General features: G+C 41.8%; 1 protein-coding gene across 1 annotated transcript; it reads left to right on the forward strand.

Annotated features, from left to right (window-relative positions):
* Positions 1-200: 200 nt before the first annotated feature.
* On the forward strand, positions 201-80,016 carry LOC143268199 (uncharacterized). The gene is made up of 25 exons (XM_076549345.1): positions 201-2,887; positions 5,092-5,162; positions 8,153-8,180; positions 11,718-11,834; positions 15,049-15,119; positions 20,861-20,885; positions 24,051-24,152; positions 30,203-30,270; positions 30,961-30,982; positions 38,965-39,026; positions 39,757-39,781; positions 43,018-43,125; positions 49,181-49,251; positions 49,984-50,008; positions 55,700-55,770; positions 56,505-56,529; positions 65,622-65,656; positions 66,464-66,488; positions 69,508-69,642; positions 72,384-72,451; positions 73,802-73,826; positions 75,829-75,869; positions 76,253-76,283; positions 77,716-77,775; positions 79,687-80,016. The coding sequence occupies exons 1-25, from the start codon at positions 2,866-2,868 to the stop codon at positions 79,986-79,988; spliced, it is 1,635 nt and encodes a 544-aa protein (XP_076405460.1). The 5' UTR covers positions 201-2,865; the 3' UTR covers positions 79,989-80,016.
* Positions 80,017-139,868: the final 59,852 nt, after the last annotated feature.

Genomic DNA, 139,868 nt, shown 5'->3' on the forward strand with positions numbered 1-139,868 from the left:
CACTTTATCTTTTCTATCCCAAGGGTATGCATATTTTAAAACATGCTGTTATCCATTTAGAAGTCTTCATCTGAATCTGTCTTTACTGTGTATCTGTAACCTTTTCTGTCTGCAAAAACCCTAAACCTGCCATGCAGTATGCTGCTGGGAGATACTTCTCTCTACTGTGCCCCATGTGATGGGAACCCACCGTGTGGCTTAGTTCATGGTGTGGTGGCCATTGCCAGGAGCTTTGTCACTGTACTGCAGCAGGTATGAGAGACACAAGACTAGGAAGTCATGTCTGGCTCCATTTCTGTGTGTTTAGAACCTTTTTTAAAGCTCGCTCAGGCTTTATGTGGAGGAACATGGCCCTGGAAGTTGGGTGCCATTTATAGGCAGAGTTTTCCTCTCCTGACCCCCGATCCCAGATAATCAACATGGAGACTTAAGATTACTTATAAATGTCAGCCAATAGCTCAGGCTTATTACTAACTAGCTCTTACATTTTAAGTTAACCCATGTACCTCAATTATGCTCTGCATGTGGCGGTACTTTTATTAGCATGTTACCTACATCTCCTGCTCCCTCTGCATTGGGCTGGCAACTCCTCTGACTCCACCCTTTCTCTTCCCAGCATTCTCAGTTTGGCTCTCCTACCTAAGCTTATCCTGTTCAGCTATTGGCCAGTCATCTTCTTTATTAAACCAATCACAGTGACAAATCTTCATAGTGTACAGAATGGTTACTCGACAGCAGGACTATCTCTGCAGACTGAAGGAAATACCAAAGACCTGATGTGTTGTGGATTATTAGCTTGGGATGTGTTACATTTGTTTATGCTGTGCAATATTTATTTAATGATGCAAAGATGTGTTGCATTCTTTTATGCTGTATTTGTTTAACTCTGTGAAGCTATGTTACTTTGTCTCCCTAAAACACCTTATTGGTATAATAAAGAGCTGAATGTCCAACAGCTAGGCAGGAGAAAGGATAGGCAGGGCTGGAAGGCAGAGAGAATGAATTGGAGAAGAAATCTGAGAAGAAATCAAGGAGCAAGAAAAGGAGAGGAGAACTCCAGGGGCCAGCCACTCAGCTACACAGTAAGCTGTGGAGTAAGAAGTAAAGAAAGGTATATAGAAACAGAGAAAGATAAAAGCTCAGTGGCAAAGGTAGATGGCATAATTTAAGTTAAAAAAGCTGGTTAGAAACAAGCCAAGCTAAGGCCGGGCATTCATAAGAAAGAATATGCCTCTATGTGATTTATTTAGGAGCTGGATGGTGGGCCCCCAAAAAGCAAGAGTAAAAAACAAAAGAAACTACAGAGATCTTTTCTGAAAAAATAAAAAAGAAAGCATAGCAATATAGAGAAGATAGGACTTTGGTGAGAAAGGCATGAACAGGTATAGTGCGTTCTCGATGCTCCTGTAGTCATTACCCCTATCTTAGCCAGAGTTAATAAAGGCTGTACAGATGATCAATGAGGATGCCACCTAGAAAATGATGTGTATAGGCACTGTTGTAGATGTAACAGTCTTATTAAATAAGAAACACAGAGCCAAATGCAGAGTCAAAAGCCCAAGAGGTCAGAGCAGTAGCTAAGAGCTGAGACTTAAAACCACCTTCTTAACCTTCTTGCCGCTGCTGTCCTTCCCCTCAGAAAGAGGCCTACTTCCTGTGTGTCTGTCTTTTTATTGACTTTCTGTTCTGCCTTCTTATTGGTTGTAAACCCAACCACATGACCCCCTCGTCACTGCCAGTCTATACAGACCTCTAGGTCTCTATGGTTGGTATTGAGATTAAAGGCATGTGTCTCCATGCTGGCTGTATTCCTGAACACACAGAGATCTGCCTGTCATGTGATCAGGATTAAAGGTGTGTGCCACCACCACCCAGCTTCTGCTATGGCTTGCTATTAGCTCTGACCCCCAGGCAACTTTATTTAAACATACAAATAAAATCACACTTCAGTACAAATAAAATATCACCATAGCTCCTGTAGTCATTACCCCTATCTTAGCCAGAATTAATAAAGACTGTACACATGGTCAATGAGGATGTCACCTAGAAAATGACGTGTACAGGCACTGTTTATTATATTACCAATGCACCTGGCTACTGTTCTTGTCAATTCGTAATGAGGACATATCCAGGCCTGGCTAGTGGAAGGGAAGTTCCTACTCATCCCAACCATCATGTGACAACTTGGCTCTGAGTGACTTTGAATCTGAGCATCTCTAGAAAATATGGAAGCCTTGTTCACCTCTCAGTGTGGTCCTCTAACCAGAGAATCACTAACTGATAGGCACTAGGCAGGTTGAAAATATTGGAGGAAGATCATATATTTCTGCTAAGCTAGGGCCCTTCTATAGTTTCTCATGTAAACAGTGAAGGTAAACAGTGAAAATAAATACATTCTCTACTGTTAGTTACATGAGTAACCAACACAAACCTCATGCTACCTGAGTTCACTCATGTTGCTCACTCTTCTGCCATTTAATAGACACCACAGAGAAATTCTGTAGTGCATCCATTTCCTTGAGGGCAAGTTGTGTGTGTGTTTGTGTGTGTGTGTGTGTGTGTGTGTGTGTGTGTGTGTGTGTGTGTAGGGAAAACATTTACTTTGTAGTTGGCCATCATGAAGTAAAGTACAGTGGCATTTAAAATAACCCAGGCTGTAGTCTTGGACTTATATGAGCTGACTTGCCTAGATAGCAGCTGTTGGGTGTCACAGTATGATGAGTTCACAATGAACGTTCTATGACATGCTGCTGACATGTACTTAGATATGTTCGCACCGCAGTGCAGAGTGCCAGTATATATTGCGACTTGCCTCCAATATACACGCTTATAGATACAGAGATATTGTTTTGGAATTAGAGTATAATGGGGAACTGCTGTAGTCGAGGTATGACATTACTAGCCATTGAATACTTCAATTAGACTGGTTAATGTTTCTCAAAATATCTTTAAATATTTATAACTTCTGTGTTGTTAGAATTATGTTTTATTATGTATTATGTATATTCTATTCTCTATGAAATACTTTGAAATACAGTCCAGAAGAGGCTAGCTCCCCAGAACTGCTCCAGGGTTGTGAATAGAAGACCTCTTTCAGAGCTATAGCTGTCTTCATGAATTGTTCAAAACCTAAATATAGAGATGTTCATATTTGTGAAGAGCTGTTAATTAAGATTGTATGTTTTCAATGATCTTATAATACTAGACATTTTAATATGTAATGTTAATCCATCAAGAATTCTGGGGTTCATTTCATTAAACAGGTATACACTGACCATGGTAAAGTAGCTAGAATATTCTAGAGAACAATGCTGGCTATTTTTAGGCATGGACATTTGATTGATTGTATACTTAGGTCAACATAGGAATCATTTAAAAATCTATACCTCTTTTCAATAGAGATTGGTAAATTTGAAATGTAGGTCTTTAGGACTATCAGTCATATGCCATTGAAGAACAGTGACCTGGGAATTTAAAATTCAGGACTTTGGATAGCAGGATATTTTACAATATCTAACCTTCCCAAGTGTTGACACTGCTTGGGTTATATTCATTAAATGACTCAGCAACAGCATAGACACATGTTCTTCATTGACTATGTGAATTCCCAGGGTGGAATAACACAACAGAGAGAGAGAGAGAGAGAGAGAGAGAGAGAGAGAGAGAGAGAGAGAGAGAGAGAAGAGGAGGGGAGGGGAGGGGAGGGGAGGGAGGGAGAGAGAGGAGAGAGGGAGAGAGAGGGAGAGGGAGGGAGGAGAGAGAGAGAGAGAGAGAGAGAGAGAGAGAGAGAGAGAGAATATGCTTAAGTAGAAGAGCCAAGATGTGAACCCAGACATATTGCCCACTATCCTGAGTCTCTAAACACATGTCAGGATATCTGCAAGTCTGTAGAAGTCCTAGGTACTATCTACTTTATGACATAGCCCAGGACAGGTATTGTTACATCAGTGTCACATTTCATCCTAGTCATTATAAGGAAGTACCAGTACTTCTCATCAGTTCACAGATACTTAGGGTTGGGACACTCACCTTCACCCCTGGCCTAAAGACAATTACAAATGGGGAGATCTTTGATTGGTGTCTAATGGCAATACAAATGTGGCCCTTAGAAGTACAGAGACCTTGTGAGCTATACACCCTGAAAGAGTGACACATAAGTACCCAGAATATCTACCCAGTTTTTAGAGTATGCATCACCCTTGAAGCAACTCTCATGTAGAACTGTGTTAAAGGACTTGAATGATCAACAGGATCCAGACAATCATTCTTCCCCATCACTGCTGGTTTTAAATTGGATGCCACAAAACACATGAATACAAAGGTTCATAGAATAGTAAGAAAAGACTAGAAGGAGAAACAAGACACAATATGCTTATTATTGGTTTCCACTCTTCAGTAAATTATTGTTGTATGTCAAAGGATGAAGGATCAATACAGTTACACCATATGCCTCATACTAAATTCACTTCCCCAGTAAAATGTATATGTTATCAAGGCTAAAATTCTATGTTCTTTGTGGTGAATGCAGAATCAGAATGTATCAATTGATGGAGGTTGAAATATGTTTGTGAGATATGCTGAAGGGATTGTTAGTTCTTCTGGGCTTCAAAATGATCTCAGGAATTGATGGTGATATGTTGTTTAATTGTGAGATTTATTTTAATGGAGAGAGTGAGATGGCTCAGTAAGTATCAGTGCTTGTCACCAGACCTGATGTTTTGATTCTGTCCCCAGAATTCACCTAATGGAAGGAGAGACTTGGCCACCAAAGGTTGTCTTCTGATGTGCTCCCTCCCACACTGAATAAATGTATAAAAGCTTTTTAAAACATGCATTCAGTAGTTACATATTGAAACACAGACTCTCACATTGCTTTAGATTCCTATTCTCTAGAAAGCAGGAAAAAAAACCCTGTTTATTATTATTTTTTTAATCTTTGCCTACATTTGCCATTAGGAAAAACAGTCCAGTAGTCGCTTAACTAAGTCTAATCACATGTACTGATGCCATGCACTTTTATCCATGTCAAGTAAAGATGCTTGGGTGGGTAAATGGTACCATGAACTGACAGTTATTTTTCTGTCCCTCTAGTTACACCTGAACATCAAGTTGCAACACCATCTTCAACTGATGTACAGAAGTCCCCCAGTTCTTTGACAAAGGTAAACAGTTTCTTTATGAAAGAGTGAAAAGCTGCTTTAATGATTCTTCCCTTAGGTTTTGGTGGCTCTCACACTTGAAAAATAAAGTTGGTTAGGTTATCATGGGTGTTAAATAGTATATTTAGGAAGAAGGGGAAACAGAATTTGACCAGATTAGTGATTGCATAGAACACCCACACATGCTTATGTCAGGTATTGATTTTGAGTCAAGGGGACAGGATGTCTTTGGGAGCATGGTGTTCCGCTTTTGACAAAAGTATGTAAATTTCACTTGGAAGTTGATAGGCATATCATCCATGTAGACTTGAATGTTCACGTAAGGGTCTCCCGCTTTTATGACTTCTAGAGCCTCTGGTTTAGGTTAAATTTGATTGTTCCCCAAAGATCAATGTTGTGGAAGCTTCATATGCCCCAGTATAGGGTGTCCAGTTGCTCAGAACTCTAAGTCATGGGATGCACGTACATTATTAGAGTGCCTCATAAAAGGGCATAGTAGTAATATAGTAATCATAATAATCAGTAGAATACAGGAACTTAGATATTTTTGTACCACTCTAGAAATCACAACAGAGATGGGGCTATTTTTTTCTCAACACAGAAACACCAACTCATCCTAAGCCTATGAGGTCTTAAATAAGGGCGATTACAATTCTGAATACCTTAAATATCCTAAAACTATGGCATGTAGGACTGGGTCTCATACAACCCAGACTTGCCTCACACTGCTGGTCTCCTGCATTTCTACCACCCAAGTGCGGGAGCTACAGGTGTAGACCAGTATGCCTGACTCAAACACATGGGCGTGCACGTTATCCTCGGGGACCACGAAACCCTCGGCCTCGACTGGGGTGCGTGCGTGCGTGCGTGCGTGCGTGCGTGCGTGTGTGTGTGTGTGTACGCGCGCGCGCGCGCGTGTGTAAGGGGGTCCTACCCAACTCATGGACACACCCTTCCCTAAGATCCTGGCCTCGAGAGGAGGCCGGACGGGGCCTGTTTGGGGCCCTCCTTGAAGAGAGGGGGGACATTTTCCAGTCAGAATTCACGTCCTCTTCCAACACCCCCGCCCCCGGCCAGCCCCGGGGCCACCTGGGGTCAACAAAACGGTATTTCCCCTTCCGGAAGCCCCTGCCAACACCATGTGCAGACCGGAGTCCTCAAGTTAACCTCGCCCCCGCTCAGCTGCCGCCAGGAGAGAGGAGAGGCACCATGCAGCCAGCCACGCTTCCAGCTTGTGAAAAACCGCAGGAAGCCTGGGCGCGGGTGGGCGCGGCCCTCCCGGGGCACCCGAGCTACGGTCTGCGCAAGCGCAGAGGGCAGCCATGCAGGGAGGCGCGGGAGAGTCACCGGGCCGCAGGGGTGTCTCTGCCCGGGGAAAGTCAAAGGCGGAGCCCGGGGCGTTTGCTCACGAGGCGCGCAGCCGGACGGACGCGGGCAGCGGAGAGAAACCTGTTGTGGCGGATGGGGAGACCCCAGCCCTGCCACGTCAGCCCCTGCTGTGTCAGAAAACCCCGGCCTCGCACTCCTCACGCCCTGCCCGGTTCCTGGACGCTAAGGTCTTTTTTCTAAGATGCCGCCGCTGGCATCCTGGACTGTGGGCCCGGGAGAGAGAGGGACTCCCGAGGCATCAGCACAAGGCGTGGCCTTGCGAATCGGACGCCCTGGACCAGGCAGGGAATATGCAGTCTCCGGGAGACCCGTGGGAAGCTGAGGCCGCCTTTGAACTAGCGCCCTCGAAAGCAAACCCCGGCGGCGGGCGTGGGAGAACCAGGCGGCGGCGGCGGCGGCGGCGACGGCGGCAGTTTTTGGGGAGAGCAAAAGAGCACGTGGTGTTGGCTTTTATGTGGCGGCACGATGTTATTCATTAAGCGGCACTGTTACCGAGCGAGAAAAGGTTCGAGGCACCACGAAACCCACTCTCAGAGTTTATTAGGGAAGGAGGGACAGAAGAGAATGTGCTTGGACCTATGGAAGATCTGTGGGGACAGGGGGAGGAGAAGAAGGGGACAGGAGGCTGTGACTAGCTTTCGTTTTTTTTTGGTTTTTTGTTTTTTTGGTTTTTCGAGACAGGGTTTCTCTGTGTAGCTTTGTACCTTTCCTGGAACTCACTTGGTAGTCCAGGCTGGCCTTGAACTCACAGAGATCCGCCTGCCTCTGCCTCCCGAGTGCTGGGAATAAAGGTGTGCACCACCACCACCACCACCACCACCACCACCCGGCCCCTGTGACTAGCTTTTTATGGATTCCCCTGCCCGAGGGCATATGTAGCTATGCCACGTATGCGCATAGATTGCCTGATGCAGTGCATGTATTACATAGGCCATAAAGCCTTGGAATGACTAATCATTTTGGCAGTACATGCTCGGTCATGTAGGGGGGGGAGTGGCCACTGACCAGGAATTCCAACCCATGGGCCACAGAGGGACTCTACAAAGGAAGCTGGTGGTATGACAACCTGAGCTCTGAGCTTCAAGCCTCCTGTCTGGAAAAACTGGGAGTTCTTGGCTCTGTGACTTTTGGCAAACTTATCCTTTCTGTGTCTACATTGCCTTCCTCAATAAAGTAGCAATAACAATATTTACTTAATTGCCTTAAAATATTAAAAGATATTAATCTGTCCTGGCACATAATAAGTGCTCAATAAAGGTTAATTCTTGTTTCAAACAAACAAACAAATCATACTAACCAGATATAGAGTTGCTCTGTCATGTCGTGATATACCTTAGCTGACCATCAGTGGAGGCTAAACACATAGGGATACCTGATGTGGCCTCTAGTCAGCAAAAGTGAAAAACAGACTAGTGTTTGTCACAAAAGAGACGTCCTGAGATATTCTGTCAGTATCATATGACATACTAATCCAGAATCTTCCACCCAAGGGCTTGGCAATCCTTGGTGTAATAATGCCCAGCAAACACGTGAGCCAAAGTGTTGTACAAACAGAACTCGCCATAATCTGAGTCTCAAAGTGTTTTCTTTACTGTGTTTTGCAGATGGAACCTGGGAAAGACAGATGGGGTGGTATGTATTCCAGTCACTGAAGACATGTTTTAGATGTGAATTGTGTGAATACTGGTTGTCTTTTGTCTAGTGTACCACAGTAAGCAAAAACACATTCATCAATTGACAGTTGGGAGTTTGATTTAGAAAAAAAAGTGATACCTCAAGTAAGAAATCATAGTCATGTGTCTACAGTTGCTACGTCTAGCTGTGACCTCCTTAGTTTGGGATTTTGTGCACCAGGCTGTTTAAACTTATTTTATCTAGACAGATGTCCATGTCATTGAACCCAATTTTCAGGAAAACTGTTGTGAAAAAGATATTAAGGACCTGAGCCCCCATGCCAGCTGGCCATAAGACAACTGTGGAAGGTCTAGCACAGGCTCCATTCTTGTTCTGGGAGACTTTTTTTAAAAACTGTATTTTGTTTACTCCATCTATGTTGATTGAGTAAACAAAATACATTTTTTAGGAGTGGGGGATGAGAACATAGGGAAATGGGAGGGTCAAGCTGGAACAGGGACAGAGTGGGAGGGCAGGGAGGAAGATACCATGATAGATGAGGACATCATGGAAACAGGAAGAGGCAGGGTGCTGGGGAGACTCTCAGGAGTCCACAAGGTTAACCCCCACCTTGTTCTGCTGGCAGTGGTCCAGAGGGTGCCTGGACCGGTCTACTCTAGTGACCAGCCTAGCAAATAACCTAGCTGTCATCATAGAGCCTCTGTCCAGTGGCTGATGGAGGCAGATACAGAGACCCACGGCCAGGCACCAGGCTGAGCTCCGGGAATCCAATTGATGAGAGAGAGGAGAGATACTGTAGGTGAGCGACATTGTGATCATGATGAGAGGACGTGCAGAGATAATGGACCACAGTAGTGGGAACACATGAACTGTGGATTGGTGGCTGTGGAGCTCCCATGGGACTGGACTAGTCCCTCTGGACATGGAAGACAGTTGTTTGGCTCAAACTGTTTGGGGGGCACCCAGGCAGTGGGATCGGGATCTGTCCCTGGTGCATGGGCAGGCTTCTGGGAATCCAGTGCCTGTGGTGTGACACCTTGCACAGCCTTGGTGCAGTGGGAAGGGGCTTGGACCTACCTAGGCTCAGTGTGCTGGGCTCTGCTGACTCCCCATGGGAGACCTTGATTTGGGGGATGCGGGGTGGCTTGGGAAAGAGGGTTGGGGATGGGAGGAGGGAGGAGGGGGGTCTGTGGATAGCATGAGGAGTGAGTAGAAAATTTCTTAATAAAGAAAAATAAAATTAAAAAAAAATGTAACTGGAAATGAGCCAGCTGGTTTATATTAAAATTGTAAATTCCTTGAGAAAAAAATAGTATTCATGATTTACCTATAACAATGTGTTTAAAGCTCACCACAGCCATATGTAGTGGGTTGATATGTGTTTTCCTAAGCAGATGAACACACCAATGCCCAGAATAAGTTATGAGGATCTTCACACATGCAGTGCAACGACTACATTTAATACCCTGCCTGCACACATTTAGCAAGTGTGGAAGAAAACAGCCCATGTTGTGGTGTAGATCACAGATTCTTTGCTTACCACTACGTTGAGATAGGATGGATGTGTGCTAGACTTCGTGGGCTCCTTCCAGTAAAACCTGAAAAACTTTAAGGTGTTTAACAATATCAGTATGGACACAAAAAGCAACACAATTTAGGCACAGTGTCCACTAAGAACTCTAGTCTCCACCTGGATGTTGATCTGTGATGTCGGACTTTTTGGACAACATAGTGTTTTGTTTTTGTTTTTTGTTTTTTGTTTTTGAGACAGGATCTCACTGTATCCATGGCTCTCCTGGAACTAGCTACATATATACCCTTCTGACTTGGATATCACACAGTTCTGCCTGCCTGTGACTTCAGAGAACTGTTATACAAGGAGTTCACTACCACACTCAGTGAGACTATATATTTAAAAATGGGGTGCACTCTATTATGCTCCAGGAGTTTTCTTCTCAGTGGTAATTGGTCCTCATGTTTTCAGTGTGACCACTCATATATGTGTGTATACACACACACACACACACACACACACACACACACACACACACACACATATATATTCAGCAGTGAACAGTATATGGCTCAGTAACATCATTTCAAAAGTATTTTATGCACAGTGTGTTTACATTTTCAGTACTTTGTTATATGGCAGTTTGTATTAAGAAAAGCTAGTATGCTAATATGGACTGGAGCTTGTGGCCCAGTTGCCTCAGTGCATGATTAGCATAACCACGCGCAGTTTGCTAATTAAACCCAGAGTTTGACTCCTAATTCTGCTCAAAATGTGCCCAGGATGTCTCAATCTTATTAGTCCTTGTCCTTGAGAAGTGGAAGAAAGAGAGACATAAGTTCATTCTTTGCTGTAGAAATTTCAGGCTAGACTAGAACACAGATCTGTTCTGGAAAAATTAAATGGCAATATAGAGAAGATAGGACTTGGGTGAGAAAGGCATGAACAGGTATAGTGCATTCTCGATGCTCCTGTAGTCATTACCCCTATCTTAGCCAGAATTAATAAAGGCTGTACACATGGTCAATGAGGATGTCACCTAGAAAATGACGTGTACAGGCACTGTTTATTATATTACCAATGCACCTGGCTACTGTTCTTGTCAATTCGTAATGAGGACATATCCAGGCCTGGCTAGTGGAAGGGAAGTTCCTACTCATCCCAACCATCATGTGACAACTTGGCTCTGAGTGACTTTGAATCTGAGCATCTCTAGAAAATATGGAAGCTTTGCTTACCTCTCAATGTGGTCCACTATCTAGAGAATCACTAACTGATAGGCACTAGGCAGGTTGAAAATATTGGAGGAAGATCATATATTTCTGCTAAGCTAGGGCCCTTCTATAGTTTCTCATGTAAACAGTGAAGGTAAACAGTGAAAATAAATACATTCTTTACCATTGGTTGCATGAGTAACCAACACAACCTCATGCTACCTGGATTCACTCAAATGTAGCTGGCTGTTCTGACAATAACAAATACCACAGAGTAATTCGGTAGTATATGTACATTTATTTGAGGTCAAGCTGTGTGTGTGTGTGTGTGTGTGTGTGTGTGTGTGTGTGTACATGCATGTATGCATGCATGTGTGTGTATGTGGATGGATATATATATATGTATGTATGTATGTTTATTCATATGTTTTGCACTGAGAAGTTTCACAGTATATAGCACCCTAATAAACACTACTCAGAAAGGAGGGAGTTTATAAAGTTTACCATATTTATGGAACTCCAAGAGAGACATGGACACTGTTTATCAGGTAAAAGCAAACTTAACACAGTCATGTTGCTCTTCTTTTAACAACACCACATTGACATGAATTTAGACTTGCCTACACCACCAATGCAGTGCATGCTGGAGTGTGCAGTGCACTCAGTGATCCTCCTGAAACACCACCGTGACTCTGATGATGGTGCCTGGAGAATGGGCATGCCATGGAGTGTACTAAAACAGACTGGTTTCCTCTATTTTCTGCCATGGAACTGACATAACTGTCTCTGCTGTTAATGCATTCCCAGAATACAATCTATTGGAAAAGAACCATCAAAAGCAGCACATGGTTGCTCCTGAGAAGACTGAAATACCGCAAGTCCAGGCAGACACTTCTGGCCATGTACCATCTACTGAAAGCGAAGGTACTGTTGAAATGCATTAATCTCATTGGATGACATATGGTAGTTGTGGATCATCATTGTATGATAGGAGGGAAAGGTGATGATATTACCATAGTTTCCTGTGTAGATAATGTTGACTTGCATAGTTCCTCAGCTGAAATTCAACCACACTATTTAAGAATGTAATGTAAATTCACCTTTTGCAAACATTGAGTAACAAGAAACAGAAGAAAGGTGAACTCAATCTTGTCTCTGTCACTGTCCCTTCACCTGGTGTAGGCAGGAACAGGTGAGGCAACCTCTCTGTTACTTTCTCCCACATACCGGTGATGTAGATGAACTGAATGTAAACAAGCTCAAGATTGGCATGGTCATTGTCAAAATTGTCAAGAGTGAACACAAAATTTGAAACAGATAACAGCATTTCTAGTCTGACCAAAGGGGAGTGGGTCTCTGGAGTAGTGTGTCACACCCTATGCTTATGGGAAAAACAGAGGCAAGGTCATGGAAGGAGGTTTCTGTGTTCTTCCTTTTCAAAGGCATCATGGTAGCCTTGTCAGGGGTAATATTCTTGGGTTCATCTCTGTCATTTGAAGGCAGTCTTTCAACACTTAGCGCTTATCCCCATTTACCACTACCAAGTGTCCAAGCCTGTCATTGTACTTAGTAGCTCTCCATGGAATTTGTGCATAAGGTTCTTTCCCAGTTTGTGTGATAAAATACTATGACCCAAACATGCCAAAGAAGGAGTGCTTGTTTTCCCATGATACCATGAGTATGGTGTGCATATTTGCTGAGCAACCATAGATACAGGAGCCTGAGGCAGAGGTCCAGTGCAACAGAAATAGAGAAAAGGAGTGTTTCTTTATGCTCAGCTCACCTTCTCCTTCTACAGTCATGGATCTCAGTCCAGGAGTAATGTACTAACAGCTGAACCATTTGCTACCTCAGTTAACCTTGTCAAGATAATGCCATAGAGGCATCACCAGAGCCCTGACCTATCAGTTGACTCCTGAGATTTGCCATCATAATGCCCACAAACAGTTTGGGGTTCCAGTCTATGATAAAGCCAGTCTCTCTGGTGAGAGACAACTTGCCCCTGTGCATTCAAATGTGTGTATAAATTTCTTACCAAGTGGTCCTGGTGATACTGAATGAGCAGATCCTGTCCCTGGGTCCCCTGGGACATTTGTAGTAGTGCTTTCTTGGTCTTCTGTTGATCATTTAGTCCATCTTCAAAGGACAACCAAAGATTAGACAGCTAAATAGCTAGCAGGCTTCTGTTGTACGGCCTCATTGCAACACTGGCAATGTCCTGACAAGTAAAGACCTCATATATGTCTTTAGCTTTTACCAGTCTATGTTCCTTGACTTTAAGTGCCATGCTAGGTGATTTCAGTCAAGGGAGATTTCAGGCTGATATCTATCATGGAACCTTTGACTTAATGGATGAGAAAGGGTCTGCCCTTTGGTTGATCTTTGGTGCTTTTAGAGACATCCTTGCTTCAGCCTCCAATATGCAGAGACTGTGTTTGTGAGTTTTCCTAAAATATTGCCCATGTTCCTCATAATACAGGTTATACACCCGAGGGGGTCAGCTCTCCAGACACCTGCAGGAGGTGCCTGTCCCCTGTGCTGTCACTACTCGAGTCTCTCACTCTTGGCATGTCTGACCTGTCTCTTCTTTCCTGGGGACATGAGTTTATGCTCTAAGGAGTCTCTCTTCTCTACGTGGCTTTACTTTTTCTACTTCAGTAGGCTCACAGCCCAGGCCCATCAGAACTATGTCTGCGTCCCTTGGATTCTCTCAGTCTGCAGTTTTTTTTTTTTAACTTCCTATTGTGCACTATATCTGTAGGTTCAATGCATACTGTCCTCTTCTGACCTGTGTGTGACAGAGAGACAAGATTCTCCTCTAGCCCCCCCGACTTTCATCTCCGTTCTTGTTACCTCTTGCCACCCTCTCCCTCGCTCCAGCCACTTCCCTTTCATTATTGCCATGTTTGTTGGTCTGGAAAACCTTGGAGGCCTATGTGGTCCATTTTTCCAGTTACTTTATTGGTTATTTTGTGTACTGGAACACGTTGTCCAGGCAATGTGGACTAATTCCCACACATGTTCTCATCTTGTCCTGGGTGTTCCAGGTCTTTCTGTAATCATTTATTGTCTCACAAAGCTCATGAGATTGAAAAGATCAGTGGAGAGAACAGAAAAGAACCTTTTTCAGAAAAATATGTCTGGAAAGTCAGTTGACTCTCTAGAAAGGGTGTGGATCAGACCTTTATTACATGTATATAGATAAAAGTCTCCTGATGGCCAGCTGAGGTTGATGAGAGTAGCAGCTATCCTGTGTTCAAATCATCTCAGAGACTGATTGAACTCTGTGATTTTTATCATAAGGTTACTTTTCTGTGGTTCTTGAGTGTGTAGCAGTAAAAGCACATGTGGTAAAGACTGAGATCAATAATTTGAGCCTGGAACCTTCATGGTTGACTGAGAGAACCAGGTGCAGAAGGGTCACTTCTGCTGGATGCACTGCCAGCTGTTGAGCATCCCAAATATAATAAATGTAAAAAATTTTTTGAAAGATTTATTTAATCCTTACATGATACAACTATTCTTTCACACTGCTTAAGATTCAGATTTCCTAGAAAGGAAAATATATCTGTTCCTCATTTCTCTCCAGACCTGTACGGGGCCTTAATTTGTCTTCCGGGAAGACAGTCCAGCGACAACCCAACCATATTTTCCATTAGATTTAGTTGCCATGGAAGAATCCTCTTGTACACTGTAAAGATTTGTCACTTGAATTGATTTAATAAAAGGCTAATTGGCCAGTAGCCAGGCAGGGCGACCAAACTGAGAATGCAGGGAAGAGGAAGGGCAGAGTCAGGAGTCCCCAGCGAGACCCAGAGGAAGCAAGATGAGAATACTGTAGGGATAAAAGGTACCACACCACGTGGCTAACTATAGATAAGATATGGGTTAATATAAGTGAAAGATCAAGTTATTAATAAGCCTAAGCTACCGGCCAAGCATTTGTAAATACTATAAAGCCTCGGACGCAATTATTTCAAAAACAACTGCTGAATGTTTAGGTGTTGCTGAGGGGACAGAAAAGTCTGATGATATTTAGACCCATGTACTAAATCCATGCAGTTTTATCCACATCAAGCAAAGATGCCCTGTAATAATACTAAGTCCTGTGAGCTGAGAGTCGCTTCCTTTCCCCTAGTGTCCCCTGAACCTACCACCAGTGCGGCCTCACCCCACTACAAGCAACACCGACCAGTGAAGACTGTGAGGGTAAGAGGGCCTTTCCTTTCTCTGAGGTAGAAAGGTTACTTCGGTGGTCCCCTTGTGCTTCAGTGGGTATCACATTTCATTCATTAAACTGATCTGAGTCATCACGGATATTAGAGAGCTTATTTAGGAAGAGGAGGGAATGGAACTGTACCAACTTGGTCCTGATCAAGACAGCATACATCACAATGTGGCACAACTTTGTGTCCTGCTGTATGAGTGATCCCACCAAGGTGGGGGCCTCTAGTTTACACCAGTCCTCATGGTTGAAAGATCCTCTGAACATCCTCAAGCTGGACACACTAAGCTTCCAACCATATACTCAAGTTATTTGTAAACCATAGTCTAGAAACAAAATATACCTTAGTGAAACATAAAAGTTTTTATAGATGGTATGTGATGTAAGTTTTGCAACCCTCTATAGGCCAGATAGGTTTACCTGATCTGCCATTGAATAAGAAAAAGTATGCCCAGTACTAGTTTGTATCACAAAGGACAGAGTCCCAGATCTCTGTGACATCATTGAATAATGTACCCATTAATATAGTCTCTTTGTTACTACTCTTCTCTGTCCTGATTTCAGTCACACGATGTTAGTGGGCAAAACAGCTTTGTAGACATTGCTCAGCATGATCATGACATTAAATATTTTCTTTCCTATTGATTGCAGGCGAAGACCAAAAAACATAGATGTGGTATGTATTGTGGGATCATTTTCCTAAGACACACCTGAGGTAGGAATTGTGAAAACACTGGTTGTATTTTGTGTGATACACCACTGTGATGTAACATATTAATGATTTGAGAATTGTTGTGTTAAATTTTTTTTCTTAGTTTCTTTTAAAGGCAAGGGCCACAGCAAGTAAGTAATCATGGATATTTCTATGGTTCTTGTGTTCAATAGTAATCCTTTGTTATTTGAGGGTATTGTACTTCGATTCTTGTTTAAATCTGTTTTCCCCCCAAAAGTAGGATGCCTTTTTCACAACCCAATTTCCAGTTACAGATGTGTACATTGAAAATCAGAATACAAGGTAACTACAAAAATGTATTCAAACCTCATCTCAGATATGCAGGGTCAGTTACATGCTTGTGTTCCTTCATAAATGAGTTAACTAGAACTCAAGAGGTAGTGATGAGGCTCCTTAGCTGTGCATCTTAAGAGCCACTTCTTACCTCATCAAGGGCACAGTAATCCCCGTGGAGAGCTCTGTACTCTTACATCTGTCTGCAGTAAGGCAGATCGATCGGGATCCCAAACACTGCAGTGACGGCTGTGGTGGTTGGAAGTCCTAGGAAATGTCACTCAGCATGCAACAGACAGTCACTGTTTTGAATGGTAGAGGAGCACAGTGCTCCTTTTAAGATGACAGAGTCTCACAATTAAATAAAATATACAGAGGAGTAGGATGGATATTTCTAAAATGGGTTTCTCTGGGATCTGGAGAATAGCATGAACAGAGTAGACAACAGAAGCATAGGCCCAAAGAGGAACACAATTTAAGTACATGTGCACTGAGAACTGCAGTCACCACCTGGAGGTTGATGTGTTCTACCTCATTCTCTGAGAATATATTGCTTTTGGGGGCGGGTTTCAGGGACTCACAGTTTGTCCTTATCTATACTGGAACTACCTACTTATGTACCATACTGGCCTAGAAATCACAGAGCTTCACCTCCTCTGCCTACAGAGAACTGTTATGAAAGCAGTGCACTCCATATCCAGTGGGAATACATCTTTAAAGGTTGGGTACACTCTGCTCCATGTGTTTTTCCTCTCAGGGTTGGTCAGTGCCTGTGATTTGAAGGTGAGCACTCATTAGGTACATGTATTCAGCAAGGAAACACACACACTGTCACACTGCCATGAATTTAGGACTTGCCTACACCACCAATGCGGTGCATGCTGGAGTGTGCAGTGCACTCAGTGATGCTCCTGAAACACCACTGTGACTCTGATGATGGTGCCTGGAGAATGGGCATGCCATGGAGTGTACTAAAACAGACTGGTTTCCTCTATTTTCTGCCATGAAACTGACATAACTGTCTCTACTGTTAATGCATGCCAGTTTCCAGAATTAAAAGAAGACTCTTTGGGAAAGGGAAGATTTCCCCCAAGGATGCTGAAGTACCGGAAGTCCAGGCAGACACTTCCGGCCATGTACCATCTACTGAAAGAGAAGGTACTGTTGAAATGCACTAATCTCATTGGGTGACATATGGTAGTTGTGGATCATCATTGTATGATAGGAGGGAAAGGTGATGATATTACCATAGTTTCCTGTGTAGATAATGTTGACTTGCATAGTTCCTCAGCTGAAATTCAACCACACGATTTAAGAATGTAATGTAAATTCACCTTTTGCAAACATTGAGTAACAAGAAACAGAGGAAAGGTGAACTCAATCTTGTCTCTGTCACTGTCCCTTCACCTGGTGTAGGCAGGAACAGGTGAGGCAACCTCTCTGTTACTTTCTCCCACATACCGGTGATGTAGATGAACTGAATGTAAACAAGCTCAAGATTGGCATGGTCATTGTCAAAATTGTCAAGAGTGAACACAAAATTTGAAACAGATAACAGCATTTCTAGTCTGACCAAAGGGGAGTGGGTCTCTGGAGTAGTGTGTCACACCCTATGCTTATGGGAAAGAACAGAGGCAAGGTCATGGAAGGAGGTTTCTGTGTTCTTCCTTTTCAAAGGCATCATGGTAGCCTTGTCAGGGGTAATATTCTTGGGTTCATCTCTGTCATTTGAAGGCAGTCTTTCAACACTTAGCGCTTATCCCCATTTACCACTACCAAGTGTCCAAGCCTGTCATTGTACTTAGTAGCTCTCCATGGAATTTGTGCATAAGGTTCTTTCCCAGTTTGTGTGATAAAATACTATGACCCAAACATGCCAAAGAAGGAGTGCTTGTTTTCCCATGATACCATGAGTATGGTGTGCATATTTGCTGAGCAACCATAGATACAGGAGCCTGAGGCAGAGGTCCAGTGCAACAGAAATAGAGAAAAGGAGTGTTTCTTTATGCTCAGCTCACCTTCTCCTTCTACAGTCATGGATCTCAGTCCAGGAGTAATGTACTAACAGCTGAACCATTTGCTACCTCAGTTAACCTTGTCAAGATAATGCCATAGAGGCATCACCAGAGCCCTGACCTATCAGTTGACTCCTGAGATTTGCCATCACCATGCCCATAAACAGTGGTGATCAGTTTGGGGTTTCAATCTATGATAAAGCCAGTCTCTGGTGAGGGACAACCTACTCCTGGGCATTCAAATATACATTTGAAGTACTTACAAAATGGTCCTGGTGGTAAAGAATGAGCAGATCCTTTTCCCGGCTCCCTGGAGACATTGGTAGTAGTGCCTACTAGGTCCTCTGTGGACCATTTAGTCCCTCCTTGTAGGACATTGCAGACTGCTACGTAGTTAGCAGGCTTCTCTAGCAACACTAGCCTCATTCTTACCTTAGGGATGTCCTGGTAAATAGAAGCCTCATGTGTGTCATGAGCTGTCTATGTTCCTTAACTTTAACTGGCATTCTGTGTAATTTGAGTCAAGGAGGGTTATAGGGTGATATCCTTCTTTGATCCTTTAAATTAATGGATGACATAGGGAGAAAGGATCTGCCCTCTGGATGATCTTTGGTGCTCTTAGAGGCATCCTTGCCTCAGCCTCCAATATGCAGAGACTGAGTTTGTGAGCTTCCCTAAAATACTGCCCATGTTTCTCAGAATAAATTGTATGGACAGGAGAGGATCAGTTCTCTATGCACCATAATGTGTGTCTGTTTCTTATGCTGTCAGTACTTGAGTCTCCCACTTTGGCGTGGTCTGACCTGTCTCTTCTTTCCTGGGGACATGAGATTATGCTCTAAGGAGTCTCTCTTCTCTAAGTGGCTTCCCTGTCACTTCTTCCGTAGACTCACAGCCCAGGCTAATCAGAACTATGTCTGCTCCTCTAGGATTCTCTCATTCTGCAGATTTTTTTTTTTTGCTCTCTATCATAGACTATAACTGTGGATTCAGTGTGTAGTGCCTGCTTCTGAGCTGTGTGTGACAGAGAAACAGGATTCCTCTTCTAGTCGCTCCCTTTCTGTCTCTCTTCTTATGATCTCCTGCCCCTCTCCTTCCCCAGCCACTTCTCTTTCATAATTGCCACAGAAGCTTATGTGGTTCCTTCTTTGTGTTACCTTATTGTGGGTCCTCCGTACTGCAACACATTGTCCATGCAATGGGTCCTAAATCCCAGACATGTCCTTATTCTCAGTCCCGGGTGTTCTAGGTCTTTCTGTAATCACTAAATGTCAGTTTCTCACAAAGCTCATGAGACTGAAAAGATCACTGGTAGAGAGCAGAAAAGACCCTTTTCAGAAAAACATGCCTGGAAAGGCAGTTGAGTCCCTAATAAAAGTGTGGATCAGACCTGTACTACAGGTACATAGGTAAAAACCTCACCTGAAGCTGAAGAGAGTAGCCATTGCCCTACCCTGAAAGTCATCTCAGGGACTGATTGTACTCTGTGGTTTTTATCATAAGATTTGTTATAGGGGACCAGTGAGTTCTTAGCAGTAAAGGCACTTGTTGTAAAGACTGAGATCAATACTTTGAGCCTGGAACCTACATGGTTGACTGAGAGAACCAGGTGCAGAAGGGTCACTTCTGCTGGATGCACTGCCAGCTGTTGAGCCTCTCAAACAGAATACGTATAAAAAGAAATTTTTGAATGATTCATTTCATCATTAAACCACATAATAGATGCTTTTACACTGATTGAGATTACCATTCCCTACAAACAAAAAAAATCTGCTCCTCATTTCTCTCCAGAGCTACTCTCTGCCTTTATTTCTCTTCCTTGAAGACAGTCCTGCAACAACCCAACCATATTGTTCATTAGGTTTAATAAGATGTTCCAAGTCCAGTTGCTTTTACTCACATCAAGCAAAGATGCCCTGTAATAATACTAAGTCCCGTGAGCTGAGAGTCGCTTCCTTTCCCCTAGTGTCCCCTGAACCTACCACCAGTGCGGCCTCACCCCACTACAAGCAACACCGACCAGTGACGACTGTGAGGGTAAGAGGGACTTTCATTTCTCTGAGGTAGAAAGGTTACCTCGGTGGTCCCCTTGTGCTTCAGTGGGTATCACATTTCATTCATTAAACTGATCTGAGTCATCACGGATATTAGAGAGCTTATTTAGGAAGAGGAGGGAATGGAACTGTACCAACTTGGTCCTGATCAAGACAGCATACATCACAATGTGGCACAACTTTGTGTCCTGCTGTATGAGTGATCCCACCAAGGTGGGGGCCTCTAGTTTACACCAGTCCTCATGGTTGAAAGATCCTCTGAACATCCTCAAGCTGGACACACTAAGCTTCCAACCATATACTCAAGTTATTTGTAAACCATAGTCTAGAAACAAAAAATACCTTAGTGAAACATAAAAGTTTTTATAGATGGTATGTGATATAAGTTTTGCAACCCTCTATAGGCCAGATAGGTTTACCTGATCTGCCACTGAATAAGAAAAAGTATGCCCAGTACTAGTTTGTATCACAAAGGACAGAGTCCCAGATCTCTGTGACATCATCGAATAATGTACCCATTAATATAGTCTCTTTGTTACTACTCTTCTATGTCCTGATTTCAGTCACACAATGTTAGTGGGCAAAACAGCTTTGTAGACATTGCTCAGCATGATCATGACATTAAATATTTTCTTTCCTATTGATTGCAGGTGATGACTATAAAACATAAATGTGGTATGTATTGTGGGATCATTTTCCTAAGACACAACTGAGGTAGGAATTGTGAAAACACTGGTTGTATTTTGTGTGATACACCACTGTGATGTAACATATTAATGATTTGAGAATTGTTGTGTTAAATTTTTTTTCTTAGTTTCTTTTAAAGGCAAGGGCCACAGCAAGTAAGTAATCATGGATATTTCTATGGTTCTTGTGTTCAATAGTAATCCTTTGTTATTTGAGGGTATTGTACTTCGATTCTTGTTTAAATCTGTTTTCCCCCCAAAAGTAGGATGCCTTTTTCACAACCCAATTTCCAGTTACAGATGTGTACATTGAAAATCAGAATACAAGGTAACTACAAAAATGTATTCAAACCTCATCTCAGATATGCAGGGTCAGTTACATGCTTGTGTTCCTTCATAAATGAGTTAACTAGAACTCAAGAGGTAGTGATGAGGCTCCTTAGCTGTGCATCTTAAGAGCCACTTCTTACCTCATCAAGGGCACAGTAATCCCTGTGGAGAGCTCTGTCTTCTTACATCTGCCTGCAGTAAGGCAGATCTACCGGGATCCCAAACACTGCAGTGACGGCTGTGGTGGTTGGAAGTCCTAGGAAGTGTCACTCGGCATGCAGCAGACAGTCACTGCTTTGAATGGTAGAGGAGCACAGTGCTCCTTTTAAGATGACAAAGCCCACAATTAAAGTACAGGGGAGAGTGGGATGAATAGTTCAAAGTCGATTTATCTTAGATCTGATGTATTCCTGTAAGTTTTGGAGAAAAGCATTAACAGATTAGACAATATTGGCATGGGCACAAAGAGCCACAAAATTTAAGGACAGTGTGCACTAAGATTTCCAGTCATCATTCATTTAATGATCTGTGCTGCATCATCAATCCAGCAATTCATTTAAATTTTATTTTTTTAATTATTATAATTTTATTAATTTTGATATATTTATGCACCGTATTTCATCTTATTCATCCCTTATAACTCTTACTGTTCATAGATCCTCTCCCTTTTTACATTTTTCCAAATTTTATCCTTAAAAAATAACTTGCTAGTCCATTTTATGTTAAACATATATGCAAACATGTAGGGGCATCCACTGAACCTGGGATAATGCTACAGGGACAACACCTTTAATTAATCTCTCCCTCCCTCACACAGAAGCCATAAATTACCAATAGCTTCTTAGTTAGGGGTGAGAAAGGTTTTTGAACCTCTCTTCCCTACAAACCACAGTGTTGACCTCTTTGATCTTATATGGGTCCTATGCGAGCAACCAACAATATACTTGTAAAGGAGAGCTGGACAGTGAGCAGTAAGGCTACTTCCTGTCATGGGTAGTTAGACTCCATGTTGCCTATTCCATTTTTGCTCTTGGTGCATTTACACAGGCAGCAGGGAAGAGTGCCACTGGGCATCATTCTATCCACATTGGTGGTATCTACATGCTCGGGCTCTCACCAGTGAGCTGATGTGTTAAGTGGCGCTCTTATGGTGATTGGCTTAGTACATGCCTATCGTGTCTAAAAACCCGAGTTTCATCCCAAGTACTCAATGTAATGTACCCAGGATTACACAGTCTGTAATCTTTGATTTAGAGTGGTAGATTCAAGAAAGTCATAAGTTCAAGACCAGCCTTTTCTAAATAGTGAATTTTAGGCCAGCCTGGGTTAGAGGCCTTTTTCATCAACAAAACATAACAAATAATCAATGAAAAAACAAAAATAATAAACTGAAATAGAAGATCTGTTGATGGAAGGAGAGTGTATAGAAGCTGACTCTGCCAGTAACAGGTTGACTGAATTGCAGAGGTTGGCCACATGCCCATATATATGTATGTGATTAGCACAAATTGAACTTGGTGAATTACTTAGGGAGACTAAAAGAGCACAGAGCTGGTAAGGAGTGGAGAGATATGAATGGAATCAAGAGAGTTAGGGTGATGAGTGGAGATGAATATGATCAAAATACATTTTATGGAATTCTCAAAGAATCACATATTTTATTAAAAACGATGAGGGAACAGTGAGCAGATAAGACGCACTGCCATGCCTTGTGCAGCCACTGCCTTCCTCTTATCTCTTGGCACCTCGAGAGTAGTTACACCATGAAGCACTAGACCCCTTTTCTTGTCGGTTCATGTTGAGGGTTTATACAGGGTTGGCCAATTTAAAGGAACTGTTTTTTTTTTTTTTGGTCTAACGTTCATGTGACAATTTCATTTAGAATAACTTAGACTCTGAGTCATCACAGAAGGCACAAGCATAAGTCACCTCTCAGTGTGGGTCCTTGATGATCAGAGTCACTTGCTGAGAGGTACCTGGTAGGATGAAGATGTTGGAGAAAGGCTGTGTTTACTAATTCAGAGACCTTCTACAACTTATTTTGGAAGAAATACATAATTGGAGTCAGGGATCAAAGGCACAGCATCTATCTCTTTGCTTATATCTGGCAGGGACTTTGATCAGAGCATCATGGATATGCCTAACATGGTACCCAAGGTTAAAAAGTTAGAGGAATACACAGCTGCTTACCTTCTGAACCTACTTAAAGTGATACCATATGTCCTGCATGAGCTGTGAAATATCCCGGATAAGAAAAGAATGAAATTAAACAACCACTGGTCACTGTTGTGTAGCACACTAAACACTTGCTCAGGATTCAGTCATTCTTGTCTAATTGAATTGTTTTTACATTTCACAAACATCATAGAACACTTGTACAATCCATGTGCTTTTCCTTAGGGTTTAACATATCTTTTACACCGATAAGACTCCTGGGGGTCCTTATGAATTTTTAGTTCACTGGTGCAAAGATGTGATCACAGCGGGATTGCATAGATTTCACTGTGTCATGATGCTCTAACTGGGATTTGAACGCTGCGTATCAGTCACCACACCAACGTAACATAGTCACGTTGCTCTTCCTTCTCTATTGTCACATCTGCACTAATTTAGACTTTACCTACATCATGTGACCATAATAGTCTTTATCTACATCATCATGTGATGCATAATTAATTGGACACTGACACAGTGATCTTCCTGAAGCACCATTCTAATTACAGTGACTTACCTGAAAATAAATAAGGAGATCAAGTGACAAACACTCAACTATGTGAAGCTGACATAACTTTCCCTGTTGTGACTGCATTCCCTGTTTCTGCAGTACTAAAGAAAAGGACCATCAAAACAACCGTGATCCCACTTGATACAGATGGACCAGAAATCATCTCCGGTACCTCCAAAGAAACATACATTAAAACAGAAGGTACTGAGGGAATTATGTTCAGTTATGTATAATAGATGCCCTTTATACTATGCACTATTTATAAATCTATAGAGACGTTTTGCTGTAGTTTTTAGTGTGTAGATACTGTTAATTTGTCTAGCTTATCTGTAGAAATACAACCACAGAATTTAAATAGGATAAATAGGTTTAAAGGTTAAAGGTAACCTTTGCCTTTCATTAAGTAGTGGTAAACCATAGGAAACCTGAGACTTTCCTATGAATGAGTATGGCTTCACCTGGGGTAGGCATGAATGACTGAGCCACCCTCTCAGTCACTTTGTCCCAGACATGGATGATGCAGATGTGGAAAGTCTCAAGAGTGATCTGTTTAATGTCCAGAATCTCAAGAATGAGGAAGAAATTTGAATTAGATAAAGGCATTTCTAGTCAGGTCCATTGGGAGAGAGCCCTAGGCATGGTCATCTTAGACCTTGTACTTGGGAGGCCAAGGGAGTGGGAAAGATCAGCAAGGACACAGAAACCTGTGTGCTTTTCCTCTTTCCAATGCATAATAGTTAACACTGGTAGGGTTAAGGGTGCTTTGCTCCTGGTTCTGTTATTTAAAGACTGTATTTCCAAGAACACATAGACTGTTCTTCCTCTGCCACTCCCAATGCACAAGCGTTGGAATGTTGTTATACCTCTCCTTGGAAATTTTGTTAGGATTACTTTCCCAGAGGCAGTGGGCAAAGAAAGGTTTAGTTTGCCATATAGTTTGAGTTTGGAGTCCATAATTGGGAAGCAGTAGAGGCAGAAACTTGAGGGAGAGTGACCTTGCAACCAGAGCCCAGAAGCAAAGAAAAATGAATGAATGTACTCTCCTGACTTTTCTTACTTTTATACTGCCCAGAATCCCATCGAAGGGAATGCTCGTACCCATAGGGAACAGCTCTTCTCATCTAACTTAATCTAATCAAGATAAACCCCAAGGGCATGCCCAGAGGACACAGACCTCATCAGTTTGACAGCTGGGTTTCAGCATCATGGAGCCTATGAAGTGTTGTTTTTCACTTTTGAGTATAACCTGTATCAGGGCCAATTTATCTATAGGGAACAACTTTCTCTCCTTACCAGAACCCATAGGTAAATGTCTTATAGTGTGATCCCAATGATGCCCGAGAAACAGGTTCTCTCTCTTTTTCTCCCAGGTCTTGTAGCAGCACTTCATGGACCCCACAGGGTGGAGTAGCTAAAGAGACCCAAGAATGGCTTTTTGTTCTGTCAAAACCCCAAGGCTACAATGTCCTGGGAGTAAGGGCTCAGTGTATGACTTTAGCTCTTTTATTTCTTTTTCTTTTTTTAGTTTCTCAAGATCTCTGTGTATTTGCCATGACTATCCTGGAACTTCTTTGTAGACCAGAATGGCCTTGAATTCATGGAGATCTGCCTGCCTCTGCCTCCTGAGAGCTGGGATTATAGGTGTGCACCTACCACCTGGTGACTTGAACTCTTTTGTAGGCAGTGTTCCTCACCTCAGACTGACATACAGGATGGCCGAGACAAGGGAGATTAGAGGTCTGACGTCCATCTTAGATCCTGAACTCTAGCACACACTTGGCCCCATTTCAGAAATTCTTGGTTTAGCCTTCAATATTGAGAACATTCAACATTCAGTTCCTAGGACTAAAGGACTATAGGCACTTGGGTATCGGCTATCTTGGCACCTATCTGGTCACAGGGCTGTGTCTGTCCTCTGTGCTGTCACCATTTGTATCTTTCACTTGTTATAGGCTTTCCTGACTTGTCTTCTTTAGGGGAAGGAGTTCATAATCTCAGAAATGAGTTTCCTGTGTCTTCCTTGGAGCCTCTTCATTAGGCTCGAGGCCCTTGATCCCCACAAGTGTGTTGGCTTCTCCTGCATTCTCTAATTCTTTAGCTGTGTTTGGCTCCACCATAACAGGCAGTGTTTGTAGAATTAATGCATTGTGTTACTCACTGTATACTCTGGGTCTCCTGCTTGTGAGTAGCGTGTCCTACAGAGCCCCATGACCCCACCTCTAGCCGCACACACTTCATATCCCTCGTTACAGTTTCTTGCCCTTTATCCTTCTCCAGAAATTTCCCTATTTCCTGGGTGCCATGTTCATTCTGCGTTCTGTGCCTGGCTATCCTTAGAGTCTTGGAGGTTCTTTTCCACTAATTATTTAGTGCCTGACACTGTATAGTAGAACACACTGTCCACAGAATATAGCCTATCCCTCTGGCATGCTCCCATACTCAGTCCAGATAGTTCTTTGCCTTTTGTATTATCTCTAATTATCTCTTCCTCACCAAACTCACCGGACAGGAAAGGCCATTGAGAGCAAAGATATCAAATCTTAGTAGTTTATCTGGTTCAGTCCTGGATCTGGTAGGCACAGCTAAAGGGCTCCTGATGCCTAGCTGTATGGCATGGATATGTGAAGAGAGAAGAAAAGGCTGGACTCAGTCAGCCAGAGGAAGTCCCATAAACAGGGCAAGACTGTATATTAGAAGAACAATAAACCCAGAAAAGGTTGTCCCAAACCTTAGGGATTGTAAGGAAGAAGGTGAAGGAGTGACTGGCATGTGGTCATCACATTGGCCCTCATGAAACTCTCAGTGCTATGACACAAATTAGGAAGGTATCTTGTCTGAAATTTGACCCAACACTCCACTCTCTCTCCACTAGTAACTGGGCTGGAGGCAGCCTGTCCTGTACAGAATGCCTCTTTTGCATGGGAGGACAGAAACCCCACTGAGTTATCTCTCTCCTTATAGCTTTCCCTAAATGAAGTAAAATGAAGGTGCGTATCCTTGACATTGACCTTGTGAAAAAAAGTCCCTACTTATTTTTGTTGTATTTGCAATTTCCTTAAAGACTTGTGCCAGCTGTACAAAGCTTACATGTATACTACATGGCCTAGAAATATTATGAAGTTAAGATTAAAACATACATGCATAATTTACAGGCCATTATCTGTTTTGGTTTATTTCCACAAAATATGTATGAAGTATGATAAAATCTTAAATTTGATCATTATTTACACACTTACAGGCCATATGGTGAGTTCTGTTTGAGAGATTTGCAACCAAGATCAACATACCATTTCAAATAGCTTTATAAGATTTATCATTGAGGTAATTAATGGCTCAATGAGAAGAATACTTACTGAAAAAGCAGTAGATCTGAGCTTGAATCTGCTCACACACATACAAAAAAATTGGACAGAACTGTTCATATTTGTAATCCCATGCTGTTGAGTGAATAGACCGTAGTATTTCTAGTGCTTGCTAGCTGTCATCCTATCTACGGCATCTGTGAGAGACCCTGTCTGAAAGAAAGGAGAAAGGGTGATACATCATGGTATGCCATGCACTCTTTTAGCTCTCATATTTTAATTGTCAGGCATTTACACACACACACACACACACACACACACACACACACACACACACACACACACACGATACAATTACCTGAAATACATTTTACGTTACTGCAACAGTCTCATAACCAACTTCTATTACTATTGCAATAAGGTCAAGTATTTCAAACATATCGTAAAATCCTTGAGATTCTAATCACAAAAGTTGTGATCGTCTGTGGCTTTCTCATATAGTTCCTTGCTTCTAATATACATAGCATTTCAGTTGTTGGCCTTAACCCTTAATTTCACCAATAAAGCTGCCAGACCACAAGGAGCTTAATATTAACAGAAAAGATTTTAGGAAGTAGAGTAGTCTATATGTGATTTTTACTTCATGAAAGGTCATATTCCTAGCATCTTGAATTTTCAGGTTACTTATACTTTGCTTAATTTGAATTCCCTTCCCCAAAAGGGAAGGGAGAAATGTTGTAACTGAATTATAGTTTCAAAAATTAAAACGGGGGTCAGAATCCCCTTCTCCCTGAAATCCAGGTGTGCTGTCTTTGTTTTTTGTTTTGTTTGGTTTTTTTTTTTAACTTGTCACAAACCAGAGTCATTTGGGAAGAGGAAACTTCCATTCAGAAAATGCTGCCACCAGATTCACCCATAGGCAAGCCTGTGGTGCATTTTCTTCATTGATGATTGATATGTGAGGGCCCACCTCACTGTAGGCAGTGCCACCCCTATGGTGGTGTCACTGAGTGCTGTAAGAAAGCAGGCTGAGCGAGCCTTGGTGAGTAAGCATCACTCCTTCATGGCCTTTCCATCCTCTCCTGACTCTGTTCTTACCCTGTTCAGTTCCTGTCCAGAGTTCCCCCAGAAACTGAGTGTGAAGAGAGAATTGTATGCTGAAATAAACTCTTTCCTCTACAAGTTGTTTATGATCATAGTGTTTGGTCACAGCAATAGAAACCCTAAGTAAGACACTGTGTAAACTATTAAGGAGCATGGGATTATGTCATTTGCAGAACATAGATGTAAGTGAATATACTTGCCATGTTAAATGTCTTATGTTCATTGAAAAAGGCAAGTCCCAGGTAATTTCTTTCATTTGAAGGACTAGGTTTTTATGTAAAAATAAAATTACATATGTGTATATGATGTGAACAAAGTAAAGGGAACTAACGAGATGGGAGGAGAAGGCGGTGGTGTGGGTGCAGTCTTACATGCAAGTGCTCTTCTGAGAGTGGTACACTATGTGATGGTACACTGTGACTATACTGTGCCAATTGAAAAGGATATATTTCTTATTCTGACTTCTGTCCAGTGTTACCTTTAAATTTGAGACATATGTTAATTTTGCTCTTTTTTTGTGTGGTAATTCCATAAATGTTGGTACTTGATAGTTGATAATATCATTGTTGTCAGCTATACCCAAATTGACTGTTTCCCAATTGCTCTACTAACTCAACATTGAACTTAAATTTCTGGAATTTTTGATTGATTCTTTCACATTGTACTTTGGATGAATTCTTAGATAATGTGAATTTGGAAGGTGGTTCCATGCTTCCTTTCCTTCTTTCGTCATGACTTGCAGAGTTGTGTTACTATGTACAGTTGTCTCAGTATTTCCTTAGAATTTTTTCCAGACTCCTTAGCACCAATATCTGAAACTAATCAAGCCCTTATATTACACTGTGTCTTATAGGGCTATAACACATACATGTTCTCCATGCTCCTTAGAACCCTGTAGAATACTGACAATACTCAGCACAGTATAACAAAATATAATACAGGATGTGCTATACTTTAGGGAATAATGTACACACAACATAGGCAAGAATATTTTCAGATATGTTCATCCTAGTAAAATTTCCCAAGTAAAATGGATACATTAGCATGGATCATAACTAGTGATAAATTCTGAGTCAACATATATGGATTGGTGGAGGTTGAAATAGATTTGAGACATGTGCCTCAGGAAGTATCAATTGTTCCCTGCTTTAAAACAGGAAGTGACAGTATTTTGTTGCTTAATCATAAAGCTTCTTTTATTAGAAAAGATAGGTTGGATCAGTGCATAATGACTTTTTCAGCCCAGCCTGCTGACCTAACTGCAGTTGAATCCCACAACTCACATGGTGAAAGGAGAAAACCAGACCCCTGAAGAGCTCCTCCTAACTCCACCTGCACACAGACACACATGCATGGTTTCCTCCAACCAGAATAAATGCAGTGTGTATTTTGAAAGACTTATTTACTTTCATGCAGTGAAAGATTCTTCCACATTGATTTAGATTCCCATTGTCTAGGAAGCCAAAAGTTCTGTTCCTCATTTCTCTTCAGTTCTTCTCTTTGCCTTAATTTGTGTGACAGTAATATAATCCACAGTTCTGGAATAAGCAGAAAGCAAACCATTCCTAACACTTTGGCTGGCTCTTAAGATTCTGTTCCTTATACTGGATCGCCTTGCCCAGCCTTATTGCAAGGGGGGTGCTTAGTCCCATGGCAACTTGTCGTGCCATGATTTGTTGACACCCACGGGAGGCCTACCCCTTTCTGAACAGAGAAGCAGAGGAGGAGTGGATTGGGGGGAACAATTAGATCAAGTCACATATGCTAGCCACATAGACTTCTATACATCCCTGGAGTAATTAAAAACAATACCATGTGTTGACAAGTTACTTTCTGTCTTTTTAGAGATACACGAAAACTCCACTACATTTTCTTCTAGAAAACAGGGAGAGCTACCCGTGATGATGGTGGAGGTAAGACTGCCTTTCCTCTCAAAGTAATATAAAAAGTTACTTTGTCCCTTACATTGTAGTGGATATGAAATTCAGTTAACAAAAGCCAGGTGCATCATGGGTTAGCTCAGGGAGAAAAGGAACTGGAATTGTGCCAGCCTGCTCCTGACTGAACTGAACATAAAAGTATGCAGTGCCATTTATCACAGTTTGTGTGAGAGGATAGTTTCTCCTGAAGAAAAGGGTTCCTCTTTAGATGCGTGTATAATTTTCACTCAGAAGTTGACAGCCACTTCTGGTTTCTAAAATCTTGATGCAGTTTATGTTCTACTTATGTTCCAAAGTTTCTGGGTTTCAGCATGGAGATGTTGAGTGGTAAGACTTCTACTGCATGAGGATTAGTGTAAATAATTGAGGCCCAGCTGGAGGAGGAATTATCTCACAGTCAGGTTATAAAGATGCAGCTTGGCTTAGGGAACATTCAGCAGAGACCAAACAAATTAATTTGGCCTTTGAACCAGCAAAAGTGGGAATGGCACAAACTATAGAGTCCTAGTTCTTCTGGGACATTGTCACATAATATACTAACACATAGGACTCTTGCCCATTTTGATTGGCATCATACTATGTCAACATGTGTTCTAAAGACCCATGTAAACAGAATTTAGTATGACCTGTGCCTCAAACTGTTTTCTTTCCTTTAAATTTCAGGTGGAGTCTAGAAAACATACCAGTATGTATTATAAAATCTCCTTGTTAAGACACATTTTAGAAAAGTATAATTACTGGGTATCCTCATGTCTAATGCACCACTGTGATCTAAGCCACCTATAGGGAAGAACTTGGATTTTGGTTTTTAAAAAAAAGTAGTACCTGAAGTTAAAAAAAAAAAAACTGGGGTTGTCTACTGTCACTGGATTCAGATCTGATCTCGTTAGATTGTTTGAGATGTTCTGTACCAGGCTGTGTCTAAATCTGTTTTTCCCCAAGATAGGTATCCTGATTACCCAGTCAAATCTCCTGTGACAAACTAATGAATTAACAAATTAGGATGAAAACTTTACCTACAGTATATATGTTCAAAGCCCATTACATGTGGTACATTTATTTGTTTGTGTGCTACTCTATGGCAGAATAAACCATGGCACAGAGGTAAGTGATGAGGCTGTTCAAGAATTGATCAAGAAACATTTCGTAGCCCAAGCACTTAGTAATCCCTAACTTCCAGCATCCCAGCATCTGCCTTCAATAGGTCAAAACTGCAGAGATCAGGACCCTGTAGTGACTACCACAGAGGGGAAATGCCCAGGGCATTACTTCTCATCTACATACAGACATTCCAAAGAATGAAAGGTTAGAAAGCCCACAAGCTTCTAGTCAGATCAGCGCTTCTGAGAATGGGAGACAGACACTGCATGGGGAGATGGGGCAGGGGTTTTTCACTTAGGCTTTTGCTATACATGGCTTTTTCCAGTATTCTCTATTGTCACGTTGCCATGAATTTAGACTTTACCTACACAGTCCATGTATTGCTTAACTGATTCAGTGATCCTCCTGAAGCTCCATTCTCACTCTGTTGACTGTACCCGGAAACAAGCCGTCAGATCAAATGGACAAACACACAGTTGTTAGGTTCCTCTGTTTTTCTGTCATGAGGCTGACATGACTCCCTGTTATAATGCATTCCCAGTTCCTGAATTCTTAAGGGAAATTTGTCAGGAGCAAGCTGTTGCCCCTCAGGATGTGGAAGGATCTCCCGTTCCTGAAGTAGCACACAAACAACACCAATAAAAATGGAAGGTGCTGTGGGAATTCCATAATTCTGTCCAATTGTGTATACTGTTGCAAATTATTTTCTTTCATATATAAATCTATAGAGAAGCTTAAGACTTTTTCCTATGTAGAATAATACTAATATATCTACGTCTTCAATGTATATACAACCACAGAATTTAAAATGCATTTGATGTCACCTTATTCAGTAGCATGAACTGGTGGAAACTGAGGCTCATCTTGTATGCATCAGGGTGGTTTCACCGGGTGTAGACAGGAATGGGTGAACCACCCTCTCTCATACTTTCTCTCACATGTGGGTGATGCAGATGGAGTAGGTCTGATGTTCCTCAAAGTGACCTGGTAAAGTTCCAGCGTCTCATGACTGAGGGTGAAATTCACCTTAGATAACAGTGTTCCTGGTTTGATCCAATGAGCAAGGATCCAGGGGTGGTCATGTTACACATTGTGTTAGAGGATCAGGGAGTGGGAAAGATATCAATAAGGACAAGGAAAATGAGAGGGGGGTGTCCTTTTCCTCTTTCAATGGCACAGTGGTAAGCAGAGTCTGGGGAAAGTGTACTTTGCCATTTGAAGACAGTATTTCCCAGGACATTACTCCTTTTTCAAGGGTTGCTTTTTAAAATTTAATGTTTTCCTTTTCTTTCTTGAAAACTTATACAATATATTCTGATCTTGGTTTCCCCTTCTCCATCTCTTCCCAGATTCTCCCCACCTTACCACCCATCCACTATCTTTATCTCTCACTGTAGAAAAGAAACAAGCAAATTAAAAAAGAAAACCAATATATAATCAGTGTAAAAGCACAACAAATACACACACACACACACACACACACACACACACACACACACACTCAACAAAGCAACATAAAAACACCAAATCAGAAACTATAATATACTTGTAAAAGACCAGTAAGATTTTAAAAATGCTCCCCCAAAAGCAATATGAGACCCAAAAAGTCTACAAAACCATTAAGTATGTTGTGTGTTGGCCATCTACAGCTTGCATGCTTGCATTGGGTCTACCCTTAAGCGTGGTTAATATACCTAATGAGACTCTATTGGAGAAAACTGATTTTTCCCTTGAGTTTGCCAATGAAGATAGCTTCTTGGTTAGGAATGGGAGCTCCTGTTCACTTCCCCCTTTGATGTAGGAAGACACATCTTTAATCTAGATCTTTTGAGCTGGGAAAAGACAAGCAATTGAGGCATGAAGACACATGCCTTTAACTGAGAACTTGAGGCAGGAAGCCACACTTTAATCCAGCCCACACCTCCTGCTGGAAGCCTATATAAGAACATGGAAGAAGGAAGCTTTTGCTCTTTGCCTGATTGTTCTGGTCTTGTTAACAAGTGCATTCCTTCACTGGCATTACAGCCTATTTCTTCCAAAGATCCAAATTAGAAGTGGGTCTTCCTACTTCAACTTAAGAAAAAAATTCCTCACAGATATGCCCTCCATTTTGGGGGGTTAGTTCATTCCAGATGCAAACAAGTTGGCAAGCAATAACCATCACACCTTCTTAAGCAATAATGCCAAGAAGAGTTCACTAGTCATCCCACCTCAGCTAACCTAATAGATATAATCTCACACTTCCATGCCCAGTATTGGGTATCATCCAATTGACTGTTTGACTGTTGAGATTCACCATGATTGTGCCCATGAAGTATTGAGTTCACTTTGTGTACTAACACGATAGAGCCATTCTGTCTGGTGAAGGACAACATTCTCTCTTATACTCACAGAAACCTGTAGATGATAGTCTATTGTAGGCAGAGTTTCTCTGGGTGCTAGCAGCAGCTTCATAAAAACCACATTGAGCTTTAACATAAATTATAAATGTTTACCCAATAGCTCAGGCTTATTACTAACTAGCTCTTACAACTCATTCCTATTAATGTATATTCTCCCATGAGGCTTAGCGCTTTTACGTCTATCCAATTAGGTATGTCTGACTCGTTCTGCATCTGGCTGGCAACTCCTCTGACACCACCCTTCCATATCCCATCATTCTCAATTTGGCTTTCCCACCTAACTTTTACCTGTTCAGCTATTGGCCATTTAGCTTGTTTATTAAACCAATCACACCAACATATATTCACAGTGTACAAAAGGATTATTCAAGAGCAGTCTAGCAGTCAGGGTCCAATGAAGCAGGCAGAACAGAGCCCTTCCCTTTCTTCCTTCAGGACTTGTAGCAGTCCATGCATAGTCCTCTGTTCACTGTTAACTCCTGCTTCACGTGGCACCAACAGGGTAGAGTGCTGGGTAAAATGGATGTTTACTCTGACAGAACTACCACGTCTCCTATATACTGGCAAGGAAGGGACTAGTGTTAATGGGTAGCTCATTTCCAGCCTATGCGCCTCATCCTGGACTGCCATGCAGGATGACTGAGGTGTAAAGAAGGTCAGAGACGTGTCCATCATCCTTGAGCCTCTGACCTTATGAGTGAGCAGGGATCTGATCTCTGACCCCTACCTTGGCTCTTTTTCATGCATTCTTGATTCTGATTCCAAGATACAGATGGTGCCTTAGGAAGTTCCCATAAGCTAATACCCATGTTCCAAGGGCTAAAGGACATGAGCAATTGGGGATCCACCTTCTTGACACACATCTTGCTACAGGCTGTGTCTGTCCTCTATGTTTTGTATATTTATGACTTTCTCCTGGAGTATCTGACATGGTGGTCTTTGGGTGGAAATGAGTTCATATCTGACAAGTGTGTTTCCTCCAGGCTCTCATCTCTTTGGTAGGTTGATGGACTTTGATCTTTACAAGTCTGTCTGATCTTCTGCATTGTCTCATTGAACAACTCTGGGCTTGGCTCCTTCTCACAGACAATCTCAGTAGCCTTAATACATTGTGTCTCCTCTCCTTAAACTCAACAGTTATTGCTTCTGAGCAAGGTGTCCCTCCTAGATCTAGGAGCAGTCTCTACCCCCATTATCTTCTTCCTCCCTTCTCTGGTGCATTCCTCTGGGATCATGGGTCCTGTAGACACTGCACCTGGTAATGCATCAAGGTGTGTGATATCCTTTCTACCTGGGAACATTGAAACATTGCTCAAAAGAATGCCCAACTGAGTCTCTTATGTCCCATGTCTCTTTTATTCCATAATTTTCTCTCCCTCACTAAGCTCATCAGAGTCACAAGACAACTTGGAGAGAAGAAGACAAAACAGAAACCTTCTCTGGAGACTGCATGCCCAGAAAGACGGTTGAATCTTAATAGGTTATCTGACTCATGCCCTTGCCTTGTGGGTAGAGGTGAAACCTTGCTGTTGAACAGCTGATACACTTGAATATGAAAAAAGAGAGGGAAGAGTTGAGTCTAAAATCAGCTAGGAAAGGTCTCCTAATCAGATTAGTGTAAAAGAACAACTAAATTACATTAAAAAAACCTGAAAAAGTTTGTCCCAAAATTTATGGAAAGTGACAAAGCCAAACCACTGACTTTTGATGGTCAATTTGGAACTCTCGAACACCTAATGCTCTGACCCCAATTAGTGCAATGTCTGCTAACTTCCTTGACACTGTGTCTACTTTATACCCGTCTGTAGCTGTGCTGCAGGCACCCTCATGTACAGACACCCTCATTTTGCATGGAAATGCAGAAGCCTCTGAGAAGTGTCCACCTTTATAGTGCTTTTTTGAAGACAAAACACATGGCCTTCACCTAGGCCTTGCCAAAAATGTACGACTTCTGTGCATGGATCTGGCTACCACTTTATGTCTGAGACTAAGTGGTGGGATGAGTTAAGGGTCCTGGGTGAGCTTTCAAAAGATGGTCCTAGTATTGGCCTCCATAACCTGTTTGGTGTGGTATAGTCACACAGGGTGAAGAGTGAGTATCATGGGTCACAGTCAGCAAAAGGGCTGACACATGTGCTGCCTTTCTGGGTCTGGGCCTGCCGGTGGGTAGAATGGAAGGAGAGAAGTGATTCAGACTCATAAGAGAGTTGATAAATCTGCCTGGGTCTGGGCATAGAGAGGCTTCATGGGTGGGCAGCACATTATGATAGAACAGGTTTAGAATAGGTTTAGAATACTCCAGAGAGCTGGGTATGGGGCACTTACCTGTGTCCATACCTGAATTGGCATTAGGTTGAGGGTCCCTCATAAAGCTAGGCAGGAAGGACAATGGAGGATGACCCCTGCCAATACCACCACTGAGGGATCTGACACTAGGGGATCAGAATGGAGGGCAAGTGGTAACTGAGTGTGTGGACTAATGCAGGATAGTGCATACCCTCCTCTCGCATCCATGTGCATGAACACTTACCTGCAGCCAAGCAAATGAATCTAATCCACACCTATGATCAAACCTACACTCACACATGCACATTCATGCATACCCATGAACAAGAAATCTGAATGGCATGTGGCACAATTGCAATAAATTCATAACCATTTCTGGTTAAAGATGTAGTAAAGTCAATTATTGCCAAATATCATGCCACCATCGGGAAACTTAATCACTTGCATGATTTGCTTGTATTCCCAGATCATTGCACATTGCAGAGATTGTTGATTCCTTGGGTCTCTATTGCATTGGAACTGATTTATGTAACATTTCACTTGCTCAATTTGAGTGTTTATTTCACTCATAAGACCGTCAATCATTAGAAAGCAATTACCTACACAATATTGAGAAAATCTAAAGTTCTCGTTGTTGGTTTAGCTGATTTTATGAACATCACATGAACCCACTAAAATTGATATACTTATGATATGAAATGGATACATAAATATTGTCTCCTTCTGAAAATATGAAATAAAGAAGCAAAATACATTAAATATATAGATTTCCATTAATGAAATGAAATGTTTAAAACTCCTCTCCATGTCCTTTGAAGAATGGAAATTATCATTTCAACAATGCTTGAGTTTGCTAGACAAATCTTTTTAAGAAATTTTTTATTCATTCCACATATTGACCACAGATACCTCCTTCATCCCTTCTGCTCTGCCTCTAGCCTTTCCCCACAGCCTACCACTCATCTCCTCCTTCAAAAATGTATGGCCTCCCATGGAGAGTCAGCAAAACCCAGAACATTCAGCTGAGGAAGGTCCAAGCCCCACACCCTTTCATCAAGGCTGTGCAAGATGTCCCACATTAGGCAATGGGCTCCAAAAAGCTAGCTCATGCTCCAGGGATAGATCCTATTCCTACAGTCAGGGTGCAGTGAAACACACCAAGCTACACAAATATCTCACCCCCACCAAGGGCCCAGTACAGTCCCATGTAAGGCTCCACAGCTGTGGGTCCAGAGTTAATGAGTTCCCACTAGCTTGGTTCAGTTGTTTCTGTAAGTCTTCCCATCATGGTCTTGATGCCCCTTGATCATAGAATCAATCTTCCCTCTCATCGACTGGTCTTCTGGAACTCAGCCTGGTGCTTAGCTCTCTGCATGGGTTTCTATCAGTTATTCACTGAAGGCTCTATGATGACAGTTAGGGCTTTTCACCAATCTGATCACCAGGGTAGGACAACTCAGGCACCCTTTCCACTATTGCTAGTAATCTTAGCTGGGGTCATGCCTGTGGATTCCTGGGAACTTCCCTGACCAGGTTTCTCCCTATCCATACCATAATGTCTCCCTCTATCAAGATATCTCTTTCATTGCTCTCCCACTCTGCCCCTGTTCCAGTTCCACCATCCCATTCCCCTATGCTCACATCCCATACAACTACCCTCCATTGTCCCCCATAACCCCCAGTTCACTCAGGAAGTCTCATCTATTTCCCTCTCCCAGGAATTCCTTGCATCCCTCTTAGGTCCTCCTTGTTACCTAGCTTCTCTGGTATGTACTCACTCATAAATGGATACCAGAAGTAAAGAAAAGGGTAACCAAACTACAACCCACAGCTCCAGATAAGATATACAAATATTTTAATATTTGCATATTGATGTTATTCCTTTTCACCAGCCTCACTGGTTATGTTGATGGACAATTTTTGCATCCAACTGAACTTTCAGATGTGCTAACACCTGCTGAATGGATGTCACTCTGGATTCAAAGTTGCCTATTTCATCTTTCAAAATGGTCTTTGCTTCTCCTAGTAGTTCATGGGTTTTTTTCTTGAGAGTGGCTAATGAAAGCACTCTCATATATCACTAGGCATTTATCTGCCAACATTCTATCGTTACACATCTTCTAAGTCCTGGAGTTTCTTTTGTATTTCTAGTTCTGCTCTTAGCTTGTGATTCTCTTCCTAGTCCGTGCAAATTTCTTTATGTTTTTTGATCTTGGAGTAAAATGCTGACATCCTATACAGCTGCTTCCTTCATAGTGATTCTCTTCTTTCCAAGTTGAGAGTTTCATGTGAGACTTTTACTACATAAAAGATTGTATTCCTGCCGTCCTCATCTGTCAACTCTTACCTGAAATTGGAATGATAAAAATTGTAAACTTAAACACTAAAGTTTAAACACAAGTTTGGCCACAGGGAAGGATAAAATTCTTCTTTCCAAGGAAATCGATGCCTTCTCTAAGCCCAATGACCTGGATTTGAAACTCAGAACACACCTGGCAAAAGGGGAGGAACAGATCCCACAAGCTATCCACTGACCTCCACACCCAAAATGAGACTTCACAAGTGGCCCTAAACAGAATACATGTGAAAATGTTAATTTAACAATACACAATCAAAGACAGATTATTTTATGTTGCTTTGGGTGTCCACTGTCTAGAAATGCAACAAATCTCTTACTCATATCTCTCCTGGTCTTTCTCTGCTTTAATTTCCTTCAAGGGAAGACGGTTCAGCAGCTGCCCAACCATCCTGTTCAGTAGGTCTAGTCACATGTCCTAAGTCCATGCACTTTTACCCACATCAAGTAAGGATACTACATAGGTAGGAAGCAGGACCAAGAGCTGACAGTCTGCAAGCTCATGACTTTCTGTCCCCCTAGGTTTAACGGAAAATGATGACACACTTAGACCAGATGGCCGCACAGAAGAAAATCCCTTGGAGGTAAGAGGGCCTTTTTCTCTCTAAAGTAGAAAGGTTACTTTAGTGATCTTATGTTTCAGAGGATATCCCACTGAACAACAAAACTGAGCAGGCATCATGGGTATTAGAGAGTTAGTTTGGAAGGGGAGAAGAAGAATTGTACCAGCCTGTTCCAAACTGAATAGAGCATCAAAGCATCCAGTGTTAATTATCAGTCTTGTGAGCAGGCTTTTTCTTCTGGAGAAAAAAGATCCTCTTAGATAAAACTTAAAGTTTTGGTTTAGAAGTTGTCAGGCACTTCAGATCCCCTCAATTTCCATGCAGTACGTTCTACAACAGTCATATGGAGCAATCTTCCTATGTCCAGTGTAGGGATGCTGAAGGTTAGACTTTTAACACGTGAGCATTAGTGTAAATAATTGAGGCTACATTGTGGCAGGGTTAATTTCATAGCAGGATCATAAAGATGCTCCAGCATGTTGCAGTGTGGCTTAGGGAACACGCAGCAGAGACCAAACAGATAGTGCCTCTTGATCTGGTGTGGGAACCAGCAAAAGTGGGAAGGGGTACAAGTGAGGAACACCAGTTCTTTTGTGACACCATCATATATACTAAAGCAGAGTCTTTTATTTGAAGACTCTTTCCCACTTTGATTGGCATTATATCATGTTCATATGTGTTTCAATGACCCATGCAAACAGAACTCATCATGACCTAGGCCACAGACTGTTTTCTTTCTTTTATGTTTCAGGTGCGTTGCCGCAGCCAAAGAAGGAGTATGTATTATGGAATCTCTTCCTTAAGACACCCTTTACAAATGAATTTTATAAATACTGGGTATCCTTATATCTAAGCAGCCACTGTGATTTATGCCACCTATTGGGAGCATTTGGACTGTATTTTTTTTTAAAGTGGACCCCTAAGTTAAAAAAAAATAGTGGAGGCATTTGTCCATATGCACTGGATTCAGCTATGATGCCTGTAGTTAGTCTGGAATGGTGTATACCAGGCTACATCTAAATCTGTTTTCCCCAAGATAGGTATCTCAATTGCTCAGTCCAATCTACAGGGACAAGCTGTTGAATTACCATATTAGGATACACGCTTGACCTAAAGTATATATGTCAAAGCCCATCACATGTAGTACATTTATTTGTTTGTGTGCTACTCTATGGAAGAATAAACCATGGCACAGAGGTAAATGATGAGGCTGTCCATGCAGATCAAGAGACCTTCTATAGCCCGAGGTCTTGGTAATCCCTAACTTGCAACATCCCAGTATCTGCCTTCAATAGGTCAAAACTGCAGAGATCAGGACCCTGTAGTTACTACCACAGAAGGCAAATGCCCAGGGTATTGTTTCTCATCTACCTACAGACATTCAGAAAAATGAAAGGTTAGAATGCCCACAGGCTTCTAGTCAGATCAGTGATCTGAGAATGGGAGACAGACAATGCATGGGGTGATGCGGCAGAGGTTTTTCCCTTAGAGTTTTACAGTACAGTACAGTACTGATTTGGAACACACACACACACACACACACACATACACACACACACACACACACAAACAGTTAGTTAGAAGAGTAGCCATGCTTTGAAAGAGGGCAAGGAAAGGTTTATGGGTATAGAGGAGGGTTTTCATTGAGAAACAGGCGTGGGAAATGATGTCCTTATTATAGTATCAAATAGGAAAGAAAGATTTTTTAAAGAAATAGTTAGATATGATTGTTTTTGCTTTCTCTTATATTTCTTTTGTCATGTTTGGTTGTTTCTTTCAGAAATTTTTATTTCAAGTGGGAGACAGATAGGGAGTGCATCCAGATGAGGGGGGGGGTTGGGAGGAACTGGCAGGATCAGGGGGAGATGAAACTATAATTTAGGAATATTGTATGAAAAAATCTGTTTCCAACAAAAGGGAAAAAATGAAAAATTAAAAAATTCTCTCATGCAAATTTAAGATCACGATTTTAATAGAACAAAAATAAATGTAATATATATAAAAAATAATTACAAGATTTAGTAAATAGACAACATTAGCATGAGCACAAAAGAGACACTCATCTAAACAATAATATCCACTAGGAACTCCAGTTACCACGTGTCTCTGGATCTGTGCTGAAGCATTTTCTTAATAGAAGGACGTTTTTTAAAGATATATTTATTTTCATTTTGGGTATACAAGTGTTCACCTGCATAAATGTATGTGCACCATTTGTAGCTATGATACATATGCAGACTCAAATTAGCTGTATGGTTTCTAGCAACTGGAGTTATAGACTGTTTTGAGCTGTTTTTTCTGTGATAGAAACCAACCAGACCTGTGTCCTCTACAGGAACAGCAGGGGATGTTAACCTCTGGTCTCCTTAGCTCCTGGCAACAGGTTTTTAAATGTGAGCTAGACTCTGGGCTCCAAGGGTCTTCTGCTCACTGGTAGTCAGTGTCCATACTGCCTGTGAGTGGAAGCACTAGGGGGACCACAGGCAGCAGGTAGGAGTGAGAAGAGCATCGTTATTTGCAAAATGGTTTCTGTATATTTGCTCAGGCATGTGCTATGAAGGCCTTTGGCAAAGAAGAGCTAGTTCTTGAGAGAGAATGTGGTTATTGCATACCTACCATTTCTAAGGCCTTGGGTTTGAGCTCCCAGTATGCAAAAGATGTGCTGTGGTTGTATAGCTTTATAAACCTCCTTCAGAGGTGCCGATGGGAGAATTTTAAGTTCAAAGTCATCTATTTCTACAAAGTGGCATTGAGATCACTGTGGGCCAGAGACCGTTTCTCTGAAAAAAAGTGAAAAGAAAACAACAGAGGGGAGTAGGACTTCGTCCATTGCCCGTGTGTCTGTGTGTGGGAAAAGATTCTGGAGAAACAGAACTTTCATGAAGAATAGATGAACAGCACCTTGCAAACTCACATGTAGCCTGTGTAGACTACCATTCTTTTAGCTGAACTCAGTTCAGACTGTCCACACAGTTTCAGGGGACATCTGTCACCTACAATGGCACCAGGCTGCTTTTCCAGCCTCTTCCTGTAGAGGGTTTATCCAGGTTTGGTGAGATTAAAAGAGTTTCCTTTCCTCCCATCCTCCACGTGACAGCTTGGTTTAGATTGACTTGGAGCCTGGAAGCATTGGTATCCTCCCAATTTTGTTCCGGAGGTTCAGACTCAGTCACTGAGAGGCCGGTGACAGGTTGAGGATGATAGAGGAAGGTGCTGTTTACTGATCCAGGAATCCCACAGCTCATTTGGGAGGTAGCTCACACTTGGAGTCAGGGACTGCCTGCAGAGCATGTCTCCTGTCAGTTGTTTCTGTCAGGAGAGGTCGTCACTGGCACACAAATGCAGCTGTTACTGCTCCATTGTGTGAAATGTCACAAGTTTTCAAAGCTTCTTACCTTCCTACCTCCCATGGACAATGCCATACATTGTCCATGAGATGTACTACTATATAAGGGGCAGTCAAAGAATGAAGAATAACAGTTCTCCAGTGTTCTAGAGTAAATGCAACAGTTTGTCTGAATTCAGTTACTCCTGTGTAGCTGAAGTCTTCTGGTATCTCACAGACATCACAGGGCACTTCTGAATGCCTGTGCTTTTTCCTATAGTATATATTACAAAGATCTGTATTAGCTTAGTGAGTCCTGTGGGTAGTCCTTAAGAAATTCTTAGTGTCTTAGTGAGCAGCTGGTGAATGGAGCCATTGCAAAGGTGTCATGGGCTCTAAGAAGGATTAGAGTGATACCACTCTGCTCTGACACCACACTCACAAAGTGTGTTCAGTCATGGGGCACTTCCTTCTGCATTTCCACATAAATTAGCTTTTACTTGTCATGTTCATGTAATGCTTAACTGGTTGTACACTATTCAGTGATCCTCCTGAAGCACAATCTCACTCTGATGACTGTACCCGGAAACAAGCAATCAGATCAAATGTACAAACACACAGTTGTTAGTTTCCTCTGTTTTTCTGCCATGAGGCTGACATGAAACTCTATTCTCGATGCATTCCCAGTTTCTCCTTTATTGAAGAGAATTCAGCAGAGAGAAGCAATACCGCATACAGATGTGATGACACCAGAAATCTGTAAATTTTATTCTATAGAAATTCCTAATGAAAAAGGTATGTTGTGAATTCTGTAATTCTGTCCAGTTGTGTAATGTGGTGATAATCATTTTCTTTATATGTAAATCTAAAGAGAAGCTTAAGACTATTTCCCTATGTAGGATAATTCCAATATATCTAAGTCTTCAATGTAAACACAACTACAGATTTTAAAATGCATCTGATGTCACCTTTGGCTCTCATTCAATAGCATGAACTGTTGGAAACTGAGGCTCATTAGTATGAGTCAGGGTGGCTTCACCTGCTGTAGACAGGAATAGGTGAATCACCCTTAATCCTTTCTCCCACATGTGGGTAATGCAGATGGAGTAGAGCTGATGTTCCTAAAAGGAACCTGGCAAAGTTCTAGCATCTCATGACAGAGGGTGAGATTCACCTTAGATAACAATGTTCCAGGTATGATCCAATGAGCAAGAGTCCACTAGTGGTCATGTTATGCATTGTTTTTTCAGTTAGCAATGGGGTAAAGATTTCATTAAGGACAACAAAAATAGGAGGTATCTGTTCTGTTCCTGTTACAAGGACATAATGGAAAGTGAGCAGAGTGTGCTATTTAATGTGCTTTGCTTATCCTCTCATTGGTACACATTTCCTCAGAACATTTACTGTTTTAAGTCTGTGATACTACCAATAATTCACGGTTTGGGATGGACTTACTAGCTCTGCATTGTAACTATGCCTGCCTGGATAATTTATTCAGTTGTTGTCACAAAATCTTGTGAAGATAACCTAAAAGGGAAATGGTACATTTTCAATATAGTCTCAGCTTATAGACTGTAACACAGGGTAATTATATATACAGGCAGGAATCTGTGGCAGAGTCCCGTTATAACATGTCAGCGACCAGAAGATTTAATGCTCATGCTCAGCTTACCTTTTTATATAACCTTGATCCCTTCCTAAGCCATGATGTCATGCAGAGTTCAGTAGTCTTTCCACCTCACCTAACCTAAACTGCTCTAATCTCACACTTGCTGCCCAGTACTGGGTATCATCCAATTGACTGTTGAGATTCACCATGACAGTGCCCATGAAGTGTTGTGTTCACTTTGTGTCCTTACCTGTGATAGATCCACTGTGTCTGGGGAGGAACAGTATTCTCTCTTGTACTCTAAGGAACCTGTAGGTGATAGTCTAGCAGAGTAAGCCCAATGATAAAGGAAGAACAGAGCCCTTCCATTTCTTCCTTCAGGACTTGTAGCAGTCCATGCATAGTCCTCTGTTCACTGTTAACTCCTGCTTCACGTGGCAGCAACAGGGTAGACTGCTGGGTAAAATGGCTGTTTAGTCTGACACAACGACCACATCTGCAATATACTGGCAAGGAAGGGCCTAGTGTTAATGTGTAGCTCATTTCCAGCCTATGTGCCTCATCCTGGACTGCCATGCAGGATGACTGAAGTGTAAAGGAGGTCAGAGACTTGTCCTTCATCCTTGAGCCTCTGACCTTATGAGTGAGCAGGGATCTGATCTCTGACCCCTGCCTTGGCTCTTTTTCATGCATTCTTGATTCTGATTCCAAGATACTGAGGGTGTCTTAGGAAGTTCCCATAAGCTAATATCCATGTTCCAAGAGCTGAAGGACATGAGCAATTGGGGAGCAACCTTCTTGACACACATCTTGCTACAGGCTGTGTCTGTCCTCTATGTTTGTATATTTATGAATTTCTCCTGGAGTATCTGACATGGTGGTCTTTGGGCGGCAATGAGTTCATATCTGAGGAGTGTGTTTCCTCCAGGCTCTCATCTCTTTGGTAGGTTGATGGACTTTGATCTTTACAAGTCTGTCTGATCTTCTGCATTGTCTCATTGAACAACTCTGGGCTCGGCTCCTTCTCACAGACAATCTCAGTAGCCTTAATACATTGTGTCTCCTCTCCTTAAACTCAACAGTTATTGCTTCTGAGCAAGGTGTCCCTCCTAGATCTAGGAGCAGTCTCTACCCCCATTATCTTCTTCCTCCCTTATCTGGTGCATTCCTCTGGGATCATGGGTCCTGTAGACACTGCACCTGGTAATGCATCAAGGTGTGTGATATCCTTTCTACCTGGGAACATTGAAACATTGCTCAAAAGAATGCCCAAATGAGTCTCTTATGTCCCATGTCTCTTTTATTCCATAATTTTCTCTCCCTCACTAAGCTCATCATAGTCACAAGACAACTTGGAGAGAAGAAGACAAAACAGAAACCTTCTCTGGAGACTGCATGCCCAGAAAGACGGTTGAATCTTAATAGTTTATCTGACTCATGCCCTTGCCTTGTGGGTAGAGGAGAAACCTTGCTGTTGAACAGCTGATACACTTGAATATGAAAAAAGAGAGGGAAGAGTTGAGTCTAAAATCAGCTAGGAAAGGTCTCCTAATCAGATTAGTGTAAAAGAACAACTAAATTACATTAAAAAAAACCTGAAAAAGTTGTCCCAAAATTTATGGAAAGTGACAAAGCCAAACCACTGACTTTTGATGGTCATTTTGGAACTCTCAAACACCTAATGCTCTGACCCCAATTAGTGCAATGTCTGCTAACTTCCTTGACACTGTCTCTACTTTATACCCGTCTGTAGCTGTGCTGCAGGCAGCCTCATGTACAGACACCCTCTTTTTACATCTAAAGGCAGATGCCTCTGAGAAATATCCACCTTTAGTGCTTTTTTGAAGACAAAACACATGGCCTTCACCTAGGCCTTGCCAAAAATGTACGACTTCTATGCATGGATCTGGCTACCACTTTATGTCTGAGACTAAGTGGTGGGATGAGTTAAGGGTCCTGGGTGAGATTTCAAAAGATGGTCCTAGTATTGGCCTCCATAATCTGTTTGTTGTGGCATAGTCACACAGGGTGAAGAGTGAGTATCATGGGTCACAGTCAGCAAAAGGGCTGACACATGTGCTGCCTTTCTGGGTCTGGGCCTGCTGGTGGGTGGAATGGAAGGAGAGAAGTGATTCAGACTCATAAGAGAGTTGATAAATCTGCCTGGGTCTGGGAATAGAGGGCCTTCATGGGTGGGCAGCACATTATGATAGAACAGGTTTAGAATAGGTTTCAAATACTCCAGAGAGCCTGGGTATGGGGCACTTGCTTGTGTCCATACCTGAATTGGCATTAGGTTGAGGGTCCTTCATAAAGCTAGGCAAGAAGGACTATGGAGGATGACCCCCTGCCAATACCACCAGTGAGGGTTCTGACACTAGGGGATCAGAATGGAGGGCAGGTGGTAACTGAGTGTGTGGACTAATGCAGGATAGTCCACACCCTCCTCTCACATCCATGCACAGGAACACTTACCTGCAACCAAGCAAATGCATCTAATCCACACCTATTATCAAAACTACACTCACACATGCACATTCATGCATACCCATGAACAAGAAATCTGAATGGCATGTGGCACAATTACAATAAAATCATAACCATTTGTGGTTAAAGTTGTAGTAAAGTTTAATTATTGGCAAATATCATGCCACCATTGAGATACTTAATCACTTGCATGATTTGCTTGAGTTTCCATGTCATTGCTCGTTGCAGAGATTGTTTTCTTGGGTCTCTATTGCATTGGAACTGATTTATGTAACATTTCACTTGCTCAATTCGATTGTTTATTTCACTCATAAGACCATCAATCATTAGAAAGCAATTACCTACACAATGTTTAGTAAATCTAAAATTCTCATTGTTATGGTTTAGCTGATTTTATGAATATCACATGAACCTACTATAATTGATATACTTATGATATAAATGGAACATGAATATTGTCTCCTTCTCAACATATGAAATAAAGAAGCAATATATGTTAAATACACAGATTTCCATTAATGAAATGAAATGATTAAAACTCCCCTCCAAGTCCTTTGAAGAATGGAAATTATCTTTTAAATCAATGCTTGAGTGTGCTAGACAAACATCTTTTTAGGAAACTATTTATTCATTTCACATACCAACCACAAATTTGTCCCTCATTCCTCCTCTCCTGTCTTTTCCCCCAGCCTACCCCTCATCCCCTCCATCAAAAATGTATGGCCTCCCATGGAGAGTCAGCAAAGCCCAGAACATTCAGCTGAGGCAGGTCCACACCTCTCCCCTTTCATCAAGGCTGTGCAAGGTGTCCCTACCATGGGCAATGGGCTCCTAAAGCCAGTTCATGCTCCAGGGATAGATCCTATTCCCACTATCAGGGTGCCATGAAACACACCAAGCTACACAACGGTCTTGCCCAGGCAAAGGCCCAGTCCATTCCCATGCATGATCCACAGCTGTGGGTCCAAAGTTCATGAGTGCCCACCAGCTTAGTTTAGTTGTATCTGTAAGTCTTCCCATCATGGTCTTAATGCCCCTTGCTCATAGAATTACTCTTCCCTCTCTTCGACTGAACATGCTTGGCCATGGCTCTCTGCATCTGTTTCCATCAGTTACTAGATGAAGGCTCTTTATGACAGTTAGGGTAGTCACCAATCTGATCACCAGGGTAGGCTAGCTCAGGCAACCTTTCCACAACTGTTAGTAATCTAAGTTGGGTCATGCCTGTGGATTCCAGGGAACTTCCCTGACCAGGTTTCTCCCTATCCCCATGATGTCTCCTTCTATCAAGTTATCTCTTTCATTGCTCTCCCATGCTACCCATCCCATTCCCTGCTCAACCGTCCCATTTCCCCATGCCCCGATCCCAAATCCCTACTTTCCATTGTCCCACCCTAACCCCCAGGTTTCTCATCTATTTCCCCTTCTGAGGGCGTTCCTCATGTCCCTTTTAGGGTCCTCCTTGTTATCTAGCATCTCTTGTATTTACTCACTCATTAGTATATACCAGAAGTAAAGCAAAGTTAACCAAACTACAACCCACAGCTCCATAGAAGATAGACAAATATTTTAAATGCATGCTGATATGTATCCTTTTCACCAGCCTCACTGGTTATGTTGATGGACAATTTTTGCATCCAACTGAACTTTCAGATGTGCTAACACCTGCTGAATGGATGTCACTCTGGATTCAAAGTTGCCTATTTCATCTTTCAAAATGGTCTTTGCTTCTCCTAGTAGTTCATGGGTTTTTTTCTTGAGAGTGGCTAATGAAAGCACTCTCATATATCACTAGGCATTTATCTGCCAACATTCTATCGTTACACATCTTCTAAGTCCTGGAGTCTTTTGTATTTCTAGTTCTGCTCTTAGCTTGTGATTCTCTTCCTAGTCCGTGCAAATTTCTTTATGTTTTTTGATGTTGGAGTAAAATGCTGACATCCTATACAGCTGCTTCCTTCACAGTGATTCCCTTCTTTCCAAGTTGAGAGTTTCATGTGAGACATTTAGTACATAAAAGATTGTATTCCTGCCGTCCTCATCTGTCAACTCTTACCTGAAATTGGAATGATAAAAATTGTAAACACAGCCGGGCGGTGGTGGCGCACGCCTTTAATCCCAGCACTTGGGAGGCAGAGGTGGGTGGATCTCTGTGAGTTGGAGGCCAGCCTGGGCTACCAAGTGAGCTCCAGGAAAGGCGCAAAGCTGCACAGAGAAACCCTGTCTCGAAAAACCAAAAAAAAAAATTGTAAACACACACACAAATTAAACACAAGTTTGGCCATAAGGAAGGAAAAAATTCTTCTTTCCAAGGATATCAATGCCTTCTCCAAGCCCGATGACCTGGATTTGAAACTCAGGACACAGCTGGCAAAGGAGAGAAACAGATTCCACAAGCTATCCACTGATCTCCACACGTAAAACGAGACCTCACAAGTGGCCCTCCAAACAGAATACATGTGAAAATGTTAATTTAACAATACACAATCAAAGACAGATTATTTTATGTTGCTTTGGGTGTCCACTGTCTAGAAATGCAACAAATCTCTTACTCATATCTCTCCTGGTCTTTCTCTGCTTTAATTTCCTTCAAGGGAAGACGGTTCAGCAGCTGCCCAACCATCCTGTTCAGTAGGTCTAGTCACATGTCCTAAGTCCATGCACTTTTACCCACATCAAGCAAAGATGCTACATAGGTAGGAAGCAGGACCAAGAGCTGTCAGTCTGCAAGCTCATGACTTTCTGTCCCCCTAGTAATACTGGAAAATGATGAAAACACACTTAGACGAGATGGCCGCACAATGACAGAAGAAAATTCATCGGAGGTAAGAGAGCCTTTTTCTCTATAAAATAGAAAGGTTACTTTAGTGATCTTACGTTTCAGAGGATATCCCACTGAACAACAAAACTGAGCAGGCATCATGGGTATTAGAGAGTTAGCTTAGGAAGGGGAGAAGAAGAATTGTACCAGCCTGTTCCAAACTGAATAGAGCATCAAAGCATCCAGTGTTAATTATCAGTCTTGTGAGCAGGCCTTTTCTTCTGGAGAAAAAAGGTTCTCTTTAGATAAAACTTAAAGTTTTGGTTTAGAAGTTGTCAGGCACTTCAGATCCCCTCAATTTCCATGCAGTATGTTCCACAACAGTCATATGGAGCAAGCTTCTTATGTCTATTGTGGGGTTGTAGGTGGTTAGACTTTTAATACATGAGCATTAGTGTAAATAATTGAAGCTACATTGTGGCAGGGTTAATTTCATAGCAGGATCATAAAGATGCTCCAGCATGTTGCAGTGTGGCTTAGGGAACACGCAGCAGAGACCAAACAGATAGTGCCTCTTGATCTGGTGTGGGAACCAGCAAAAGTGGGAAGAGGTACAAGTGAGGAACCCCAGTTCTTTTGTGACACCATCATATATACTAAAGCAGAGTCTTTTATTTGAAGACTCTTTCCCACTTTGATTGGCATTATATCATGTTCATATGTGTTTCAAGGACCCATGTAAACAGAACTCATCATGACCTAAGCCACAGACTGTTTTCTTTTGTTTACATTTCAGGTAAATTGCAGAAACCGAAGACGAGGTATGTATTATGGAATCTCTTTCTTAAGACACCTTTTAGAAATGAATTGTATAAATACTGGGTATCCTAATGTCTAACCAGGCACTGTGATCTATGCCACCTATTGGGAAGCAATTGGACTGTACATTTTAAAAAGTGGGCCTCTAAGTTAAAAACAAAATTCTAGAGGCATTTTTCCATATGCCCTGGAATCAGCTACAATGCCTGTAGTTAGTCTGGAATGGGTGCACCACCCTCTAATTCTTTCTCCCACATGTGGGTGATGCAGATGGAGTAGAGCTGATGTTCCTCAAGGCACCTTGTTCCAATATCTCATGACTGAGGGTGAAATTCAACTCAGTGAATTTGGATCAGTGTACCTGGTTTGAATCAATGAGCAAGGGTCCACTAGTGGTCATGTTATGCATTGTCTTTGAGTTAGGAATGTGGTAAAGATTTCATTAAGGACAAGGAAAATAGAAGGTTCTTGTTCTATTCCAATTACAGGGACATGATGGAAAGTGAGCAGAGTGTGCTATTAAATGTGCTTTGCTTATCCTCCTCTCCTTTGTACACATTTCCCCAGAATATTTATTCTTTAAGTCCGTGATACTACCAAACTTTCAGGGTTTGGGATTCAGTTACTAGCTCTGCATTTTACTTCTGCCTGTCTGAATAATTTGTTCAGTTGTTGTTAAAAATTCCAGTGAAGATAACCTAAAAGGGAAATGGTAGATTTTTCAATATAGTCTCAGCTTATAGGCTGTAACACAGGGTAATTATATATACAGGCAGGAGTCTGTGGCAGAGTCCCGTTATAACATGTCAGCGACCAGAAGATTTAATGCTCATGCTCAGCTTACCTTTTTATATATCCTTGATCCCTTCCTAAGCCATGATGTCATGCAGAGTTCAGTAGTCTTTCCACCTCACCTAAAAAACTGCTCTAATCTCACACTTGCTGCCAAGTACTGGGTATCATCCAATTGACTGTTGAGATTCACCATGACAGTGCCCATGAAGTGTTGTGTTCACTTTGTGTACTTACCTGTGTTAGAGACAATGTGGCTGGTGAGGAACAGTATTCTCTCTTTTACTCTAAGGAACAAGATAGTCTTGTAGGTGATAGTCTTGCAGAGTAAGCCCAATGATAAAGGAAGAACAGAGCCCTTCCATTTCTTCCTTCAGGACTTGTAGCAGTTCATGCATAGTCCTCGGTTCACTTTTAACTCCTGCTTCATGTGGCACCAACAGTGTAGAGTGCTGGGTAAAATGTCTGACAGAACTACCACATCTGCAATATACTGGCAAAGAAAGGCCTAGTGTTAATGTGTAGCTCATTCCCAGCCCGTGTGCCTCATTTTAGACTCCATGCAGGATGACTGAGGTGTAAAGGAGGTCAGAGACTTGTCCTTCATTCTTGAGCCTCTGACCTTATGAGTGAGGAGAGGTCTGATCTCTGACCCCGGTCTAGGCTGTTTTTCATGCATTCTTGATTCTGATTCCAAGATACAGAGGGTGCCTTAGGAAGTTCCCATAAGCTAATACCCATGTTCCAAGGGTTGAAGGACATGAGCAATTGGGGAGCAACCTTCTTGACACACATCTTGCTACAGGCTGTGTCTGTCCTCTATGTTTTGTATATTTATGACTTTGTACTCGAGTATCTGACATGGTGGTCTTTGGGCAGAAATGAGTTCATATCTGACAAGTGTGTTTCCTCCAGGCTCTCCCGTCTTTGGTAGGTTGATGGACTTTGATCTTTACAAGTCTGTCTGATCTTCTGCATTGTCTCATTGAACTACTTTGGCCTTGGCTCCTTTTCATAGACAATCTCAGTAGCCTTAATACAATGTGTCTCCTCTCCTTAAACTCAGCAGCTATTGCTTCTGAACAAGGTGTCCCTCCTAGATCTAGGAGCAGTCTCTACCCCCATTATCTTCCTCCTCCCTTCTCTGGTACCTACCTCTGGGATACTTAGTGTTATAGACACTGCATCTGGTAATACATCAAGGTGTGGGATATTCTTTCTACCTGGGATCATTGAAACATTGCTCAAAAGAATGCCCATCTGAGTCTCTTATGATACTGGTGGGTAGAAGCGAAAGCCTGCTGTTGAACACCTAATGCACTTGAATATGAGAAAAGAGAGGGAAGAGTTGAGTCTAAAATCAGCTAGGAAAGATTTCCTAATCAGATTAATGTAAAAGAATAACTAAATTATAAAAAAAACTGAAGGAAATTTTTCTAAAATTTATGGAAAGTGACAAAGCCAAACCACTGACTTTTGATGGTCCATTTGGAACTCTCGAACACCTAATGCACTGACACCAATTAGTGCAATGTCTGCTAACTTCCTTGACACTGTCTCTACTTTATACCCGTCTGTAGCTGTGCTGCAGGCAGCCTCATGTACAGACACCCTCATTTTGCATGGAAAGGCAGACGCCTCTGAGAAGTATCCACCTTTAGTGCTTTTTTTAAAGACAACACATATGGCCTTCACCTAGGCCTTGCCAAAAATGTACGACTTCTATGCATGGATCTGGCTACCACTTGTGTCTGAGACTAAGTGGTGGGATGAGTTAAGGGTCCTGGGTGAGATTTCAAAAGATGGTCCTAGTATTGGCCTCCATAATCTGTTTGGTGTGGCATAGTCACACAGGGTGAAGAGTGAGTATCATGGGTCACAGTTAGGAAAAGGGCTTACACATGTGCTGCCTTTCTGGGTCTGGGCCTGCTGGTGGGTGGAATGGAAGGAGAGAAGTGATTCAGACTCATAAGAGAGTTGATAAATCTGCGTGGGTCTGGGCATAGAGGGCCTTCATGGGTTAGTAGCACTATATGATAGAACAGGTTTAGAATAGGTTTAGAATACTCCAGAGAGCCTGGGTATGGGGCACTTGCCTGTGTCCATACCTATTTTGGCATTAGGTTGAGGGTCCTTCATAAAGCTAGGCAGGAAGGACTATGGAGGATGACCCCTGCCAATACCACCAGTGAGGGTTCTGACACTAGGGGATCAGAATGGAGGGCAGGTGGTAACTGAGTGTGTGGACTAATGCAGGATAGTGCATACCCTCCTCTCACATCCATGCACACGAACACTTACCTGCAACCAAGCAAATGCATCTAATCCACACCTATGATCAAAACTACACTCACACATGCACATTCATGCATACCCATGAACAAGAAATCTGAATGGCATGTGCACGATTACAATAAAATCATAACAATTTGTGGTTAAAGTTGTAGTAAAGTTAATTTTTGCCAAATATCATGCCACCATTGAGATACTTAATCACTTGCATGATTTGCTTGAGTTTCCATGTCATTGCTCATTGCAGAGATTGTTTTCTTGGGTCTCTATTGCATTGGAACTGATTTATGTAACATTTCACTTGCTCAATTCGAGTGTTTACTTCACTCATAAGACCATCAATCATTAGAAAGCAATTACCTACACAATGTTTATTAAATCTAAAATTCTTGCTGTTGTTGGTTTAGCTGATTTTATGAATATCACATGAACCTACTAAAATTGATATACTTATGATATAAATGGATACATGAATATTGTCTCCTCTGAATATATGAAAAAAGAAGCAATATACGTTAAATACACAGATTTCCATTAATGAAATGAAATGATTAAAACTCCCCTCCAAGTCCTTCGAAGAATGGAAATTATCATTTAAAAAAATGCTTGAGTGTGCTAGACAAACATCTTTTTAGGAATCTCTTTATTCATTTCACATACAAACCACAAATTTGTCCCTCATTCCTCCCTCTCCCGTCTTTCCCCCCAGCCTACCCCTCATCCCCTCCATCAAAAATGTATGGCCTCCCATGGAGAGTCAGCAAAGCCCAGAACATTCAGCTGAGGCAGGTCCACACCTCTCCCCTTTCATCAAGGCTGTGCAAGGTGTCCCTACCATGGGCAATGGGCTCCAAAAGCCAGTTCATGCTCCAGGGATAGATCCTATTCCCACTGTCAGGGTGCCATGAAACACACCAAGCTACACAACGGTCTTGCCCAGGCAAAGGCCCAGTCCATTCCCATGCATGATCCACAGCTGTGGGTCCAAAGTTCATGAGTGCCCACCAGCTTAGTTTAGTTGTATCTGTCTTCCCATCATGGTCTTGATGCCCCTTGCTCATAGAATTACTCTTCCCTCTCTTCGACTGAACATGCTTGGCCATGGCTCTCTGCATCTGTTTCCATCAGTTACTAGATGAAGGCTCTTTATGACAGCTAGGGTAGTCACCAATCTGATCACCAGGGTAGGCTAGCTCAGGGAACCTTTCCACCACTGCTAATATTCTAAGTTGGGTCATGCCTGTGGATTCCAGGGAACTTCCCTGACCAGGTTTCTCCCTATCCCCATGATGTCTTCCTCTATCAAGTTATCTCTTTCATTGCTCTCCCAAGCTACCCATCCCATCCCCTGCTCAACCGTCCCATTTCCCTATGCCCTGATCCCATATCCCTACTTTCCATTGTCCCACCCTAACCCCCAGGTTTCTCAGGAGTTCTCATCTATTTCCCCTTCTGAGGGCGTTCCTCGCGTCCCTTTTAGGGTCCTCCTTGTTATCTAGCATCTCTGGTATTTACTCACTCATTACCAGAAGTAAAGCAAAGTTAACCAAACTACAACCCACAGCTCCATAGAAGATAGACAAATATTTTAAATGTATGCTGATATGATTCCTTTTCATCAGCCTCACTGGTTATGTTGAAGGATAATTTTGCATCCAACTGAACTTTCAGATGTGCTAACACCTGCTGAATGGATGTCACTCTGGATTCAAAGTTGCCTATTTCATCTTTCAAAATGGTCTTTGCTTCTCCTAGTAGTTCATGGGTTTTTTTCTTGAGAGTGGCTAATGAAAGCACTCTCATATATCACTAGGCATTTATCTGCCAACATTCTATCGTTACACATCTTCTAAGTCCTGGAGTTTCTTTTGTATTTCTAGTTCTGCTCTTAGCTTGTGATTCTCTTCCTAGTCCATGCAAATTTCTTTATGTTTTTTGATCTTGGAGTAAAATGCTGACATCCTATACAGCTGCTTCCTTCATAGTGATTCTCTTCTTTCCAAGTTGAGAGTTTCATGTGAGACTTTTACTACATAAAAGATTGTATTCCTGCCGTCTTCATCTGTCAACTCTTACCTGAAATTGGAATGATAAAAATTGTAAACACAAACACTAAAGTTTAAACACAAGTTTGGTCACAGGGAAGGATAAAATTCTTCTTTCCAAGGATATCGATGCCTTCTCTAAGCCCAATGACCTGGATTTGAAACTCAGAACACACCTGGCAAAAGGGGAGGAACAGATCCCACAAGCTATCCACTGACCTCCACACCCAAAATGAGACCTCACAAGTGGCCCTCCAAACAGAATACATGTGAAAATGTTAATTTAACAATACACAATCAAAGACAGATTATTTTATGTTGCTTTGGGTGTCCACTGTCTAGAAATGCAACAAATCTCTTACTCATATCTCTCCTGGTCTTTCTCTGCTTTAATTTCCTTCAAGGGAAGACGGTTCAGCAGCTGCCCAACCATCCTGTTCAGTAGGTCTAGTCACATGTCCTAAGTCCATGCACTTTTACCCACATCAAGCAAAGATGCTACATAGGTAGGAAGCAGGACCAAGAGCTGTCAGTCTGCAAGCTCATGACTTTCTGTCCCCCTAGTAATACCGGAAAATGATGAAAACACACTTAGACGAGATGGCCGCACAATGACAGAAGAAAATTCATCGGAGGTAAGAGAGCCTTTTTCTCTATAAAATAGAAAGGTTACTTTAGTGATCTTACGTTTCAGAGGATATCCCACTGAACAACAAAACTGAGCAGGCATCATGGGTATTAGAGAGTTAGCTTAGGAAGGGGAGAAGAAGAATTGTACCAGCCTGTTCCAAACTGAATAGAGCATCAAAGCATCCAGTGTTAATTATCAGTCTTGTGAGCAGCTTTTTCTTCTGGAGAAAAAAGGTTCTCTTTAGATAAAACTTAAAGTTTTGGTTTAGAAGTTGTCAGGCACTTCAGATCCCCTCAATTTCCATGCAGTATGTTCCACAACAGTCATATGGAGCAAGCTTCTTATGTCTAGTGTGGGGTTGCAGGTGGTTAGACTTTTAACACATGAGCATTAGTATAAATAATTGAGGCTACATTGTGGCAGGGTTAATTTCATAGCAGTATCATAAAGATGCTCCAGCATGTTGCAGTGTCGCTTAGGGAACATGCAGCAGAGACCAAACAGATAGTGCCTCTTGATCTGGTGTGGGAACCAGCAAAAGTGGGAAGAGGTACAAGTGAGGAACCCCAGTTCTTTTGTGACACCATCATATGATATACTAAAGCAGAGTCTTTTATTTGAAGACTCTTTCCCACTTTGAGTTGCATTATACCATGTTGATATGTGTTTCAATGACCCATGCAAACAGAACTCATCATGACCTAGGCCACAGACTGTTTTCTTTTCTTTACATTTCAGGTGCATTGCAGAAATCGAAGACGAAGTATGTATTATGGAATCTTTTTCCTAAGACACGTTTTAGAAATGAACTGTGTAAATACTTGGTATCCTTATATCTAACCAGCCACTGTGATCTATGACACTGGGAAGCATTTGGACTGTATTTTTTAAAAAGTGGGTCTCTAAGTTAAAAAAATAGTGGAGGCATTTGTCCATGTGCACTGGATTCAGCTATGATGCCTGTAGTTAGTCTGGAATGCTGTACACCAGGCAACATCTAAATCTGTTTTTTCCCAAGATAGGTATCCCAATTGCTCAGTCCAATCTACAGGGACAAGCTGTTGAATTACCCTATTAGGATACACACTTGACCTTTATAAAGTATATATGTTCAAAGCCCATCATATGCAGTACATTTATTTGTTTGTGTGCTACTCTGTGAAAGAATAAACCAAGGCACAGAGATAAGTGATGAGGCTGTCCATGGAGATGAAGAGACCTTCTATAGCCCCAGCACTTGGTAATCCCTAACTTGGAACATCCCAGTATCTGCCTTCAATAGGTCAAAACTGCAGAGATCAGGACCCTGTAGTGACTACCACAGAGAGCCCAGGGCATTACTTCTCATCTACATACAGACATTCCGAAGAATGAAAGGTTAGAAAGCACACAGGCTTCTAGTCAGATCACTGATTCTGAGAATGGGAAACAGATACTGCATGGCGAGATGGGGCAGGTGTGTTTCATTTAGAATTTTATAGTACATGGATTAATCCAGTAAGAACTAATGAAAAATGGAAGAAACACTTCTCAGAAAAAGAGCACAACAATTGTTTATACAATGCTCAGCCCTGAACACATATACATATAAAGCATAAAAGTAATATTATGTATACTGATCAGGTTCTATTTATTTGATTTGGAACACACACACACACACACACACACACACACACACACACACTCCAGTTAGTGAGAAAAGGAGCCATGTTTTGAAAGAGAGCAAGGAAAGGTTTATGGGTCTAGAGGAGGGTTTTCATTGAGAAACAGGTGTGGGAAATGATGTCCTTATTATAATATCAAAAAAAAGATTTTTTAAAGAAATAGTTTGATATGATGGTTTTTCTATATCTTATATTTCTTTTGTCATGTTTGGTTGTTATCTTTCAGAAATTTTTTTCTAGTGGGAGACAGACAGAATGGATCCAAATGAGATGGGAGATTGGGAGGAACTGGCAGGAACAAGGGGAGGAGAAACTATAATTTGGAATATTGTATGAAAAAAATCCATTTCCAACAAAAGGGAAAAAATGAAAAATTTAAAAATTCTCTCATGCAAATTTAAGATCAAGATTTTAATAGAAAAAATGAAAGTACTATATATCAAAAAGAAATAAATGATTTAGCAAAAAAAAACCAATAGCATGAGCACAAAAGAGACACTCATCTTAACAACAGTGTCCACTAGGAACTCCAGTTACCTCTTGGCTCTGGATCTGAGCTGACACATTTTCCTAATAGGAGGACGTTTTTAAAGATATATTTATTTTTATTTTGGGTATATGAGTGTTCACCTGTATGAATGTATGTGCACCATTTGTATCTATGATACATATGCAGACTCAAATTAGCTGTATGGTTTCTAGCAACTGGAGTTATAGATTATTTTGAGCTGTTTTTTCTGTGTTAGAAACCAACCAGACCTGTGTCCTCTGCAGGAACAGCAGGGGATGTTAACCTCTGGTCTCCTTTGCTCCTGGCAACAGGTTTTTAAATGTGAGCTAGACTCTGGGCTCCAAGGGGACTTCTGCTCACTGGTAGTCAGTATCCATACTGCCTGTGAGTGGGAACACTAGGGGGACCACAGGCAGCAGGTAGGAGTAAGAAGAGCATCGTTATTTGCAAAATGGTTTCTGTGTATTTGCTCAGGCATGTGCTATGAAGGCCTTTGGCAAAGAAGAGCTAGTTCTTGAGAGAGAATGTGATTCATTGCATACCTACCATTTCTAAGGCCTCGGGTGTGAGCTCCCAGTATGCAAAAGATGTGCTGTGGTTGTATAGCTTTATAAACCTCCTTCAGAGGTGCTGATGGGAGAATTTTAAGTTCAAAGTCATCTATTTCTACAAAGTGACATTGAGATCACTGTGGGCCAGAGACCGTTTCTCTAAAAAAAAGTGAAAAGAAAAGAACAGAGGGGAGTAGGACTTCGTCCATTGCCGGTGTGTTTCTGTGTGGGAAAAGATTCTGGAGAAACAGAGCTTTCATGAAGAATAGATGAACAGCACCTTGCAAACTCACATGTAGCCTGTATAGACTACCATTCTGTTAGCTGAACTCAGTTCAGATTGTCCACACAGTTTCAGGGGACATCTATCACCTACAATGGCACCAGGCTGCTTTTCCAGCCTCTTCCTGATGAGGGTTTATCCAGGTTTCGTGAGATTAAAAGAGTTTCCTTTTCTCCCATCCTCCACGTAAAAACTTGGTTTAGATTGACTTGGAGCCTGGAGATTGACTTGGAGCATTGGTACCCTCCCAATTTTTTTTTTCCAGAGGTTCAGACTCAGTCACTGAGAGGCCAGTGGCAGGTTGAGGATGATAGAGGAGGTGCTGTTTACTGATCCAGGAATCCGACAGCTCACTTCGGATGAAGCTCACACTTGGAGTCAGGGACTGCCTGGCAGAGCATGTCTCCTGTCTGTTGTTTCTGTCAGGAGAGGTCGTCACTGGCACACAAATGCAGCTGTTACTGCTCCATTGTGTGAAATGTCACAAGTTTTCAAAGCTTCTTACCTTCCTACCTCCCATGGACAATGCCATACATTGTCCATGAGATGTACTATTATATAAGGGGCAGTCAAAGAATGAAGAATAGCGGTTCTCCAGTGTTCTAGAGTAAATGAAACAGTTTGTCTGAATTCAGTTACTCCTGTGTAGCTGAAGTCTTCTGGTATCTCACAGACATCACAGGGCACTTCTGAATGCCTGTGCTTTTTCCTACAGTATACATTACAAAGATCTGTTTTAGCCTAGTGAGTCCTGTGGGTAGTCCTTAAGAAATTCTTAGGGTCTTAGTGAACAGCGGTGAATGGAGCCATTGCAAGGGTGTCATGGGCTCTAAGAAGGATTAGAGTGATACCACTCTGCTCTGGCACCACACTCACAAAGTGTGTTCAGTCATGGGGCTCTTCCTTCTGTATTTCCACATAAATTAGATTTTACTTGTCATGTTCATGTAATGCTTAACTGGTTGTACACTATTCAGTGATCCTCCTGAAGCACAATCTCACTCTGATGACTGTACCCGGAAACAAGCAATCAGATCAAATGTACAAACACACAGTTGTTAGTTTCCTCTGTTTTTCTGCCATGAGGCTGACATGAAACTCTATTCTCGATGCATTCCCAGTTTCTCCTTTATTGAGAGAATTCAGCAGAGACAAGCTATACCCCATACAGATGTGATGATACCAGAATTCTGTAAATTTTATTCTATAGAAACAACTGATAAGAAAAAAGGCATGTTGTGAATTCTGTAATTCTGTCCAGTTGTGTAATGTGGTGATAATCATTTTCTTTCATATGTAAATCTAGAGAGAAGTTTAAGACAATTTTTCCTATGTAGGTTAATACTAATATATCTAAGTCTTCAATGTAAACACAGCTAAAGAATTTAAAATGCATCTGATGTCACCTTCGGCTCTCATTCAATAGCATGAACCAGTGGAAACTGAGGCTCATTAGTATGAGTCAGGGTGGCTTCACCTGCTGTAGACAGGAATGGGTGGACCACCCTCTAATCCTTTCTCCCACATGTGGGTAATGCAGATGGAGTAGAGCTGATGTTCCTCAAGGCACATTGTTCCAATGTCACATGACTGAGGGTGAAATTCAACTCAGTGAATTTGGATCAGTGTACCTGGTTTGAATCAATGAGCAAGGGTCCACTAGTGGTCATGTTATGCATTGTCTTTGAGTTAGGAATGTGGTCAAGATTTCATTAAGGACAAGGAAAATAGAAGGTTCTTGTTCTATTCCAATTACAGGGACATGATGGAAAGTGAGCAGAGTGTGCTATTAAATGTGCTTTGCATATCCTCCTCTCCTTTGTACACATTTCCCCAGAACATTTATTCTTTTTTTTTTTTTTTTTTTAAGATTTATTTATTATGTATACAGCATGTGTCCCTGCAGGCCAGAAGAGGTAACCAGATCTCATTACAGATGGTTTCGAGCCACCATGTGGTTGCCGGGAATTGAACTCAGGACCTCTGGAAGAGCAGTCGGTGCTCTTAACCACTGAGCCATCTTTCCAGCTCCAATCTTATCTTTTTTTTTTTTTTTTTTTTTTTTTTTTTTTTTTTTTTTTTGCTTTTTCGAGACAGGGTTTCTCTGTGTAGCTTTGCGCCTTTCCTGGAGCTCACTTGGTAGACCAGGCTGGCCTCGAACTCACAGAGATCCGCCTGGCTCTGCCTCCCAAGTGCTGGGATTAAAGGCGTGCGCCACCACCGCCCGGCAGAACATTTATTCTTTAAGTCCGTGATACTACCAAACTTTCAGGGTTTGGGATTCAGTTACTAGCTCTGCATTTTACTTCTGCCTGTCTGAATAATTTATTCAGTTGTTGTTAAAAATTCCTGTGAAGATAACCTAAAAGGGAATTGGTACTTTTTTGAATATAGTCTCAGCTTATAGACTGTAACACGGGGTAATTATATATACAGGCAGGAGTCTGTGGCAGAGTCCCATTATAACCTGTAAGTGACCAGAAGATTTAATGCTCATGCTCAGCTTACCTTTTTATATATCCTTGATCCCTTCCTAAGCCATGATGTCATGCAGAGTTCAGTAGTCTTTCCACCTCACCTAAACTAAACTGCTCTAATCTCACACTTGCTGCCCAGTACTGGGTATCATCCAATTGACTGTTGAGATTCACCATGACAGTGCCCATGAAGTGTTGTGTTCACTTTGTGTCCTTACCTGTGATAGATCCACTGTGTCTGGGGAGGAACAGTATTCTCTTTTGTACTCTAAGGAACCTGTAGGTGATAGTCTAGCAGAGTAAGCCCAATGATAAAGGAAGAACAGAGCCCTTCCATTTCTTCCTTCAGGACTTGTAGCAGTCCATGCATAGTCCTCTGTTCACTGTTAACTCCTGCTTCACGTGGCACCAACAGGGTAGACTGCTGGGTAAAATGGCTGTTTAGTCTGACACAACTACCACATCTGCAATATACTGGCAAGGAAGGGCCTAGTGTTAATGTGTAGCTCATTCCCAGCCTATGCGCCTCATCCTGGACTGCCATGCAGGATGACTGAGGTGTAGAGGAGGTCAGAGACTTTTCCTTCATCCTTGAACCTCTGACCTTATGAGTGAGCAGGGATCTGATCTCTGACCCCTGCCTTGGCTCTTTTTCATGCATTCTTGATTCTGATTCCAAGATACATATGGTGTCTTAGGAAGTTCCCATAAGTTAATATCCATGTTTCTAGGGCTGAAGGACATGAGCAATTGGGGAGCAACCTTCTTGACACACATCTTGCCACAGGCTGTGATTGTCCATAGTGTTCTGTGTATTCGTGGCTTTCTTTTGGGAATTTCAAGTTGCCCCACAGAGATCCAGGACCAGTCTCCACCCCCATAATCCTCCATCTCTCTCTTCTCTAGCCACTTTCTCCTACTTCTGGAATGCCATGTGGACTCTAGACTCTGTACCTAGTAATACATCAATGTGTGACAATTCCCTTATTCCGGGAATTTTTTCATGGTGTTTCATACTATAAAACATTTCTCAGAAGTGTCCCCAGAATGAGTCTCTATGTGTCGTGTCTTTTATATTCTATAATTTTCTCTTCCTCCTTCTCTAAACTTATCAGTCACAAGAAAAGAGTCCGGAACCCAAAACTTCTAGTGTACTACATTTACAGAATGACATTTGAATCTTACTAGGTCATCTGGCTCATCTCTTCACCTGATGGGCATAGGTAGAAGGCTGGTTGTGTGCAACTGAAGTTCTTGAACATGTAAAGACAGAGAAGTTAACCAGAGTCAGCTTGGAGCAGTCACATAAACAGAGTGACACAAGGCACAATAAGAAAAAAAAACTAAGTGATCCATGCAACTACATGAGCCGGGCAGTGGTGGTACACGCCTTTAATCTCAGCACTCAGGAGGCAGAGGCAGGTGGATCTCTGTGAGTTCAAGGCCAGTCTGGTCTACAGAGTGAGTTCCAGGAAAGGCGCAAAGCTACCCAGAGAAACCCTGACTCGGAAAAAAAAAAAAAAAAACAACTAAGTGAAAACGCATACATAGACACACCAAGACACACCCAGGGACACACACACATATACACACAGACACTATACACACAGACAGATATAGACACAGACACACACACACACACACACACACACACAAACAAACACAAACAGAAGAACATTGTCTGAAATCTTAGGAAGTGTGACAACAGTAAAGTCACTGACATGTTATGGTCATTTGGACCAAACACCTGAAGCTGTGACTCCAATTATTAGAATATCTGCTCCCTACAATGACCTTGTCTTGAATTTACCTGCATCTATATACTGATGGCAGCCTCGTGTTCACAGGCCCCCATTTTGCATGGAAAGGATCACCTCTGAGAAATGCCTAGCCTTTGTGCCTTCTCTAAGAGAAGTCTCATGTCTTTGGTCTTCACCTTGCCAAAAATGCACAACTTATAATCATTATTTAGGAGTTTTGGTAAGTTTAAAGGGCTTGCAGATATATATGTATATGTTTATATATATATCACAAAGCTGAAGTGTTATAAAGACCAGAAAACCATGTTCATAAACACATGTAGATTAGCCATTGTGCATTGTTCTTTCATAAAATATGCACCACATATGATGAATTATTGCAATTTATCTCATTATTCATACTTACCAAGATTGCATCATTTTTACCTTTGAGAGATAATGTAATGGGACATGAACATTCACTTTTAAATAGTTGTTTAAAGTTAAATACATGGTGTACAGATGCTCAGAAGGTGATTAGACTGTGCACACATTGGTACCCTGTTTTGTTTTTAATTTTTTAAATTTTTATTTTATAATTTAATTTAATTTTACATATACCCATGGATTCCCTTGTTCTCCCCCCCTCCTGCCCTCCCCCTGCCTTCCTCCCAGCCCCCCCCCCATTCCCATCTCCTCCATGGCAAAGACTCCCCTGAGAATTGAGTTCAACTTGGTAGATTCAGTCCAGGCAGGTCCAGTCACCTCCTCCCAGGATGAGCCAAGTGTCCCTGTATAAGCCCCAGGTTCCAAACTGCCAGCATATGCACTGAGGGCAGGTCCCGGTCCCACTGCCTGGATGCCTCCCAAACAGATCAAGCTAATCAACTGTCTCACTTATCCAGAGGGCCTGATCCAGTTGGGGTCTCCTCAGGTATTGGTTCATAGTTCTTGTGTTTCCCTTCATTTGGCTATTTGTCCCTGTGCTTTTTCCAACCTTGGTCTCAACAATTCTCGCTCATACAAACCCTCCTCTTTCTTGCCAACTGGACTCCTGGAGCTCCACCTGGGGCCTGGCTGAGGATCTCTGCATCTGGTTCCCTCAGTCATTGGATGAGGTTTCTAGCATGATAGTTAGGGTGTTTGGCCATTCTATCACCAGAGTAGGTCAGTTCCGGCTGTCTCTCGACCATTGGCAGTAGTCTATTGTGGGGGTATCTTTGTGGATTTCTGTGGGCCTCTCTAGCACTTTGCTTCTTCCTATTCTCATGTGGTCTTCATTTATCATGGTCTTTTATTTCTTGTTCTCTCTCTCTGTTCTTGATCTATCTGGGATCTCCTGTTCCCCTAAGCTCTCTTTCCCTCCACCCTTGCCCTTCATTACCCCCACTCACGTCCAGGTTGTTCATGTAGATCTCGTCCATTTCTCTGTCATTGAGTGATCCCTATGTCTTTCTTGGGGTCCTGTTTTCTAGGTAGCCTCCCTGGAATTGTGAGTAGCAGTCTAGTCATCTTTGTTTTACATCTAGTATCCTCCTATAAGTGAGTACATATCATGTTTTCTTTCTGAGTCTGGGTTACCTCACTCAGCATGATTTAATCTCCAGTGCACATATAAAAAAGTTCAGACAATTCTATGCACACCCGTAACCCCAGCATATTCAGGGCCAGAGAAGGATGATTCTGGGTCCTGATGACTATTAGTCTCAGTTTAGCTTCAATGAAAAACCTTGATTGAAGGAAGGAAGACAAAAGTGAAAGACCAGGTTTGTTATAATTTACATTTTTAATTCTTTGAGAATTTAATGTGACTACTGTGTTTACATCATTCTATCCCACCTTCTCCTCAATCCATCTCATCCCATGTCCCCCCTTCAAATATATGAGTTCTTCTCTGATAACTACTATACTTACATAAACAGAGGAGTTCATTTAATGTTGCTCTTATATATACCTATGTGTGCTCTTGTATGTTTAGTGCAGTTAGTTCAGGATTAGATAACTTATGAGGAGACTTACCTCTGGAGAAAATTCATCTCTCTGCAACCTCTCTGTAGCTCCTGGTCTAGGGTGCCATATCAGTAGGGGCTGTCATGATGCAGGTCCTATTTGGGGAACTGTGTTGAGATTTCATGGGCTATATCATCCCTGCCATGTCTAGAAGACACTATCTAGCAGCATATGTCCTGTCCCTCTGGTTCTTATAGTCTTTCCAATCCTCTACCAAAATGTTCCCTGAGCCTTAGGTGTGGGGGTTATCTTATGCATCTACAATTTGGGATCCCACAATTTGTCTTCTGACCTCTACATGCAAACTGAAGCATACCAGTGGTCACTCCAAAGAGAATACCTGTGAAGATTTGTATTTAATCTTCAATCTGATAGATTATTTTATGTTGCTTTAGGTCCCCCACTGTCTGGAAATACAATTCTGTTACTCATATCTCTCCAGGCCTTTTTCTGTTTTAATTTCCCTTCAAGGGAAGACAGTTCAGCAGCTGCCCAACAATCCTGTTCAGTAGGTCTAGTCACATGTACTAAGTCTATGCACTTTTAGTCACATCAAGTAAGGATGCTGCATAAGTAGGAAGCAAGACCATGAGCTGACAGTCACTTTCTGTCCCCTTTAGTGCTACCTGAAGAGACAGAAATAAAGGTGGAGAAGGTAAGGGGGCCTTTCTTTTCTCTAAGATAGAAAGGTTATTCTAGTGATCTTATGTTTCAGTGCATATCCCATTGAACAATGAAACTGAGCAGGGCATCATGGGTATTAGAGAGTTAATTTAGGAAGAGGACAAAGTGGAATTGTACCATCTTGGTCCAGACTGAATCAAATCTTCCCGTGTCAAGTGTCACAGTCTGTATGAGGGGGGCTTTTCTTCTGGAGAAAAAAGGCTCCTCTTTAGATAAATGTGTGTAATATTGACTCAGAAGTTAACAGGCATATCATCTATTAAGATGTGTGTTTTTCCTTAAGGGGCCTCTCCTATTTGTTTTCCCATCCTGTCATCTAGATGGAATTTGTGTTGTTCCCCAAAAGTCTCAATATGGTGGGAAGCTTCATGCATCCAATATTTGAATATTTAGGGCATAATACATTTAAAACATGTGCACTCGTGCAAATAATTGGAGGCCCCCTCTTAGAAGGAATTAATCTCCCAGGGCAGGTTGTTAAGTTGGTCTGCCATGCTGGGATGTAGCTTACGGAGCCCTCAGTGAAGGCCAAACAGAAGAGGTGCTCTGCTCTCACTTTGAGTCAGCATTAGTGTGTGATGTATTAGTTTTTGTCACAAAGTACGTAGCCCTGGTTTTCTGTGACATCATCACATAATGTATGAATACAGTCTTTTTTTTAATGTCTTTTTCCTATCCTGCTTTACACTATGCTGTGTCATAGGGTGAACCAAAGAGCTATGCAAAAAGACTCTGTATGACCTGAACCTCAAAGTGTTTTCTTTCCTTTCAATTACAGGTGGAGAAGAGGAAATTTAATTGTTGTATGTATTACGGAATCTCTCAAACACATTTTAGAATTGTTTAAATGCTGGCTGTCTTTTCTCTGGCACACCAATGTGATATAAGACTCCTATTGGGAGTGAAACTTGGGAATTTAAGCAGGGAAAAGGCAATGCCCTAAGTAACCAGTCTTACCAATGTGTCTACAGTCACTGCTTTCAGTTCTGATGCCTCTAGTTATTTTGGCATTTTGTGTACCAGGCAGGGTCTAAATAGATTTTTTCCCAATACAGTTATCCCTATGACAGAGTCCACTTTCCAGTGACAAATTTGTCAATTCAAAAAGCAAGATACACATTTTACCTTTAAAAAAAAAGTGTTCAAAGCTCACCGTACAGATGTGTGATAGACTTGGTTTTGTTTTGGTTTTTTTTGTGCATTTCTCTGGAGAATGATAGCTCAAAGTGTATGGATAGGTCATCAGTCTTTCCAGTGGTAGAGCTCAGGAAGTACTTTTTATTTTGTCAAGGGCTCAGGGATACCTATGTGAGAGGCCCATCTTCCCAGCATCTGCCTGCAATAACCCAGCCCTAGGTAAATAGCAGACAATGATGAGCACCAAGTGGGCAGAAAGCCAGGCAGTACTCTTTAGCTGCCTGCAGACACTCATAAGTATGATAGATGGAAATTTGTAGATGTAACCAACCGTCTTATTAAATAAGAAACACAGAACCAATGTAAAAGAGAAAGCCAAGAGGTCAGAGCTCAGAGCTAAAACCTTACCCTTCCTCCTGTGGTGGTCCTACCTCTCTGAAAGAGACCTACTTCCTGTGTGTTTGTCTTGATATAGTCTTTCTGTTCTGCCTTCTCATTGGTTGTAAACCCAAACACGTGACTGCCTCGTCACTGCCTGTAAGTACAGCCCTCCAGGTCTTAAAGGCGTGTGTCTCCAATGCTGGCTGTATCCCTGAACATACAGAGACTTACCTAGCTCTGCCTACCAAGTGCTGGGATTAAAGGCATGTGCCACCACCGCCACGCTCTTTTTATGGCTCTAATAGCTCAGACCCCAGGCAACTTTATTTATTAACATACAATTAAATCACATTTCAGTACAAATAAAATACCACCATAGAAAGTCCATATGTTTGGTCAGATCAGAGCATTTGACTATAGGAGAGACTGCACTGAAAAATAGGTCGGATGTGTGTGATAACTGGATTTATGGAAGAGATGGCTCATTCCAGTAAGAACTATTGTAAAAGCTTAACAGATTAGACAACATTAACATGAGCCCAAAGAGCCACACAATTTATAGGCAATGTCCACTAAGACCTCCAGTCATCCCTTCATTCTTGAGCTGCACTGGATCATTCTTTTGGCTATCTATACATCTTTAAAGGTGAGCTTGAGTTTGTGTTCCAGAATTACTTCTATCACTGGCAGTCAGTCTCCCTGCTGCCTGCTGTGTCTGAGCACTCAGTGGAATGATATAAGCAGCAGTGAGTTACACAGGCAGAGCATGGCTGGGTATCATCATTCTGAAGATGCTGGCTGTGTTAGAGTAGCCTCACAGTCAGATTTGTCAAAGAGGGTCAATGGGCAGGAATGTAAAGACCAGTTCGGTTTAGTGTGCTTCTAGCATGTGCACAACCCTGGATTTGATCCCAATGACTGTATAATATGTGCCCATTGTGGCACACTTCTGTAAACCCAATTCTTCAGAGCTAGAGTGAGGAGAACCATAAATTGAAACTCATCCTTTTATACATAGGGATTTTCAGCCTGATCTTGCATTAGAGGTATTTCTAGAAGTTTAAAATAATGGTTAGGGGATGAGCTTGACTCAATTGCCCCATAGAGTCTGTGGGTAGAAGAGTGTGTAGAAACTGGACTTTGATGAGTCGAGCAGAGCAGGTGTGGTGCACACTTGGTGCTAATACAGACCCTGCCCTTCTAGCTACATTTATCTGGGTTGTCCACACAGTGGCTGAGGATATTTGTCATCTAGAAAGCCATGTGCATACTTACCACCCAAATGCCAGACTGCTTTCCTTACCTGGTCATGTTGAAGACATCAAGGAAGGCTTGGCCAATTGAAGGGAAGTTTCATTTTTGTCAAACCATCGTGCAATAACATGATGTAGAATGATTTGGACTCTGAGTATTTCTAAGGAATATGCTCGAATCTATAATCTCTCAGTGGGGTTCCCTGGCAGTCACAATTAGTCAGTGGGAGGGATATGACAGGTTGAAGATGCAAGAGAAGAGTCACATATTTGTACTAAGCCAGTGCCCTCCAGTGACTCCAGTTTTGAGTCAGGGATTGGAAGGTAAAGAATATCTCTCTCTCTCAGGCTGCTCCTGTCAGGGGTTTGGTCACAGTGACAGGGGTGTAACTAATGTGGTCCTAACGGTGAAAAGTCGGGAGTGCACACAGTTGTTTACTTCTCAGTCATGTAAGGCTATTAATACCATATGTTCTCTGTGAGCTACAAGGACCACAGGTGAATAAAGAATGAAAGTCAACAGCAGCCACACTTCCCATGCTGGATGCAATGGATCGCTCTAAATTCAGTCACTAGCTTCTAGCTGAATTCCTCTGATATTTAACAAACATCATTGGAGTATTTCTGCTGTACATGTGCCTTTCCTTATGATTTACCATTTGTAGTTCTCTTTTAGACTAGAAAGTATCATGAGAAGTTCTTCTGAAACTTCCAGTGTTTGGAGAAAAGCATGGAAGAAAGAGGAATCGTATGAACAACAGTGTATTCATGCGATTGTCAGAAGGAAGAGCTCCCATCTGGCACCAAACCCATACAACACATTCAGTCCTGCTCCTTCTGTATTGCACCAGCCACGTAAATGCAGACAGTACCTATATTGTCTGTATACTGCTTAATCACAAAATGTGATCTTCCACAAGCAACACTCTTGACACTGATGACTAGCTGGAACAGGAAATTAGACCATATTTACAAACACACAGCCATGATTAGTTTTCTGGTTTTCTGCCGTAAACTAACATAACTCTCCCTGTTGTGACTACATTTTCAGTTACTTCATTCTTTAGAAGATTTTGTAAGAAAAAAACTATCATCCCTCAAGTTATGGAGGAACCTCCAGCTACTCCAGTTGTTGTTCCAGGCAGTGGAAGCACATCTGATAAAATAATACAAACCCAAGAGGAAGGTACTGTACATATTGAGGCTTTGCTTCCATTATATGTAGTAGTCAGTTATCCTCTGTGCCATAGGTAAAACTGAACAGATTTACCAGAACTTTCACTATCTGAAATATATCAGTGTATCTATCTCATCCCTAGAAATACAACCATAGAATTTTAAGAGGTATTTAAAAAATTAAATAAAAATAAAAGTCACTTTGGCTCTCGCTGAATACTATGAACTAGAGGAAAGCTGGGGCACATGTATAAGTTGATGTAGCTTCACCTGATATGGGCAGAAACAGGTGAGTAACCCTATCTGCTACTTAATCTGTGGGAGCCCGTTCTGGGGTTCCTCGTGGCTTTACCCAGCAGGTCCGAATAGAGGATGATCAGGACCACGGGCCTGAGTGCAGGTGTCTGAGATGGTCTGCACTTGGCTGTGCTGGGGGAGGAGGTCTTTTGCTCCACCCCTTGGCGTCTCTATAAAAACCCTGGGCAAGAGACAGTCGGGGCCCGTTGAAATAGGTTCCAGGCCCTCTCGAGGCTATCCTTTATTTTCTATCTGTTTATCTCCGCAAGATTCTCCGCTATAAATCCTTCTATCTAATATTTCCTGCTGCTCGCACTCAAGAAAACTCTAGCAAGCTGTGGGGGTGGTGGGTAAATGCCCCACATTAATCCACATGTGGGTGACACAGATGGATTAGATCTGAAGAGTCCCCAAAGTACAAGTGAAATTTGAAATATGTAACAGCCTTCTTGGCCAGGTTCAATGGGAAAGGGTCCCAGTAATGGCCATGTCACACCCTGTGCTTGGGAGTGCAAGAGAGCAGGAAAGAGATCTGTAAGTACGAGGAAAATGGGAGGTTCCTGTGCTTTTCCTCTTTCGGAAGCAAATGATCCATTTTATAATTCCATAAAATATATACAACCTATCAAAGAATCACAACCATGTCCTCTGAAAAAGACAGATGACCTTTACCTCAGCCATCTTTCCAGGCTGTCAAATGTTTACATGGCAAGCCATGGCATCTGGCATAATTCCCTGTTTGGAGCAATTCCAATTATACATTTTTGTTTGACTATTTGTGTGTCTATTTAATCTTATCTTCCATTTAGCCTTTTCAAACATCCTCCGTGCTGTCCCTCCTTTGTTCTGTTCTGCCATCCCTTTCCCCACTCAGACCTCCCTCCCTTTACTCCCCCTTTTCCCTTCATGTCACCTGTGCTCCCCCATGACCCCCTTACTATCTTCCTTCCTCCTTGCCAATTAATGTTCCCTTTCTAGTCTCCTGAACTCTATAGGTTCTCCAAGTTAGTATCTAAATCTTAAATTTCACACTACAATCAGATGAATATTATGATAATGTCCTTTTAAAGCTACCAACTAGAAACTTTGAGTTTTAGTAGCACATTTCTACATATTTCATGTTTTCAAAAATACCTTATGTTTTTTGTTGCTAATCAGACATTGCTATAAAATGGTTTTACTACCTTGAAGTTGATTATTGCTCCTGTGTGTTTTAAATCTTCAGTTTCTTTAGTGACTTTGTGAATGAATTGTTTACAATGATTATTCTCTTCCTCGTGTGTTTCTGGGGGTTTTCTGTAATAGTGAATTAGTGATTGGAGTGAGTTTTAACTGCATACAACCAGCAAGTATCCTGTCTTTGTCATGGGATTCTACTGGTCTGTGGGGGAGAGCTTCAATACACTGGAGGGTACAGAATTCTTAGTTTAACCTTCCTATGTGAACAGAACTTCAGTGTCCATGGGAAAAGAAATAAAGCCTCATGTCTTGATTCTTCAGAACCATGTGTGTGTGTGTGTGTGTGTGTGTGTGTGTGTGTGTGTGTGTGTGTGTGTACATTGTCCTCCATTTGTGTGAATCTTAGATTAACCAAAAGAATGTAGGAAGTGTGTAAATTATCTCCATGATACTCGTTTTATTGTGATTTCATTTTATGGAATGTTTGCCCCAGAATATACCTATTACCACAGGAAACCACTGGAAAAATATGGTCTGCCAATGCTTTTAGCAGATGACTTGGGAAAGTGCTTTCTACTCCAAAGAGAAAAATTATTGCTCTATTAGCCTACTCTAAAAATAGTATCTATTCCAGAGAAAAGCTGTGCTGCTCCAACACAACAGCATTTAAGGTTTTCCTTTCCCTGGGATGTGACTGCCCCTTTATGGTTCATGCACTGAACTAGGGAGTGGAGCATGGTGCCACTAGAGGCTAAAATGCTAATTCAGTGGTTCATTGAATTAGCTTCTGGATTGCTGTGAGCCTTGTTTTGTTTCCAGCATTCTGAGGTACCCAGATGTGCTGCAGAGGGGACACGTTATCATGGTCTTTATTTTCTCGTGTTCACCAATACCACTCCATAAACCATATTCCTTTTGGTACCCTGGAAAGTGTGTACTAGATGGCAACTTAGCATAAATTAAAACTCACATTGTTTCTTAGTTTTAGAAGACCATCCGTCTGGTCTTCAAGTGATTGATAGGAGTAATGGGAAGCTTGTACCCTTGGAAGACTTTTATTGTCTTCTGTTCCCATCAGCACACTGCAAGTGTTCCATTTTCCATTTTTTCCCTGCTTCTCGTTGACTCAGTGCTTTCAATGAGGATGCTCCAGCAGCCCCTCGGTCTAGCCTCGAGAGCATAGCCATACATATAAGCCTGTTGTGTAAGCTAAGCACTGTTCTCTAAGGAAGCCATGGCCCACAGCACCAGTGAACAGTCACTCTCTCTTCCTAGATACTGAAGATGCCCCTGATATTAAACAGTTATTTTCTAAAGAGGAAGAAATCGACCATTCTACTGAGGTAAGGTGGACTTTCTATGACTGAAATGGAAATGTTGCTGTCTGACTTTCCTATTTGATTTGAGTTTGCCTATTAAAATATGACAGTATGTATATATACTATGCTGTGTTTTCTGGAATAGTAGAACAGTTCCTTGCCGATGGACACCTTATGAGAAAGAGCATTTGTGAATGGCACAGTCAGGGTACAGAATATATGCTATCACCTGTCCCTCTGGAAAACAATGCTTCTTCTTTAGATTATTTTGTGGTTGGTGACTGAAGGAGGGTTAGAGATACATCATTCTGAAAAATATCATAGGTTTGTCACAGATATATCTTTGTTTTGCCAGCCATTAATGTTGGCAGTGAAATAAAGGCTACACAACTGTCTCACCATGCAGAGGACCTAGTCCAGTCCCATGTAGGCACCACAGCCATTGATCCAACTTTCATGAATTCCCTCTTGTTTGTTTGGTTGTCCCTGCATGTTTCCACATCATGATCCTGATGCACTTGCTCATAGAATCCTCTTCTCTCTCTTTGACTGGACTCCTGGAGCTCGGTCTAGTGATTGGCTGTGGATCTCTGCATCTGCTTCCATTAGTTGGAGAAAAGTTCTGTGATGACAGGGTATTCACCGGTCTGATCTCTGGGGCAAGCCAGTTCAGTTCAGGCACCCTCTCTACTATTGCTAGTAGTCCAGGCTGGTGTCATCCTTGGGGATGCCTGGGAACTTCCCTAGCACCTGGTTTTTCTCTATCCCCATGATGTCTCTCTCTATCATGGTATCTCTTTCATTGCTTTCCCCCTCCCTGTTCCAGTTCAACCATCCCATTCCCTTATGTTCTCATCCCCTATCCCCTAACCTCCATTGCCCACTCCTCATACCCAGATTACTCATGGAGATCTCATTTGTTTCCCCTTCCCAGGGCAGTTCATGTGTCCCTCTTTGGGTCTTCCCTGTTAGTTAGCTTCTCTGGGGTTGTGGGTTGTTGCCTGATTACTCTTTGCTTTATATCTAGTATCCACTTATGAGTGTGTACATAACAAGTTACCATCTCTGGTGCATGAGCAGGCTTTGTGGAGCCCACTACCTATGATGGGATACCTCGTGCAGCCTTGAGGCAGGGGGAAGGACTTGGACTTGCCTCTACTGAATGTGCCTCCACATGGGAGGACTTGCCTTCTTGTGGGAGGAAGTGAGGGGTGGATTGGGAGGGGAGGCTGGGGGCATGGAAGGAGGGAAGAAGAGGATCTTTGATTGGTGTGTAAAATGAATGAAAAAAATCTTAATTAAAAAAAGAAAAAGACATGTGCCTGTATGCCCCATGATGTTACCCTCAAAATGTCTTTGTTTCTATAATTTCAGGGAGCCTGGGAAGAAGACCAAAGCGGTAAGTATTGTTTAACTCCTTGGTGAGGAAGAATGTAAATGTTAAGATAGGTAGGGTGTCCCTTACTGTCTTCTCTTTGAAAGGCCACCCAACTTGCTGTTTCTGGAGAGAGCAAAACAGTCAACACGACTTTTTAAGGGTGTTCTAGATGCCCTTGACAGCCAGGTTTCTGCATAGATTTCCATGAGGCTGTGTGCATAAAGAATATTAGGGTTTCAGGTGCTTCAATGTCTTGTTTCCCTGTATGGGTAATGGTCTATGGAGGACATAGTTTATGCTCCCATTCATACTTTAAATGAACTTTATACTTTATTAGTTCATCTAGTCTTCATGACATTTGTGCTTGGGGATTGTTATAACCCCTGCTTCAGAACAAAAATGAAGAATCTCTGATCAAAGTCAAAAGCAGAAAGTTAAAACATGAATCCATCTGGGCAATCCATTGCTCTTGCTTCCATGGTTGAGCCTTAAATTCATTTAAGAAAATTTTGAGAGCATTGTCAGCAGGGCTGAGGGTTTACCATGTGGTTCAGAGATGCTGCCTGTCCATGACAAATTGCCTCCATGTCATGTTAACTGCATATTAAACTAGACCACATCCACAGATTCTTGAAGTCACTTGTATGAAAAATCCAAAGACTCCCTGCTGTGTCCGGTCATTTCACACAGACCTTTGGAGTTTAAAGCAATCATGTAGGACAAGGCGACTTACTTCTGTAGATTTTGGACTCATGTCTTAGAAGCTGTCCCAAAACAAAACAAACACACACACACACAAAAAAAAAAACAACTGAAATATTATAGTACACTTTCTAATAGCACTATGAGCAATAAGATTTTCCAACCCAGCTTGTCAGTAACCAAAGCAGATCAGTTGAGCAGCCTGTGCAGTTCTGAGAAACACCTGTTGGTGACACATAGCAAGTGTTAACAATCACACATACTGTGCTTTGAAACTTTTTGTTTTTTGAAATTAAATTATATCATTTTCCTCTTTCCTCCCTCTGACCATCCCCATGCGTCACTCCCTTTCTTCCTCGAATTTATGACCTCTGGCCTCCTTCCCTCCAACTGTAGATTGTAGTTACATATGTGTGTGTGTGTGTGTGTGTGTGTGTGAGAGAGAGAGAGAGAGAGAGCATTTGTGAGTGTGTGTGTGTGTGTGTGTGTGTGTGTGTGTGATATATTCCTAAATATATAGATATAATCCACTCTTTCCATACAATGTTATCTGTATTATGAGATTTCAGAGCTGACCAGTTGTTGTTGGAAAACCAACTGGGCTGTTCCCAGGGGAAGAGGATTTTTTTCTCCCACTCTCCACAGTTTTGGTTGCAGCACTAATGTTCTAGATGGAAGGTTCAGGCCAGGCCCCCCACAGTCACCTGATCTCTGCATTTTTATTTGTTGTAGTTTTCTGTTATGATTTCATTCTGTTGCAAAGAGAAATTGTTCTGTTGGATGGTAAAAGCTACACTGACCTGCAAGTATAGGATAAATATTTAGAATACAGTTAGAAATTATGCAGCTTTAGTGTATTATTTTTATTTTGAGACAGGGACACATTTATCACAGGCTGCCTCTATCTTACTCTATGGTTGAAGCTGAGGCCTGGTCCTCCTTCCACTACCTCCTGAATGCTGGGATTATAAGGGTTGGGGATTTAGCTCAGTGGTAGAGCACTTGCCTAGCAAGTACAAGGCCCCAGGTTCGGTCCTCAGCTCCAAAAAAAAAAAAAAAGGAATAAGTATATGCCACAAAGTGTGAACCAGCTAGATTTATTTTATATTGTTTAAAGTGGCTTTAATTGAGGAACAAGGAACCTAGGTCTCATATTGATCTGTTTTATTTTTTCTTTTCTGGAACATCCTTCTACACTGGAGGATGGCCCAGCAGCAGCCCAAGCTATCTCCATACACACGTGTGCACATTGAAAATATTCCCTGAGTGTTTTATAATCATTAGTTGCCAACATCCTCACAGTTACTCTGTTTTCTCCTAGATTTATCTGGTGCTATTAGTGTACCAGAATCCAGACAAATGGTAAGCATACCTTTCTGTGTCTTCTGTAGAAATACAGCTCTATTTGGGTTCCATGTGTGTTACTTTTTGAAAGACAGTTTCCTTTGTGGAGTTCAGGGTCTCCAGCTCTCTGGTATCGTTGACATCACCATATTCATTAAAATTGAAATATAGAAGCAGTTCCCTCAGAAACTCCTTTCCCTGTTCTAGTAAGGATTTGCTTGCAGTGTTAGTGGACTTGGGAAGTACAGTGCCAGGAAGGAAGGCTCTTTCCGTCTCTACTGGTGTCATATGCAGCACCAGTAGAGCTATATTCCCACCGGTCTCTAAGTCATCCAGAGAAAACCAGACCATTGTGAAGGATACAGTATAGCCCAATCTTAACAATGCTTTCTTTTTCATAGTTGCAGATCACATCTGTTGTGTTTGGAAATCGTAAGTATCTGAAATCTCTCTCTTGTTCAGGAAATACCTTAGTGTTTCATTCCTAAGAAGCCTGAATCAGGATTCCTGTTGGAAAGGAGAGTTGAAAGTTAAATGATTAAATGGTTCTGCCATAGAGGCTCTGTGGAAAATCCCAAGAAGAACCTGGGTCAATTTTGTGTGAGCTGGTGTGGCTTTACCTGGTACACTATGTCCTGATGTTCTTGCAGATATAGCCCAAGTGGGGGACACAGATGTTGAAGAGCATCAGAATATCAGTAGTAAAGAAAGCTTTCCTAGTAAGTAACAGCATGCCCTGTTGGAGTTGATAAGAGAGGATCCAGGAAACAGTAAGGTTGTACCTTCTGCTTGGCAGGCTAAGGCAGTATGAAAGGTATCAGTGAGATGTAAATTTGCCTGGAGATTTAAATACTACTCCATCCAGGCATAATGGTAAAGAGAGGTAGAAGCAAACATACCAAACCCCACTGTCAATGGGAGTTGGAGAGATGGCTCTTTGATTAAGAGCATTATCTGTTCTACCAGAGGACCAGATTTGAGCTCCAGCACCCATAGAGCTGCTCACAACTATCTGTAACTCAGTTCCAGGGTATCTCATGCCCTCTTCTGATCTTGCCTGGCATTGTATGCATGTGATATACAAGCATTCATATGCAGGCAATGCAGATGAAACAAACTTAGAAATAAAAGTATGGTCTTCACCGGAACACCCATCCTTCCTGCCTCTGTCCCCGACAACGCTCCTAGCCATCAGTTGTAATCAGTAGCGTTCCTCGGAAATTGTGTGTATTCTGATGTAGTCTGGAAATATGTGTATATCTGGTGCTCACTTTTGATTGGTGAGTTGTGATAGAAGAAACTGTCAGTGGCTCACAACTGTCGGTAGTCAATGACATGAACCTGAGTACAAAGGTCTTGTAGTGTGGGCCCAATAATGCAGAAGTGAATCCTCTTCTGGCTGGTCCTGCAGGACTTATAACAGTACCTCCATGTTTCCATTCAGTCTTCTTTTTCCTTAAAATCTTGAAGTGCCTACTTCTATTTATTCATTTGTTTGTTTGTTTATTTATTTATTATATATACAGTGTTTTACCTGCATGTATGCCTGTGTGCTAGAAGAGGGCACCAGATCTCATTATAGATGATTGCGAGCCACCATGTGGTTATTTGGACTTGAACTCAGGACCTCTAGAAGAGCAGCCAGTGCTCTTAACCTCTGAGCCACCTCTCCAGCCCCCATTCAGTCTTTATATAAAAGACAATCTTATGGGTGGGTGGCAGAGTGAGTAGACTGGCCTCACTGAAGCACCTTCCATAACCTAAGATGTCAAGGAACCAGTGGGAAGCTGGGGCTGATCTGGTGTGAGCTGATGTGGCTGTATCTTCTGTAGGCAGAATGAGCCACTCTGTTGCTTTCTTCCAGGTGATGCTCCTGAACTGCAACTCAGGGAGTTGGGAAAGGAGTCAAGTCCTATAGCTCCAGGTAGGTAACAACATTGCATTCTGGGTCTACTCTGTCATGTGGACATGGTGTCAGTGGGGACAGGGACAGGAGGAAGCCTGTGTGTGAGCTCATTTCCAGCCTGTGCTCCTCACACTAGACTGACCTGTAGGGCAAATGAGTCAAAGGACACATTGACACCTATCTTGGAGCTTCTGACCTAGTACTTGAGCATGGATCTGGGACTCTGTGGTCCAGATAAGGCCTCCTTTCCAGATATTACTAGTTCATCATGGATGTACAAAATCCCAGGAATTAAAGTGCATGGCCACTTGTATTTTATCTCTTGAGTCCTCTCTGACTTATCCTCTGTGTGTCTGAACCTCAGTTTCCTGCCATCTCATCAGATCACCTTGCCATATCTTCCAGTGTGTTCTGTCCTCTAAGCTGTCTGAAACTGATACGGCTTCATGCTTAGTATAGTTCTCACCTGTCTCCACGGGTCTAGAGTATGAATCAAAGGAGATTATATTCCCCAAAGGTCTTTTATGGAACCCCTGCAGTAAGGTGAGGGTCTTTCTTCATTGCAAAGTATGTCTGCCTGCCCTGTACCCTTCTACTTCTGATGGATTGATTCTGCTTGTGTAAACTCAGGGACGACTCTTTCTAATCAATGTGTCCACAGCGATGAAGGAGCCCACTTCACCGGCCACATCATTTGACCACTCTTCTGTCCCTTACCTAGAGCCTTCTCCACCCTCCTCCCTATTTCCTGAGTGGAATGGCGGCTCTGCACGTTATGCCCAGTAATCCATGAAAGTGTGTCCCTGCTGCCTTGTTCTTGATTCTGCATACCGAGTTGACTGGCCCACCTGATCGGACCTAACCTAATCCATCCTGGATCCCTGGATTCATTCCTGTTTTATGCATAAGTGTACCCAGTTGTCTTCCCCTTCCCTTGAAATGTGGCCTCACCTGAGTCCTTTACAGAGTTTATGGGAGAGCCAAAATCCCAATAGGAAGTGTATACAATGGGACATTGCTTAGGGACATGCCCAGCTAGACACAATTGAGTCTTACCAGGTCATCTAGTCACACCATTACTTGTGGAAAAGAGGTGAAGTGCTGTTCTTGCCTAGCTGGGGAAAGCAGGGAGCTGAACAGAGTGGGAACAGGGATGCTAAGCACAACACAGTTAGCAAGCAAAGCTTTGTTTTTGATGTGAAAGGAGACCCAACATCCAAAAGTTACAAACAACAGAACAGCAGCCAATAGAAAATTGTCCCCAACAATGTTGGTAGCATGGATGGTGGCACATGTGGGAGCAGTCACTCACCTAGGATGGCCAACCTGGTCCCTGCAAGAAATACCCAGCAGTGTCCCAGAGCTTTGTTGTGGGGTATTGTGTTCCCCAAAATATTGTGTACCCTAATAAACTTATCTGGGGTCAGAGAACAGAAAAGCCACTAGATACTTAGGATAGGCAGTGGTAGCACACGCCTTTAATCCTAGCATTCCAGAGGCAGAAATCCATGTGTTCAAGAATACAGCCAGGCATGGTGACTCACGCCTTTAATCCCAGAAAGCAAGCCTCTAATCCCAGGGAGTGATGGTAGAAAGCAGAAAGGTATATAAGGCGTGAGGACCAGAAACTAGCAGTGTTTGGCTGGTTAAGCATTTGGCAGGTTAAGCTTTTAGGTTTTGAACAGCACAGTTCAGCTGAGAGTCATTGGGATATGAGGACACAGAGGCTCCAGTCTGAGGAAACAAGATCAGCTGAGAAGTTGGCCAGGTGAGGTTAGCTGTGGCCTGTTATGTATCTCTGATCTTCCAGCTTCACCCCAATACCTGGCTCACAGGTTTGATTTTATTAATAAGACCAGTTAAGATTCATGCTACACTTTGTGCCATGACTCCTTCCCTATTTTGAACTTATTCCTACTCTATCCCTAGAGATAAATGTACTATACCAAGCCCCACCTAAGACTTCAAATGAAGATACGAATGAGGAGGAGGAGGAGGAGGAAGAGGTGGTGGTGGAGGAGCCAGTGGAGGAGTTCACAACGGAGGAGGAGGTGGCAACAGATGAGGAGGCCGAAACAGAGGAGGAGGTGGCGCCTAAGGCGGAAGCAGGGGAGGCAGAGGAAGAAGAGGAGGAGGAGGTGGTAGAGTTGGAGGCAGCAGGGGAAGAGGCAGAGGAGGAGAAAGAAGAGGAGGAGGAGGAGGAGGGGGGGATGAAAAGCTACTACCAATAAAAATATAATGCCTATAATCGTATATAAATGTTTTTTGTTTTTATTTCTATGTCTCTGGGCATGCCCACTGGAGTCACCCCTCCAGGGTGTTGTGATAGACAGTTGTAACCCATCCTGTGGAGCTACTTAGTTCTCCGTAAGAGTAGCAAGCACACTTGGCTGCTGAGCCATCTTTCTAGTACCCAGATCTCTTATCTTGAAGGCACATTTGATATTTTGATAGTATCTATCCACAGATACAGATGGGTTTAAAAGCACTCCCCCAGAATACTTCTAACACCTAAGACAGGAGGTGTGGATGTCTCCAAGAGGAGTATATCATCCCTGAACATCCCCTTGTAGTATACCCGGGTCCTGGAGGCCAACATAGGCAAAGTTCCTCCAGAGACACCTCAGAACCTCACTGGGTAGCTGGGGAGCCTAAGATAGCAAATTTCAGTGGTGCTCCTTCAGAGGCTAGGCTTGTTCCCTGGGGTGCCCTCCAGATCTCCAGTCCTTAGATAAAAGTGACAAGGGCCCTCCCCCTGCCACATGACTGAGGGGACCTGCTTCGGTGGCTTCAGGCTTTGAATATGGCCCACCAGACCAAAGCCCTTCCTTGAAGGGTCCCGTGTACCCTCAACAGGTCCTAGACACTGTGGGATTGGGTGCCCACTGAGAGGTCATCCTCACTGGGTGAGCAAAGCAAGTGTGGCGAGAGCTAATCTAGTTGCCTGCGAGAAATTCATGTCTAGGGCCAAAGATCACATGGGCTACCTGTATGATGCCTCTGAAAGTAGCCCAGGGATTAGCAAAGAAACCCAGTGTTGTAGATTAATTCTAATTGATCTTAATAATAATAATAATAATAATAATAATAATAATAATCCAGAGTCAGATGTCAGGGTGAAAGCTGAAAGATAAGAGAAACAGAGCAGCCAGTCACTAGAGTTCTTACCTCCTCAAAATCATCAGACTGAAAGGGGACTGGGTTCCTGTCTCCTCCGAACCTTACATTCTTCTCTCCACCCAGCCATATCACTTCCTGTCTTCACCTCCCTAGTGCTGGGATTCAAGGCGTGAGATCCCAAAAGCTGACCTCAAAGGTGTATGTCACCACTGAATGGCCTCTATGGCTAGCTAGTGGTTGGCTTTGCCCTCTGATCTTTAGGCAAGCTTTGTTAGAGCATACACAAAACATCATCACACAGTGTGCTAAAGGAAGCAGATTCTGAGTACACAGCTGGCTGCTTAGGTTCATGGCCTGGAACTTGGACATCCAGAATGCACCCAGGAAGAGGTTTAGCCCAGTTTTATAATACCTAGAAAACTACAAGTTCCAGCATAGTCAAATGCTGCTGCTAGGGCAAGTTGTCTTCTTCACAAAAGTCTTTTCTTATAGAAGCTCAACTTAAGATTACAGCCTGGCCCCAAGAGATCACAAAAACTCTCAACATACTGACTGATCTGGAAGTTCACACCATTGTCCACACCTGTTCAGGTAAGAAGGTAAATCAGGATGTACTTTGTCCACAGAGCCAGAAGAAGAGAGCAGGCCCAAAGGCCCATGAACAGACACTAGGGAGGCTGGGATGATTTGTGCATAGATCTCATGACTGGCAAGGTGCAGAATGACTTTGAGCTCATCATCTATGTCACTAAGTGAGAGACTTGAGACATAGGTAAGACTTTCCTCATGCATCTTCTACACCATGGTGCCTTTGCCACTGATCATCAACCTCTGGGAAGGTGGCCTTGGAGGTAAAGCTTTTTACTAGGTCAGCAATCTGGATTACACAGAAGAGAGCCAAGAGTGTTTGGCATGGACATATTTGTCATCTTCAGAGCCCGATAAGGAGCAGACTCAATCCCTCTTCCCCAATCCATTGTCTGAAAGGTCTGTGGATGGGAGGATATTGGTCAAGTGGTTTGAAAAGTATGAATTAGCACATCTTCACCACTTCTGCTCCACCAGATTCATCCACCCAGTCTCACCCCCAGCTCTGTTGCAGAACACCTGCTGCAGTCTCCCCTTCTTCTCTGACCCCATCCCCAGTGGACCACAAAGATCTTTTCCTACAACCTTCCTTCCCCCAACTCATCCCATTATTTCAAGCTCCAATACCACCAGCAGGCATTCATTTGAAAAACACCAGGTGAACAGTCCAAGGAAACAGCCCTGCAACCATACCACTGTAGGTAGACTTTTCTTTCCTGTCCACCAGTTCCCAAATACCTGACATGAAGACTTAATATAAATTATACATGCTTGGTTGATAGCTCAGGCTTATTACCAACTAATTCTTACAACTTTAATATACCCATTTTTATTAATCTATGTATTTCCACATGGCTCATGGCTTTACCTGTCCTCCAGTATGTCTCCTTCCCTCTGTATTTCCTGGAGACCTCTCAGACCCTGCTCTCCTTCCCAACATTTTTCTCTGCACTGAAAATCCTGCCTCGCTATGGATCAAACAGCTTTTTATTTACAGTGAGAGCAATACATATTCACAGTGTAGAAAGATTATTCCACGGCATACCAAAACAGGCCCTGGATATTCCAGTTTAGCTAAAAGCACTAGAAAAAAAAGATCTTAAAACAGTCTGTATGAAGATGATAGAGGTCCTTAAAGAGGAAATTAATAAATCCCTTAAAGAAGTCCAGGAAAGCAAACAGTGGGAGGAAATGAATAAGTTCCTTAAATACAGGAAAAGACAAATGGAGGAAGAAGATGAATAAGGCAATTCAAGACCTGAAAATGAAAATAGAATCAACAACAACAACAAACCAAACAGGGAATTCTGTAAATGAAAAACTTAGAAATTTTAAAAGGAACCACAGAGGCAGGCTTCACTGACAGAATACAAGAGAGGATGAGAGAATATCAGGTGTTGAAGGTATGATAGAAGAAATTGATACATCAGTCAAAGAAAATGGTAATTCTAAAAAACCACTGACACAAAATATCCAGGAAAGATGGGACACTATGAAAAAACTAAATCTAAGAATAATAGGAATAGAGGAAGGAGAAGAAATCTAGCTCAAATGCCCAGAAAATATTTTCAACCAAACCATAGAATAAAATTTTCCTAACCTAAAAAAGGAGATGTGAATAAAAGGTACAAGAAGCATACAGAGCACTAAATAGGTGGGACCAAGAAAAGAAAGTCCCTCTCAGCACATAATAGAATACTAAATATATAGAACAATAAAAAAATTAAAAGCTACAAGGGAAAAAGACGAAGTAACATAAAGGCAGACCAATTAGAATTATACCTGACTTTTCCATGGACACTCTAAAAGCCAGAAGAGCCTGGACAGATATTCTATAGGCTCTGAGAGACCACAGATGCCAGCCCAGACTACTATACCCAGCAAAACTTTCAGTCACCATAGATGGAGAAAATAAGATATTCCATGATAAAGCTGTGGTGGTTTGAAAGAGAATGGCCCCAAAGGGATTGGCACTATAAGGAGATGTGACCTTGGTAGAGTAGGTGTGGTCATGTTGGAGGAAGCATGTCACTGTAGAGGCAGGGTTTGAGGTCTCATATATGCTCAAGATATCACCCCAGTGTTTCAGATCACTTTCTGTTGCTTGCAAGACGTAAATTCTCAGCTACTTCTCCAGTACCATGCCTGCCTGCATTCTGCCATGATGATAATGAATTAGACCTCTGAAAATGTAAGCAAGTCATCTCAAATGTTTTCCTTTATAAGAGTTTCTGAATCATGGTATCTTCTCATAGCAATAGAAACCCTAAATAAGACAAAAGCCAAATTTAATCAGTATTTATCTACAAATTTAGCTCTACAGAAGGTGCTAGAAGGAAAACAGCAACCTAAGGAGGTCAGCTACAACCATGAAGACACAGGGAATAATCTCACACCAGCAAGACAAAAAGAAGGTAAAACACACACACACACACACACACACACACACACACACACACACAAACACACCACCAACAACAACAACAAAAACACAATAACAACAGCAACACAACAGGAATCAACAATCATTGGTCATTGATATCTCAATAGCTATGATCTCAACTACCCAACAGAAAGACATAGACATCAATAGAATGGATATGAAAACAGGATCTATCATTCTGTTGCATTCAAGAAACATACCTCAAAACCAAGAATAGGCATTCCCTCTGAGTAAAGATTTGAAAAAAGGTATTCCCAGCAAATGAACCTAAGAAGCAAGGTTGTGCAGCCATTTTACTACCTAACAAAACAGACTTCAAGCCAGAACTAATCAGAAGAGATGGGAAGGGATACTACATACTCATCAAAGGAAAAATCCACCAAGATAACATTTCAGTTCTTAACAACTATGCCCCAAACACAAGGGCACCAGAGTTTGTAAAAAGCAACACTACTACAGCTTATATCACATATTGACCCTCATGTGGTGACAGTGTATAACTTCAATACCCCACTCTCACCAATATGCAGGTCATTCAAACAAAAACAAAACAGGGAATTATTTGAGCTAACAAATGCTATAATCTAAATAGACCAAACATGTTTATAGAATACTTCACCCAAACTAAAAAGAATATACTTTCTCTGCACCTCATTGAACTTTCTCCAAAACTGACCACATGCTTGGACACAACGCAAGTCTCAACAGATACACGAAAATTGAAATAACTCACTGCATCCTATTAAGCCACCACAGAATAGAGGTTGATATCAACAGAAAGCTTACAAACTCATGGAAACTGAACAACTCTCTACCAAATGAAAAATGGGTCAAGACAGAAATAAAGAAATTAAAGACTACATTAGAGTTTCTATTGCTGTAAAGAGACACCATGACCATGGCAACTCTTTTTAAATAAAAACATTTAATTGGGGGTGGTTTACAGTTCAGAGGTTTAGTTGATTATCATCATGGCAGTAAGCATGGTGGCACACAGGCAGACATGGTATTAGAGAGGTGACTGAGAGTCCTACATGTGGTTTGGCAGGCAGCAGGAAGAAAGACAGACCCTGGGCTTGGCTTGTACTTCTGAAACCTCAAAGCCTTCTTTGGAACACTTCTTCCAAAAGAGCCAAACCTACTCCCACCAGGCCAGATCAATATATAATGTCACTCACTACGAGCCTACGTAGGCCATTTTCATTCAAACCACCACAAAGAATTTCTAGAATTAAATGAAAATAAATATACAACATACCCAAAATTATGGGATACAATGAAAGTTATTCTCTCATATAATAATCCTGTCTTTATCTTCCACTCCATCCCCTCCTCATAATCCCCTCACCTCCTCTTTCCCCTAGATCCACTGCTCCTCTGTTTCCCTTCAGAAAAGAGCAGACCTAGAGGTTTTAAGAGGCAAGTACATAGCACCAAGTACCTACATAAAAAAATTAATTTAAAAAAAAAAAAACAACTGAAGCCCGGGGGTGGGGGGTGGGGCTATGGAGCCAGGTGCCAGTAAAGCTGGCCCTAAGGGAGAGTGTACAGGGTGGAATCCAAGTTGCTTACAAAAAAAAATATGATTGGTGCTTCAGGTCAAGAAAGGTGATGTCAGTACATAATTCCCTCATAGACAACACTGTAAATTCTGTAGACTCTGCAGATGTGTTATTGGGTAACCTTTAAGCTGATCTGCACAATGGGGCATTTGCCCCTCCCCTGCCCCAGTCTCATTCTTTATGCTTTAAAAGGAGCTTGTTGTTTTTAAATAAATGAGTCCCTACCTGACTTGGCTCCTTGCTGCGTCTGATCCCGGGTAAAAGGGAGGCTGGCGAGCAGTGCACTTACCTTTCCTCAGTTCCAGGTCTCTCTTCTCAGGGGACCTAGGTTCCTGGTGGGGCAGGACTCCACAGAAGAGTTCTCATGATAGCAAGATATAACAGAACACCTGAAACGCTAGAACAAAAAGAAGAAATCACACACAAAGGAGTAGATGGCAAGGAATAATCAAAGCCAAGATTGAAATCAATTAAAAGAGAAACAAAGAGAACAATACAAAGAATCAATTAAAGATTGGTTCTTTGAGAAATCCAGTATGATAGATAAACCCTCATCGAAATTAACTAAAAGTCAGAAAGAGAATGTCCAGAGTTACAAAATCAGAAATGAAAAGGAGGACATAAAAACAGACAGAGGAAACCCATAGAATTGTGAGGGTGTAGTTTAAAAACTTGTATTCCACTAAATTGAAAAATCTAAAAGAAATGGATAATTTTCTGAATAGGTACCACTTACAAAAGCTAAATTAAGATCATGCAAGCAATTTAAACTGACCCATAACTCCTACTGAAATAGAAACAGTTATTAAAAGTCTCCCAACTAAAAATAGCCTAGGGCCAGGTATTTTGAGTGCAGAATTCACCAGACATTCAAAGAAGAGTTAATGCTAATACTCTGTAAATTATTCCACAAAATAGAAACAAAAGGAACATAGCCCAATTAATTTTATGAGGACACAGTTTTCCTGATACCCAAACCATATGAATACCCAACAGAGAAAGAGAATTACAGACCACTTTCCCTTATGAACTTAGGTACAAAAATACTCAATAAAATACTTGAAAACAAAATCCAAGAATATATCGAAAAGATCATCCACCATGATCAAGGAGGCTTCATCTGAGAGATGCAGAGATGGGATAACATGTGAAAATCAATAGATGAAATCTACCATATAAACAAACTGAAAGAAAAAACTACACATGGTCATCTCAGTAGATGGAGAAAAGACCTTTGAAAAAAATCCAACACCTTTTCATTATTAAAATCCTGGAGAGTTTAAGGATACAGGGGACATACTCAAAATAATAAAGGCAGCTTACAGTACACCTGTAGCCAACATTAACAAATGGAGAAAAACTCAAGACAACTCCACTAAAATCACAAGCAAGACAAGGCTGTCCACTCTCTCCATATCTATTCAACATACTACTTGAACTCTTAACTACAGCAATAAGACAACTGAAGGAAATCAAAAGGATACAAACTGTAAAGAGAGAAGTCAATGAATCTTTATTTGCAGATGATATGATATTATACATAAGTGAACCCAAAAATTCTACCAGGGATCTCATAAACCTGATAAACCTTTCAGCAAAGTAATTGGATACAAAATAAACTCACAAAAAATCAGTAGCCCTCCCATATACAAATGACAAATGGACTGAGAAAACACTCAGAGAAACAACACCTATCCCCATAGCCACTAATAATATAAAATATCTTGGGGTAACTCTACTCAAGAAAGTAAAAGATTTATATGATGAAAACTTAAAGTCTTTGAAAAAAGAAACTGAAGAAAATATTAGAAGATGGAAAGATCTCCCATGCTCATGGATCAGTAAGATTAACATACTAAAAATGGCCATCCTACCAAAAGCAATCTACTGATTCAGTGTAATGCCCATCAAAATTCCCAACACAATTCTTCACAGAACTTCAAAGGACAATTTTCAACTTCATATCGAAAAACAAAAATCTAGGATAGCTAAAACAATTTGAACAATAAAAGAACTGCTGGAGATCTCATTATTCCTGATTTTAAGTTGTACTACAAAGTTATATTAACAAAAACCATATTTGTTTTTATTGGCATAAAAAACAAAGACATGTTGATGCATGGAATAGAATTGAAGAACCAGACATAAATCCACACTCTTTTGGCACCTGATTTTTATAAAGAAGCCAGAAATACACTTTGGAAAAAAAGAACAACTTCAACAAATGGTTCTGGTAAAATAGGATGACCACATGTAGAAGAATGAAAATAGATCTATACTTACAACCCTTCACAGAACAACTCCCAATAGATCAAAGACCTCAACATAAGACCAGATACACTGCACCTTACTGAAGAGGAAGTAGGAAATAGTCTTGACTTGTAGACACAGGAGATGACTTTCTGAACAGAACACTGTTAGTGTGGACATAAAATTAAACAATTGATAAATGGGGCCTCATGAAACTGAGAAGCTTCTGTAAGACAAAGGACACCATCATTCCTACAAATAGTAGTGACAGCCTACAGAATGGGAAAAGTTTATAACAACTCCATATCTAGTAGAAGATTAATACCCAAATTATATAAAAATCTCAAGACTAACCAAACAACCCAATTAAAAATGGGTTACAGATCTAAACAGAATTCTCCATAGAGAAAACACAAAAGGCTTTACCACTCTTGGGCAAATAACTCAAATGACACTTCATCCTACCACAAGTAAACATGTTCAGTTATGTTCATTGCTGCTCTTCATGGTAGCCAGAAATTGGAAACAACCTAGATGTCCCTCAACAGAAGAATAGAAATAGAATAGAAAGTAAATGTGCTACATTTACATAATGGGTTATTACTCAGCTGTTAAAAAATAACATCTTAAAAATAACATTAGCTGGATAGCCCTGCTCCCTAGGACCTAGCCTCCAGGGGCACATCTCCTGTCTCTACCCTATACACTGACACCTAAGCCCCAGAGATACTACAGCGGCATCTACCCACCTCCAGCCATCCCAGCCTCATCAGTGACCACTAGGGCCCCACCTGCACCTGGAGGAGGATGTGAGTGTCTGGGCACCCTGGTGGATAGCCCTGTTGCCTAGACTCTAGCCCCCAGGGGTACTTCTCTTGCCTCTCCCTCACCCTCAGACATCAAAGCCCCAGTGACCTGGCAGCTGCCTCCAAATACCCACAAACATCACCTGAGGCATCAGAGATCATCAGAGCCACAGGCCCCAACTGCACCAGAAGAAGAGCAACTATGTAAGCCACAGGTCCCACCTGCACCAATTGGAGGAAGAGATGGGTAGACAACAGTGTAAGAATACATTCAACAACATAAAGAACAATATGGCACCACCGGAAACTGGTGGTTCTACAACAGCAAGACCTGAACACCCCAATGTAGAAGAAGCAGAAAAAAACAACCTAAAAATAACTTTATAAAGATGATAAAGGCCCTTAAAGAGGAAATGAAAAATTTCCTTAAGAAATGGGGGAAAAGACAAACAAAATAGTTGGAAGAAATCAATAAACCGCTTCATGAACGCTAAGAAAAAAACAGGTGAAGGAAACAGTTCAAGATTTGAAAATGTCTGCCCCCAAATTCCCTTCTGGACCAGAGGTGAGTATCCGGGCCCAACCCGGACCCCATCCCTTGGAACCAGCCACTCTGGGAAGACCTGCCCAACTTGGCCCCAGATTCTGGCCACTGGGCAGGTTCCCTTCTAGCCCCACCGGGAGGGATCCCCTTCTCCAAGCCCCCCAGCAGCCCCTGTAATCTCCACGTCCTGCCCCCACGCCCATCTGCCCAAGACCCCAGCCACCTCCTGAGACTTAGAGACCGGCCCCCAGCTCCCATCCTGCTCCCAACTTCCCTTCTGGACCAGAGACTTCCGGTCCAGATAAGAGCTTCCATCCTGCCCCGGAGTTCCCATTTGGACAAGAGAACTCCCATCTGGACAAGAGAGAGAGACTTCCTGAATCTGTCAGCTCTTTCTGAACCAAGTACACTGATACGACCAAGAAGAAACCACAAGGAGATGGGCAGACGTCAAGGCAGAAGTACATACAACAAAATGAAGAGCAATACAGCATCACCAGAACCTAGCCCGCCTCCAACATCTAGACCTGAACATCAAAAATTTGAAGAAGCAGAAGAAAGTAGCCTTATGAGTAACATCATGAAGAAGGTAGAGGCTTGTGTAGAGGAAAAGACAAGAAAATTGGAAGAATGCTGTAAACAACTAGAGGAAAGGGCAAACAAATTAGAAGAAAACAATAAAGTCCTGCAAGAAAGCAATAAAGTCCTAGAAGAAAACAATAAAGTACTGGAAGAAAACAATAAAGTACTGAAAGAAAATCATGAAAAAGCAATGAAACAGACAAAGGAAACAGTCCGAGACCTGAAAAGGGAAAATGAAAAAATAAAGAAGACACAAACAGAGGGAATGCTGGAAATAGAAAACATGAGTAAAAGATCGGGAACTTCAGATGCAAGTATAACAAACAGAATGCAAGAGATGGAAGAGAGGATCTCTGGCATTGAAGATACAGTAGAAGAAATAGTTTCATCAGTCGAAGGAAACACTAAAGCCAACAAAGTCATGAACCAAAATGTCCAAGAAATTTGGGACACCATGAAAAGACCAAACCTACGAATTATAGGGATAGAAGAAGGTGAAGAATACCAACTCAAAGGCACAGAAAATATATTCAACAAAATTATAGAAGAAAACTTTCCCAACTTAAAGAAGGAAATGCCTATGAAGATACAAGAAGCCTATAGAACACCAAACAGACTAGACCCCCAAAAAAGTCCCCTCGACACATAATAATTAAACAACTAAATGTACAGAATAAAGAAAGAATATTAAGAGCAGCAAAGGAAAAAGGCCAAGTGACCTATAAAGGTAAACCCATCAGAATAACACCCGATTTCTCAATGGAGACTTTGAAAGCCAGAAGGACCTGGACAGATGTAATGCAGACACTAAGAGACCATGAATGTCAGCCCAGACTAATACCCAGCAAAACTTTCAATCATCATAGACGGAAGGAACAAGACATTCCAAGACAAAGCCAGATTTAAACAATACCTATCCACAAACCTAGCCCTACAGAAAGCACTAGAAGGAAAATTCCAACCGAAGGAAGTCAGATACACACTCGAAAACACAGGCAATAGATAAAGCCACAACAGTAAACCCCAAAGAAGAGAAGTACACACACACTACCACCAAAAATAACAGGGATGAACAATCACTGTTCATTAATATCCCTTAATATCAACGGACTTAATTCACCTATAAAAAGACATAGACTTTGCTGTGGATATCGTTCTATATAAATAAAACACTGATGGCCAGTGACCAGACAGGAAGTGTAGGCGGGCAAGGAGAGAGGAGAATTGGGGAAACAGGAAGAAGGAGAGAGAGACACTGCAGCCACCGCCAGGACAAGCAGCATGTAAAGACGCCGGTAAGCCACCAGCCACGTGGCAAGGTATAGATTTATAAAAATGGGTTAATTTAAGATAAAAGAACAGTTAGCAAGAAGCCTGCCACGGCCATACAGTTTATAAGTGATATAAGCGTCTGAGTGATTATTTTATAAGTGGATTGTGGGACTGCGGGACAGAATGGATATGAAAGCAGGACCCATCTTTCTGCTGCATACAAGAAACACATCTCAAATTCAAAGACAGCCACTACCTAAGAATAAAAGGCTGGGAAAAGACTTTCCAATCAAATGGTCTTAAGAAACAAGTGGGTGAAACCATCCTGATATCCAACAAAATAGACTTCAAACTAAAATCAATCAAAAGAGATCAAGAAGGGCATTACATTCTCATCACTGGAATGATGCACCAAGATGAAGTCTCAATTCTGAACATTTATGCCCCAAGCACAAGGGCACCCACATATGTAAAAGAAACATTACTAAAGCTTAAACCACATATAAAACCCCACACATTAATAATGGGAGATCTCAACACCCCACTTTCACCACTGGACAGACCTCCCAAATCGAAACTTAACAGAGAAATAAAGGACTTAACTGATGTCATGACCCAATTGGACCTAATAGATATCTACAGAACACCCCATCCTAACAAGAAAGAATATACCTTCTTCTCAGCACCCCATGGAACTTTCTCTAAAATCGACCACATACTTGGCCACAAAGCAAATCTCAACAGATACAAAACAATTAGAATAACCTCCTGTGTTCTATCAGACCACTATGGTTTAAAGTTAGATTTCAACAACAACAAAAACTACAGAAAACCTACAATCTCATGGAAACTGAATAATGCTCAACTGAATCACCAATGGGTTAAGGAAGAAATAAAGAAAGAAATTAAAGACTTCCTAGAGATCAATGAAAATGAAGACACCACATACCCAAACTTATGGGACACTATGAAAGCAGTGCTAAGAGGGAAATTCATAGCACTAAATGCTCACATAAAGAAGTTGGAGAAATCTCACACTAGTGATTTAACAGCACACCTGAAAGCTCTAGAACAAGAAGAAACAAAGTCTCCCAGGAAGAATAGATGCCAGGAAATTATCAAAGTGAGAGGTGAAATTAATAAATTAGAAACTAAGAGAATAATACAAAAAAAATAATGAAACAAAGAGTTGGTTCTTTGAGAAAATCAACAAGATAGACAAGCCCTTATCCAAACTAACCAAAAGACAGAGAGAGAGAGAATCCAAATCAACAAAATCAGAAATGAAAAGGGGGACATAACAACAGACATTGAGGAAATCAAGAGAATTATCAGGTCATATTTCAGAAACCTCTACTCCACAAAACTGGAAAACCTAAAAGAAATGGACATTTTTCTGGATAGGTACCACATACCTAAGTTAAATCAAGACCAGATAAACTATTTAAATAGTCCAATAACCCCTAAGGAAATAGAAACAGTCATTAAGTCTCCCAACAAAAAAAAGCCCAGGACCAGATGGTTTCAGCACAGAATTCTACCAGATCTTCAAAGAAGAGTTAATACCAATACTCTCTAAACTGTTCCACATAATAGAAACAGAAGGAACATTACCAAACTCCTTCTATGAGGCTACAATTACCCTGATTCCTAAACCAAACAAGGATGCAACAAAGAAAGAACTACAGACCGATCTCCCTCATGAACATTGATGCAAAAATACTCAATAAAATACTGGCAAACAGACTCCAAGAACACATCAGAACAATTATCCACCATAATCAAGTAGGCTTCATTCCAGGGATGCAAGGGTGGTTCAACATACGAAAGTCCATCAATGTAATACACCATATAAACAAACTCAAAGAAAAAAACCACATGATCATCTCACTAGATGCAGAAAAGGCATTTGACAAAATCCAACACCCCTTCATGATAAAAGTCTTGGAGTGATCAGGAATACAGGGAACATACCTAAACATAATAAAGGCAATTTACAGCAAGCCAACAGACAACATCAAATTAAATGGAGAGGAACTCAAAGCAATTCCACTAAAATCAGGAACGAGGCAAGGCTGTCCACTCTCCCCATACTTATTCAATATAGTACTTGAAGTTCTAGCCAGAGCAATAAGACAACATAAGGAGATTAAGGGGATACAAATTGGAAAGGAAGAAGTCAAGCTTTCCCTATTTGCAGATGACATGATAGTATACTTGAGTGACCCCAAAGATTCCACCCAGGAATTGATAAAGCTTATAAACACCTTCAGCAACACAGCAGGATACAAGATCAACTCAAAAAAAAAAAAACAGTAGCCCTCATATATACAATGGACAAAGAAGCTGAGAAGGCAATTAGAGATGCATCACCCTTTACAATAGCCACAAATGACATAAAATACCTTGGGGTAACACTAACCAAGCAAGTGAAGGATCTATATGACAAGAACTTTAAGTCCCTGAAAAAAGAAATTGAAGAAGATGTCAGAAAATGGAAAGATCTCCCATGCTCATGGATAGGCAGGGTTAACATAGTAAAAATGGCAATCTTACCAAAAGCAATCTACAGATTCAATGCAATCCCCATCAAAATACCAACACAATTCTTCACAGACCTGGAAAGAATAATACTCAACTTCATATGGAAAAACAAAAAAAACCAGGATAGTCAAAAGAATCCTGTACAATAAAACAACCTCTGGAGGCATCACAATCCCTGACTTCAAGCTCTACTATAGAGCTACAGTAATAAAAACAGCTTGGTATTGGCATAAAAACCGACATGTGGACCAATGGAATCGAATTGAAGACCCTGACATTAACCCACACACCTATGAACATATAATTTTTGACAAAGAAGCCAAAAGTGTACAATGGAAAAAAGAAAGCATCTTCAACAAATGGTACTGGCATAACTGGATATCAACGTGTAGAGGGCTGCAAATAGATCCATATCTGTCACCGTGCACAAAACTTAAGTCCAAGTGGATCAAAGACCTCAACATAAATCCAGCTACTCTGAACCTGCTAGAAGAGAAAGTAGGAAGTAGTCTTGAATGCATTGGCATAGGAGATCACTTCCTAAATATAACACCAGTAGCACAGACACTGAGACAAACAATCAATCAATGGGACCTCTTGAAACTGAGAAGCTTTTGTAGAGCAAAGGATACAGTCAACAAGGCAAAGCGACAGCCTACAGAATGGGAAAAGATCTTCACCAACCCCACATGTGACAGAGGACTGATATCCAGAATATATAAAGAACTCAAGAAATTAGACATCAAAACGACCAACAGTCCAATTGAGAAATGGGCTTTAGAACTAAACAGAGAATTCTCAACAGAGGAAACTCAAATGGCTGAAAGACATCTAAGGAATTGCTCAACATCCCTAATCATCAGGGAAATGCAAATCAAAACAACTCGGAGATACCACCTTAATGCCTGTCAGAATGGCTAAGATCAAAAACACTGAAGACACTTTATTTTGGAGAGGATGTGGAACTAGGGGAACTCTCCTCCACTGCTGGTGGGAATGCAAGCTTGTACAACCACTTTGGAAATCAATATGGCGCTTTCTTAGAAAATTGGGAAACAATCTCCCCCAAGATCCAGCTATACCACTCCTGGGCATATACCCAAGAAATGCTCAATCATACCACAAGAGCACTTGCTCAGCTATGTTCATAGCAGCATTGTTTGTAATAGCCAAAACCTGGAAACAACCTAGATGCCCTTCGACTGAAGAATGGATAAATAAATTGTGGCACATATACACAATGGAATACTACTCAGCAGAGAAAAACAATGACATCATGAGGTTTGCAGGCAAATGGATGGATCTAGAAAAAATCATCCTGAGTGAGGTAACCCAGACTCAGAAAGACAAATATGGTATGTACTCACTCATAGGAGGATACTAGATGTGGAACAAGGATGACTGGACTGCTACTTACATCACCAGTGAGGCTACCTGGAAAACAGGACCCCAAGAAAGACACGAGGATCGCCCAATGACAGAGAAATGGCTGAGATCTACATGAACAACCTGGACATGAGTGGGAGCAATGAAGGGCGAGGGTCGAGGGAAAGAGAGCGGGAGATCCCAGCTGGATCAAGAACAGAGAGGAAGTACAAGGAATAGGAGACCATGGTAAATGAAGACCACATGAGAAAAGGAAGAAACAAAGTGCTAAAGAGGCCCACAGAAATCCACAAAGATACCCCCACAATAGCTGGATCTTGAGGCAGCTCAATTCCTATTTTCCCAAGGAACTACCACGTTGATTTCTATAGTGGCTGTACAAGTTTGCACTCCTACCAGCAATGGATGAGCATTGCCCATAATCTGTATTCTCCCAGCATGAGCTAACACTTACTTTATTGATCTTAGCCATTCATACAGGCATAAGATGAAATCTCAAGGTAATTTTGACTTGCAATTCCCTGAGGGCTAAGGATGATGAACATTTTTTAAATGTTTTTCAGCCATTTGAGTTTCCTCTGTTGAGAATTCTGTTTAGATCTGTACCCCAGTTTTTAGTTGGGTTATTTGATTTCTTGATATCTAGATTTTTGTAGTTATTTATGTTTTATTAGCCTTCTATCAAGCATGTACTTGGTAAAAACTGTTTCACATTCTGTAGGCTATTGCTTTGTCCAAAATTTTTGGACAAAAAAAAAATGACAATGTCCTCTGCAGTGGAGTTTTTCAGCCAAGTCCCTGTTTTGATCTCACAATCAACTACTCAGCCACATCCCAGAATTATTAAAATGAAACAATTGAATATGTGCTGAAACATGACCAAATAACCAATGACTGTGCTGTTTAGGGAGATAAACATTTTCTAATCCTGGAGCTGAAAGGACAAAATGCTCTTCCAGGTTTGACAAAACCACTAAAGATTTTAGTCAGAGAAAGAAGAATTCACATCATTCTGTATCAGTGGTTCTCAATCTGTGGGCTGTGACTCCTTTGGCAAAATATGTACATCACAATTCATAACAGCAACAAAATTACAGTTATAAAGTAACATCAAAAATGATTTTATGATTGGGGGTCACCACAGCATGAGGAACTGTATTAAAGATCACAGCATTAGGAAGGTTGAGAACCACTGTTCCATATTATGTTGTTTCAAGTGTAAGATATTTTCAAACTTAGTTTGATTCTAGTGTGGAAAAAAATGATGTGTTATGAACTAATTAATTATGAATTAATCATAACTATTCTTTTGAGAGTCGCTTTTATTAAAAATGTAACTATAGCTGTCAGGCATGGTGCCTCACACTTTAATCCCAGTACTCAGGAGGCAGAGGCAGGCAGATTTCTATGAGTTCAAGGCCAGCCTGATCTAAATAGTGAGTTCTAGGACAGCCAGGGCTACATACAAAGATCTTGTCTCAAGAAACAAGCAAGAAAAGCAACCATATAATGCTAAAAAGTAAGAAGATGCAATATAAGATTTTTTTGCTTTTTATTAGAAGGAAGGATCTATGAGGAAAGTGCTCTTAATTTTTCCTTCACTCTTCTACATCCAAAGTTGAAGACAACTTGTACTAGAGGGTTCACTACGCCTTAACTAGAAAACAACATATGTAGGATGAAGTGCTAAACAGTCTTATTAATAAAAAACCTGGAGCCAGATATTTAGGTTAAAACTGAGAGATCAGAAAAGCAGAAAGAAGCCAGCCACGTTCTCACCACTTGGAGATCCCCAGTCAAAGAGACCTACTTCCTGTATACCCACACCTATTTGCTTTTCTGTTCTGCATTTCACTTCCTCTCTTCACCCAGCTACATCACTTCCTCTTTCTGCCAAGCTCTGTCACTTCCTGTCTGTCTGTCCAGACCTTTATGGTTAACTAGTGTTGGAATTCAAGGCATGTGTCATCATGCTTGGCTCTGTTCCCAGTGTAGCCTTGAACTCACAGAGATCCAGACAGATCCCTGTCTCCTGAGTGATAGGATTAAAGGCATGTGCCTGACTTCTATGTTTAACATAGTGGCTAGCCTTTTCCTCTGATCCTCAGATAAACTTTATTGGGGGGACACAGATAAAATATCACCACATTTCCCCTTTTTGTCTAATAAAAATAAACAATTATAATTAATATAAGAAAAATTACATACAATAATACAATAACTATATACAATATATACAAGCAATAAATACATTAATGATGTCTAGTCCATTTGCATTTGACAAATTCAGAGAAAATATTACGTTATCTATCCTATTTTGGTAAATCCAAAATGTACCTAATTCACTTTCTATCCTAACTTGTATTACCAACCAAAAGCTATCTTCTATGTCTTTCAAACTTATACACTTTACACCTCTTAGTGAGTTTCTTTTCTGAAATTGTTAATAAGTAAAACTATAACTATAACTATCTAATCTTCAACTCCCTCAGAGATCTGAGAAGGAAATAATATTACCTAGTAAGTGCAAACAAGTGACTTCCAAAATATGTGAGTTATGACAGAAACAGCCAGCTACCTGGACAGTCACCCAAGGTTTCTCTGTAACATTGGGGCATCATCTTTGGCCAACAGGCTTAGCATATCTGACAGATGCATCTGTGTAGCAGGGTTTTCTAAAGAGCCTTCCTACCTTGTCTTGGCAAGGATTGGCAGTCCTTTGTTTTGTGTCCTGCTTGTCCAATTTGGATAGCATACTGTCAATACTTGATGCAAGGGGACTTTCTTGCCTAGTGGCTAACTTTTGCCACAGTTAAAATAGACTCCATATAGAGGTTCTTCAATGCCCATCTTCTCTGAAGTAGATTGGTGGTGCCAGGAGCAGACATGTCTCATAGTCATAAAAAAAAAAAAGAAGAAAAAACTATGTTATTAAAACATCTTAAATGCCATATTCTATAGACCTCTGAAGGATTTGAAGATGACCTGTCTATCTAAATATATCTCTGCTTGACCTTGAAAACATACCTAATATGACTACAAGTTTGATTGTAATGACTACTAACTTACATTCCTTTATATCCTAATTAGTTGGTAATAATAACTTTCAAGGATTAGCAGACTGCATTACACTGTTAAATAAAATGTATAGGTACAATAACTTGAACAGGATTAGAAATATATATACAAAATAGTCTAACAAAATCGATCTCAAATTGGTATCAATATACATAATTTGTATACAATATATAAAAATCCAATCCAATGTAAAATATTTAAAACTAGTAGTTGCTTTCTAAAAGTACATTAAATACTCTACCTTTTTATCTTATCATATCTATATAAATCAGTCTCAAATTTGTAGCAATATATAATTTTTATACAATATATAAAAATCTAATCCAATGTAAAATATTTAAAACTAGTAGTTGCCTTTTAAAAGTAGATTCAATAATCTACCTTTTTATCTATATCATATCTATATCTGCTTTTTTTTCTTTTCAGAGTAGATTCAATAATCTGCCCTTTATTCTATCATCTCTATATCTTTTTTCAGAGTATATTCAATAATCTACCTCTTATCTATATCCTCCTTTTTCTTTTTTTCTTTCTTTTTTTCAAATAAGAACCTTAAATCTAATCTCCTTTGTTTAGCCTTTTTCCTGACCATTAATAATAACAACTTGTAACCAACCAACCTAAACAATGACAATTATCCAAAACCCATTGAAAAACCAAAAACTACCCACCCTACCTCTTGGGAATGAGGGCATCATATTCTTAAATTTACTTCCTGCTGTTTGGGGGTAAAGGCATCTTTAGGGGATCCTGAAAAGAAAAATCTTGTGTTAATTGTCAAGTTCTGGGAGAGGTAGCTGTATCATTTGTTGTCCAGTCTCTGCATAATGCAAAAGTGCAGGGCTTATCTCAAGTCCTTGTTCTAGTAGTCTGTGAGGCTGGATCATCTCAGCTAACCATCTTGAAATTGTCCTGAGCTGATCTTTGGGTGACATTTGTCAGCTTAGTGGTATTATTATTGTCCATGTGGAATCATCATTGTGGAACCCCCATCATCTTTCTGGAGACTTCAAATTTGCTGTTAGGCATGGGTGTTTCCCATACAATATGAGGCAGAATTCAATCAGCTCTCTTTATAAGTTCAATTCTATCACTTTGGGGATATTTGTTGTTAATCTCTACCAAAAAAATTACTGTAAGCTCTTTGCCAAGGTTCACTTTCTACCCATAATTTGTCAATGTCATCCTTAGTTAAAGGTACTACAGTTTCTGCTGGGCCTATTCCTGCTAATTGATGAAGTCTCAATTTTCCTTTTAAAATCAACTCAGATCTTTTCCACAGAAGTTTTAAATTTTTTACTCTGTTTATTTGGTAGAAATATCCATTCCAATATAATATCTTCCCTATGCATTAAAATTCCTATAGGAGAATGCTTAGAAGGTAAAATAAGCAATATGTAATCAAGTTTTGGATCTACATGATCCACACATGCATCCTGTATTTTCTTTTCCATCAAGGCCAATTCTCTCTCAGATTCAGCTGATAATTTTCTTGAACTATATAAGTCCTGGTCATCTTCTAAGGTTTTAAACAAATTGCTCAGTTCATCATTTTTTACCCCAACAACAGACCATAGATAGGAAATGTCTCCAAATAATTTTTGAAAGTCAGTAAAAGTCTGTAATCAATCTCTCCTAATTTGTACCTTTTGGGGTCTATTTTTTTGTAAACCTATTTTATAGCCTAAGTAATTAATAGAATCTCCTCTTTGCATCTTTTCAGGAGCAATTTGTAATCACCAACAAGGCAAAATTTTCTTTACTTTATCAAACATTCTTTTTTTTTTTTTTGGTTTTTCAAGACAGGGTTTCTCTGTGTAGCTTTGCGCCTTTCCTGGGACTCACTTGGTAGCCCAGGCTGGCCTCAAACTCACAGAGATCCGCCTGGCTCTGCCTCCCAATTGCTGGGATTAAAGGTGTGTGCCACCACCGCCCGGCCTAATTATGTTGCCATTGTTCCTTGAAGAAACATTGTTTCTAGAAATACCCTGTTTATAGTCTCTTTATAGGTGACCTGGTTTACTGCAATTAAAGCATCTAACATTATTATTTTTCTTCAAAGCTCTTAAAATCACCTCTCCTATCCACATATCATGGTCATGAGACTCAGTGTTAATTGTGTCCCTGATCTGATCCTCCAAGGGTGCTGGTCTGATCTTTAATGGCCTGATTTTTCTTTTGCATGCTGCATTCATGTTCTCAAAAGCCAAAGATTCAATTATTATCTGTCTAGCTTCTGAATTTGGTATCATTCTATTTTCTGCTGAAGACGGCCTTTGTAAGAAATCTATGAAGGTTCTTTCAGGCCCTGTTTAACTTTCTTAAATGACTCATTTTTTTTTCTGCTTCCTGAATTCTGTCCCATGAATTCATGGCTTCCATGTGGCATAGGATTAGGGTTAGGTTATCATATAAACATTGTCTTTGTATATCAGCATAATCACCTTCTCCAAGAAGCAGATCCTGGGAAATTTCCACACCTCTAGTCCTACATTATTGTTCTATAGTTTTGGCCTCCTCTATCCACCACATTCTCCACTATAACTGTGGACTGACCTCTAGGACAGCTGTAACCAATTCTTTCCAGTCCTGAGGAATAATTCTATTACAAGTTGGTCATGAGTTTAACATTTGCTTTTCTATTGAGAGCCACTGGTAGCAAAAGTCCATGGAGTATACAGCAGTGACAACTAGAGTTCAGAAGGTCAACCTATCAGAACTAAGGGGTCTGTTAGAGGAAACCATCATGCAAGGCATTGTGGAATTACTGCCTTTTGAATGAACTGGCTGTCTCTTGTTGTAAACTTCTTGTGCAATAACAGCTATGATTCTCCCTATTTACCGTGCATCTCCATGTTGTATGTACATATAATCTCACGATTGTATCTCAATCTTGGGCACAACTTTCCCTATACATTTGGGGTAATTGGATAACTGTCCCTAGCTGTGTCTATTTTTCATTAACATATATCTGGCCAGGGCCATTCTCTGGACAAAAGTATTTCAGCAAAGATACCTTTTTCCAAGGACAAATGCAGAGAAACAAACATTAGCTCATCTCACCCACAGATAGAGAAAAGAACCACTAACAATTAAATCCTCAACTCCTTATCTTCACCCCGGGTTATTTATACAAGACCCTAACTTAAGAGATTTACTGCTCACATTCCAGGGATGATGTTTTAGCTATTTGCTAGTTACTGAGTTAAGGCAATTACTTCCCACTGACCCAAGGAGATTGCCTTCAAGGCCAGGCAGGCATAGGTGCCAAGCTTCTTTCTTGTGCAAATTAAGTTTTAATTCTTCCTCAGTCAGGTGCTATTCCTAGATTTTCTGCTCAGCAATTACTCTGAGTGAAAGTGCTTTTTCTAACCAAATGCTACATGCTCTGACATAGGTTGCTTAGCCACCTAGCATATGCCCCCTTCCTATCAGAAAGCAGCTGCAGCCAGGATGAGCAGGAAAAATAGCACCAAAGACAGTTTACTTTATTGTGACTTATTGAACCCTAACATTTTATCTAGCCATTTCTAGATTATAGTTTGAGCACATAAATTTCCTAATTGATCTTAGTCTTTAATTGACACTACCAGAGAACTCCCCTTTAGTCACTCCCCTTTTGGTTGTAATTGGAAGCTGACAATTATTGCTTTATGTGTGGATCCTTATCCCCTCTCTCTGCGACCCTGAAAACTTCAAACCTTGCATTGTTTTGCCAAAGAATTACTGTTTGGGTATATATACTGGTTCTCTGAGAGCACTGAAGAGAATTTATTGAGAAGAACAAAGATGAGGACAGAGACAGAAAGAACTAGATAGACATGAGAGAAGAGCAGAAAGGACCGAGACCAGAAGGGACTGGGAAAAGCTAAATATGAGAACGGAAAAGAAACTGTGTAGATAGAATTGACTTAGAAGGATATAGTGAATGGACTAAGGAACTCATTGTGCTTATATTCATTGGATATCCCTCAGATTAGAGTCCTCAGCTGCTTTTTGGACTCTTCCACGGACCCTGGGAGCAAACAATATAGGCTGGACCTGTTATTGTTAGTGTTACTTTACAAATGGAGAATGCATTCCATATGATACTATAGCTTCTTTAAATCTCCTCAGATCTAACATTTCCACTGGAGTCCAGTTAGCTCATACACACCCTTGAGCATGTGGCAGTTCCTGTAAGGTTAGCAGGTAGATTAATGTTTGCTGTCTGGTAACCTGAGGCTGTTTCTCTGTAACTACATGATTCAATCCTGAGATACATTCACCTTTAAATTCTTCTGTCTGGGTCTGAATTTCTCTATAATTCATTTTAACAGGTTTTTCTAAAGCTTTTATCTTGGCACTCAAATTGGTCAACCTTTTTAATGCTAAAATAAAAATGATCAAGCAAATAATATTCATAATTAATGTTATGTACACCTCATCAACATTAATTATCCTCTCATTTAATTGTTCCATTTTCAGACTGCCTAATGTGTTATCAAACAGAGACCAAATTCCTTCCATTGTAAAAATGTTTCCCACTTTTTAATGTGGGAAAAAATTCCCTTTTAACTAATTTCTCCTTTTAAGATATCTTAATTGACTTACCAAGTCTGTTAACTGTGTAGAACAGTAGAAGTCCAAGGGAATTTCAAAGCAGCTACCTAATGTGGTAGCAGTCTGAGATGAGAATCCAGAGAGAGTCCACCACCCACCAGGAGAGAAAAAGCCAAAGAGACTTTGGCCCATGTGAGGTAGAGATCCAGCTTCGTGCAGTTCCAGCCTGAGCTGTAAGGCCACAAGCAGCTTTTCAGGCAATTCTTGCCACAATCCTCAGAGCACCAATTGTAAAATGAATCTTAAAAGGTCTTATAAAATAAAAAACATGGAGCCAGAAATTGGGGTTAAAGCTGAGAGATCAGAGGAATAGGACAAGCCACAAGCCAACCTCACCTCACTGACCTTCAGTCTCCAAAGAGACCTACTTCCTGTATACCCACACCTATATTCATTCCTTTCTGTTCTGCTAACTCATTTCCTCTCACTGCCCAGCTATATCACTTCCTCTTCCTGTCCAGTTCTGTCACCTCCTGTCTGTCTATACATACCTCCAGACCTTTATGGTTAACTAGTGTTGGAATTTAAGTCATGTGCCACCACACCTGGCTCTGTTCTTAGTGTGGCCTTGAACTCACAGAGATCCAGACAGATCCCTGCCTCCTCAGTGATAGAATTAAAGGCATGTGCTACCATTGTCTGACTTCTACGTCAAATATAGTGGCTGGCTTTTTCCTCTGACCTCAGATAAACTCTATTGTGGGGGCACAGATGAATTATCCCTACAATTGAATATGTTTTTACATCAGTACCATGCCCTTTTTATTAATATGGATCTGTAATATAACTTCAAATCAGGTATGGTGATAACTTCAGTGATTTGGTTTTTGCTTAGGATTGTTTTGCCTCTCCAGAGTCTCTTGTGTTTCCATATGGACTTTAAAATTGCTTTTTTGTGTGTGGAGGGGAGTGTGTCTGTTTTGGTTTTTTTCAAGACAGGATTTCTTTGTGTAATGGTCCTGGATGTTCTGGAACTCACTCTGTGGAGCAGACTGGCCTCTGCCCCCTAAGTGCTGGAATTAAAAATTGTGAGCCACCATACCTCACTTAAGATTGCTTTTCTGTTTCTGTAAAGAATGTCACTGGATGTCTGGTTGAGATTGCTCAGTATTGACTCTATATTGGATTTTGTAAGATACTGTTTTCACTGTAGATGTAACCAACCGTCTTATTAAATAAGAAACACAGAACCAATGTAAAAGAGAAAGCCGAGAGCTCAGAGCTCAGAGCTAAAATCTTACCCTTCCTCCTGCGGTGCTCCTAGCTCCCCGAAAGAGAGCTATTTCCTGGGTGTATGTCTTTAAATAGTCTTTCTGTTCTGCCTTCTCATTGGCTGTAAACCCAGACACATGACTGCCTCGTCATTGCCTGTAAGTACAGCTCTCTAGGTCTTAAAGGCGTATGTCTCCAATGCTGGCTGTATCCCTGAACACACAGAGATCTAAGGGATCAAAGGTGTGCGCCACCACTGCCGTGCTCTTTCTATGGCTCTAATAGCTCTGACCCCTGGGCAACTTTATTTATTAACATACAATTAAAATCACATTTCAGTACAAATAGAATACCACCATATTTCACAATTATTGATCCTTCAAATCCATGAACATGTTTTACATCTTCTAGTGTCTTACTTGATTTTTTTTCTTGAGTATTTTGAATTTTTCATTTTAGAGATCTTTCATATCCTTGGTTAGGTTTTTCCAAGGTACTTTTTTCTTCTTTGAGGCTGTTAAAAATTGAATCACTGTCAGGCGGTGGTGGCACACACCTTTAATCCCAGCACTCAGGAGGCAGAGGCAGGCAGATCTCTGTGAGTTTGACTCCAGCCAGGTCTACAGAGTGAGTTCCAAGACAGCCAAGGCTGTTACACAGAAAAACCCTGTCTTGAAAAACCAAAAAAAAAAAAAAAAAAAAAATTGGATTACTTCCAAGATTTCAGTTTCTTTGTCATTGATATATAGGAAGGATTTGTGTATTGCTTTTGTGTCCTGCCACTGAACGTGTGTATCAGTTCTAAAAGTTTTCTAGTTAGTCTTTATAAATAAATCATAGTTTTATGATTTATGTATAAAATCATAGCAGATGCAGATAGGGGCCTTTTGCTTCTTTCCTTTGCTGTTTGTATCCTTTCATATGCTCCCCTTGTCTTGCTCTAGCTAAGGCTTCCAGGACTATACTGAAGAAGAGTGGAAAAGTTGGACACCTTTGTCTCGTTCCTTATTTTAGTGCAAGTGCTTTGAGGGTTTTCCCCATTAAATATCATGTTGGCTGTAGGCTGTCATATGTAGGCTTTATTATATTACGATTTTTTTTCCTAATCCAAGTTAGAACCTTTACCATGAAGGAATGGTAGGTTTTGTCAGTGTTTTTTCTACATCTGTCCAGATGTCCATGGTGTTTCTGTCCTCGGCTCCATTTGTGTGACTTAGAACATTTATTGGCTCACATCTGTTGCGTTCCTGTATCTCTGATCAAGTTACACCACCAGCTTCATCATGGTGAATGATCTTTTTGATGTATTTGCAATTATTTAGTTTAAGGTCATCATGGGAATTAGTTTGTTGATTCTCTCACTCCATGTCTTTATCTGCCTTTGGTTTGGAAGTGTTTCTTCCATTTCTATGGAGTGGCTTGAGAAGCATGGGAGGAAAGTTGGAGGGCTTCAGAAACATCACCATGACTCCATCTGGGCCTGGACTGCTTTTTGTTGGGAGAGCTTTCATTACTGCTTAAATCCATTGCATGTTATAGATCTTTTAAAACTATTCATCTCATCTTGGTTCAATTTTAGTAAGTCACATTGTCTAGAAATTCATCCATTTCTTTTTGATTTTCTGACTTAGTGGAATATGTATTTTCAACATGAGACGTGATGTTTTGTGTAAGTTATGTTTTTGTTTATATGTTTTAGTTTGATGTGTATGGGTGTTTTGTCTGAATGTATGTCTGTGCATCATATTTTCCAGTGCCCAAGGAGGCCAGAAGAGGCCATCAGATCCCTGGGACTAAACTTATAGGCCAGCTGTGAGCTACCATGTGGGTGCTGGGAATTGAACCCAGGTCCTCTGGAAAAGCAACCAGTGCTTTTACCCAGTGAGCTGTCTCTAACCTCCAGACCTGATGTTTTTCATTTCACTGGTATCTGGTGTGATGGTTCCCTTTTCACCTGTAATTGTTTAAGTTGGTGTCTTCTTTCTTTTGATTAGTTTGGTTTGTCAATCTTATTTATCTTTTCAAAGAACCCACTCTTAGTTTCAATGATTATGTTTTTCTTTTCATTTCTATTTCATTAATTTCTGGACTGATCATAAAGATTTCTTTTCATTTACTTACTTGAGGTTTGGCTTATTCTTTTTTTTTTTCCTTTTTACGAAAATCCTTTAAGGTGTATCATTCATAGTATTTGCAATGTCTCTGATTTCTTCATCAACATGTAGAGCTGTAAAGGTCCCTGTAGGACTGCTTTCATTGTGTCCCAGAGGTTCTGAGACATTGTTTTCACTGTCATTTAGTTCCAGGACCCATTGTTCCATAGTCTGTTGCTTCCATTGTACCCATTTCACAAAACCCCCAGAGACCACCAAGAAGTCTTTTTCCAGTGCAAGCACATAAGGGTCCTTTTATTCAGGTGTAGAGCCCTGGCCTCCTCCCAATTAGGGTAGCTTTTGCCTGCTTGCCAACCTTGACCAGATGTCCTCCCTATGTTAATTCCCTGATGGTTTCCACCCTCCTGAATGCTTAAGGGAAGTTCCTTGTTGGTGTATCCTGCATATTGGGCATTAACAGCTTAGATGCAAGATTGTAAACATCAGTAGCAAACTTCTGCCCTCTAGGGTTCTCCCATTGTGCTGTAAGACTGTATTTAAGGTTTCTTCCCTCTTTCAATAAACAGCATTCAGCATTCTGCTGAGGTGAATGATCCGCTGTCTTTTGTCTCTGTTTTTCAGTCCACAGCCCCTCACTCAGACATGGTGAACAGGTGGTGGTAGCGCAGGTGTTATTGCTACAAATGGAGGTCCCACCGAGATCCAAGAAAGAAGGGACATTGCTGATGGACACCCAGGTAAGCCTGGCCAGCAATTTAAAGAAAAAAAAAGAAAAGATAAGGGTGAATTGAAATGGGTGCAGCTAGCTCAGAGTCAATTAACTGGACTGTTGAAGCAGGAGGGCACTGAAGTTAAGATAGGGCAAGACAGCTAAAGATTTTAAATAAAAAAGGAAATCTTCCCAACAGAGAAGAGGGAGGGAAAAGAAATTTCCCATTAGAAAAGGTAGAAAAAATTTAATCAAGAAAAAAGGATTTTCCCGGTAAAAAGGGGGAAATTTTTGAAAGTAGGCCTAAAGATTTTTAGGGCCCTGTAGAGGAAGGATGAAGAAAAGAGAAAAGCCTCTTCCCAGTGGTAATGGAGGAAGAAAAGGCTCTTTCCAATTTTAGAATTTTCAGGATAGCTGAAACTCTGAGCTCTTTCTGCCTGCCAGCACAGAGCCGCAGCATCTGAATTACAAAGAGTCATAGAAGTTTCGTTGTCTGTTTGCTTAATTTTGGTTTAAAAGTTCATTTTCCCTCAGAGTGGGAATAATTCAATATTTAGGATCCCTTCATGGGAAATGTTTTTCTGTTTTTCCTTATGGTGGGAATAACTCATTATTAGGTAGTCCCTTCATGGGAGTAAGAGAAAGTTTAAACGTGAGTGCTCGTGTGTGGGGCACACGTCCAGCATGGAGGCGAAGGCGTGTGCGAGATAGCCCAGAGCAGCAGGCGGGCAGGTACACACAGGCAGGAGGCATAGCCACAAGGCCCATGAGGGGAACAGGCTCATGGGCGGGCAAGTGAGCAGAGGCCAGGAGAGGGACTAGCACTAAAAGTTTAAACGGGCCCAACTTCTGGTGAAAAATGATTTCGGTCAGGACATGGAATGCTAAGTCAATGCTGTTTGAATTTCCAGGGATATTAATATTCATTATATAAAGGATATTCTGTTCTTTTGATTTTCTTAATAAATGTTTGGATTTTCATGGTAGATAAACTAAAGGAACAGAATTCATAATTTTGAACTATGTATTAGGTATGTTCTTGTCTGTTGATCATTACTGGAAATTGGCTCTGCTCTTTAAGTTGCTTTCTAGAAATTCTTGGAAATTCTATAGAAATACAACACCTGAAATGGATTGGGTTATTAGCTTATTAAATAATGTTGTTGCTAAGATAAACCCATAAAAATAATCTCTTACTGATAAAGAGGTTACAAAATTATTTTTCCAGTGAATAAAATACTTGAAATCTATAAAAAAGGATCTGCTTTTTAAGATTTTATAAAAATACTCAAGAGTATTACCTAAAGTTACCTCTTCAAATCCTATAGAGATTGTATTTAATGATTTTATAATTGGTATATGTAAAAAGGACCATGGAAACAGAAGCTGGGGATAGAATTGCTCAATTATTATTGCTTTCATATTTTAAATGCAAAATGGTGACTATATGTAGAACTGGAGGCTTTAAAAGTACAGGAGAAAAGGTGTTTTGACAAACAGTTATCAATGACAAGCAGCCTAAATTAAAAATAAAATTATATGTGATTGAGATTCAAAGATTATTGGATTCTGGTGCTGGATATATCTATAATTTCACAAGAATCCTGAGATCCCAACTGGCATCTAAAAGAAGTCAGGAAAGTAGTGGCTATTACAAGATCTTAGAGCTGTGAATACAATCATGCTTCTCATAGGAACAACACAGCCTTGTTTGCCTGCCCCGTGGCAATTCCTAACTATTGGCATTTAATTGTGACTGACTTATAAGGAAGATATTTTACTGGCTGCTAAAGATAAAATACTTGTTTTTGATGCCTTTTCTAAATTACAAGAGGTTCTTAGCCTGGCTAATTTACAAATAGCCCCAGTTACAGGCATCCTTTCCCTATCATTATTTAGGTCATGAATTGTTACACACAGGCATACATCCACAAAAGATTACTCTGCGTATGGATCAGCTATGCACACTTAATGATTTGCAAACCTTTCTGGGAGATACTCAATGGCTTCAGTCCACTTTAAAGATTCCAACAGGTCAACTTCATCCTTTGTATGATGTCTTAAAGGGCAACCCTGACCCTTTATGTCCCTGTGAATTAACAGCTGAAGGGCATATAGCCCTACAATGAGTGCCAGAGGCCCTGGAGCAGGCTCACGTGCAGTATATAGATCTTTCTTCTCCCTTATTATATTTGATATTTTGTTTTTCTCATTCACCTACTGGAGTGTTTTGGCAAACAGGTCCTATTCTATAAGTACATTCCCCAGCTTCTCCAGCAAAAACCATTACTCCTTATCCTCAGGCTACTGCTCAGATTATCAGTGTTCAAACTTTTGGTAAGGAGCCAGATATTGTGGTGACCCAATACACCCAGTCTCAAATAGCATGGTTGCAAGCTAATGATAATGATTGGGCCATATTGACATGCTCCATGCAGGGTCAATTTGATACTCACTACCCCTCCAATGATGTGTGTAAATTTTTTAAATTGCATTCCGTTATATTTCCCAAGATAGTACAGATGATTCCTATTCCTCAGGCCTGTGTGGTATTTACTGATGGCATTTCACGTGGTTTTGCTGTGGTAGTTTCTGGTAACATAGTGAAGAGAATGAAAGTCCAAGGCACTTCTGCCCAGATGGTGGAGGTACGGGCACTGTTGCTTGCTTTACAGATGTTTTCTGATGAGCTTCTAAACATTTATACTGATAGCCAATATGTGGCACATGCAGTTATGCCTTTGGAGACAGCAGCCTACAAGCCATCCATTTCTCCCATTCATGAATATTTATTGCAAGTGCAAGGACTCATATGGTCCCATGCATATAACCTTTATGTGGGCCATATTAGAGCTCATATTCAGTTGCCTGGACCTCTAAGTGAAGGTAATAAGAGGGTTGATGCCATTACTCGTATGGCTGTCACATTAGTTTGTTCTGCCTTTGAAAAGGCTACTCAGTTGCATCAACATTATCATCTTAATGCTGGATCTCTTCGTCATCATACGGGCATAACCTGGGAACAAGCCATCCAGATAGTTAAATCATGTCCTATTTGTGCTGAATTTTTATCCGTTCCTCATTTGGGAGTTAATCCCTGAGGACTTTTACCTAATCATGTGTGGCAAATGGACGTCACACACGTGCCTTCCTTTGGAAAATTACAATATGTCCATGTATTTATTGATACATACTCCTCTCTAATTTTTGCTTCTGCCCATTCAGGGGAAAAAGGTTAAAGATGTAAAGAATCATTGTTTTCATGCTTTTGCTTACATGGGAGTGCCAAAATGCATAAAGACTGATAATGGTCCTGCCTACAGCACTATGGGATTTTCAAAATTCTGCCAAGATTTTTCTATCATTAATAAGACTGGCATTCCTTATAATCCTCAAGGACAGGCTATAGTAGAACGCTGCCATTGTACCTCAAAAGCATATATTGCTAAAGTAAAAAGGGGGAGCTAGGGGCTCATCTCTCCTCTCCACATTCTTTTCTTTCCCTTATTTTATATATTTTAAATTTTTTTATTGGTGGATTCTGCTGGAGTATCTGCTGCAGATAAGCACTGGAGGGCTCCTATTGCAAATCATCCTCTGGTGCAATGGAAGGATCTTTCTACAGGCACTTGGAGGGGACCTGATCTGGTATTGGTGTGGGCCCGGGGATCTGTTTGTGTCTTTCCACAGGACAATGAGATTCCCTCTTTGGGTTCCTGAGCGCTGCGTGCGCCCTGTGGCTGCTGCTGAATCCCAACATGGCAGAGACCTATTGGGCCTTTGTGAAGAACTCTCCCCTTCTGATGCCAATGGGGATTGAGAGCTCAATATGGCCAGCCTTGGCAAGCATTAATGTAAGACTAGGAACTGTAGCCATGCAGTTGGATTCTTCAGAAGGTAATGTATGGTAACTGCTCTTTCAAGTATGTTTGAGAATGTGTCACCCAGACATCTTGGAGATTAAGGATAACCCTGAAGGTCACTGATTTCCATTTGTTCACAGTACCATGCCAGCTAAGCCTTTTCATTTTCACAATCCTCTTCAAGCTGGTGTAGTACCTACTTTTCAGGAGTGGCTCTATGCAACTTTTATTGGCCTCCTGAAATTCATCTAGCCTCCTTTGAAGATACCTTTAAAATTTGTGAGCCTGAATGTAGCCATTATGAGACCATTAGTTCTGCTCCTTGTGTGCTGTCTGTTTTTTCTTTATGGTTCTTAGTTGTTCTTTTGCAGAGCTGCCAGCTTAAGTCATGCTGGGATCAAGAAATATGGGCCTTGGTGGGTCGTGTTCCTGGAGTTGTGTCCATGCCAGTGGATGCCTGCACGCTCCAAAAGAGAACTTGACATCGCTGCTGCCTTGTTGCTGCTATAGCGGTGGTGGCCACTGCTGCTACTGTTTCTGGGATTGCTATTTCATAATTGGTTACTATAGCTAGCACAGTGAAGACCCTGGCAGCAAAAGTAGCTACCACAGTTAATTACTCTTTCATTCTATTGGGCATGATAAATTTTATTCAGTAGTTATATACATTTCGATTGGCTTTGAAATTTATAAAACTCAAGTTCCATTTGCTTTTGGGATACCATCTTGCAAGGACTCCAATTTGCAGTAAGGCTCCTTAAGGAAGGGAATGGCTCAGTTGCCTTTAGCCTACTGGCTATGGGTGGGTTAGGACTTCTGTTGGTCTTTTGTTTCAAATGCACAGATTGCAAGCCCAGCGCCACTTTGAGATCTTTGGCAGCAGTTAACTCTACAGCTCACATGGTTGAGCCTATATGATAATGAGTATTCAGAGATGGGTAATGCCTGGGGGGCACTCATCAACCTAAGACAGAGCACCTGTGTGGCCTGGGCAGGCATCTCCATGATGGGTAAGGTGACCTGCTGACGTCACATGCAACCTAAGCAGAAGCTCATTTTTTAATAAAAGGGGGACCTGTAGGTCCCTGGCTCCTGTTTTGGGTAACTGTTGCCTTGCTTGTGGACCTTGACCTTGATATCCTCCCTATGCTAATTCCCTGATGGTTTCCACCCTCCTGAATGCTTAAGGGAAGTTCTTTGTTTGTGTATCCTGCATATTGGGCATTAACAGCTTAGATACAAGATTGTAAACATCAGTAGTGAATTTTTGCCCTCTGGGGTTCTCCCATTGTGCTGTAAGACTGTATTTAAGGTTTCCTCCCTCTTTAAATAAACGGCATTTGGCATTCTGCTGAGGTGAATGACCTGCTGTCTTTTGTCTCTGTTTTTCGATCCACAGCCCCTTGCTTGGACATGGTGAACCGGTGGTGGTAGTGCGGGCGTTATTGCTACAAGATTAGGAAACAGGGTCCATATTTTTGCTGCATCCAAGAAACCTCTCACCCCTAAGGAAAGACATCATGAGGGTAAAATGATGGGAAAGGGTATTTGAAACAAATGGATCTAAGAAGCAAGGGAGTGTAGTTATTTTAATATCTGACAAAATAGACTTCAAACCACAATGAATCTTATTAATTTTAAGATTAAATTTGGTTAATATGGAAGGACACTGCATACTCAAAAAGAAAAAAATGTGCATAAATGGATAATTCTAAACATTTATGTAACAAACACAAGGGCACTGAATTTCAAAAGAGAAACACTACAGCTAAAATCACATACTGACTCTCACAAAGTGTTAGTTGGTGATTTCAGTACCCCATTCTCACCAGCAGACAGATCATCCAAACAAAAACTAAACAGAGAAACAGCTACAGAACATTCCACCCAAATACTAAAGAAAACACATTATTCTCAAGTGGCCCATTAAACTCTCCAGTGGTACTTTGAAAGAAAATGGCCCCCATAGGGAGTGGCACTGTTAGGAGGTAGTGGAGTAGATGTGGCTTTGTTGGAGAGAGTGTGTCACTGTGGGGGTGGGCTTTGAAGTCTCCTATGCTCAAGCTATGCCCAGTGACACAGTTTACTTCCTGTTGCCCGTGGATCAAGATGTAGAACTCAGCTCCTTCTCCAGCACCATGTCTGCCTGCATGCTGCCATGTCCCACCATGATGATAAAACCTCTGAAACTGTAAGCCAACCCCAATTAAATGTTTTCCTTTAGAAGACTTATATGGTCATGGTGTCTCTTCACAGCAATGGAAATCCTAAGTAAGACATCTCCAAAACTGACCACATATTGAGACACAAAGCAAGTCTTTGAAAGAATGCCCTGCCTCCTATCTGACCACCATGTCTTAAGGTGGGCATCAAGAACAGTAATGATAGAAAGCACACAAACTCCATGAAGCAAAGCAACTCACCACTGAATGAAAACTGGGTCAAGACAGATATCAAAAAGGGAATTACACCGGGCGGTGGTGGCGCACGCCTTTAATCCCAGCACTCGGGAGGCAGAGGCAGGCGGATCTCTGTGAGTTCGAGGCCAGCCTGGGCTACCAAGTGAGTTCCAGGAAAGGCGCAAAGCTACACAGAGAAACCCTGTCTCGAAAAACCAAAAAAAAAAAAAAAAAAAAAAAAAAAGGGAATTACAACCTTTTTAGAATTTAATGGAGATGAAATACGACTTGCCAAAACCTATGGGAAACGCTAAGTGCCTACATAAAAAACCAGGGACATCTCATATTAATCGATTAGTGATATACTTCAAAGCTGTAGAAAGACAAGAAGCAGTAAGACCCAAAAAGAATAGGCAGAAAGAAATAATCAAACTCAGGGCTGAAGTCAGCTAAATAGAAACAACAACTGAAAAGGCAAAATACAGCCTCAAAGAAGTGAAGAGTTGGTTCTTTGAGAAAATCAACAAGATTCACAAACTTGCAGGCAAATTAACCTAGACCTGCATATCAGGCAATAGAGTGAGAAGAGCCTGAATACCAACCTTACCATGAAACACAGCTCTATGGTCGAGGCCTTATATAAAATAAACAGGCTTCATAATGAAGAAGGAAAGAAAAATATATATTCTACATTTAGCATTTTTTTATTTTATTTTATAAACTTTATTATTAAAACTTGTAAAAAATAAAAACATCACAAAACATGCATTATTTTAATATGAACAGATGTAGTCTAGCTGCTGCCTTGCACCGTTACAGTTTCATAATATCTGTGTGAGACGGAGACAGGATGGGTTAAAGTTTTACTGAGTTTTCCTCCTGCCTGTTTGAGCTGAATCCCCATCAGCTTGTCTTGAAAAAGCAAACATTTACAAAGCTATCCTAAGAAATAGTTGCCAAGTTATCCAGTTAAATTGTAAAACAACATGTTACTGAAGAAAAATGACCTAACAGCTACACATATCTGGGTCTGTAAATATGCTTAAGGTGCAATACAAACTTCCCTTCAGAGATCACAGAGCCTAGAGACCACTGTAGATGCTCACATAGACAGAGCCTAGAGACCACTGTAGATGCTCACATAGACAGAGCCTAGAGACCACCGTAGATGCTCACATAGACAGAGCCTAGAGACCACTGTAGATGCTCACATAGACAGAGCCTGGAGACCACCGCAGATGCTCACATAGACAGAGCCTGGAGACCACCGTAGATGCTCACATAGACAGAGCCTAGAGACCACCGTAGATGCTCACATAGACAGAGCCTGGAGACCACCGCAGATGCTCACATAGACAGAGCCTTTAGACATTCATATACTTTTCACTTAACTATTGGCTGTTTAATGGTGTATTCTTCTTTAAATTATAGAGCACAACACTATTAAGCAGCGACATTAATCACGTAAAAACGTGTTAGGAAAAGGCAGCTTCTCCCTGTGTCTTTGTATACAGCCTAGCTCTGCCATATGAAGTCATTTTTTTCTTCTGTTTCTAGGGGGGCTCTTGGATATCAGCAGGAAGGAGCATCCTTCACTTGGGAATTGTGATGTGCTGCAACTGTTCCTCGGAAGCAGTTGGAGCTTGGGAATCTTTATCACTTTCTGTGTCAGCCTGGTGCTTCCTTAGACGGTGAAGCCCCTGGCAGCAATGCTAAAGTGTTGGGCTTATGCTTTGGCACCCTGGAGAGCTTGGAAAAGAAGGCGAGTGAAGCTGACCTCGCAGAAATAATCTCCCAAAGATTATCTTTTCAAAAAATGTTTTAAAATTTAATAATTTTAATTGTTATTTCACCAATGGCCCGATATTTCACGATGTGATGCTTTTAGGGAAACATTCTTAGTATCAGCAGCTCAAGTGTTTTCCTTTTTTCCTAAAGTCTTTGCCCCTCAGCTCCCCTTCTGTTGTTTCTGGATCAGGAGTTCTGGTAGTCTGTTGAAGCAGTGAGCAGTGACCCTGTCCGCACCCGCTAATCCTCAGGATCAACTCTCAGCGGGGGGGGGGGGGGGGGGGAGAGACCTTGTGTGATCTTCAGAGAGATTAGGCAGAGGAGGTTTAACCATAGTGTGAATGCAGTGCCCAGAGCGGCATGGAGAGGAGGGGGGTGGTCTTGTATCCTGGAACTCCACAGCTGTGCAGTGCAGGCAGTTTGAAGAACCAGACCCCAGATACCCACCTTACACCGTGGTGCGGATAACAGAGGCGGAGATGAGGGCCTATCACCGTTTCTTAGGAAGCTGCATCAGCCTGGAATGTGGGGCAAAAGAAGGTAATGGTGGCTGTGCATTTGCTGTTATTTGTCCTCTTTGCCAGTAGAGTATGGCTTACCTGAGAAGTTTCACATTAAAAGAGTTATTTTATAATCATGTTTCTCGTTAAGGAGTTTAGAAAGGAGTCTTAAAGGAGTACCGATTAGCTATTCTAATGCTGTAAATAGTCATTTATTGAGATAGGGTCACAATAAAAGTAGACGATCAGAACCGGGTTGCAAGGTTCAGGAGGGCTTACTTTCAAAGCCCAGACAAGCGTGTGTATCTATAAGTGTTTTATATCTATATGTGGTATAAATATCATCTACCAATGTGATAGATAATTGGTTCATCATAGGTAAAGGGATGGTTATTTTAAAGTTTTTTTGTTCAGTTGTATTTTCTATTTTAAAAGGAACTGAATCGTATTGCTTTTATATAATGAAATTAAGAATTAAGGAGGGCCTTCTCTCAGTGTGTCTGCCATGGACTTGGAAGCCAGCAATGCAAATACTCTTACCTGAAACACTTGTTTCTTAGGCTGCTTCTACCATGGAGGGCCTTGCTGCTGGGCCTTTGCTGTTCTCGTGGAGGGCCTCTCTGTGGGCCACTACTGTTCTCAAGGAGATCCTTACTTATAGACACCTGCTGCTGTAATTGAGGGTCTCACTTATAAATCTCTGCTAGTCCCAAGGAGGGACTCCATTATGGGCCTCTGCTTTTGCTGCGGGGGCTCACCTATGAGCATCTGCTGTTCCCATGGAGGGCCTCAATTATGGTCCCCTACTGTTCACAAGAAGGGCCTCATTTATAGGCCCACGCTGTTGGAGGCCTCACCAATAGGCCTGTGCTGTGCCTATGGAGGCCTTACATATAGGACACTGCTGTTGCTATGGAGGCCTCATTATGGGTCCCTGCTGTTCTTATGGAGGACTCACTTATGGTAATCTGCTGTTGCAGTATAGGCCTCACTGATGGCCTCTCTTGTTCCTATGGAGGCCTCAGTTATGGGACTGTGATGTTCCTAAGGAGGCTACATGTATTGGCCTCTGCTGTTCCTTATGAGATCTCACATAGGGGCCTGTGCTGTTCCCAAGGAAGGCCACACTTATGGGTCTCTCATACTTCTATGGAGGACCTCACTGATGGACCTGTACTGCTCCTAAGGATGACCTCCCTTATGGGCCTCTGCTCTTCCCATAAAGGGCCTCATTGTGTTAACCCCATTGGTTGAGTATAAAGCCATCATCACAGTTTCAAGGCAGATTTGAAGCAAGCTTTCATTTTATAGTGCCCAGGAGGATACACTCTGCCCATGTCCATACCCAGTTCCCAGGAAATGCCCCCAGATCACATTTTACATGGGCTTAAAAAGGCCAAACCTACAGTTTACTACATTTCTCATCAGGTCCAATCAGGTAGAGGCATACATCCTACCCTATTTTGCCTGCGTACTTCCTGCCTATAACCAATCAAGGGCATCCTGATACATTTCCTACCCACCTACGTCCTGCTCACATGTGATCAAGCACATCGGTTGTGGATGGGTCAAACAACGTCTTTAGGGAGTGGATACATGTGGCTTATTATTTCTCATAAATAATAGCCTCTAGCATTTCAGGAACTATCTGTCTTTGGGCAAGGTGACTGCAGATCAGGGGCATTTTGGTTTCATGGATCTCTTAGGCATAGTAATTTAAACTTAAAATTTAACTCAGGCTTTCCTTCCTTCTACCTTGAGTTATATACACTGTATCAAATCCTGGACTCTGTGAGAGGGACCTGTATATATTAGGATCTAATAACCATAAGCTTAATGGTACCCAGACAGGACTTATCACTTAGTTAAAGCATCAGTGATGTAAGAGTCAACAGTGATTAGCAGAAACAGAAGATCCAAAGGCCCTGTGATGGCTGACATCAGAGTCACTATCTAGAAGGAGCCTGGAAATGAGAATGGGGACCAATTATTTATTTCATTTCAGGTCTCCTTTTTTGCAATGCTTTCATTGAACATACCCAGGTTATCTCTAATGATCCCTGAGTGGTTTATATAGAAACAACAATTTTCTCTTGAAGCCACACAATAGCCTCTGTTTTACATAGAGCAGGTTGAGTACCCTATAATATTGTAGAAATGTTTCAGCTAATGAATTTACCTGTTACCAGATCTGAGTCTATTTGGTTTTAATAGGTGCCTTTCCTGCTGTGGATATCGTTCTATATAAATAAAAAACTGATGGCCAGTGACCAGATCCAAGCTGGAATGGCTACCCACTATACTTTCCCAACATGCCAATAGGCACTGTAGGTAGCTATTTTGTCTCCTGTGCCAGGTAGTATTCTTTTGATCTAACATTCCAGCCCATCGGAGGACAAGGGATGATGTAGTCTCTTCTATAACTCCTTCCTGCTGAAACTAGGACATTGTTGTCAGGGCCCAGGAGGGCTGGAATGATACTCAAATGGAGGAAGGAATTCAGGCAATGGAGCATTCATCAGAAGCATCTGGTTTGCTGATCCAGCTCAAGACAGGGAGCGATCAGATTGGTTGGATTGATCCACAGTTGTTTGGAGCAGGTTGTAGTTAGTAGCTGATGCTTGGATGGTGTCTGTCAGCCGAGTGGAAATCTGCTAAGACAGATATAGAGTAGGGGCAGAAGTTAAAATTCAGGAATATAAAGAAACATTTTTGTCTTAGGGTTTCTATTGCTGTGAAGAGAGACACCATAACCACGGCAACTCGTATAAAGGAAAAACATTTAATGGAGGCAGTTTACATTCTCAGAGGTTTAGTCCATTATCATCATGGTGCAACATGGTGGCATGCAGGCAGACTCGGTACTGGAGAAGGAGCTGAGATTGGAGAAGGAGCTATGTCTTGATCTCACAGGCAATAGGAAGTAAATTGAGAGACTGGACATGGCTTGAACATATATGAGACCTTACAGCCCACCTCCACTGCGGCGCGCTCCTCGGTCAGCGAGGAAGAACGACCACCATGCGAGGATCCGTCTCAGAACACACTTTATTGGAGCGCCTCTTGATTAAGGGAGAGCGGGAGGTGAGGGGTCCCGAGAACTAAACTGCAGCTGCTTATAAAGGGAATCAGGCAAACGTGCCGTACTGTGATTGGGTCCCGCCAGAATGCTAGCACGGGGAGCCACGGGATAGGCTGAGGACATAAGGCCAATTACCATACTGGTGCATCATAGCCAAATATGGAGTTGTTTACAGCTAGGCTCCCAGGAAGCCAGCGCCATCTTTGGATAGCGGCTCCCTACACTCCACAGTGACACAATTTCTCCAACTAGGCCACACTTCCTAATAGTGCCACTCCCTTGGGAGGCATTTATTTTCAAACCAGCACAGTCTTACATTGGGAACTTTCAGGACCATAGTCCTAGTAGTTAAGGGAAGGGAGGAGTATCAAGCTGAGAGAGAGAGAGAGAGAGAGAGAGAGAGAGAGAGAGAGAGAGAGAGAGAGAGAGAGAGAGATCCCATCCCCAGGACTAGAAAAGTCAGGAAATGTAGGCTGTATTTATCTGAATTCCTTTTGATCTGTAAGAAGTGGATCCAAGTCTTGTGAGTCCTTTGATTCTCTGAAGGTTATATCAGCTTTTTTCTTTTCCTTTTTTTAGTTTACAAAAAGTCCTAAAGGTTTTAGATATATTAGCATTACCAATCTGAAATCCATATTGTAGAAAAGTCAGTAATAAGTGTCTACAAAACAACTGGAGTATAACTCACACCTTTGAGCCCTAGAAAAGCTGTAGATTGGCTTAAAAAGTATGAACATTTTTTTCCTGTCTAGAGAGCCAAATATAGCTTGATGAGAAACACCTTAAGTCTGTACTTAGAAGACAATTAGAAGAAATTTAAAATCTTGAACTTGTGCCTAAACACTAAGTAGATCCTGGTAAGTTCATGAGAATGCTGTTGATCAGTGTTAAAACTCTGAACTTTTGAAATCCTAGTATAACAATAGTTTAGAAGGGGGAAACAAATCAGAACCATTCCCCATTTTTCTCATGCATTAAATCACTTTCTTTCACCTTTACAACTTGCATTTACACATCTGAAATCATTTTCTTTCTTTTTTTTCCAGAGCTGAGGACCAAACCCAGGGCCTTGTACTTGCTAGGCAAGCGCTCTACCACTGAGCTAAATCCCCAACCCCTGAAATCATTTTCTTAGGCAATCAGAACTTACATAGACTCTCATATCCTCAGACCTTATATACTTTAGGACATTTTCTTAGACCCTCAAAACTTGCATAGACTTTTAACCCTTTTCTTTCCATCTAATAATTTACCGGAGACACAGTCGCTGCCAATCACATTCCTCTAGTGGAAAGTTACATCTGAAGCATGTTTATCTTTTAATATGAAGCCTGTTGGCAAGGCAAACCTGTCTAGCCTTTCTCAACAGGAGACCTAGTAGTTCTAGAAAAATCAAGGCTTGGTTTTTATATATGAAATCAGCTAACAAGGTGGCAGTAGCCTTGGAGAAGAACTTGGTTGCCTGCTGCTGCTAAGCTGACAAAGACATAGTCAGCCTAGCTGTCAATACCACCAGAGATCAAGGAGGATAAATGACAGTAGAAAGTATAATCCAAATGTCCTGTGTATCAATTAAAATAACAGAGACTAGTCCATTACCCAGATGGTCATATCAGGCTCCTGGTCTCATTGGCATTAGGGGCAGAAGTACCAGGACAGCATCAGTCTTCAGCCACCAGACCCAATAGATGAGAGGCTTTTCCTGTGGAGGAGAAATATGGTGGGGACTGACCTTACTTTGTCTAGGCAAAGGGGGGCAATGAACTCTCACTGTCCTGCTTGTCCACAGTTTGGGCTGGGTTCTGGTGGCTGACGCAGCCTTGGGGCAGTCTTTCCAAGTGGTTAGCATTACCATGATCCAGGTGGAGTTTTCATGGTGCCCTATCATCTTCTTTGCAGATCTCGGGGTCACTGGTGGGAGCTGTGGGTCTCTGTCATGCTAAGTTTTTTCCATTAAACATTTTAATACCATATTCATCAGATCTCTGACAAGTTTGAGGACCATTATCTATTAAGTATATCTGAGGTAAACAAACCTAGGCTTAACCTTATAAAACACATATAGGAGGCTAAATAAAGCTCTTTCCTATAATTAATTACATTAGTGCTTGGCATGACTACAATTATAGTTCTGAACATATTAAAGAATTTGATCCTTTATGAGGTGGCTATTTACTTGCATGTCTTAATCATCTTTCACAGTTTACAAGCCAGCCTTAAATAATGACAATTCCTGAATTGAAGCTCTTTTTAGTATCAAATAAAACTTTGAACTCATAAACACAATCCACAGAGAGACTGGGAATGTTTCTGATCCTTTGATAGTGCACTGTTACAGAATATAACAGTTTTTTTTTAATATGATTCAGTTTATCAAAAATAGCTTAAGCTTAACAAAGTTAGGAAAGACAAGGAGGCTAGATGTACATTCTTAAGCATGAATAGACCCTGGGTAAGGAGTAACATTCTCTAAGTCAGTAGTTCTCAAACTACCCAATGTTGTGATCTTCTCCCCCAACCATATTTTTCGTATGGGAGGCCCAGCTCCTGGGCCTCTGCTGTTTCTAATGGGAGGCCCAGCTCCTGGGCCTCTGCTGTTTCTAATGGGAGGCCCAGCTCCTGGGCCTCTGCTGTTTCTAATGGGAGGCCCAGCTCCCGGGCTTCTGCTGTTTCTAATGGGAGGCCCAGCTCCCGGGCTTCTGCATTTTTCTTATGAGAGGCCCAGCTCATGGGCTTCTGCTGTTTCTAATGGGAGGCCCAGATCCTGGGCTTCTGCATTTTTCTTATGAGAGGCCCAGCTCATGGGCTTCTGCTGTTTCTAATGGGAGGCCCAGATCCTGGGCTTCTGCTGTTTCTAATGGGAGGCCCAGATCCTGGGCTTCTGCTGTTTCTAATGGGAGGCCCAGATCCTGGGCTTCTGCTGTTTCTAATGGGAGGCCCAGATCCTGGGCTTCTGCTGTTTCTAATGGGAGGCCCAGATCCTGGGCTTCTGCTGTTTCTAATGGGAGGCCCAGATCCTGGGCTTCTGCTGTTTCTAATGGGAGGCCCACATCCTGGGCTTCTGCTGTTTCTAATGGGAGGCCCACATCCTGGGCTTCTGCTGTTTCTAATGGGAGGCCCAGATCCTGGGCTTCTGCTGTTTCTAATGGGAGGCCCAGATCCTGGGCTTCTGCTGTTTCTAATGGGAGGCCCAGCTCCCGGGCTTCTGCTGTTTCTTAGCCTCCCATAAGAAACAATGGAAGCCCATAAGTGAGGCTGTCATAGGAACGGCAGAGGCCCAGAAGAGCTTGTAGGCTCTTCATGAGATCAGAAGTGTCTCTGCTGCCGAGACAGCCCATGTTAAGTTTTACATTTTACTTAAGAGAACAATGAAACAAAAATGCCCCTTATCTGCAAGACCCTTGTCCAGGGACTAGTATTTCTTGAAACACCGAGGGCTGCTCTTTAGCGAGATAACAAGCCACATGTTTTCACTTCCCCAAACACATCTGTTTGACTCATCTGTACCCAATGTGCTTGAGCCCACACGCCCTGAGGTTCCATGGCAGGAAGTGTGACCGGATGTACCCTGGCCCGGACTAGATGCTGGCAGGAGGCGTGCAGGAAGGAAGTCAGGGTGTATGTTGCCTCTGATTGGACCTGAGGGGAAACGCAGTGAATTGTGGGTTTTCCTTCTTAAGCCCTTGCAAAAGTGACTTGGGGCCATTTTCGGGGAACCTAGGTGTGGACCTGGGCAGAGCCCATGCACCTGGCCACTATTTAATTAAAGTTTGCTTCAAATTTGGCTTTAAATTGTGGTAGTCATCTTATTATTGACCATCTTATTATTAACATTTCCTGGATCCCCCCAGAGAGATTCAGACCATCTATCGAAAATTCTAAAGCTAGACTTTCCCTCTGGAACTCTGGGGCTGGGGGGCTGCTTCAGGGGGCATGTGCCTTGAGATGGTCCAAGGCTCAGAGCCGCCTTTGGTATGTGGATTTTCAGGGTGAACTCCCACGCTGAGAAAAGCAGCAAGCATCTGAGGAGGCCTCCTGGTGAGTCATAGTCGGGTTCTGTTTTGTGGGATGCCTGGGAAGTGGAGGGGCTTCAACAGGACCCCAACATTCTCCCATCCAGGACAAATAGCGAGATGTCACACACATACCTGGTTCTGGTTTTGGTTGGAAACTTTTGTCTGTGTCCCAGGGAAGGCTTTGTCTGTCTGTTGGAAAGTTGTGTCTGCCTGCTTTGTTGGGAAGTTTTATCTCTCTCTGTTTTTCTGGGTATCTGTAAGTTTTATTGCAAGCATAGGGCTGAGACAGAAATAGGTCAGACATTTTTGCTGTCTCTGCTGCCAGTAGTCTCCAGCTGCCACAGCCACCATGGCTGCTCCTACGGCCAGGGCTCAGAATCTATCCCTGGGCTCTCTGCCCACAGGTCATCAGGCGTTCAGATGTCCTTTGGGCGTGAATAACAGTAAAGTTGTTTTATGCTGTTTTATTTTATTGGAAAGCTGGAGCTAGAGTTGGCTTATGGCTCTTCCTTCTCTATTTAAAAGTTTCCTCTGTGTCCTGTGTCAGCTGACTCACCTTAGACCACGACAGGGAAAAGAAAGCGGATCAGTCCAAAAAATTAGATTTGGTTTATGTGAGCATTCTGTACCTCAGTATTTATACGTTTATTTTACTGGATATGGCTAAAAGTCTATGGAATCTATGAAAAAAGTTAACTTAAAACTACTAACAGTGGGGGTTGAGAGTTAAAACTCTATGCATAGGTAATCCCCCCCGAGCTGAGGACCGAACCCAGGGCCTTGCCCTTGCTAGGCAAGCACTCTACCACTGAGCTAAATCCCCAACCCTGCATAGGTAATCTTAAAGGAACCATGTGGCATGATTCCATTTTGCAATATAAGCAACTCATGTACTGCCACCATTTAGGCAGCCACATGGCTGGCAGCCATCTTTGTTAGGGCTGGGGGAAGATGGATGTCATGTGACTTTACTACCATCTTGATTAAAGGTGACCACATGGCACAGGTCTACCAAGGAGGTAACAACAGGTCTCCAAGGTATTTTGGATTAGGATGGAATTTTGGATAATTCATGTTTTGTCTTGTCTTGTCCTATTCTGTCCTGTCCTAAAAACAAGGTTTGTGAAAGATGGGATTTAAAAACAATGTTTGTTTAATAAGGTAATTAAACTGCACCTCCATGCCTTCATATGCCAGAATGTACCTTGTGCTGGCAGCCAAACTTGGTAACATAGAGTCACCCAGCTGGTGACGGTTTCATCAAAGACATGAAAGGGTCAAGGGGAGCAGCTGAGGCTTGCAACAGTGTGGCCGGGCTACAGTTCCTAGAGAGAGCCCAGTTGCAATGGTGGACCCTAGCAGTTTTGGAAATGCCGGTGCCATGTGACAGTCACCAGAAGCATCAGCCACAATGAAATGGAGCTGGCTAGGATCTAGAGGGCAGGCCGTGTATATGCTGCTGAGAGCTGGAACAAAGAGGTGATCTAACCCCTCAGGGAAGCCCAAAGGATTGTGAATGAATCCCAGGTACTGAACTTTGAATTTGTTTGCACTCTTGGAGCTTGGTTTTGCATTATGTAGATTGTGGCTGTGCCCTGTATCTTCCCTCCTGAAGTTAAAAAAGGGTACTTTCCCACAGATGCTGTATTTTATACATATACTTGTATGAGGACATTTTCAAAGGCAAGCGTTATAATATATTTGCTACTTCATCAGACTTTGCTTTCATACTTTAGTACACATGTGCTCAACTATACACCCCACAAAATTTTCAAAGGCCTTGAATTAAAATATCAATCATTGCCCTAAGTTTGCCAAACTAACCTCTACTAAGAACTCTACAGTTTGTTAACTGTGCGGAAAGTATTACATTTGAAAGAACAACAGGAACTTTTTAGAGAGAAGTGTTAGCAGAGGTTTTGGAGAATAACCAATAAACTTGGCAATTGCCTGTAATGCTTGAAAGGGGTACTCCATGGGACCCCTTTGGCCAGTGATTTAACAAGATGTAACCCATTCCTAGTACTGGAGATTTTTACTTAGTGGCACAAGATATTTAGTTGGGCATATATGCAAAGGACTCTACATCTTACTGTAGAGATACTTTCTTATTCATATTCATTGCTGCTCTATTCATAATATTCAGAAAATGGAACCATCCTGGATGTTGATCAACTGATGAATAGATAATGAAAGTGTGGTACATTTGCACCATGGAATATTTTTCAGATGTTAAGAAATCTGAAAATTGCAGGCAAATGGATGAAGCTAGGGGGGAAAACATTTTGGGTTAGTTAACCCAGACTCCCAGAAACAACTCTTATATGTTTTCTCTTATATGTGGTTGTTAGCTTTTAAGCTTTCAGTGTGTATGCTACAATCTGAAGACCCACAGAGGATAGGTATTACCGTAGTTAGGTTACCACTGCTGTGATGAAACACCATGACCAGAACCAACCTGGGGAGGAAAGGGTTTGTTTGGTTTGCATATCCTGAATCACATACACTGAGGAAAGCCAAGGCAGAACCTCAAACCAGGCAGGAACCTAGAAGCTGATGCAGAAGCCATGGAGGGGTACTGCTTACTGGCTTGCTCCTCATGGCTTGCTCGTCCTGCTTTCTGATAGAACCCAGGACCACCAGCCTAGGGCCTCTCTCATCAGTCAGTAATTAAGAAAATGCCCTACAAGCCTGCCTGCCTACGGCCCAATCTCAAGCATTTGTTTTCCAGTTGAGCTTCCCTCCTCTTAGATGACGTTAGCTTGAGTCAAGTTGACATAAAACTTGCTGGGACAGGCACTAGTAAAGGACAGGGGGAAAGAAGAGGACCTCCCGAGGAAGGGGAAATAGAGTGCAGTGATAGGGGGAAACTGGAATAGGAGGATTAAATATGCAAGGCAATGGAAGAGCAGGGTACAGGAGGAAACATGGGGAGGGACAACTAACTAAAGTCCTTTTGAAAAACCACATGGAAACCTACTACTGTATAACCTTCTTAAGGCATATACAGACATGACAGACATTTAAATGGAGTCACCTGTGTCTTCATTTTCAAGTTCAGGTGAAGAAATGGTTCAGGGTTAAGAGTGCACACTGATCTGGGATAGGAGCTGGAGCCACAGCCAATGCCTGTAACTCATGTGCCAGGGAACCCCAACACCCCTGGCTTCTGTGGACACCCACACTCTCTCTCAAATAAAGTAAGTCTTTAAAAAAAATTAAAAAGTTCTAGTGATTTCAGAAGCTGTTGGGGAGAATTTGTAAACATGCAGGTGGAGCACCCCAAAAGTTACTACAAAAACAGAAAAACCTTTCTGGAAAGATTGGGTGTTTCATGGATTTTCTTAATATTCTCTAAGTCTTTGATGTTTTTCATTTGGAATTACCCTGGTGATGGCTCCTGGCCCCCAATATAAGAGTTATAGAAGGCTACAGCAAGGGTCAGAATGCCACTTCCAGTTTCTGTTGCTGAGCGATCTCTGCAGAGTGTGTTAGTCGGCTCCGTGACAGTGTGCCATAGACAGGCCATTTATAGGGAGCACACGGTTTTATAGGGAGCACACAGTGGAGTAAGTTTTTCACCTTGTGGCCAGATGCAACAAGATAGAAAAGCCAGAGTTCTGAGGAATCTGTCTGTCTACACTCAAGTTCTAGGGTTGTAGACAGGTATGCCTTCATTGTGGGCTGTCTCGTGGCTGCTAGGACCCAAACTTAGGGCTTCACGCTTGGGCAGGAAGCACTCTACCCACTGAATTATCTCTGTGGCCCCTCAAACCACATTTTTTTTCAAACCACTTTTTAGCAGGGTCTCCTTTAAGAGTTGAGAAGCCTGGTGCAAAAGGTAACAATGAAGGTCCCCATGCCCTGTTAAATAACACACCCAGTGTATTTCGTTTTATATTTTCATACTTATTTGCATATTTGAGCATCTTCCCGTTTTCCTACTTTGACTACTATAACCTGTCACAGAATTGAACACGTATAAAGTCATGGTTTGGGGCCAGAAAGATGGTTCAGTGAGCAGGGCTCTTGCTGCCAAGGGTGACAATGTGGTGGAGTGAGAGAACTGACTCCTGCAAGCTGTCCTCTGACCGCCACACTTGTGCGTGGCATGTGTGCCACACCCCAAATAAATGAACGTAATATTAGTTTAAAAAAAAAGATCATTTTTATAGAACCGAGAATCATAAACTATTGATAATAACTAAATTGAACATCCACATTGCAGTTCTGTTGCTGGGTCAGTTATACTTGAGTGGATAATAGGTATAGATGTACCCCAAGAATTACTTTTTCTTCCCTTCATGTTAGCAGAAAATCACTATATAGTTATAATTGAAATTTCAACACAATTTGATCTCTGTTGATAGCAGTGATCTAAAGTAGCTATGATTTAAGTGGAATGTAGTGTGTTTAAATGAGGTCAAAATCTGAGTATATTTGCATTATGAATCTGAAGAAAAATAAAAGGAAGATGATTGATACCTGGTATTACTGGACATAATACTTAATTATGTAGGAACATATAGGGTTTATACTGTGTAAAAAGCATTTGACAAACTGATTAATTTGTCTTTTCTCTTGCCTAAGTGCTTCCAGTGATCAATTCCTTCCTGCTCTCTGAAGCTGGACGAGCTCCTGATGTCAATCGTGGTGCAGACTGTAAACCATCATAGAATCCTGACAACTGCCTCGTCCTTCTATGCCATCTTAAAAGATCCACGGGGAGTCTTCTCCTGGGCCTGATGAACGTAAAGAGTAAATGTGAAGGGCTACCACGTGCTGCTCTGCCAGGGCTGTGCTCTGGACCCAGGCGCTGGGGCTCCTGGGGATTTCATGTATATGAGAAGGAAATCTGTGAAGGGCTGGAAAGTACAGAGCTTAAGACAGAGTATCACAAGGAACCTCTGTGGGAGGGTGGAAATGTTTCAGTCTTGATGTGTATCATATCATGATCATGTCAGTTTATATGTTTGTTCAGATTTAATAACTGTACACTTGATATGTGTGTTCTGCTTGTATTCAGCAAAATTTTGTTAGTATAAAAATAAAGGCTACAGAGAACACTTTTAATTATGTAAACTAAGAGTGTTTTGTATTTCTATTAGTGTGTGTGTGTGTGTGTGTGTGTGTGTGTGTGTGTGTGTGTGTGTATAATGTATACAGATGCACTCATCCATGTGGGCATATATGGAGGGTAGAGGTTGATATCAAGATGTCTTTTTTCTTAATCACTATTTGTTCTATAACACCACATGTCACTCTCACCTCAGCCCCACAATTCAGCTCAGTAGTTGAGGAGGGCTGGAGAGGTGGCTATAGGTCCTTTTCCCTGATCACAGAAAAACAGAAATGGTCAATGACAACCCAGGTCTGAGTCACCAAAGCAATTCCGTGTCTAGTCACAGTGATTAATCTGGGGATGACCACTTGGGGCAATGAAAGTTAGGACCAGGGTTTTATTGAGACTGTTAGAAAACTAGACTTGCTATTTTTTTCTGCTGGGAATTCTAGCTGCAAAGGTGATGCCCAAGTCCAAGGTGCCATGGGCCATCACAGATACAGAGTCACAACAAAGACAGATTGACTCCTAAGGACACTAATCCAGAGACCTTTAAGGCTGTTCTGTATAGTCTTCCATTTCTGTACCAATATTATCCCAGTTGTACTTAAGCCAAGTTGATTAAGGTTGAATCAGACTATAAATTCTCAGTGGAGGGACTCCAGGCTGATCAAATTGTCTAGGCAGCTCTCACTTTAAATTCAGTAAAGATACAGTCCCTCTATCTCATTTACCAGCTGGGTTATTATGTTGTAAACCTAAAACTAGAATGCCTTATGTGAAATTTTTGCTTGAAAACTTATCATTGCAACTGAGGGCACACAAGCTTACCACCTTCTAAACTGAGACAACAGAGGCAAACCAGGAAGATGAGAAGACCACAAAGGCTACCGCAGAGACGATCTGAGCTCCAATCAGCTCCTCTCAAACACTGTGAAGCTGGATTTACGCTTTAGCACTGAACTTGCCAGAGTCTAAACTGCTGATGCAAGCAAAACTGCACACTGAGAACGTGATGTTGGAAGGTAACAGAGAGCCTGCTGCTTAGACATTTCTACAAATAGCAGGGATCTCTGCCTCAGACTGCAACCGACTCTTAAGTATCATTCTCCATTCCACTGCAACTTGGGTTGCAAGTATCATGGGAGCAATGATGCCACCAATGCCACAAACACAGCATTGATAAAGAGCAGAGGATGAAAATGAATAAGCCAGTGTTGGGAACGCACATTTTCAAGACCCACCCCTGCGCTTCAATGTTTTCAATATTCAGTATCTTTTTATTTGATACTTATATTTGATGTATAGTACAAGTTGGGATACTTTATTATTATAAAATTTCTGTCTCCCCAGCTACAGTGTGAATTCCTTCAGGCACAGGACCTTATCTTCCTATACATACAATAGATCTGACATAAAATAGATGAAAATATCTGGTAGAAGCAAGAGAGAGAGAGAGAGAGAGAGAGAGAGAGAGAGAGAGAGAGAGAGACAGAGACAGAGACAGAGAGAGAGACAGAGAGAGAGACAGAGAGAGAGACAGAGAGAGAGACAGAGAGAGACAGAGACAGAGACTGTGGTGGTATGGTGTTCCCCAAAATATTGTGCATGCTAATAAACTTATCTGGGGTCAGAGAACAGCCACAATATTAAACATAGAGCAGAGAGGATAGGCAGTGGTAGCACACGCCTTTAATCCTAGCATTCCAGAGGCAGAAATCCCTCTGGATCTCTGTGAGTTCAAGGCCACATTGGATACAGCCAAGCATGGTGACTCATGCCTTTAATCTCAGAAAGTGAGCCTTTAATCCCAGGGAGTGATGTCAGGAAGCAGAAAGGTATATAAGGCGTGAGGACTAGAAACTAGAAGCTTTTGGCATGGTTAACCTTTTAGGCTTTTGAGCAACAGTTCAGCTGAGAGCCATTTGGATGAGGACACAGGATCACCTGAGGAACTGGAGAGGTGAGGAAGCTGTGGCTTGTTCTGTTTCTCAGATCATTCAGTGTTCACCCCAATACCTGGCTCAGGTTTGATTATATTAATAAAACTCTTTAAGATTCATGTTACAAGAGACAGAGACAGAGACAGACAAAGAGGGAGGAAGGGAGGGAGAGGGAGAGGGAAAGGGAGGGAGGCAGGGAGGGAGAGAGAGAGGGAGGGAGGGAGGGAGAGAGAGAGAGAGAGAGAGAGAGAGAGAGAGAGAGAGAGAGAGAGAAGATTTTTAGAAGGAAAATTCTGATGACATTACCTAAATATTCAAAGACATCAATTCTTGTAAACTAGCCAAGCCTGACAACGCTTAGCATCCAAGATCAGATGATATAGGACACATCTAGGTCAGTATTTTAATGTGAGAAATGATGCCTTACCTATGGTGATATTTTATTTTATTTGTACTGAAATGTGATTTTATTTGTATGTTAATAAATAAAGTTGCCTGGGGGTCAGAGCTAATAACAAGCCATAGCAGAAACTGGGCAGTGGTGGTGCACGCCTTTAATCCCAGCTCTTGGGAGGCAGAGCTAGGCAGATCTCTGTGTGTTCATTGGAGACACATGCCTTTAATCTCAATACCAACCATAGAAGACCTGGAGGTCTGTACAGACAGGCAGTGACGAGGCGGTCATGTGGTTGGGTTTATAACCAATGAGAAGACAGGATAGAAAGTCTATAAAAAAGATAAACAGACAGGAAGTAGCTCTCTTGCTGAGGACAGAAGCGGCAGTGAAGGATAAGGTTTTTAGCTCTTAGCTATTGCTCTGACCTCTTGGGCTTTCATCTTTGCATTGGCTCTGTGTTTCTTATTTAGTAAGACGGTTACACCTACACTTACCTGTGGATAAGGCCTCCTCCCAAACATCTCCCTCACGAGGCTGATGAATATTCCAGGATGTTTGGGGAAGTAAAGAGATCTCTTCAGGTGATGCTAATCTCATGTCCATGTCCATGTGATTGCTCTGGAATTGGTACCGAGGGATGAAGCAGATTTCACCTTGTCTGAAAATGTCTTGATGATCTCTTCCATGTCAATTTCATCTTGCATGCTCAAAAAGATGGAAATTCTTTTGGAATTCTGATACTGACTGTGGGCAATCACTTAAGTGGAAAATGATGGCAATTATAATTTTTAAGACTATAGTTTTTATAAACTAGTAACTTCTCTTACTAATTTCTCTCTTTTGTCGCAGCCTTTTCTAAGTAAAAGTGGTACAGTGAGTTAATGCTATGTCTTGATACCTGGCTTTTATTTCCATACTCAAGATTTGCATATTCAATGGTCCCTTTATCTCTCTGGTAGGCCTGTAGTCTGTATGGAAACTCATTAAGAAGACATGAAGTGGAAAAGCTGTCTATCTTCAGAGTTCCAGATGTGATCCCAGTTTCCAGTACATGTCAGAGACTTACTAGAGGATTTTGGTTTATTTTCTCTTTGAAATTTGGATCTCACCAATTTTCCAGTCCTTGGGTTGTTTGGCATTTCTCCCACCAATTTTAGCCCTTTTGGCCCAGCCAAGACCTAACCTTCCTGACCTCTGCAGAAGCTTTACTACATTTAGAATGATACACAACTCAGCACTTCAGTCTGTAGGAGGCTAAGTCATGAGTCAATCACTGCTTATGTGTCCTAAACCAGTCCACAAGCTCCCAGAGAACACGCCCTATAACAGTCTCTACCAATGCTATTCTGTTCAACTGGGTGTTCAGAAAGTTCATTAAAATGGGGCCAAGGGGCTCCTCGTATAAGAATCCTTATTTAGTAGAATCACTCATCAGGCAAAGGGAGCTAAGTTTTGCTCAAAACCCTAGGAACTTACCCGACTCAGAAGTTGGCCCTTAACTCCCTTTTTTCTCTATTCCTTTTCTTTCTTTCTTCCTTTCTTTCTTCCTTCCTTCCTTCCTTCCTTCCTTCCTTCCTTCCTTCCTTCCTTCCTGTCTTTCTTTCTCTCTTTCTTTCTTTTTTTCTTTCTTTCTTTCTTTCTTTCTTTCTTTCTTTCTTTCTTTCTTTCTTTCTTTCTTTCTTTCTTTCTTTCTTTTTGAGACAGGGTTTCTCTGTGTAGCTTTGCGCCTTCCCTGGAACTCACTTTGTAGACCAGGCTGGCCTCAAACTCACAAGAGATCCGCCTGGCTCTGCCTCCCGAGTGCTGGGATTAAAGGCATACGCCACCACCGCCCGACTCTATTCCTTTTCTATTCTCTCCTGTCCTCTAAGCTAAGAAGAGAAGGATAATGCAAACACAGCTTACAAATATGACTGGCAGAAAGATACAGTAAAGAAAGCCAAGTTACATGTAATAGTGTGACCAAAATGAGAACAAAATGCCTCCATCTTAGAAATAAGGCTTTCTGCATTTTAGGTATAGGCCTTGAGTTACTGGAACCAGTCAACCCAGAAATTAGAAAGTGCAAATACAGAGTCACAAGGTATTCATTCGGTGATGACTATTTAACCAACGAATGTTCCAACCCTGGTTTCCAGGGTAAATGACCACAGAAATGTCCCCACCTGAGGGCAGCCAATGAGAAATGGTGACGGGCAACCCCTTAGAAGTAAGATTAAACCATGATTTCTAGAAGTCCCTAGAAGCGAGCCAATCAGAATTGTACCTGTACTAGCACCCCTAAATGATGTAACCTTGTGGTTTTTGCCTTTAAAAACTGAGCTTGCAGACAGGTGGGCACTTCCTTCAGCCTCCATTGCATTGGATGTATTGGACAAAGTCCCTGCCTAGGCTTGTATTGCTTTCAGATATCCCGGATTAAACCTTGCTTTTGCATTCTGGCATACTGGTCTTTGGTGGTCTCTCTGGGGGTCGCGATCTGGGCACAATAATACAAAGGGAAGAGAGAAGTGAAGCAAAGCATACCAAACCAGGGCTGAGGGAGAAAGTCAACTCCCGGTTTCTGAAAAGCTGTAAAGCTGTTGGAAGGCTTGGCATAAGTGAAGAAAATGGAAAGGGGGAACCCAGATTTGGAGGAGGCCCAAGGCTTTGACACCACTTATTATATGAGAAAGTACTTTTCTCAATCTCTTTAAAGCTGAGGATAGAAACCCAAGAGCTGAATAGGCAGTAAGGCACACAGCTACAATTCTGTGTGAGACTATGCACACGCATTTGCCTTCCTGCCTCAAGCCCACTTACATGCTATTTGTTAAGAAGGGAGGAAAAAAGGAAACCCATCATAACAATGAAGACAACAAAGCAGAAATTTGATTGATTCCTGTAAGACAGAGGGAGAACGAGACAGCATTTACAGACAACGCAGCGCTAAAACATGGACACAGGAGGCAGGCAGAATCCATTCTTCCCTGACAATTCTGACCAGTGTCTACAAAAATGGGGCTTCTTGTAGCTAACACACTTTCATTCATAAGTATACACAGACAAGAAGGGCCAGGAGTTTCATTCAGTGGTAGAAGGGCTTCACTACCATGTTCAAGGTTCCCAGTTGATGCCGAGTACCCCCAAAGGACATAAATATGCATAGCCAATAAATGATTTTCAACCATTTTGAAAAGCCAAAGTACAAAATAGAAAGATTTCTAAAATGAAAAATGGAAGGAAAAAAATGATTCAGTGTTAAACAGATAATTCAAAAAAAAAAGATTATTTTTGATTTCTAGTTTTCTCAGACAAGCTGAAAACAATAACTGAATCTATAAAACATCAATAGGTTGCTATGGAAAGGAAGCAATAAGAAATAATTATTGGAAATTAAAACCACGATTAACAAAATGAAAACAATCTAGGAAGAAATCCTGCGTGGGAAGACAAATTAGGAAAAAAATAAAAAAAAATGTTAAGAGACACAGAAGATCAATCTAAACTTTTTACTATCTAATTAACAAGAATTCCTAAAAGATCCAGAGGAAAACTAGTTATCAAGATGTGGTGGTTTGAATGAGAATGGACACCATAGGCTCATCCATTTGAATGTGTTCTCAGTTGATGAACTATTTAGAAGGATTAGGAGACGTGTACTTCTTGTGGAAGGTGTGTCACTCAGGGTGGGCTGTAGAGGGCACAAAGTCCTTGTGCTCACAGATAAGCACTAGGGAAACCAGGAACGTTAAACACTAAGGCTTGTCTCTTCAAAGGAAGAGATGTATCATCTCTTCTCTGCCCATAACGCTGGGAATGATTTGGTTAATAACCTGGTGACCTCTGAACTATCTCTATGGCCAGACCACACATGGTTCTCCCATATTCTTATGTTTGTCTCAGTCATCCTCCCCAGACCCTTATCTTGAGCGTTGTTTCTCAGCCAGTAGAGCCCATCTTTATGGGAGATGTCACACGTACTTTACAAATGAGAGCAGAGGTGGTTAATAACCTTTGCACTATCTGTATGACCAACACCACACCAGCTCTTCCCCCAGACCTTTAACATGCCACATGTAGTCAATCTATACAATCCATCTTAATGAGAGAGGACACATGTACCTTGGAAAGAGTTTCAATGTAACCATGTCTTAAGCTTTGTTGTACACACAGGATTGAATTAATTATCACCAGAAAACTTTTTCTCAAAATGTGCTGTGCTTAAATATGCCTAACATAAACTGTCCTTTGTTAGCCTCTAGAAGTTTGAACCAACAACAGCCACTGAGTTGTGTTGAGGAAGGCTTACTTCTTGCTTCACACTGATGATACCCTTCTGGCCTCTGTGATTACAGAGATCACTGGAGTGGGTTTTGAGGTTTCAAAATCCCACAGCCCATGACATCCAGTCAGTCAGTCTCTCTCTCTCTCTCTCTCTCTCTCTCTCTCTCTCTCTCTCTCTCTCTCTCTCCCTCTCTCCCTCTCTTCCTCCCTCCCTCCCTCCTTCTCCCTCTCCCTCCCTCCCTCCCTCCCTCCCTCCCTCCCTCCTTCCCCTACTTCATTTTGTGGATAAGATGTAAGCTCTCAGCTACTTCTCCAGCACCATGCCTGCCTGCCTGCCTGCCTCCATGCTTCCCACCATGATTACAGGCTAGTCCTCTGAAACTATAAGCAAGCCCCAAATTAAATGCTTCTTTTTATAAGTCGCCTTGGTTATGGTGCCTCTTCACAGCAACAGAACAGTAACTAAGCCACAAGATATAATACATAAATCAAAAACATCAGTCTCTAGATTGGAAGTCATAGATCTCGAACAGAATGAGGAAAAAAATAATCAAAAACTTGAAATCAATTGAGCAGTCAAATGGGAGTTGTTGGGTCTAGAGAGACGGTTCAGCAGTTTAAGAGCACTTAATGCTCTTGCAGACAACCTGGATTCAAATTATAGCAGCTACACTGGGTGGTGGCGGCACATGCCTTTAATCATAGTACTCTGGAGGCAGAGGGTGGCTGATCTCTATGAGTTTGAGGCCAACCTGGTCTACAAAGGGAGTTCAGGACAGCCAGGACTACACAGAGAAACCCTGTCTTGAAAAACCCAAACCCAAACCAAACAACAAAAGAAAACAAAAAGCACCAAAAAAACCAAAACAAACCAAAAACAGATTACAGCACCTACATGGGGGCTTACAACCACCCTTAACTATTTCCAGGGGATCTAGCACCCACTTCTGACCTCCAAAGGCATCAGGTACACTTGTACGCGCGCACACACACACAATGCACTTACACACATGCAGGCAAAACATTCATACATATGAACTAAAAATAAATAAGGGTTGCCAATCACATTGGTATTTTCTTTAAAAATAATTTAAGGATATAATCTAAAAAAGTTGAGAAGAAAAAATACATAAGAAAGAAGGCAACGAGTTCCAGATACAACCCTAACTCAGAAGCAGAAACCGGACTGTGCGGATGCAGTTGCCTCACAACGTGAAAATTAATCTACCCCTAGATGAACACACATTATTACAACGACACAATTTAAAACTAGAAAAACAGACCCAAATTCAGTGTTCTAAGTATGGAGAAATAAAATGTAGCACATTTTTGAACAGCTGTACCACTGAGCCTTATCTGCAGCCCTCCAATTTTTCATTCACCTGCTTCCTCTGCTAGACCTTCTGATCCTTCGGGGGCAACGATCATCTTTTTCATCTCTGTAACCCAATACACAGCAAAACGGTTTGCTACTAGGTGATAAACACATGGGAATGAATTAAATTTAAACCGGGAGGTGAGGGTGTGGATCGACACTCTCCGCATCTTCTTAAGCTCGCAGCAAGGCCTTTCCTCACAATAACAAAATAACTCCAAACGTGCCCGGGTCCAACCTCCCTTAGAAGCTCCAGGGCTATCCACAGGCTCCGCCCCCTGCCCTGGGAAGCCAGACAGGCGCCAGGAGCATAAGTGCGCCTGCGCAGACGCTCGAGCCGAGCCCAAGCTTCCAGGCGTTTAAGTCGGTTCTTGCACCTTCGGCGTGAGGAGTGGGACTGGCGCAGCCGCTCCTCCGCACTTCCGCCCGCAAACGCTGCTTCAGCTCCGCCCGCCCGCAAACGCTGCTTCAGCTCCGCCCGCAGGCTCCGGGCTCTGGGCGCTGCTTATAGCGGCCACTGCCGTCACTTGGCAAGCACCGCCCCGGCCACGCCCACCACCTTCTGCCGAGGGGGCGTGGCCTCTGTGGACCGACAGTGCACCGGCCTCTTAGGCGTCGGAGCCGGCCCTGTGTCTGGTGGCAGCGAAGGGCAGCGTGCTGGGGCGTCCTTGGCCTTTCCTGCACGGTAGCTGGGGGGACTGTGCACCAAGCCCAGGACATTTACCCTCCCTCACAGCCTGCGGAGGTAGCCATGCTTCTGCAGAAGGTCCAGCAAAGGACTATACTTGCGGACTCGGTACTCGTCTAGTTACCTTAACGGTGTGCAGTGCGGGGCTGAAGAGGCATCAGAAGAAGGGCAGTGTTATGCCCAGATTGTGACCCCCCAAAGAATCCACCGTAGTCCTTTGGATGTCCAGAATGCAACAGCAAGGTTTATTCTGCAGATACAAGTCTAGACAGGGACTCATTCCTACACCCAATACAGTGAGGCAGGGAGGAGTGCTCTTTCTTGGGGAAGTTAGTTTTTATAGGCAAAACCCATAAAATTTCTTAGAGGGGAGGGGGTTAGTACGGGTCCATCCTTGATTGGTCAAGTTTTTCTCGGGCCTGGACTCGATCTTATTTTATCTTATCTGTTTGCCCTGTCAAGAGTTTTACAACTCATCTCCGGGGTCTGGTCTTGTTATCTCTGGAGAGGGGCATCTCGTGGTTAATTGGTTACCATCAGACATCCTGACTCTGTTCTTTTGTTCCTGGGGCTGGCGCCATCATTTCTGGGGACTTGAAACTGGCCTGGCCTAAATCACAGTCCCCAAAGCTGCCACTGAATACTTTAGGTACAGAATGCAAAAGTAAGGTGTTTTCTAAGTCTCCAGGGAGGCTCTTCCAAACCTCTCACTCACAGCAGGGAGGTGGGGAGAAGGAGCCTCCCCTTTCTTTATGAGGCTAGATCTTAAAGGCACAGACCATATAATTTATTTTAACCCACATCCCTTTTTAGTCTTTTGGTCGAATATCCTGACTTTTCCAAAGTCCCTGTAGCAGATACAGCCACCTGGGGAAAAGGGGTCTAAGTTCTTATCTACACTTAGGAATCCTGGTTTAAGCTTCTCTTTGTCTGTAGGGGATAGAGTGGGGGGTTTTACTGAGGTATCACAGGCAGAGCGAGCCAGATGCGCTGAACATCATCGCCGGTGGACACTTGGCTTCTCCTGGCCAAAGGACAGAACATTCTGCTTTACCACCAAGTGCCTGTTTCAGCCAGTTGGCTCGTTACTGATGGACTTGGGGGCCGCTGTTACAGCAAGTGGCAGGCCCTTTCTGGAGATGGATGTCCCGTCTCTGGGAAACTCAGGACTCAGACACGCTGTTCATTATTATCGAAGAGTCTTGCTGCTGTCGGAACCTGCTGTTCAGAGACAGATAATGCCTTTCTCTAGCAGATGTTTGAGTGGAGAGAGGAGATTATAGTAAGTGGATGTGAGGAGGAGGGCTGACTCGGATTTATACCACCATCACCCCCATGTTACCATTCAATAGCTGAGGACTGGCTTTTAAAGAGTTAATTTTTCAGAGCTGGGAAGATGGTTTAGTTGGTAAAATACTTGCCACACAGGCATGAGGAGCCGAGTTCAGATCTCCAGCACCCATGTAAAAAGGTATATAGTTCATTTCTGCCTGAAGACAAAGCAAGGCGGAAGAGGGAGAACAGAGAAGAAGAGAATTCTTACCATGGACCGTAAAACAAGCAGTGAATTCACCAACATCTGTGGTTACGCTTAGAGACCTAACAATTCAGGTCAGTGTGGCCACGTAATATCCACTTACCAATACTTGAACATGAGTGTGGTCTATGGATCAGCGTCCCCAAAAGCATGCCAAGTATGGAGAATCCTGAGCCAGTCCCAGACCTAGGCAGTCCAAATGGTCCTCAGGTGGTCTCTGGCCGTATTAATGTTTGAGAATCACTACCATAAATCAATGTATGCTGCAAGTATTAATCTGCAGAAGAAATTTAAAACTTATCGTGCATGTGGTCCTAGGTTTTATCACCAACACCACACACACACACACACACACACACACACACACACACACACACAAATAAGTTGTACATGAATTGCTGCTGTTGAATTTTGGAGGCAGGCTTTTTCTAGATATCCATGGCTATTTTATGTGGCTTCATATCATGGGCACATCCCTTCAGCAATAAACACGTAGTCTGTCAGTATAACCGAGGGGTAATCCTAGCATACACAAGGCTCTTGGTTTGATTGCCAGTGCAGCAAAAATAATGATAACTTTGTCCAGTTTGGCATGGGAGAAAACATTTTTTTAACTTAATCCCAATCTTTGACAAAAATACTTTAGTTCCACATGTACATTTTCATCAAGGATATAGTTGCACCAGTAAATACATGCAACCTTAGGTGTAAAGCTCTTTGGGGTTATGAATCTTCAGAGGGTTCTGTATGTCCTCTCACAGGTAAGGCTTCATGACAGAATCACTGATATCTCCATTTCCCCAATGTTTTCAACCATCTGGAGCTATTATTTTCAGCAGAAATCAAAATCATAGGAAGACTCAATAACAAAATGGTGTCAGACACTAAGGAAAGATGTTGTAGTTTGTTGCTGGAGGGCTTCTCTCCAGGTTCCCCAAGCCCCGCAGTCCCACAATCCACATATAAAATAATCACTCAGACGCTTATATCACTTATAAACTGTATGGCCATGGCAGGCTTCTTGCTAACTGTTCTTATATCTTAAATTAACCTATTTTTATAAATCTATACCTTGCCACGTGGCTGGTGGCTTACCAGCGTCTTCACATGCTGCTTGTCCTGGTGGTGGCTGCCGTCTCTCTCCTCAGCCTTCCGCTTCCCAGAATTCTCCTCTCTCCTTGTCCCACCTACTTCCTGCCTGGCCAATCAGTGTTTTATTTATTGACCAATCAGAGCAATTGGACATACAGACCGTCCCACAGCAGTAGCTGACACTGTAGAGTAGCTGAAACAAAAGAAGAGATCAAGTGTTCATATAGAAAACAGGTTGTTAAAGATCTTACAGGCTAATGTCTGAACCTTGAAGGTTCTAGGCCATTCTGAGCTACATAGGTCCATAGGAAGACCCTGACTCAAAACCAAGCCAAACCAAAGAAATCTCACACAGGATATCTTGAATTGGTGGCACACATCTCTAATCTCAGCATTCAGAAGACTGAGGCAGGAGGATCATCCTAAGCTACACAACAGAGACTGTGTCTTAAATCAAACACAGTTTCATGGTTTGAATGTGAAATTCCCCCACCCACAGCCTCGTGTGTCTGAACACTTAGTCCCTATCTGGTGGCACTATTTTGGGGTGCTTTGGAACATTTCTAATAAGTGGATCACTGTGGGCAGCAAAGGTCACAGGTGATATCTTGTTCTGATTTGCCTCAATAGGATTTTAAGTAACTTCCCACCTGGTCTTCTTGCTTATTCCTTTTCCCTTCTCTGGTTTAAAGGTGGTAAAAAAAAAAAAAAAATGAAAGTCCATGCTGTTTAGGAAGCACCATTGTTAGAGTGCTTGCCTTGTATGCACAGAGGCTGGTGGTGATAATGTAGCTGTAATCCTAACCCTCAGCTGTGGAAACAGAAGGATCAGGTGTTAAGGTCCATACTGACTTGGCCCAATATCTCCATTCCCTCAGTTAGGAATCACACCGCAGAGGTAGTGTTGATAACTGAGATCTGTGGTGATATTTTATTTGTGCTGAAATGTGATTTTATTTGTATGTTAATAAATAAAGTTGCCTGGAGATCAGAGGTAAAAGAAAGCCATTAAGCATAAGTCCAGTGGTGGTAGCACACATCCTTAATCCGATCACACGGCAGGCAGAGTCTCTGTGTGGTTGGTCAAGGACACAGCCAAGCATGGTGACACACACCTTTAATCCCAGTACCAACCATAGATACCTAGAGGTCTGTGTAGACAGGCAGTGACAAGGAAGTCATGTGGTTGGGTTTAGAGCCAATGAGAAGGCAGAACAGAAAGGTAATAAAAAGACAAGTCAGATCGGAAGAAACTCTCTCCTCTGGGAAGCAACAAGGTGAGAGGTAAGAT

The sequence above is a fragment of the Peromyscus maniculatus genome, chromosome 12 (assembly GCF_049852395.1).
Source record: "Peromyscus maniculatus bairdii isolate BWxNUB_F1_BW_parent chromosome 12, HU_Pman_BW_mat_3.1, whole genome shotgun sequence".
NCBI lineage: Eukaryota > Metazoa > Chordata > Mammalia > Rodentia > Cricetidae > Peromyscus > Peromyscus maniculatus.

Bases quoted from the DNA above. Each gene is read 5' to 3' on its own strand.
- LOC143268199 (XM_076549345.1), top strand. From the start codon at position 2,866: ATGGGGAACTGCTGTAGTCGAG. The intron at 5,163-8,152 runs GTAAACAGTTTC...TGTGTTTTGCAG, and splicing joins CCCCCAGTTCTTTGACAAAG to ATGGAACCTGGGAAAGACAG. The intron at 11,835-15,048 runs GTACTGTTGAAA...CCTTTCCCCTAG, and splicing joins ACCATCTACTGAAAGCGAAG to TGTCCCCTGAACCTACCACC.